The following is a 144179-nucleotide window of genomic DNA, read 5'->3' as shown; positions in this document are numbered from 1 at the left end:
ATTATTCCTAACATACTAGAAGGATGTAACTCCTAACATCACGTGGGGTATATGCCACGTGTGTACACATCCTGTGATATTATTCATAATACCTTAGGGAGATGCTCATAATTTTACAATTATTTACGTAATATTTTAGCGGGATGATACCCCTAAAGTCACAGGAGGTGTAAACACAGCGATGTTATTCAGAATATTCCAGGGGGATGTTACTCCTAATGTCACAGGTGTGTATACCCTGTGATATTATTCACACTATACTAGTGGGATATTACTACTAATGTCACCTTCTGTGTGTACACCTTCTGAATATTATTCGTAATATCCTGGGAGGACGTTACTCCTGACATCAAGGGTGTACACCCTGTGTTATTATTAGTAATATTCCTGGGGGATTTTACTTTTAAAATCACATGAGGTGTCAACCCTGTGATCTCATTCGTAATATCCAAGGAAGATGTTACTCCTAATGTCACATGGGGTCTACACCGTGGGATATTCTTTGGAATACCCTAAAGGGACGTTATCTTAATGTCATAGGGTGTGTACCCCTATTGATACTATTTGTAATATCCTAAGGAGATATTGCTTTAAAAATCACAGTGGGTGTGCCCACATGATGTACACCCTGTGATATTGTTCACAATATCCCAGGGAGGTATAACTTTTAATATCACAGCAGGTGTTCTCTATGTGTGTACACCCTGTGATACTATTCATAATATTTTAGGAAAAATGACTCTTAATATCGCAGTGGGTGTACACACTGTGATATTATTCATCATATCCTACAAGTATATTACTCCTATTGGCACAGGGGTTTAACATCCTGTGACATTATTCGTGGTAATCCAGGGGGATGATTTTCCTAAAGTCGCAGGGTGTGTACACCCTGTGATATTATTTGTAATATTCTTGGGGGATGTTACTCCTAACGTCACAAATGTGTACACCCTGTGATATTATTTGTAATATTCTTGGGGGATGTTACTCCTAACGTCACAAATGTGTACACCCTGTGATATTATTCACAATATACTAGCCGGATATTGTTACTAATGTCACAATGCCTGTAAAGCTTGTGATATTATTTGTAATATCCTAAGGGGATGTTACTCCTATTGTCACAGGGGTTGTGCTTTCTGTGCTGTGATTCCTAGTATCCCAGGGGGATGTTACTCCTACCATACAGATTGTGTGCACTTTGTTATATTTTTCGTCATATCCTAGAGTGATGTTACTCCTCATGTCAAGGGGGTGTACATCCTGTGATGTTATCGTTCACATTCTAGGAAGAGGTTAACTCCTAATATCACAGAGGGTGTACAATCTGTGAAGTTATTCATAATAGTTTCGGGGGATGTTACTCCTAATGTCACACGGGGTGTACAAACAGTGATATTATTTGTAAGGTTTTTTGGGTGTGTCACTCCTAATATCACAGGGGCTGTACACTCTGTCATATTATTTGTAATGTCCTAAAGAAATGTTACCACTAATGTCACAGGCGGTGTATACCGTGTGGTATTATTCCCAATACTGTGGGGTGATGTTACTCCTAATGTCACAGAAGGTGTTCACACTCTGATAATATTCGTAATATCCTAAAAGGATGTTACTACTGATGTCACCATGCGTGTACACAATCTGATATTATTTCTTATATCCTCGGGTGATGTTACTTCTTATGTCACAGGGGGTGTACTCCCTGTGATATTATTCATAATATCCTAGGTGGATGTTACTTCTAATGTCACAGGGGGTGTACCTTTTGCGATATTATTCGTAATATTTTAGAAAGATGATACTCCTAATGTCACAGAGGGTGTACACCCTGTGAAGTTATTCCTAATAGTTTTGGGGGCTGTTACTCCTAATGTCACCCGTGGTGTACACACAGGGATATTATTCATAATATTTTATGGAAATGTTACTCCTAATATCACAGGGGCTGTACATCTTGTAATATTATTCATAATATCCTAAAGAAATGTTACCTCGAAAGTCACAGGGAATGTACACCGTGTGATATTGTTCCCAATACTGTAGGGGGATGTTACTCCTAATATCACAGGGGGTGTTCACAATGTGACAATTTTCATAATATCCTTAATGGATGTTACTGCTAATGTCACAATACGTGTACATCCTCTGTATTTGTTCGTTATATCCTTGGGGGAGGTTACTCCTACTGTCACACGGGGTATACTTCCTGTGATGTTATCCCTAACATCCTAGGTGGATGTTACTCCTAATGCCACAGGCGCTGTACATTTTGTGATATTATTTGCATTATCCAAGAGAGATGTTACTCCTCAGGTCACAGGGGATGTACACCCTGTGATATTATTTGTACTATCCAGGGGACATTACTCCAAATGTCACAGAAGGTGTACACTCTCTGATATTACTCGTAATGTGTCAGGGAAATGTACTCCTAATGTCACAGGGCATGTACGTTATGTGTGCACACCCCCTGTGACGTTATTAGTAATATTTTCGAGGCATGTTAATCTTAATATTACATACGCTGTTATCCATGTGTGAACACCTTTGTGGTATTATTCCTAACATACTAGAAGGATGTAACTTCTGACATCACATGGGGTATAAGCCATGTGTGTACACATTCTGTGATATTATTCATAATATCTTAGGGAGATGCTGCTCCTAATTTTACAAGCTATGTGCGTTATGGGTGTACCTCCCCTCTGATATTATCTGTAATATTCTAGGGGAATGTTGCTGCTAATGTCACAGGGGGAGTACACCATGTGTGTTACATGTATATTACATTTTTACACTACTTTCCAGGAGTCAATCAATTTTGTCAATCAATTCACTATTCTTGTTGCCCAAAAGGGTAGAGATAATCACAGATCACAGATCTGTCTAGCATTAGCTAAGGACGTTTTATTACAGAGACGGATGCCTGTGTGTGCCTGCGCATGTGTGTGTGTGTGTAACTCAATCATAAATCGAAGGTTTAAGCGTTGTGTGGGTGGAAGATAATTCATTCTGACTCCTGGCTTCAGAGTCCCATGTTTATTGGGGGAAAAGAGGGTCACGCTGGGAAGAATAGTAGCCCTGTGCCCTCCAGAACTGCAGCATGCTTGGGAATTGTGAGGCTTCCTGCCTTCCAGGAGATTTTGGAACTAGGAGGATGTCACCAGTGACTAGCACAGTACCACCTTCCTTACATCTGCCTGTCATCCCTCCTCAGGGCATCCAAATGTGGCCCTCTCCTTAACTCCTTCCTCTGCTTCTCTTCTCACAACCCTGGGATCTGAGCACTCTCTTTACCTGTGCACAGTATCGACTTAGGGAAGCCCCAGCACCTGCTGCAGTCAGGGCCGCAGCCCTGAGCTGAGTCTAGTAGAAATTTTGTGAACTAAACATAGAGCAAGAAATGTAAATTAGTGCACCCACTATGGAAAACAGTCTGGAGATCTCTCAAAGAACTGAACACGGAGCTACTTTTGATACAATTATTTCATTACTGAGTATATACTCAAAAGAAAATACATCATTGTACCAAAAAGACACATACCCTCCTATGTTCACGGCTGCAGTATTCAAAATAGCACAGACCTAATCAAGCCAGGAGTCCATCAATGGTAGACTGTATAAATAAAATATGGTACATATACACCATGGAATACTATACAGCCATAAAAAGAATGAAATCACAACCTTTACAACAATGTGGATGGAGCTGGAGGCCTTAATTCTAAGCAAATTCACGCAGGATAGAAAGCCAAATGCTGTATGTTCTCACTTACATGGGGGAGCTAAATATTGAACACACATAGACATCAATATGGGAAAAATAGACTCTGTGGACTACTTGAGGGTGGCGGGAGAAGGACGGGTTAAAAAAGTACCGACTGGGGGCGGTCTCTGCAGCCTGCCTTGCCTGTCTCTCTCTGGGATCGCTCCTCCTCCTGCTCCTCTCCTGCTCCTGTTGGGCCTTGTGACCACCTGGTTACCTGTAGGCAGGCCTCCATTCAGAGTCGCATTGCCACAGGGATGGGTCCTGTCACTCCGCACCCCACCCCCAACCCAGTTACCTTCCCCTGAGCTCTGGTTCCCTGTTGAGGTCACTCAGTGCAAGGAGACCTGGGACGTCGCTGCCCGCTCTCCCCACCAGCGCTTCTTCCCTGGCGTGGGAGGCACCACACCCTCCTCTGCCCCATGCGGGGCCTGAAGGGGCCCCTTCAGATCACAGCCGCCACCACAGCCGCTGCCTCACACCGGAGGGCATGACACAGGGGTGGCTTTCCCAGCTGGCTGCCACACGGGAGCGCTAGATGCTTAGCCCGCCCCGTGGAGCGCTAGATGCTTAGCCCGCCCCGTGGAGAGACCTAAAATCAAGGCATGACTTAACAGCTTATTTTGTAAGAGAAAAGCTCAACCCAAAGGCAGATTGTTAGTTTGGACTTTATTGCAAGCAGAACTGCTATGATGTGCTTTTAGCACTGAAGTGAGTTCCAGGCTAAGAAGAGTAAGTGGCTTCTCTGCTTTCCCTCCCAAGCACAAGTGTATTCACCTTGCAGACTTGAATCACTGAAGATGTAAGCCAGCTGTTACTCTCATTTTGGGAGACACCCTGTGGACAGCATGAAGACTGTCCCTGATGGAAGTCTTTAGTAAGCAGGAAGGAGTCAAGGTTAAAGAATGTGTTTGCTTAGCCTGGACTACAGTATTTTGGAAAATGAACCAAGCCTTGGGTTTTGCTCTGGAAGCCTGTCCTGTCTGCTTCTGTAATCTCGCGCTCTGCATCCAGATCTTGGCCCTTTATGGACACCACCGTCTGTTACTCTTACGATTCTCTGCTCTTTTGGGAGTTCAGACCTGGCACCTTATTTCACTTCTGAGCTACCCTCTGCCATCCAGAAACGTAGTGGACCTGTAGAACTATATTGTTCTGCTAAACCTGTGACCACTCACATCTCAAGGTGGCATAATGGAAAAAATAGAATAGAAACACGGAATATATTAAGATTCATCAGGGTACTTTGACAGTTTTTTTCTCTTAACTCCTTCCTTTCGAGTTACTACCAATGCATTTTCAACAACAGGTCCATGTTGTTGTAAGTGGCCCTGGAGCAGTATCCACAGCAGGTCTTGGTGATTTTGATTCATCCGCAAAGCATTTTATTACAGCAAAATAATAAAGGTGCTGGTTTCATTGGCTGCAGGGTACCAGAGAGTAACCCCAAAGCTGAGGTGTGCGCTAAAATCCAGGGGAAGAGGCTGAAACATTCCACAAAGAATTACTTAAGCCCTCCACAAGAACATCTTTAGATTTTGAATGTATCCTTAGCGGACAAGGGATCATATAAATGTGCAGCTTATAATCCGGCCACACATGAATTAAAAGTTGAACCCATTGGCCAAAAGCTCCTTGTGAGTCACCTTTCTTCAGATGATTTTGGCATTCTTCCCCTGCTCGTTCACAGGTATTAGCTGTTCATTCACATAGCCCTGTGCCTTTGGAGTGTGTGTTTAGTGGCATCCTGGCTCCTCAAGTGTGTTGGCTAAAGAACAGGCAGGATATTGCCCCGGGAAGCAACTGGAGAAGGTTGTGTTCTCATCTTGCCATAGATAGCATTGACCCAGTGGACTCTGGAAACGATTCCTGCATGGTGCGAAACAACTCTGGAGATGTAAAATATGTGGCATCCATGGTTAATGTACTTGAACATGCTCCTGCTCTAAGGGACTACAGGATCAGACAGTGTCTCTATTTTCCACAGAACACTTTATCTCTGATGCTTGTAGGAACCCAGCTGCCAACTATAACTGGTTTCATAATGCGCGGCCTAATCATCCTTCCTCAAGACATTGAACTGCAGGAAATTGATGGAAATTCAGTGGGGTTATTATGCAAGGTACTAGGCTACACCAGTGTTTAGCAGATAATGAGATTGGATTTATGCAGTCTACTGGAAGACTTGAAATAGAAAAAGGCAATGGATTCAAGCAAGTTATAATTTTGACACCAGCAAGCACAAAAGTGGTAGATGGAGACTTTGTTACTCTGTCCTTCAGTGCCACGAGGCTGTTGGGTCCGGTCATTTGTTGGTATGACCGCCATGGATTGATAACCAGCCATCTCTCTTAAGTCCTTAGATCTAAATCCCAAAAGTCAAACTTACCAAGACCTGGAATCTTGGAGCTAGAGCCTGTCTACTTCATCATGTCCCAAGCTGGCTTGAGCCCTCTCCATACTCAGGCTGTGATGCGGGAGCATGTGGAGAAAAACATCTGTGAAGCTACAGATGAACATGGTACCATGCAGGCAGAAGCACCTCTCATGGTTGTTCTTTTTGAAACAAACAAAAGGAGAAATAGTCACACTTTTTGTTGCTACCCAGAATAATGAAAAAAAATAAGAGATTGTTCAGAAACTGGATTATTCAGCTCATTTCCAGAGAAAGTACATCCCAGTGCAGTTTCTAGAAACATCAGAGAAAAATGCTAGTGGTATCTCTGTTCCTGAGGTCCCCACCAAATGGAAACCCTACAGACCCCCATACCAGATACATACAACCTGGTGTGGAGGGCAGGCAAGGAAAGTGGACTGCCCATCAATGCCTATTTTGTGAAGTATCAGAATCTGGACTATGAAGTTAATGTGATGGGAAGTTGGCACAGGGTTTGAATCCCAGGAAGTGAAAGTGAGCTTCACTTAGCTGAAATGGAGCCATCTGGTCTTTATGAACTCTTGATGGTTGCAAGAAGTGATGCAAGTGAAAACCCACCTGCCATGCTTACCTTCTGAACCAGCAAAGAAAAGACAGCATCATCAAAAAACACCCAGACGTCCTCTCAACTCGTAGGCACCCCCAAGTATCCTGTTGTTTCAGAAGCTGCAAACAACAATTTTGGAGCGGTGCTTACAGATTCATCTAGGCACAGTGGCGCTCCAGAGGCACCAGATCACCTGATTATCTCCACTGCATCAGAGACGTTGGTCTATGTCACTTGATTTCCTTGGGCAATTGGGAATTCTTCAATCGCTGCCTTCAAGGTCAAATATAAATGGATGAGGACCAGTGACTGGCTGGTGGCAGCTGAACATATCCTTCCTTCCAAAATTTCTGTGTAAGTTTGTAGTATAGAACCAGGTTCAACATACAAATTTTGGGTCACTGCTATCAACCATTATGAAGAGAGTTTTCAGAGATCAGCGTCTCATCCTTATCCGGTGACTGGGTTCCCCAGACTTTTTTCCAACTGTGCAATAACGGACCTCACATTATATACACAGAGGCTGTCAGCGTTACTCAGATTGTGCTAATGTGGACATGCATTCCACGAAGTAACAACAACACTTCCATTCTTTTGTGTCTATTACTGACCCACAGATAATGACAACACCAATGTTTATAAGAGGGATGTTACAGAAGGTTCAAAGGAGTGGCACATGATTGGCCATCTGCTGTCAGAAACTTCCTATGGCATTAAAATGCAGTGCTTCAGTGAAGAAGAAAGTGAGTTTAGCAATGTGATGATCTGCGAGACTAAAGTGAAATGTGCTCCTGGAGCTTCTGAGTATCCGAAAGGCTTGAGTACCCCTCTGAATTCCTCAGGAAGTGAAGGAAATGCGAGGCCAGCAACCAGCCCTGACAGAAGCAGTGACATGTTATATCTGATCCTTGGCTGTATGCTGGGTGTCTTGGGCCTCATTCTTATGGTTTTCATTGAATCGTGCCTGTGGAAGAATCGCCAGCAGAATATCATACAGAAATATGATGCTCCAGGATACCTCTATCAAGGATGAGATATTAATGGACAGATGATGTAATAATACACCACTCTCTCAGGAGCAAATGAAATAAATGGAAGTGTTCATGGGGGTTTACTGAGCCATGGCGGTCTCAGCAGTGGCTGTTCCCACCTTCACCACAGGGTTCTCAATGGGGTCAGTGTAATTGTGAATGGGAGCTTAAATGGAGGATTTTACTCTGGGCACACCAACTCTCTTACAGCAATGGGAATGGAACTGGAGGTTGTAATCCTAAGCAAATTAATGCGGGATCAGAAAATTAAATGCTGTATGTTCTCACTTATAATTGGCAGCTAAGCATAGAATACAGAGAGACATCAGTATGGGCAAAGTAGACTCTGTGGTCTACTTGTGAGTGGACGGAGAGGGATGGGCTTAAAAAACTACTTATTGGAGGCGGACTCTACAACCGGACTCGCTTGTCTCTCACATGGCATGCTCTGGGCAGCCCTGAACCCGCCGTGTTACATGTCCACTCCCCTCCGCCTGGAGGAGCGCTGCCGCGGGGGCGCGCCCCAGGTCCCCTAAACTGAGCCCTGATGCCGGGCTCCAGTGTCAAGGTGCCAGAAGAACCAGGACCCAGCGCCCGCCTGACCTACCCAGCGCCTGCATCCTGGCCTGCAAGACACCGCGCCCTCCTCTGCCCTGCGTGGTGTGTGGAGGGACCCCTTCGGATCACAGCCGCTGCCGCCATAGCCGCCACCATAGCAGCCGCCATCGTAGTAGCCGCCGCGGGCGTCGGAGGGAAGGATCTGAGGGGGGCTTTCCCAGCCGGTGGCCCCACAGTGACTCTGGATGCTTAGCCCGCCCGGCCGAGAGATCTAAAATCAAGACATGACTTAACAGCTTATCTTGTAGGAGAACAGCTCAACCCAAAGGCAGATTGCTAGTCTGGACTTTATTACAAGCGGGACTGCGGTGATGTTTATAGCACTGAAGTGAACTCCATTGTAAGTACAGAAAGTGGCTTCTCTGCTTTCCCCCCCGAAGCACAATCATATACACCTTGCAGACTTGAAACACTGAAGATGTAAGCCAACTGTTACTCTGACTTTTGGAGACTCCCTGTGGACAGCCTGAAGACTGATCAAAGTCTTTAGTAAACAGAAAGGAGCCAAGGTTAAGGAATGCGTCTGATTACCCTGAATTGTAGTACCTTGGAAAGTGAATCAAGGCCTGGGTTTTGCTCTGGAAGCCTGCCTTGCCTGCTTCTGTAATCTGGCGCTCTGCATGTGAATCTTGGGCCCATATGGACATTGCTGTATGTTACTGTCATGACTCTCTGCTCTTCCATGAGTTCAGACTTGGCACCTTATTTTACTTCTGAGCCACTCTCTACCGTCCAGAAACGTGGTGGACCTGTAGAACTACATTGTTCTGCCAAACCTGTGACCACTCATAGCTCATGGTTGCATAATGGAAAATAGTAGGATAGAAACATGGAACATATAAAGATTCATCAGGGAACTTTGACAATTCTTTCTCTTAACTCCTCTCTTTTGAGTTTCTACCAATCCCTTGCCAAAAATAGCGTTGGTATTATTTTGAGTGGCCCTGTAACAGTGTCCGTGGCAGTTTTTGGTGATTTTGGTTCATCCACAAAGTGTGTTATTACAGAGGAGGAAAAAAGTGCTGTCAGGATAATAGAAACGATGTCAGCTGCGTTCGCACAGAAAATCCAGAAGAGTTCAGCAGAGGAGACAGCTGTGTCTATTCAGAAACGGACAGCAACAATTTACATTGGAATCCTCTTATTTTGCCACCTATCTCAGAGGACGGTGCTGAAAAGACAACATGGCCTCCGCCTGGTATTCCTTTGGACAGCCCCTCAGGGGTCCTCCAGCGGCCCCAGGAAAGTGGAGGATGTGCAAACAACCAGTCATCTTCTGACTTCAAGCCTGTAACCAACTGCACAAAACAGGCCTGGGAGTGAGCTGTGTGAAGGATCTTAATTCAAATCGGAGAAAACCATTCTTTATTTTTTTTTTTTTTGCAGTATAATGTCATGTGAATGTGTCTTAAAATGTGTGCCCTTTTATATTATTTATGCCTTAAAAGTTTTCTTACCCGTTGCTTCCTTGCTCTCAGTAAGAAACAACCTTGTTTTGCATAGCTTTCAATCACCTGGAGGGCAGAGGGATCATTCCAAATTTTCTAACAACTGTAGTGGCAGTAAGAACTCCTCATGCAACTGATTCCATCTCTTGGCTGCTTCAGCGCAGAGGAAATGCAGCGGCCAATTGAAAGTTGCCAGCAGTCAGGTTTTCAGATGGAAAACCGTCTTTCAATAGTGTATTATCAGACTTTCTGAGAACACTTTGAAGTCAACTACGGTTGTTTATAATAGCAGACCTGACTGATGAATTTTAAAAGAGTGCCTTCCACTAAAGTGGTGATGTGACCAGACAACATTCTCTCTATCTGCACGTGGGCACAAGTGATGTTCAGTCTTCTAGTCACTAGTCATAAGCAGTGTCGTGGACATGGTAGAGTGTAAGATGTAGTTGAATGATTGCAGTATGCGGAAAAGGAACCCAGGCCAGAGAGACAAATAATGCTTTAGTATCCCTCTGCTTTAAAATTACATTGATTCATAAAATGGCCGATATGGGGCTATTTTTGACTGTTTCTAAGAGTAGGAACAAAATAAGACTTGAAGTCGTGGCTTGAAAAGAAAGATCCACATTTTCAGAAGAAAAAAGGGGAGGGCTGCCGGGAGCCTCTCTTGGAGGGAGCTCTTCCGTCTGCTCCATTAGCCTAGGAGCATGCTCATGGTGTCACACTGCCAGAAACTAGTCATTCTCTCACTTCCAACAGGGGCAACAGCCTGAAGGTGTGAGTGTCCGAAAATACTTATTTTGGAAGGAAAGGTGTTTGTCGTTGTTGTTGTTTATTTTCTGAAGTTTCCTGAATTTTTTCCAGAATGTCTTCCTTTTAAACAGGCACCTAAAGGCCTGGTCAGCAGAACTCCTGACCACTGCTGCCTCTGTGTGACAAGGACATTGGAGCTGTCTTTGGATTGATCTTCTCCACATTAATAAATGATTATGATATAATATTTAAAAACTGCCTACTTGGTACTATGCTGACTACCGAGGTGACAGGATCCGTATTCCAATGACAAGGTTAATGGAGACATACAATTCTATAGTCATTTATATTTTAATAGCATTATACTCTTTTAACCATCCTCACCTTGTATACAATCTCATTGTATATTAGGATACAGCTATTAGAGCAATAAGGAAGAATGGATAAATACAGTCAGCTTTTTGTTTTTGTTTTCTTTTGTTTTGTTTTCTTTTGTTTTGTTTTTGAGACAGGTTCTCACTCTGTCGTCCAGGTTGGAGTGCAGTGGTAAGATCACGCCTCACTGCAGGGTCGACCTCCCCAGATCAAGCAGTCCTCCGAACTCAGCCTCCCAAATAGCTGGATACAGGCTGAACTGTCATGGCTGAGTAATTTTGTTGTTGCCATTGTTGGAGAGACAGGGTCTCACTTTGTTGCCCAGGCTTCTCTCCAACTCCTGGCTCAAGTGATCCTCCCACCTCAGACTCTAAAAGTGCTGGGACTATATATATATTATATATATATATAATATATATAATATATATATATTATATATATTATATAATATATATATATTATATATATATTATATATATATTATATATATATATAAAATATATATATATTATACATAAATATATACATGTATATAATATATATATAATATATGAAAAATAGTGCTTGGAAAATTAGCTTACTAATTGAAAAATATACATATGAATGACTGCTTTGAAATATATATATATTGTATACATGCACACACATATAAATGTATAAAATATATATATATATATATATATATATATATATACAACCTTCATCTGAGAGTAGGTATGCTTTTGGCTTCTGAGATGAACATATTCACAATGATAAATATTTACTATGAATTCAGCTAAACGTGAAACTCAGCAATATTCGTATCTATTTACCTCTATTTCTACCTAAATCTGTATTTCAAAAGTTGTGGCTAAGCCTTCCTAGTTAGTTAGATTTTTATCCTTTACCATTCAATGTGTGTGTGGTTTGGAGACTGCTTTCACAGATCAGGAAGTTGACAATTATGTCCCACATTCAGCGGACTAACAGCTCAGAGATCCTCTCTCTGGTTACTGCTACGACAGTGCATGGTCAGTCTTCCAGATCACCGGAGACGATTGTGATTTTATTTTTAGGTCTAGCTTCTAGGAATCACTCCCTGGAACAGAAGAATTTATTGTTCACCCAGTGTTCACTCAGAATTTGTGCTTTAGCTCTTCAGCCAGTAGGGCTAAATGCTCTTTATTGATGAATCAGTGATTAGCTTGGGGAGTGCTTACAAATTTGTCCACGTTATACCTTGATTGCTCTTGAGTGGGTGCAGGCTGGCACAGATACACAGCCTTCCAGATCTCCAGAAATTAGTGATCCAAAGACACTTTTTCTTGGCTTTCTCTTTGCCTGGTTTTCTCTGGTGAACTTCTGGCTGGCTGTCAGAAGTTTGTTCGTTGGTACAAAGCAGGCTAAAGATTCCAAGCTCCTCTTTAATGTTCCTAACTGAGGTCTCCATTGTTTTTGACGATGCCCTTGGGAATGTACCTTTTCATGACTGATTCAAAATCAATCATTAATGAGAGGCATTGAGCAAAGCTCTCAGTTTTTACGGCCTGTCAGTCCTCCTACATGAATCTCTGCATCACTGCAAAGGAGTTGACAGTGGCTTCTCTAGCACTCACACACGCTCTACAAGTCTGTGCTGGAGTAGGTAGGGGGATGGTGTTTTGTCTTATCCCTTGAGGGATGGCAGATACAGCCAGTGGGAAACTTGGGCATAGCAACGCTAGACCTGCTGTTCGGGGTGGAGATTCTACCCTATCAGTGGAGGTTGTATGTGCATTATCTCATCCAGTCCTCACAACTACAAGAGAAACATATTTCTCTCATAAACTTATAAGAACAGCCAATTCAACTGAAGTTTAAATTATTGGCCATATTTATGCCAGGCATGGTGGCTCACGCCTATAATTCCCAGTACTTTGAGAGGCTGAGGTGGGAGGATCACTTTCTCTTACAATTGTAGGACAGAATAAGAAAATTCACTTAAAATTTGATTACCCACTGCCTGTATCTAGTATTCCTTCTATTAATTCAAGTCATTGTTTATGAAGGAATTTTCATATTTTTGTGAATTATTCTTAAACATTAAGAACTATTCTTATGAAGGGGCAATCATAAAGTAATTCATGTTCAAGAACACATTTTTTTTTTTTTTTATTATACTTTAGGGTTTTAGGGTACATGTGCACAATGTGCAGGTTTGTTACATATGTATCCATGTGCCATGTTGATTTCCTGCACCCATTAATTCGTCATTTAGCATTAGGTGTATCTCCTAATGCTGTCCCTCCCCCCTCCCCCCACCCCACAACAGTCCCCGGAGCGTGATGTTCCCCTTCCTGTGTCCATGAGTTTTCACTGTTCAATTCCCACCTATGAGTGAGAACATGCGGTGTTTGGTTTTTTGTCCTTGCGATAGTTTACTGAGAATGATGTTTTCCAGTTTCATCCATGTCCCTACAAAGGACACGAACTCATCATTTTTTATGGCTGCATAGTATTCCATGGTGTATATGTGCCACATTTTCTTAATCCAGTCTATCGTTGTTGGACATTTGGGTTGGTTCCAACTCTTTGCTATTGTGAATAGTGCCGCAATAAACATACGTATGCATGTGTCTTTATAGCAGCATGATTTATAGTCCTTTGGGTATATACCCAGTAATGGGATGGCTGGGTCAAATGGTATTTCTAGTTCTAGATCCCTGAGGAATCGCCACACTGACTTCCACAATGGTTGAACTAGTTTACAGTCCCACCAACAGTGTAAAAGTGTTCCTATTTCTCCACATCCTCTCCAGCACCTGTTGTTTCCTGATTTTTTAATGATGGCCATTCTAAGTGGTGTGAGATGGTATCTCACTGTGGTTTTGATTTGCATTTCTCTGATGGCCAGTGATGAGGAGCATTTCTTCATGTGTTTTTTGGCTGCATAAATGTCTTCTTTTGAGAAGTGTCTGTTCATGTCCTCTGCCCACTTTTTGATGGGGTTGTTTGTTTTTTTCTTGTAAATTTGTTTGAGTTCATTGTAGATTCTGGATATTAGCCCTTTGTCAGATGAGTAGGTTGCAAAAATTTTCTCCCATTGTGTAGGTTGCCTGTTCACTCTGATGATAGTTTCTTTTGCTGTGCAGAAGCTCTTTAGTTTAATGAGATCCCATTTGTCGATTTTGGCTTTTGTTGCCATTGCTTTTGGTGTTTTAGACATGAAGTCCTTGCCCACGCCTATGTCCTGAATGGTATTGCCTAGGTTTTCTTGTAGGATTTTAATGGTTTTAGGTCTAACATATAAGTCTTTAATCCATCTTGAATTAATTTTTGTATAAGGTGTAAGGAAGGGATCCAGTTGCAGCTTTCTACATATGGCTAGCCAGTTTTCCCAGCACCATTTATTAAATAGGGAATCCTTTCCCCATTTCTTGTTTTTGTCAGGTTTGTCAAAGATCAGATAGTTGTAGCTATGCGGCATCATTTCTGAGGGCTCTGAAGAACACATTTTAAGACACAGATTATTCTTATAATGAAAGAGAGAGAAACACAAATAATTTAAATTTCAGTTGAATTGGCTGTATTTAGGCCTCGCCTAGTGGCTTATGCCTATAGTCCCAGCACTGTTAGAGGCTGAAGTGGGAGGATGACTTGAGCCAGGAGCTTGAGAGAAGCCTGGGCAACCAGGTGAGACCCTCTCTCTCTAGCAACAGCAAGAACAAAATTACTCAGGCATGACAGTTCAGCCTATAGTCCAGCTATTTGGGAGGCTGAGGTCGGAGGATTGCTTGATCTGGGGAGGTCGAGGCTGCAGCGAGCCGTGATCTCACCAGTACACTCCAACCTGGGCGACAGAGTGAGAGCCTGTGTCAAAAACAAAACAAAACAAAAGCAAAAAGCTGACCGTATTTAATCATTCTTCTTTATTGCTCTAATAGTAATATTCTAATATACAATGAGATTATATACAAGATGAGGATGGTTAAAACAGTATAATGCTATTAAAACATAAATGACTACAGAATTGTATGTTTGCATTACTCCTATCCTTGAAATAACCCATTACGTAACCCATCTGTCATTAAACTTTTGGATCAGAGTTACTCTTTATAAATGGAGTTGGCCTTTTTTAGACTTTGTTCTCAGCAATCCTCATTAAAGTAGGCATTCCTTGATTGCTTTAAATAAATTCAAAAAACACATATCAGAAACTTTTGATATGTTTGTTGTGTGCCATATTGCCAGTAATTAGATTAAATGCTAGAAAATACACCATGAAATATGATATTTGATATACAGTTGGACCTCCCTATGAATGGGTTCGGCACCCGTGGATTCAACTCATCATGGATTAAAAAATTTCAGGAAAAAAATGGAATGATTACCTTTTCACTGAACATGTGCAGACTTTTTTTGCTCGTCATTATTCCCTAAATAATACAGTGTAACAACTACTTACATAGCATTTACATTGCATTAAGTATTTTAAGTAATCTAGAGATAATTAAAGTACATTGGAGGATGTGCTTAGGCTACATGAAAATACTTCCTCATCTTTTGTAAGGACATCTGAGGATTATTAGCATCTAAGGATTTTGGTATCTGTGGGGAGTCCTGGATCCAATTTCCAGTCGATACTTTAGGAAAGTCTTCATACAAAATTAACACAATAAAAATATAGGTATTTCTGATAATAAGGATATTTTACTGTACATGTATTTTAAAAACTTCAAACACCTAAATAAATGTGCAGTTTTCTTAAAATGTAATGAGGCTTCTGAGTATTCTGCATTTTCTGAAGCAAAAAGTGGGTCTTACTTTCTATTCTGGTAATGACATGTTCCCAGGTAACTGTCTGTAGGATGCCATCCATGAAATTACTAAAATCTTACAGGTTTTCAGCCTTTTTATCTGTATCATTGTCACTCTCTTAAGATCTGTGTCCATCAATAGTTTGTTCCTGAGCTAAAGAAAATTGACTGAGCCTATCAATTGGATAAGCAGTCCAATTTATAACTTTATTAAATAATATTTCTCAGTATCCCTGTTGATTTTGGTTACATTCAGTAGCCAAAATCAAAAGGAATACAGGGGTAAATTTGGTAGCCTTTTAAACAGTTGTATCATATGTTTTTATCAATTATTTTGTGCATTTATTCTTTTATTCAAACTGACAATTAATGAATGTTAGTTGTATTTTAAGCATTGTGTACTTTCTTGGAATATACCTGTGTGTAGTACAAACACAATCCTTTTCTTGTAACCTGAGAAGCAGAAAAGATGCCTACTATTACACTGTGAGTTTTACAAAGAAAAGTGTAAGGTTTTCTGAGTCTTTAAAACTAATAGCCTAATCTAGTCCAGGAGCTAAAGAAAGAATTCCCTGAAGAAATGTTGGAACTTACACTTGATGAAATGGGACTTGCAGATGTGGAACAGAGAAAAGAAAATTCCAGTTCAGGGGGAAGAAACCTGTGCTCTTGCATTAACCCATCAGTTTGGATAAACACACTCGGGTATTCATTTACCTGGGCTGGCTTGGAAATCAAGGGAAAGAAAAGATACAGCATAAAAGAAAAGACATGCGCAGTATTCTAAGAGAGAGTAGTTTAATGAAAATCAAAACAAATGTATACCTCCACACTTTTAAAAATGGTACAAAGTTTCATAGAAAAAGATAAAGAATGTCAAGTATTCAGTAGGTTAGCATTCTCAGAAGTTGGTGTTTCTGATACCTTTAGTCATGTTACTGACCTATCTCTGATTCTTTGAGTGCAAATCCAAGAAAGCAAAGCAAAGCAAAGCAAAGCACAGTTGTAAGAGGGTAAGGGAAAGAACCAGAGAGGCTACAGATGAGAAAACTGTTGGCCACATTAACAAAGCTTACTATGCCACATTCATCATCTAGAAACACCCCAATCTGGCCTAGATGTCTTTCTGGATACTGAAATAATGGTGGGGAAGAGGTCTTGAGATGACACCGGTAGCCTTCTTGACACAAAAAAGTAGAAAAATTTTCTTGAAGTTAACCAGCATGTCATTTCTCATTGGGCAAGAATCATTGCAAAATCCAACAGCCCAGTGCCAACACTGCCCAACATGCACCTCTCAGTAATATCTTCCAAGGGTGAATGGCAGGGCTCGCCATCAGGAAAACACTTAGATTTTGTTGTAGTTGGGGCAATGTTGAGATGATCAGAACCAAAGAGTAGCCGTCTCAGAAATTCAAACAACGGGAACGTACCAAGTGGTTATTTTATTATCCCAGGAAATATGCACTGCAGGAATAAGAAAACAGTCACATGAAAACATAGTGTTATAAACTTCTAATGGATGTGAGCTTTACATAGTGTCTACGTATGCCAGGTTATCCCTGGAAATATAGGTCAGGACAGCAGGCACATAAAAGAAGAAATACGTCCTTAGATTTAACCATTGTGCTATTCTTCCTTATCGAGGAGTCCTTACAGACTCCCAGAGCCTAGTCCCAAGAGTTGTCCACATCCAGCTCCCAGTAGTGTTTGCCAGAGGAGAATACCCAGGCTCCCCATGCAGCAAAATAGCCAGATCTGTCAGAATGCAAAGATTCAGGTCTAAACCTCAAACTTCTCACATCCTCAAACAGCCTGATATTGTAATTGGTTACTTCCCAAGTGAAGGAAATTTCCACGGTGGAAAAAAGAGAATGTTCCAGTGAAAAGCAGTTTATAAATTCTTATGTTCAGATAAGAAAGAGATTCTCACTAGAAAACACAGGTCAAGATTAGAAAGAAACTTCTGTCTGGAAAAATGTTGGAATCAAAGAGTGTTAGGATATCTGCACAAGTAAACGCCTAAACTTCAATGATCGCAATTTCTATAAACTCCAAAAGTATAAAGGGGAGGAAGGTCATGTCTATGTCTAGTTAGCGACCATTGATAACAACTGAAAAACTGGAAGCTCTTGCACTGAAGCCAAGTCCATAGCAATAAAATTAACATTCATTGTCTCTTCTCTGTCAGGGCAGAGCAGGAGGCTTGGGACAGGAGATGAGGTGGGAAGCCATCCTTAGACCCAAATAAGAAAGTTATCACTTTGCCGGAAATATTATAATCTGCCACTTAAACTAGTCAATTCATACTTAAAGAGAAAATCTGACTCTGCCTTCTGAAAAGTGCAGCTTCCTTGCAAGAATTATCTGACTTTCATTCCAGATTCAGGCACAGACATCTTTTACCTGCTGGGTTTATCATGATCTATCCTGGAGTTCTATCTAAGGCCTCATCAACCAACAAATCACGTTCCTATCGTTCACAGATTCTCAGTTTTTGCATTGTTATATAAGTTACCCGTGTATGCTTTAGTTGATTAAATTGCACACGATTAAAATTATAAATGCTATGAAACTTCACCTGAAATGTATTTAAAAAAACACTGTCACTCAAATCAGTCATTACCTGCACTGAATTTGAAATTGAAATGTCCTGAATTAATTCAGGTCTGTATACTTCCTGTAATAATTGTATACAGGAAATTGTATCACGGTTGAACCATACATGAATGGTTCTACATCCTAAAGGGCCCTTCTGCATGTTTTACTTTCCTAAGAAATTTGTTATATGGCTGGTTCCACCATCTTTTATTTAGTTTTGTCTGTTTGATGACAATGAAACTATAAATATAAATACCTATTCACAGGCCATTTTCTTCTAGATGAAAGATCATTACACTGAGAAAGCTGCCCATAGAAAACCAGAATTGAAGGCATTGCATGTGGATCCAACCAAGAGGGTGACACTCACCTAGAAAGCGGTTGAACCTATCCGCCAGCCCAGTGATGGGCCCTGTAGTGAGCTCTGGATTCACAGGCTGCGGCATGTGCAGCAGCACGGACTCACTCCTGCAAGGAAGTAGGTTGAGTTGGTTAGGTTTCTGATGTCTGTGTTTAAGAAACAGATTCCAACAGAAAATGCTTCATTCAAACCCACTTCTGATATTGTAATGTACCTCCACAATCCTAGGATGGGTTTCTGGCTCTTAGGGTATCTTTCTAACTCTTCACTCCATTTCTAACCTACTGCCACTGAAAGATAAATGCCTCTCTCCCTATCTGCCACCAAATAGCTGATCTCTAATTATGACTCTGAATCCTAAAAAGAGGCAATCGTATTCTAGCAACTTCTGCATTGAACTCTTCAAAACATAACCCCCTGAGTTACTTGGAAAAGTAAGAAAAGGTTAATGTCTGATAAAAGGCATAGGTAACATTCAACACACAACACAAACACATGAGTACACACACACACCCACACAATCACACTGACACATTGTGGTGTTAGTAAATTATGTTTTCACTTTGTTGGAAACAGCTTGATGTTTTTCATACCATGCCTTGTGCTCCAGCTTGCACTGATGGCCAATAACATACCTTGCCACCATGTCTCCCAAATCCTGTAGAGAGAGACAGAAAAAAAAATGACTTCTTTAGAAAGTTGTTATTCCTGTTGGGTGAGGTGGCTCACACCTGTGATCCTAGCACTTTGGGAGGCCAAGGTGGATGGATCAGCTGAGGTCAGGAGTTCCAGACTAGCTCGGACAACATGGCAAAAACAAATCTCTACTAAAAATACAAAAAAATTAGCTGTGTGCGGTGGTGCGTACCTTTATTCCCAGATACTAGGGAGGCTGAGGTAGGAGAATTGCTTGAACCAGGGAGGCAGAACTTGCAGTGAGCTGAGATTGGGCCACTGGACTTCAGCCTGGATGACAGAAGACTCTGTCTCAAACAAACAAACAAACAAACAAACAAGTTGCTATTCTGAGGATCTGCTCTTGAGGTTTTGAAAACTTTAGAATTACCACATACTATCACTGCAACAGTTTTAAAATGTATTCTCATCTCTAACACTTATTATACCGGTAAGACCTATTGACATAATCTATTTCTGATAGATTCAGGACCCTAAATTAGAGTGAGAGAGAAAGGTGTGAGTAGTGACTGCGCATTGCTGCAGCTGTCTACAATGTGGTCTTTTTCAGGGCTAGTCCCCGAAGGGTAATGTGGCTCAAATCAAGAGCATTTCAAACCTACGACTTCCCAAAAGGAGGAAGAAGGAAATGTTAGTTTTTCCCTAATTTCTTTGTATTATCCTATGGAAACAAAAATAGAATTTTCACATGAATTTTTTTCTTCCAGAGTTTGAATGAAATGTGCTGGAGGAGGAAGCTTGTGGTAGAAAACGTTCTATGGAAATCTAGTTGCACAATTCCATAAGGCTTTCTTTCAGTCCTTACCTGGAGCAGTTCCACATCTGGTTTATGACACATTTCCATTAGTTCCTGATACATTTCTTTCAAGTGTTTACTCTTGATCCATGTTGATCCAGCTTCTCTGCAGTTGCTGAAAAATCTCTTGGTATTCCTCGTTCAGTCTCTCTAAATGTTGCTTTTCTCCTTTATGGAGAACTGGATGCAGCTTCCTATACTTATTCCTGATCATCTGTGCCCAAAAAACCACATCGCTCTGTAGGGACATGGCTTTGTAGGCTAAATGCTTAGGTCTACTTCCACCTCACAGAACACACAAATTCATCCTCCTCATTCCTTCTTTTATTTTCCACCCTTTACAAACAGGATGATGAGTTAAGCAAGACCTTCCTTCAAAATTTATGTAATTCATTAATTCTCGAACACCTGCGAAAAAGCCCTTTAGATTTAAATGTTTAAATATATGTCCTCTTAAATCTGAAATACCATTAGAAAACAACTAAAATTTATGATTGATTGTTAAATTGTCATCAATAATATATATAATCTTTGTTATTCAATTAGTTTGTAGTCTCAAACATTTGTACTTCACAGTGCAAACAATCACTCTAAGTAGAGATGCTGTTAGTGTATTATAATCAGGATCAGAAGCCATCACACGGAAAGGATCTTAGTAAAAAATTTAACCCCCATCTCTCAAACCGACTACTTATTTTCTGTCTCCCATCTTTCTTCCTTCAAAAGCCACAGGCTCTGAATTGCCCTGCCATTCTGAGAACATGAATCTCCATTCCATTGTGTTTCTCCTCTCAATATTGACATATTTATTCTCTCACTCCCCCGGTCATTTGTTGTACCTTCTCCTCAGCTTTTCATCGTGTTACATTTTCTCCTACTTGAGCTGGCATCATCTGGGTCCTTTGATGTCAGATTTCACCAGCACAGGCACATTTCTCAAATTACTGATCCCACCTGCTTTTTTACCCCTGGACAACATCATATTCACCATTAAATGCCTTTATTCCTCAATTATATACTATTTAATCAATATTACATAATTCGTTTATACAGAAATCTCTGCCTGAAATACTTACTAATTTTAAGCATCTACTTGTCCTTCAGAATTTATATCTATTTTTATTTATCTGAAAAGCATTTACAGAAAACCTGCACAATTGTTATATTGAACAGTCTGGTTGTTTTCCAGCCTACGAATAAACACATGACAAAATCTGGTATATGAAAATTTGAACTCAAGTTGCTAATATAAATGCTCTCAGCATGCCTGTCTCAAGCTGGTCGTGAGGACTCCTGGTCTCATACTTACCCTCCAGAGGAAGGCTGTTCTTCTCTCCTCATTTAGATTTCTCTGATTTTCTTGAATCTTTTTCCATAAAATCCTCATTTGCTTTATGAACTTCTCCTGCAAAAGAATTACTAGGTTGAACAACAGAAAATGAAACACCATAAATTCCACACTCTGAGTGGTATACACAAGCAAGGGACATGATACATAAATACATTAGAAAGGGGAAAGAAAAACAAATTTTTCACTGCTCATCCTCAATGGATATTTTTCAGTTTGAGGTTTCGGAAGGCAGAACAGATTAGGGAACTGAAAAGTGAAGATTTCCTGTAACTTGGCATTAGCATCCTGCTTCAGAACCCACTATGCTAGCCCCCAGATTTTGTAGTGTGCTAGTCCCATACTCGTTTGTCCAATAATATTGAATATATTTCCAAAATACGTTTCTTTGCGCTAGTAGTTTTGGTGGCTTTTCAATGCCTTTAGCATTGAACTGTAGAATCAATAATAATGACATTTACTTGTTCACGCTCTGTTTGGGTCCAAGCTCCATGAAGGAAGGTAGAGTTGCATATTTTATTCAAAATTTCATCATTGGTACCTAGAACAGCACCTGGCACTCAGTAAAGAATGGAGTAATCACCATGATGATTCTCATCGTCCTTCTAATCTCTTTAACTCTGCCACCTTCCAGCTTTCAGGTGATCGCAGAACTATCTCTTACCTGGTGTTCCTCAGCTGCCTCTTCAGTGGGATAGTGTTTGTGAGCCCCGTGCTCCTGAGAGGTGGCGCACAGCAAGCAGAGCAGACTCTTGTCCATGTCAGAGAACATCTTCTTTGTTTCCGTGTGGTCCCACATGTTTGTTTCTCCGAGCTCAGGAATTGCCAGAGACTGGCTTTTCTCGCAGTGGTCACTAAGTTCTTCAGAAGAATTTTGGTTTTGAAGTCCTTGTTCAGTGATGGTTCCCTGCATGCAGGGCAGTTGGCAGGACTTCAGGCTTCTTCCCAGGAAAGGCAGAGACAGGGCCTACAGAAGCTGTGCCCACAGCAGACAGTGGCAGGGTCTACCAGGTAGTTCAGGCAGATGACGCAGGTGAGTTCCTTCTGGAAGGCATGTGAGAAGTCTGAGTCCATTTTCCTAAGGAAAGAAAACCACAAGAATTTAATCTTCTACCCTGGAGAGACAAAGGTCCAAGCAAAGTTTGAATCAGGTTGCAATTGAATAATATCCTTTCTTTCTAGAGAAGAATAGGCTTTAATTTGCAACAACAGAGATAGGAAAAATAGAAAACCAAGGCACTAAGAGATATCGACCTCTGTAGGAAAACGTGACTGTTCTCCAATCAACACAGGGCCAGCTTTCCAAACTCTATTTTCTTGCATAGAAGAATGTCGTATTTTTTGAGGGGTTAGTGTCCACAAAATTGCTTGGGCTTCAAAGGTTTCATCAACCTGTAAACTCAAGGGTTGAGTCTTGAATTGTCTGAGAATCAGTAACACTCTTAATTGCCAGTGATTGGTTTAGAGAAGGCAAGCGAACTAAGCTCTTCTACTGTCACTTTTTCATTTAACTGTAACAACCATCCATCGTGACTTTTCCAGAAGGACCCTGCTTGAAAATGTTAGAGCAGAACTCATACTTAGACTCAAATCAGAAAAAGCTAGCCTTTACTCTCCAAGATAAAACAGGCAAATCGAGGTAAAGGCACTTCTCCAAGGCAAAACAAACAATCATTGCTTTTCTAGGCTGCTCTGTTAATTCAGTCAACAGAAACTTTCTGGCGTGTTTACTGTTCCTTTACTGTCTGTTAATTTGGGGATATACTGGTTAATATTATGACATTTTTAAAAGACAGGTAATTAAAATTACAAAAAGATTGATAAACTGTAGGAGAGTACACAAAGGATAGAAATATTTTCTAAGCTCTTTGGAAGCATTATCATTACTCTTTCACGCAGTCAGAAAACGAGTAAGTATTACGCAATAATAATAGGCACTAGACAGTAAGTCAGAATTTTAAATGTATGTTTTGAAAAAAAAAAAAAAAGAGGAAAAATAAACGTAGGCCAGGCAAGGTGGCTCAAGCCTGTAAATCGCAGTATTTTGGGAGGCCAAGTCAGGCAGGGTGTTTTGAGCTCAGGAGTTCTAGACTGGCGACATGGCAAAATGTCTAGGTCGGCCTATCTCTATAAATATATATGTGTGTATAACAGCCGAACATGACGGCCCATACCTGTAGTCCCAGCTACTTTGGGAGATGAGGCTGAAGGATTGCTTGAAGTGAGAAGTAGAGGCAATAGTGAGTCTTATTTCCACCACTGCACTGCAGCCTGGGTGGCCCTGTCTAAAGCAAACAAAGAAACAAAGAAATGAACAACCTAAATCCTGGTTTCTACACTGTATAAATATATGATCCCTCTATTTCTGACATTTCTGCATGATTGCCAGTGAGACTTTTCTGCAGAAATACTCATTTCTTGCTTTCTTTGACAGACTGAAGTTTGTGAAGAGACTTTTACCATTTTTTAGAAAAAAACGTTTGCCCGAATCATCCAATGCACTCTCTACCTATATATAGCCATACATTGTAACACAGGCACATTACCACTAGTACGGTAGAATGTAACACATTTATACACATAAATTACAACACCCATAAGCCATTTATAGAACCCACAGAGATTAAAAAACTACTAGATATTTGGAAACTGTTGCAAAACGCTTACAATCTATACAAATAACTTAGAAATACATTAAGTAAAAAATTAATCATAACCTTAATTTGAGGAACATGTAGCAAGACAGATGACGAAAATGTTAATTTGTAAATAGGTTAAGTAAATGGAGCTTGTAAACCTACAGATTATGTTGAGAATAATTTTAAAAAAGAAATGGAGCCGTTCTTAAAACTCTGAAAATGAGATCATTTCATCTAAAAAAATCTAATTTTGCAGATAAATTAAAGTCCCCAAATTTTGTTTGTTTTGGTTTGTAACCTAATAGTAGCTCCTACACTGGAAATCGTGTGCTTACCTCAGAAAAATATCTATGTTCTCACCAAAGCCTGCTGTCAAATAAGATGAATTCAGTTCAGGGATCAGAGCCTCACCATGCAGTGCTGGTAGCTTTTGGAAGTCTCCAAGGCCAGTTGCAAAGACACTCTGTGGGTTCTGGAGAAGAATGAGCTTGACTCTTGAAGTGTCCTTATATAAATCTCTGAAGACCAACCCCTTTCTTTCAACTGACTGCATTTCAGGGGGCATAGGGGGGTGTTAAGATAGATGATGATTAAGTCTTTTCAAAACAGAAGTTTTTTTGTTTTTTTTTTTTGCATGGAGTCTTGCTCTATTGCCTTGCCTAGGCTGGAGTGCAGTGAAGTGATCTCGGCTCACTGCAAACTCTGCCTCCCAGGTTCAAGCAATTCTCCTGCCTCAGCCTCCCAAGTAGCTGGGATTACAGGTGCCCACTGCCATGGCTGGCTAATTTTTTTTTTTTTTTTGGCATTTTAATAGAGTGGTTAGTAAAGTGCTGGGATTACAGTCATGAGCCACCGTGCCCAGGCGATTCACTTTTATTGTAATGTAAGAATTTAATCTAAGAACACTGTCGGCCTCCACTCCATAAGGGACATTTCTCCTGCTCCTCATGCTCCAGATGAAGGCTTTCAAGGGCCTCTCAACAACCACAGGATGTAAGATTCCCTCCTATAATACCTGCCATTGCTCATCCCAGCTCAATGGGTAAAGGAGGGAAAGTCTACAAAGCTCCATCTCAGGGATCTCCCTGGGCCACGGTAGTGTAGGGCATGTTGCTCTGAGATATATTGAAATGCATTTCTACTTGACAAAGTAATGATGGCAGGGCTTCATCTGAATGCATTTATTCTACCGCTCATGGAGAGGAGTGACATGCCATTTCAGACACATGAGAACACTCTCTGCCTAGTTACCGGTGGCTCCAGATCTTCATGCAGTTATGGAAACCCGTGCTGCAGATTCTGGAGAAGCAGCTCAGACCTCGGGCAGACAAGAGTTCTTCAAGAACCACCTTGGCTATGCAAAGACTATTAGGCTCAGCAACAGTCTGAGCTGGATGAGAGATAGAGCAAAGCTCCCAGGAGCAGCAGAAGATGTAAGGGAGGGAAAAGGGAAGGAAGAAACTCTAGATTTCAGGATATCCCCTTTATCTCTATGAGAATCTCAGCACCCACAAGGCCACCGTTCCTTTTTCTGACTCCTCTTGGATCCAGGAATTTTCCTGGGTTAAGCCATCCAGGGATAGGACAGGAGATGCCATTTGGCTCTAGGAGCAGAGGAGAGAAACTCAGCAGGAAGAGTACCTCTATGGGAGGAAAATTCAGTTGAGCATGTTTGTAGGGTCACAGGGCTGGATATGGGTAGAGTCTAGTGTACATGTTCAGAAGCCACAGTTCCCCCAGATCTTCTGATTCTAACAAGTACACAGAGCCAATCAAATGAAGGAGGGGCGGGTCAAGGGAATTCAGGGACAAGGGGAATGAAGGATATTAGTTGCAGGAGGAGGCTGTTGAGGTCAGTAGGCAGACATTCTCCTTCTCCTCTTATATTGAGAAACAAGTAATGAAGCTTTAACATGTTGCTTGTGCTCTGGGCCAAAGGCAGCAGAGCACTTGTCTCTGGTCTCCATATACACTTGACCTATTTACTTTCAGTATTCCCAGTAAGATTTTGATTCATTTCACACGGAATAACGCTCACCTACCATGCTGAAATTGCCATACGTATTATGAGACTCTACTGATCGTAAGTAAGTTACTCTCAACCTTGAGATCTGGCTTCAGTTTTCTCTATTCTCATTCCTTCTCCTCTATATCAGAAGTTTCATAATAGACAGTGAGGGCAAATATGGTGTGGAGAAATAATCAGTTTACATTTAGATATTTTTAATGTAGTTGTCACTTCCTAAAAAGCTAGGTAAAATCTGAAATACATGAAATAGCCACGCACCTTCATTTCTAGCCTCCTTTAGGTGTCTGCCAAAATATATTCTATACTAGGTCTTTTCTGACCATAATATTATAAATTCAATTTTGGGCGGGGTGCAGTGGCTCATGCCTGTAATCTCAGCACTTTGGGAGGCCGAGGTGGGCGGATCACGAGGTCAGGAGATCGAGACCATCCTGGCTAACACGGTGAAGCCCCGTCTCTACTAATAATAAAAAAAAAAATAGCCTGGCGTGGTGGCGGGCGCCTGTAGCCCCAGCAACTCCAGAGGCTGAGGCAGGAGAATGGCGTGAACCCGGGAGGCCGAGCTTGCAGTGAGCTGAGATCGCGACACTGCACTCCAGCCTGTGTGACAGAGCGAGACTCTGTCTCAAAAACAAAAACAAAACAAAACAAAAATCAATTTTGTCTATGATACTTTATTTATTTTCCTTTCCTGCTGTGTTTTTCTCTAAAGCACTTATCACAATGCGTTTCTCTATCAATTTTTTTTTTTTTTCAAAACCGGGTCTTGCTCTGTCATCCAGGCTTAAGCATGGTGCCATATCAGCTCACTGCAGCCTTGACTTCCCAATTTCAAGCAATCCTCTCATCTAAGCCGGTGTCTGAGAATACAGGAACATGCCACAACCCCAGCTAATTTTGTTTCTCTTTTCTTAGAGATGGGCTCTCTGTTGCTGAGGCTGGTCTTGAACTGCTAAGCACAAGTGATCCTCCTGCTTCAGAATCCTGAAGTGCTGATATTACAGGCCAGAGCCACTGTGCCAGCTTCACTTTTTCAATGTTGTATTTTGACTTGCTGACTTGTGTTTCTCACCCTGCGACCTCATTAGCTCTTTAGGTGCAAGAAAATCTGTCTCATTTGTTCATTTCTGCATTGGCTTAGAATGCTTATTAAGACACAGTAGGCACTTGATATTTTGAAGAAAAAAGTATCGTAAGTTACATCCTTAAGGATATCACTTTTAAAGCATCAAGATGACTTATAATATAAATAATTTAGCTGATGATATCTCTCTCTTTCACACAGAGCCAATTTCTTTCTTAGTACTTGGGAGTGTCTTTAATATTATTTGTTTTTATTTTCCATCAGGAAATCTTTACTTCTTTCAGAATGTATATGTAATTTCATTTAATCTCTTCTCTTCATAGTATTCATTTTATGTTAGAATTAGTAAATGATCCATACAGATTCTTCAGCCATGCATCTAGGCCCCATCTTGAACTACCCTATGCTACCGTTTCTGCTACATCTCTAAGCACTGCCTCTCTCATCATATGTGTGTTAATCACATATGTGAACTAAGTGGAAATCCAATAGTACAATGGTTTATCTAGTATATAGTTTCCAGCACCCCCCGCCCCAATTTACCTGCCTGAAATTCCAAGAAATTTTCTATTAATTTTTTTTATGTAATGTAGTTTAATTTTATTTAGAAAATTAGAGAATATAGTTTTAAAACTTTTGACCTATATATACTGTTGACCCTTGAATAACACTGGTTGGAGCTATGTGAGTCACGTATAATTGGAGTTTCTTCCGCTTCTGCTACCCCTGAGACAGCAAGACCAACCCCTCCTCTTTCTCCTCCTTCTCTGATTACTCAACATGAAGATGATCAGGATGAAAACTCTTATAATGATCCACTTCCACTAATTAGATTTAGTATTCCATTAATGAATATTAAATATATTTTTCTTTTGATTTTCTTAATAACATTTTCTTTCCTTTAGATAACTTTACTGTAAAAATAGAGTATACATATAACATAGAAAATATGCATTAATCAACTGTGAATATTATCATTAAGGCTTCTAGTCGACACTAGGCTATTGAGAGCTAAGTTTTGAGGAAGTCAAACGTTATACACTGATTTCTGACTACATGGGATCTCGGCACCCCAACCACCATGGTGTTCAAAGGTCAACTCTAAGTTTATTAAATATCATTCAAATAATCTGAGAATCTCTTTGTGAACAAAGACTTTATCTTTCTGTGAAACCCTGTTTATCTCACGCAGTAATTATTGCATTTCATAGTGATAGTGTATTTTATCATGCTTACTGATATTTTATATCATTTCCCAGGAAACAAAATTGTTTTAGCTGAATATTTTGATATTAGCAAGAAATCCTAATAAAAAGTTTGCTGCCATGTTGAAATGATTAGATAGAAACCTTTTGCTATTGTTCTGCTGCTCACAGTAGCATAACAATTGACACCTTCGTTGTGCCCATTGCTCTGTCTGGTACACTGAAGCATATGCTCTCCATGGATTTCTGATAATATCGTGCATTATATTAATATTTTTGAAAGTAATAGCTATATATTTCTAAAGTGTCCAAGAACTGTCACAAAGTTCCATATTTTGTCACAGTATTTTCATTTCTTGAATTATTTCTTAAGAAAAAGTATCAAATTTGGAAAAGAAAGACTGCTTTGAAAAAGACTTGAGTTCTAAAATGATAATAGCAAGTATTTCAAAGTAACCTCTTGCCTAAGAGAAGAGAAATTACTAAAGAAGTCGATATTCCCCAATGAGAACATTTTATAATCATTAGAATCAATGATTAGAGTCAGGTGTGGTGACTCACACCTGTAATTCCAGCTATTTGGGTGGGTGAGACAAAAATCCTGAGGTCAGGAGTTCGAAACCAGTCTGGCTAACATGGTGAAATCCCATCTCTACTAAAAAACAAACAAAAAAAACAGAAAAACAAACAAACAAACAAACAAAAAACTAGCCAGGTGTTGTGGCAGGCACCTGTAATCCCAGCTACTCAGGAGACTGAGGCAGGAGAACCGCTTGAGCCCAGGAGGTGGCCAGCCTGGACGACAGAGCAAGATTCCGTCCCATAAAAAAGAAAAAAAATTATTAGAGATATAATATAAGAAGACATTTACAACAAAACATGAAGTAAGCAGAAAGAATTTAAAGTTGTATATATAATTTGATTAATTTTATTCAACAAATATAGGAAAAACTTAAAGGGAGTTAATCAGTTAGTATAAGCACTGCATTATCTTCAGAGGAATATTGGGAGAATTATTTCCTTATTGTTCACAATTCTTTCCAATTTTTTTTATGTGGGTAAAAGGTCAACAATGAGAATGAAAATGTAAGCAGATTCCATGAAGCTGATTTTCTATCTTTAAAAGAAAAATGATGTTTTCTCTCCCTGACAAAATGCCTCATCATTTGAATTATGGTTTGTTAAGGACACACAGCTTTTTCTTCCTTGAGTATTTCTATATTTGTTTCATTTTCTCCAAATGATAGTAAAGATCCAGTCTGCGTCTCTATAAGATGTTTACAGTTCCTAAACACCTGAGCAGTGCATTGCACGTAATAATAGTAATTTCTCACTAAGTAAATTAAGTTGAATGTTGAATTTCTCAACAAAAACTTTGAAATCTAAGGAAGAGACATGTCTTCATCCTGCTTTTCTTGTACGACTTCTTTCCCCTGTATCAAAGGATACAGGGTGTTAACACAGGATACAGAGAAAGAGAAGTGTGTGTGTGTGTGTGTGTGTGTCTTTGTGCATTTACATGTGTGTAGCCACATCAATTTTTGTATTTGTAGCAATGGATTGTGAATTTGATTCAGAAACCCATAGCATTTTATTGAAATTATGTTTTATTTGATTGCCTCATCTGTTTATGAGAGCTGCTAACAGATAGTCTGTGTTTCATTTACTATATACTATTTCAAAATCTGAGTTCGTGATGCTAAATTCATAAATGTTGAATAGAGCTGATATCCAAATTATGGGGGCTGTAGTTATTCCTATTTTTCCTTTGTCAACAGGGTGCAGTTGAAAGAACAATATAGACCTCCCATTTCATTCTAAAACTGTCTAGTGTGAGTTTAGGCAAGTTGTTTAACTACTGATCCTTTATTATCTCATCTATGAAATGGGGCTACTAGCCTGCCCAACTTGCAGAATTGCTCTGAAGATTAAAAATCATGTATTGTATAAACATTCAAAACAGTAATTGGCTCATAGGAGGTGATCAGCCAGTTCTAAATGCCAACTGTTAGTAAAACCACATTATAAAAAGTAAGAGATAAATGAATGAATATAATAATTAATGCTTTCTTAATGTAATGATGGTTTCTCATTAATTAATTACATTGTGACAGAATGGTATATTGAATTCAGTGACTCATTGTTCACCTACTCAGAGCTTGTTGATACACTTTCAATTAGATTGAATCATTCTTATTGCAATAGCAACCCCATCACTCCTTTTGGACTGTAAGTTCTGTGAAAGCAGGGAGCGTTTGATTCATAGCAGGCATCCAGATATTGCAGAAAGACTGAAATAAGCACCATGTTTTATGTTCCTAATAGGTTAACTTTAAAAATTAGAATATTGTTAGTTATCACTTGGTAAATATTTATAATTTTTCAGGCATCTTACTAAACATTACTAGATTATTTTAATTTAATATTAATAGTATTTCTGTGAGCAGATTACTAGGAGACCTAAGGTGAAGAAAGTCTTGCCTATATTTGTATACCTGGGTTTATCAGTTAGTTATTATCGATGTAAATAAAAATCACTATCTTTTTTCCCATTGGCACATGCAGTTGTTTATGTGCTTTCATACGCTTTAGCAGAATAGTATTTTATAAGATTTAAAAATGTGGTAGCTATGTATTTTATTGTTCTTAATTTGCAAATTATAGGAATTTAAAATACACATTTCATACTTGAAGAACACTGATTTGAATTGCACAGGTCTACTTAAGCACAATGTTTTTAAAAAATACGGTCAGCCCTTTCGATATGTAGGTTTCACATCAGCAAGCAAAGATAGATAGAAAATACAGTGTTATTCACTGTAATCCCAAGTACTTAGGAAGCTGAGAAAGGAGAATTGCTTAAGCCCAGGAGTTTGAGGCTGTGGTGAGGTATGATCAAGCCACTGCACTCCACCCTGGCAAAAGAGCGAAATTCCATGTCTTAAGAAAACATAATAAAATACAGTATTGAAGGAAAGAACCCCACATATATAGAGGGCCAACTTTTTATTTTTAAAGATGGTAAACTTTATTTTGCCAAATTATTTTTTTCAAACATATTTTTAAATATTAGTATTGCATACAGAAAATGATTTTGTTAAAAATATCACAAAGTAGGAAGGACATAAATCCAGAAAAAAAGGCTTTTAAGTGAGTCAATTTATTTCTATAGAACAAACCTCAACAATTATTTTTCCTTTAGCTTTGATATGTTAGAACTTTTTTCACAGAATGATACTCATTACATGAGCTTGAATCTGAGAACCTCAGATGAGGCCAATAAAGAACTAATGAAAAATGTGTAAAGTAAGAAAATTATGAATGTTTTTCTAAAAAACAAAACAAAATAAAGCAAAACTGTTATGTTCCATTGGGACTCTTAGCCATGTTTTTCAGAAATGTTTTCTTTTATATTATTGCCTACTTCATTGTCTTAACAATATGAAGACCAGGATGTCAAAGGGCATTAGGCGTGTAGTGAGAGTTATATTATGGCCAGTTAACCCAAGGGAGGTCAGATGTGGCTTCACATTCCACATACGCAGCTACCTTTCCTCACTGAGGCAGAGCAAGGTAATCCAGAAAGTCTTTTCAGACTCTGAGAATGCTGGACTTACATTATTCGGAAAATCACTTGAAAAGATGAAATATTAAATAATTTACACTAAAATCTGTATTATTATTCTGATAGATCAATTTGATTTGTTTAGTGGTTTTTTTCACATTCAGCTTGTTAATTCCACAGAAGAGGGGGGCCTACTTTTCATGTATACGTGTCTTTTCTGCAGGACTTGAGTGTGCACAAATTTCGATCTGTATCAGTGTCCTGGAACCAATCCCCAGAGCTGACTGATTAAGTTCAGTTTTGTTCTGAAATTTTTATTTTGACTATAGAAATAAATTTTCATGAAGTTATAACTATATTCATTTTATTTCTCATTCCAATATTATTGAGAATTAAGAATAATCAACCAATGTTTCTGTAATGAGCATTTATTGATCCTTAGGGTTACCAGATAGACGTTTTTACAGGTAGGAAAAGAAAAAATGATTCCCTGTTATAATATCACTTTTTCATTTTTTTTGTACTGTGGAAAAATATCATAGATGATTTCTTGCAAGCCAATAGAAAATTTCAATATATTTGTAGTGATGATAAATATAATATTCTCTCATACAATGTAATATAATTTTTGCATATCTTTATTTTCAGTATCTTTTTGTTTCTTATATTAAAAAGATGTTTATTTTAGAAACTGTAAAGATCAAGAAAGCCACAGCAGAAAGTAAATATCTGCCTAATTCCATCAGAAAAATATGAAATCATGGTTATATTCTTGTGTGTATAATTCTAGCCCCTTTCCTATTTTAAATATATTTTTGTGTACGTATACGCAAAACCCCGTAAATCTCTCTATATTTAAGGCATATAATCAACACATCTTTATTTGTTCTTTTTCGTATTTTTGATATTTAGAGGTGTTTTTCTTCCTAAATCTTGACTACTGTAATTTTTTTTCAGCCAAAAATTGACTATCACCAGGTTGATCTTATATGTATTGAAAGGGGTTAAGTCATTGGACGGCCAGAAATGGCTCCATCTTTCTGTCCAGGGATTATCAAAGTGTCTGGCTTGGGAGTAAGAGCATGTTTTAAACGATTCGATTGGTCGGCCGATGGCAGCACATTTTTAACTTACCCATCGCCCCAGCTTATTTCGCTGTTGTTCTTAAGAGACAGGTTCTCACACTGTCTCCCAAGCTGGAGTTCAGTGTGCAATCTTAGCTCACTGCAGCCTCAAACTCCTGGGCTTGATCAATCTTTCCACCGCAGCCTCCAAAATCGCTAGGACTACTGTCACGTGCCGCAGTGCCCAGCTAATATTTGTACTTTCATTTGTCGAGACAGGGTGTCCCTGTGTTGCCCAGGATGGTCTCAAACTCCTGGCCTCAAGCAATTCTCCCACTTAAGCCTCCCAAATTTATGGAATTACAGTAATGAGCCACCGCTCCTGGCCTTATTTATCTCTTCAGAGTTTGTCCTTCCTTTCTAGGTCTATGACATGAAATGTCTCTGTCCGTTCCATAAAACATTCATCTGTCGTGGTCATATGAAACATTACAAAATTATTTTTGATATTTCTTCATGTTTTATGTTAAGTATTCTAACATGGTAGTGTGGCTTTTTTAAAAAGGACAAAAAAAACACAATAGATGGTTGACTAATCACAAACAGGACTTTAAGGATCACAGTTGTGCTATCATTTATTATGATATATTAAAAAATCAGCACTTACTTGTAATGTGCCTTGAGACAAACAATTTAGCAACTTGATTTCTCAGACCTCAGTTCCCTCCTCTGGGAAATACTAAAATCAACTGTGTGTAGTTTATCTTGAAGAATTAGAAAAATTGTAAGTAAATACTTTATTACCAATCATGATTTCTGTGCTTACTTTATCATTGTTGCTGTTGTAGCATTGAAGCACTTACCACTTTAGGTTATTTGTTCGAAGTCAAATATTATTAATTAACACATATTTCATAAACTAGTCTTTTCCATTTTAGCTTTGTAGCCCAGCCTGGATTGCAGTGGCGTGGCATGATCTCATCTCACTGTGACCTCTACCTGCCAGGTTCAAGCAATTCTCCTGCCTCAGACTCCTGAGTACCTGGGAAAACAGACACGTGCCACCATGCCTGGCTAATTTTTTGTATTTTTAGTAGAGACGGGGTTTCACCATGCTTTCCAGGCTAGTCTCGAACTCCTAACCTCGTGATCCGCCAACCTTGGCCTCCCAAAATACTTAGGGTTACAGGCTTGAGACACCACACCTGACCATAATAGTCTTTAGAGTTGATTGAATGTGGAAGTTTAGTTGACAAGTGGCTGGTTCAAATTGTTAAATTAGAAATATTCAATGTTAGAATTGTAGAGTGCTCTTGTGTTTCTCTTCCATATCATTTGGGCAACTAGTAAACAGTATACTGTTTTATCAACAGGTATGTCATCTGTGCTCCAAGCAGCCACAGCAAGTATTCAGGGGAGTCATTTCCAGGAATTTCTAATGCTGTGTTTGATATTGAAAGGAAAGTGGACCCATGCAAGGCTAAGGGAGAAGTGAAGAGAAAGCTTTGTTGCAGCCTTCACCGTGCAGGCAGCTTAAGAGGCTTGAAACAAGTAGCCTAAGAGGATTCCTTAGAGAACCCATATTGAATTTGTGTGGTATGTCACACAGAAAGAATCACGATGGGTATAGTGATGTATTTTAAAATTAGTATTTTAGAAATAAAGATGGATAGTATATATAGTTATGTGAGTTTTCATATATTTGTCTGTGTACATATTTTTTCTTTTATTTTCTCGTTGTGGATTAAGAATAAAAATCAAAATTTATAATTATACAAGATTATTCTGAAGTGGGAGAATCAAAGTCAATATTAAATCCAAGGGCAATGGACAAATATCGTAAAACTCTCATCTGGCATTTTCGAGGAATCAAGTCTAATGTGTCCATGTCGCTTCACACATGGGAAAACATCAGTTTGTCACAGAGCACACTGCGGAATATGCGCAACTGCTCCAAGCCAGAGGCCTCATGCCCTGCCTGGCCTCCCAAGGCTGAGAGGATCACTATCTCAGCGCACTAGTTGGGACACTGATTAAATTACAGTTTTAGTATATATAATCACTCTATAGCATAAGAAATCACTATTTTTTATTAAAATATTTTATTTATGTAAAAGACTATAATATAACACACAAGTATAGAGAAAAATAGTAATGAACATTTGTGAACCTCCTAGCCATATTAAGAAAATAACATTTCCAATATCTTTGCGTTCCCTGTGCACTAATGACAGTTGTGCTTTTTCACTTTCTTGAATTTTGTGTTTATCTTTATTTCCTCTGTTATTCTTTATAATTTTATCACACATGGCTATATTATTTACGTGTTTTATGGTTTGGCTTTAGGTAGTTTTGAACTTTTTAAAATAAAATCATACCACGTATAGTTTTGTGGTACTTGATTTTTTTCCACGGGTCTCTAAGTGTTCAGATAGATAGATAAGTAAGTAGATAGATAGATAGATAGATAGATAGATAGATAGATAGATAGCATTTATTCAAATGAAAGGAAGATTCAGGGTCTGTCAAGACAGAGAAAACATATAATAATGTGAATAGGGAAAGTTAATATAAAGAATGATTAATTATAACAGCTTTTGAGCAAGGAAATATTGTGTAGTAGAACGTAAGAAGTCTAAATAATACGTGATGAGCACATATAAGGAATTGCCATTATTTCCAGGGTGAAGTTGGAGTAGCCAATGAAGAGTCCCCTCACCCCTTGGCCTCACTGAATGTTAAGAAGTCTCTGTGCTGTTGCGCTTGAAAAACTTGCTTTAAATCCACACTTCAGAGCTCCCCAGAGACTTGCCTTCTGGGCCACTTGTAAATCTGTTTACAAAGAAATGTCATGCCAGACAGGCTCCACTTCAGATTTGGCAAAGGGCAGTATCAGGAGAAGCTCATGGCTGCTCAGTTCTCCTGGCCACCATGAACTTCAGGAAGTGGCTGCTATAGCAGCTGCCTGAACTACACAATCTGGGCATTGGTGTATCCCTGTATGCCCTCCGGGCCAGACACTGGAGGTGTCATTTCCAAAGCAGATTGGAAGCGCATTTTCAGAATTTCTCTCCAATGTTTTCCACTCACAAAGATTGACATCTTAACACGTGGCAAAGAAAAAAATATTTAAAGGGTCCAGATCTATTTATGTAAACAATCAAGAGTGAGTTTTTAGTGGAAAACCCAAACTTGGATAAATGGTGCATAATAATATATATTTGTTCATTTTCTGCTGTTGTACATTTGGAATGATTTTTGTATTTTGATTTTGTGAACATGTCTCCTAATGTAAATAGCCAATAGATTCTCTTTCCGGACAGTATCTTCCGATAACTGGAATGTCTGGGTTATAAAATTGGTGGATCGTCAATTCTATTGGGCAATGCCACAGCGCTTCAAAGTAATTTTATTTATTTATATTTCCACTGACAAGGTAATCATGTTATACAAAATAATGGAAGTATAGATGATTGTGGCAAGTTAAGGAAATACAAGGAACTCACCCTTACTAGAATCCAAGGCATTTGTGGGAAGAAGAATTCATACACTGAGCACCAAATACATCAAGTATGTTTTGTTTGACATTGAGAGGAGTGTAACTACTTTCTTGAAGTTTATCAAAATCCCATAATAAGGTTAAGCAGGTAGGAATATAGGCACATTTCCATTTCAGAAAGCATTCTGGCCTAGATAGAATAGAAGGATATCAACCCAGGAAGAGAACAGAACTAATATTGTGTATGTGTGTGTGTGTGAGTCAGGGTCTCACTCTGAAACCCAGGCTAGAGTCAGTGGCACAATCCCTGCTCAATGCAACCTCAGCCTCCTGGGCTCAGGCAATCGTCCAGCCTAAGACTTAGCTGACGTTACAGGCATGCACCCTCATGCCTGTCTAGTTTTTGTATTTTTTGTGGAGATGGAGTTTCACCATGTTGCCTAGCCTGGTCTTGAACTTCTCAGCTTGACTGGTCAAGCCACCTCGGCCTCCCAAAGTGCTGAGATTACAGGCATGAGCCACCATGCCAGGCCCCACAATCTTTTCTCATGACAACTGCTGTCACTTAGCCTTTACTATCAGAAAAGATAAGACTATCCTCATCCTTTGGGTTTCAGCTTAGGTGTCATTTCTTTTAGGAAGACTTTTAGGATGACTGTCCCTTCCTTTGTATCAACTACTAGACCATGAGCTCCTTACGGACTTAGTCTTGGTTTTTTTTTACACTTTTTTAAAAAATTTTACTTTAATTTTTGGGATACATGTGCAGAACGTGCATGTTTGTTACAATTTTGGCTCCAATCTCTACCAGTAAGGAGAGTCCATAGCAGACACTTATTTTGTGAGTAATTAGAGTAGCGCACATAAGAGACCCTCTGACACATTCTGTGCTTTGAAAAGAAGAGCTGCACTGCACACTAGGATTTCCACAATGCCTTTTTTATGGGTTTGGCCGAGCATGCCCACAGGCTTTTTGTGATGTCATTGATAGAGTGTTGGACAATATGGTAGATGTAGGACAGTGTGCATATTATTATTCAAAAAAGTGGACCAAAGCCTGCACAATACTTGAAAGCTTTGTCAACTTTCAATCAATTCTGCCAGCATGCATGAAGCGTCCCCTCAAAATATTGTATGAAATTTTGTGGCTTAGGAAGACACTTTGGCAACATATTTAATGTCACTGAAAGGAAAACAGTTTTCAGAGACAGACTGCCTGGTTTCTAACCCTAGTTCTCCTACTTAATTAGGGTATGCCTATGGACAAATTATTAAAGTTTCCTGTTCTTATGTTTCTTAATCTTTAAATGAGTATAAAATATTATTTATCTTATGGGGTTGCTGTAACAATTAAGTAAGTTAGAACATGTGAAGCACTTAGAACAGTTTTTAGCACAGAATTGGTGATCAATAAATGTCTGATATTTTCACTTGAATAACAGAGTATTTTTTAGTTAGGTAAGGAAATACTGCTTTTTCTCTCTTAGTTACCCTGCATGATAACACTTGTAGTAAAATAGATAACTTTTTCAGCTTCTAGCACTAAAATTTGCAACTATTTTTTATTCTTTCATATGCATCTCATAAGTTGCTTATTGTTTATTTCTGTCTAATACAGGGCATTCTACAAAATGTAGAATCAAAGTTTTACTGGGAAATGAGAATATCAGAAAGTCTTTCTTCTCTACACTTAGGTAGATAATATGCAACATTTTAAGAAGTGTTTGAATCTGTTTCCAAAGAACAACATTTGTTGAAAAGTAGGCATATATATATCTATGATTACCTTTTCTTAACTGTATTGGATATATTTTTTGAAGCATAATGCTGATGAAATGACACTTCAGAAAACATACTTATTTGCAATGCCATGGACGGATTAAAAAGACAGCCACTTCATCTTTTTCTAGGATATGCTGACTTTTATGAATTTTATAATTTTGTAAATGTCTCTTAATATGTAAATGGTGACTTTTATATAGGTTTCTACTTTTTCAACTTCTAGCAAGGTTTGTTAACTTTAAGTTTATAGAAATGACCTAAATCCCCAAACATTAGATAATTTATGAATACAACTACGTATAAACATTGGTGATTTATTAAATCATGGTAAAAGACAACAAAATCTGTTAGTATGGCAACCGTGTTACAAATAACTTTCATGCACTATTAAAGATAATTATGGACATAATTATTGTGTAAATAACAGCCAGGTGCCATGGCTCATGCCTGCAATCCCAGCACTTTGGGAGGCCAAGATGGGCGGATCACCTGAGGTCAGGAGTACCAGACCAGCCTGGCCAACTTGGTGAAACCTTATCTCTACTAAAAATACCAAAATGAGCCGATCACGGTGGCAGACACCTGTAATCCCAGCTACTTGGGAGGCTGAGGCAGGAGAATCACTTGAACCTGGGAGGCAGAGGTTGCAGTAAGCCGAGATCATGCCATTGCACTCCAGCCTGGTTGACAGAGGGAGACAGCATGTCAAAAACAAAGTAATAATAATTATTAATATTGTGTAAATTAATTATTATATAATTTAAAAAATATGAATACATAACATTGTTATAGATAGTTATGTACATATATATGTAAAGTTTCAGTTTTAAAATTATTCCAAAAGGTGGATAAATAAAAAAGAGATTTTATTTTATAAATCCATCCTTGGGAAATAGTCATAAAATAGTAAAAATAAGAAAAACAGCTAATTATATCAACCATTATATATACGATTTTGTGAAAAACAATTAAGTTCCTTGTTATACATTTTTAAACAAGAGAGTTACACAGCACAGATGTGTTGGTAATCCCAGTTAATGTTTTATCTTTGAACATATTCAGATAAATAACGGCAAGGCACTTAAGCAATTATAATTTTAAAACAGAGTGAGAAACAAAATTTTAAAGTTAGCATGTGGCCCGGTGCAGTGGCTCACACTTGTAATCCCAGCACTTTGGGAGGCCAAGGTGGGCAGATTATCTGAGATCAGGAGTTTGAGACCAGCATGAGCAACATGGTGAAACTCCGTCTCTACTAAAACTACAAAATTTAGTTGAGCGTAGTGGTGGGTGACTGTAATCCCAGCTACTTGGGAGGCTGAGGCAGGAGAATCACTTGAACTCGAGAGGCAGAGGTTGCAGTAAGCTGAGACCCAGCCATTTCACTCTGGCCTTGGCGACAGAGCGAGATAGTATCTCAAACAAACAAACAAACAAAAACAAAATAAAAGAAAAATTAGCATGTGATAATATTTAGTGAAATAATTGTTATACTTAAAATATTTCTTTGAATACCCTGTGTTAAGTCAACTTTCTTGCATCTCATTCCAAACTTGTCTGTAGAGCTTTGAGCCCCCAAGTGTGGTTTTCAATACTTTATAAACCTAATCAGCCAAAGTTGGTATCAACCTTTTCAGACACTGTAGATGAGACAACATTTCCCTAAGATTGGGTATGAGGAAGGTGAAAGCAATAGAATAGTATATAGAGTATATAGAGTATATAGAGTAAAAATATGGTAGAAGTAAAAAAAAACTGCATAATGCGGTGTATGGCTAAATGTTTTTTAACATGTAGGTGAATCAGACATGGAAAAATCCTAAAAGAGAGATTAATAGAGGAAATAATTGACTCAGTAACAAATGTGAAGAAGCGTCACAGTGACAGAAACCAGGAGTCTTTATAAAGGTTTGATTTAAAAAGGGAGAGAGAATAGGAACATTGAAAAAGATGGACAGAAGAAGATAGCAAATATTCAAGACTCCTTGAAAGAGTGAGGCAGAAAGTTTATAAGTTGCTTGATTACACCCAGCATATAATTATTTGAAGTTTTCTATTGAGAGTGAGAACATGTAATTCTTTTAACCAAACATCTCTGCAGCACTATGTGTCACTAAGGAAGAGGATAATCAGTATTCAATATCAAAAAATGCATATATTTCTCAAAGAAGAGGAGCAACTGCATCTGCAGGCACTGGAAAGACAAGCAAAAGAGCTTTTCCAACAAATACAAGTCAAGTGAGAATGACCCAACATTTAGAAGGGACGAAAGACACATACAGAGAGCTGTGGGAGACATGCCGCATGCCTGACGGGGAGCTGCTCCAGGTGAGGAGGGAGGGTCCATCCTCAGAGGCAGGAAGCCTTTGCTGGACAGTGCTGCCAGGACATGCAAATATCACCTGCATATGTCACTGCTCTAAGCTAAGTGACACATGCTGTCTGACTTCCACCATTTCCTTTCTCCATTCACTTATTACTGCATACTTTGGTAATCTTTGGGAAATTTTTGCCATTTTAGCTGATAACATATAACAAAGTTCTCTTCAATATAATTTGGAGTACTATCCACACAGAGAGATCATCCAAAATCATTAGAACTCTAGGCCAGGGGAAGGTTAGTAATACTCCATTTACATGCCCTAGTTCCTCCTCACTCTGATGTCCCAGACAGCAGTGATTTGCTGAAGACATTGAGGGGTTTCCCCTTGCCTGGGCAAGATTTCTCAAAGCTGCTCATCAATGTCCATGTACTGTTTCTCATATGTTTCCCTGTTTTGTTTTAATAGTTGTCATGTGTGGTCAGAGCTTTCCTTGGAAATAAGATTAGGAAATGAATGACACTGGAAACCTAGATATCCTTGCTTTACTCCACCATCTCTTGCTGAGCTCCTTTCTTCTTAATGCCCACTGATGAAGCTTTCTATTGTTTAGTTGAGGTTCTGTTATTAATGTAGCCTTGAATGATTCCTTAGCAGGAAATAAAAAGATATACATTATTAAAACACTAAAACAGAAAGAAACAAGAGTATGAGAAAAGATGCAGAAGGAAAAATCTCTCATAATTCACATTATCTTTTATTTTTTTGCAGGATGTGGGAAATGTATGTTTCTAAAGGTTCTCTTATCTATGGTTTTCCTCCTTCCTCCTTCTCTTCCCCTCTGAGGCCTTTCTTTTGCTTTGCTTGTACATGAAAAGTTGGTTTCATGATGATTTATTGTGACCTCCCATATATGAGGCAAATAGTGTCCTAAGACCCTACGTGTGAGAGCCTGTGAGCTCATTGTAACTTCATGGAATGTAATTACTTTATGGTTATAAATGGGATAACCACCTTGAATGTGTACATTTGTTAATTAAGTTATTTTATTTAATAAATTATTGTGGAATCTTTACTAGAACATCAAGAATTTTTTTTGTACTAGTTTTGTTGAGATTCATTCACCGACCGTGAAAGTCATGTTCTAATGTATTTAATTCAGAGATTTTTAGTATATCACACTTGTGTAGGCATCAGAGCTCTCTACTGCCTGTGCACTTTTATCACTTCCAGAACAATCCCAATACACAATAACACTTATTCTCCGTTCACCCTCCCCCATTCCTTGACAGCACTTAATCTACTTTTTATGTTTTTGCATTCAGGTAAATAAAATCATACAATGTAAGTTGTTTTTTTAATCTGATTCCTTTTTCAGAGAGTATGTTTTCAGTTTGTACACACTGTAAATCATTTGTCTTAGTGGTATATTTGAACCAGGCTGGGGTAGAATAATGAAGTGTTGGATATCTTACCTTACAAAGAATATAAAGAGTGCTTATTTTCTTTTTAAGTCTGAGCAAGTTAAGTCGACCTCACAGACTTTATTGTTTCTCCATATCCTCGTTATTAAGCACATTTCAGCTCATACAACAGTTTTTCATTGCCGAGTTGCTCTGCTATTACATCTTCTCTGAATATATTATATCAGATTATAATATTCAGAAAACTCTTATATTTATTACTCGCAGATTGAAAATTCCAAAGGGGCAATGGCAGTATTTGTCTTCTTTGCTAATATATTACAATTATTCAATGCAACTTTTAGAATAGATCATACAATAAATAAGATGAGTAAATGGATAAGTAGAGGAGTTAATATGTATAAATATTATTCTAACATTAAGTAAGTTTTCCAAAATATAAGTAACAAAATAGGATAGAACATACTAATGAATATCTATCAAAAGATAAGAAATAAATTGATTTTCAGATTCATATCAAAGATAAAACTATTATATTAGGGTTTAAAATAATTGTAGCATAATTTTTACAGGGTTGATTTCAATTGTCTTAGGTTTTTTAATATAAACAATCAAAAGAGGAAGGTTCCTATATAAGATGATGGCCAACAGGAACAGGACTTAGAATAATGGAGGCTGTCCTTATTTAAACTGACATATAAATTTAATTACTTACTAAGCATAAAGTGGCATAAACCTTCTTATGCAGTAGAAAGAACAAACTTGGTTTACATTTTAAATAAGAATCCAGATGATAGAGAATGGAAAATTCTACAAAAGAATGTAATAGCTACGTCTCCTAGCACACCAGCTTATGTGCTCCTACAAAGGCCACAAATTTGAAATGATTCAGAAGGTGCATTTCTCTCACATGTTTGTACCAATATAGGAGTTGGTCAAGAAGAAGACTGACATCTTCAACAAGTGAATTTTACCTCTTTGGGCAGGAAACTTCCATTTATTGCCATGTCCCATGCAGCAGGAAAGCCAGAAGCAAAGTAGGAGGGACAAGAGTATTTGGCTGTGAGGAAATCACCTGCTGTTTTTCACAACGCTTTTATTCCTGTCCTATAGGTTCAAAATTAGGCAGATGGGACACTAAGTGGTAATGTATCTGGGAATGCTGTTTACAGTCTAAACCATATTTATTCTTATCATTTGATTCAGAAAACAAATTAAATGACTGGCACAACTGAAAATAACCCAAGAGATTTGTTGAATGAAACAAAGTTGAACCTCAACCAAATAGATAAGCTGCTGCCTAAGGTTAGCACCAGTTATTATTCAAGAGTGAGTAAACCCTGCTTTTTACCACTGTCGAGGTGTCCAGTGTCGTCCTTTTTAGAGCCTGGCTAGCTGAGGGTTATGTGGCAAGAAACATCTTATTTATATTTTAGTCCCTTAAATGAATGATTTTGATAGGAATGATTCTCCAAATTTTGAAGATATTTTTCAGAAATATTCTCTTATTCCTTCACTCTATATCACATACAATATAATAAACTGTCTCTCTTCTGCCTCCACATATTTCATGCAGAACATTAGGAGTTAGCAGAGAGAAAGCCTATCACCAGCTTCTTTTGGACTCGCTGCCTTTTTCCAAGTGATCTGAGATGATAAAATTATTCACCTCAGGGCTCCAACCCAGCACTCCTTTTTGATTTTTACCTATGTTTTGTGAGCTTTCCTGTTGATGCTAAAACTCTGTGCAACAATCAAAGCCTCATAATTTAATTACATTATTTGTTGCTAGATTTCAAGGAAAAATTTATTCCTGACATTCTGCTAATTTAGCTCACATTCACTTTGTCAGGAAGACAGAATTAGCTACTTTACGATCACTTAGTATTTGACTCTGATTTTGGAAGATGAAGAAGTTTTTAAGTCTATTTACCATATTTTCTTAGCCATTTAACCAATATAAATTTATTCTGTTGATTCTCCTAGAGATACTTATTTATTCTCTTCACCTGTCAGAATTTATGTTAGAATATCACCAAGACTTACTTACAATTGAAATAAGTCTAAGAGAGACCACTAAGAACATTGTCAATCATTAATACAGAAATCTTGAACTTCCTGAGATTTTTATCCCTGAAAGAAGTTATTTATGAATAGCCTGGTTATAGTTTCTTTTAATACAAGAATTTTCATTCTTCTATAGTACAAAAAGTAAAAACTGATAAAGAGGATAACTTGGAAACAATTAATCTAACAAAACTGAGACACATTCTTGATGCACTTTATTTCTGTACTAAATTTAGGAGACATGTAAATGGCAGGTTTCCTAAGTGAAATAAGACAGACACACAGACAAAAATATTTCATGGTCCCACTCATATTTGAAATCGATTTTTCAAAGTTCAATACATTAAAAACGGTGGTTACATTCGTGGGAAGAAAATAGGTAAATGAAGGGTAAAAGTGGTAAAGGTGCAGTAATGTAGAATAAATGAATCTGATGTACAACCTGTAGGTATATTAGATAATCTTGTATTGTTTTTGGGAAATATTCTGAGAGACTAGATTTTTGGTGTTCTCACATAAAAAAGAAGCACAGCTAAGTGATATGATCGATGTGTTAATTTTCTTCATTATAGTAATCATTTCCTTATGCACATGTATCTCAGAACGACATATTGTGCACCTTGAAAATATAAAATAAAACTAAAACATAAAGATAATTTTGTTCTTGCATCTAAGCTGAAAATAAGTGAAGACTGGGTCAGTAATAACAATGCTTTGCTGAATTAAGAGAATTCTAATAAAATGTTTTTAGTTGGGAAGCTATCTGTATTAAATAAAATTTATCTAAAGCTGGTTACAGGGGCCATACATATAATCCCAGTGCTTTGGGAGGCCAAGGCAGAAAAATGACTGGAGGCCAGGAGTTTGAGATAAGCCAACTCCTGGGCTCAAGTGCTCCACTTGCCTTGGACTCCCAAAGTAGTGGTATTACAATCACGAGCTACTGTGACTGGCCTTTGCTTTATTTCACTCACTGTAACATCCTGTGGAATCATTCATGTTGCAAATGATATGATTTATTTCCTTTTTGAAGCTTCATAGTATTCTATAGGGTATATATAACAGTTTTAGTGTTGTTGTTTTGCTTTGTTTTGAGACAGCGTTTCGCTCTTGTCACCCAGGTTGGGGTGCAGTGACTTGATATCGGCTCACTAGATCCCCTGCCTCCCAGGTTCAAGTGAGTCTCCTGCCTCAGCTGAGATCAGAAAGGCAGAACCTGCCTCCCGGGTTCAAGTGATTCTCCTACCTCAGCTGAGATAAAGAGGCAGAATTAACATGCCCAGCTAACTTTGTGTCTCTAGTACAGATGGGGTTCCACCATGTTGACCAGGCTGGTCTTGAACTCCTGACCTCAAATGATCAGCCATGATTGGCCTCCCAGTGTACTGGCTTTACAGGTGTGAGCCACCGCACGCTGGGCCTCACTGACGTTTTAATTCTCAACATTGGCCTGTAGTGAGAGGCTGGACGAATTAGTTGGGTTGTAGGCATTAATAGGCAATTAGGTAAACATCAGGAAAACAGCAATGTACTCAGAAGAGAATACTTTTACAGCACCCAAGAGAAGTCAAATATCTGTAGTAGGTGTAGAAATGTAATTAAAAGGTAAATGAGGCACTATTTTAATCACTAGTTTTTCAGAAACACTCTACCCTATTCTGACAAAAGTGTGGTATTTTGAGGCAGCATTGAATTGATAAACTACATATTTGAAATAGATATTGATATATGTCAATTGTCACGGAAACCTTCGTGTCCTTGGATTGAGGCATCTCAGGGTTGTATAATGTGTCTAAGTAAACTGCCCAAAAGAACCTGAATCAAATACACAAAAAAGTTATTTCCCCACTAGTATTCTTTATTATACCTTAAGCTGTAGGGTGCATGTGCCCTAAGAGCACGCTTGTTCCGTAGGTATCCATGTGCCATGCTGACCGGCTGCACCCATCATCTCATCATTTACCTTAGGTATTTCTCCCAATGCTATCCCTGACCCCGCCCTCCACCCCGTGACAGGCCCCAGTGTGTGACGTTCCCCAACCTGTGTCCGAGTGTTCTTATTGTTCAATTCCCACCTATGAGTGAGAACACGGGGTGTTTGGTTTTCTGTCCTTGTGACAGTTTGCTCAGAATGATGGTTTCCAGCTCCACCCATGTCCCTGCAAAGGACACGATCTTATCCTTTTGATGGCTGCATAGTAATCCAGGGTGTTTATGTGACACATTTTCTTAATGCAGTCTATCATCGTTGATGGACAATTGGGTTGGGTTCCAAGTCTGCATTCTGAATAGTGCTGCCATAAATATACATGTGCATGTGTCTTTACACTAGCATGATTTATAAACCTTCGGGTGTATACTCGGTAACGTTGTCGCTGGGTCAAATGGTATGTCTAGTTCTAGATCCTTGAGGAATGGCCACACTGTCTTCCACCAGGTTTGAACTAGTAGACTCTCCCAGCAACCTAGGCAAACAGGGTCTGGAATGCACCTCCAGCAAACTCCAACAGATCTGCAGCCGAGGGACCTGACTGTTAGAAGGAAAACTAACAAACAGACAGGAATTGCATCAGCATCAGCTAAAAGGACATACACTCCATAAGCCCATCAGCAGGTCACCAGCATCAAAGAGCAAAGGCAGGGAAAACCGCAAAGACGGGGAGGAGCCAGAGCAGAAAAGCGGAACATTCTCCAAACCAGAGTGCCTCTTCTGCTCCAGAGTATCGCTCTGTCGCCCAGGCTGGAGTGCAGTGGCACGATCTCGGTTCACTGCAACCTCTGACCCCTGGGTTCAATTCCCCTACCTCAGCTTCCCGAGATGCGGGGATTATCGGCACCCGCCATCGTGCCCGGCTGATGTTCGCATTTTTCATTTGCATTTTAGACAGGATCGTGATCCCTGCTGTTTAAAATTCCCACTGAAACTCTACTCGTGAGTACAGCTGCTCTGGGCACAATGCTTTCCACAGCATTTGGTTTTCGTAGACACTGCAGGATTCACCTTCCGTATCTTCTCATCTCCTCTTAAAACAAGCTATACACTGGTAAAGGGCTGATTCCTTTGGGGCGTTGTCCTTATAAGCTTTTCATAAAACATCAGTGACTTCTTCGTTTTTCCGCCCGAGATTCACCATACATTTGATGTTTGTTCGGGCTGCAGTTTTAGCGGAATTCATGATGCTCTGATAGGAGGCCTTTTCAACAGATGTCTCATCCTTCTTAGTGCCTCAGACTAGATCTAGTTCAGAAAGGTTCTAACAAGTTAGTACAAGTTAATTTTAGTGGAAACAAATTGAAATCCATGCAAAGATTTCCAGCATGTACACTTTCTATGAGGTTTTTGAAGACCCCGTGTGTTGAACGCTGTCCACGTCCTGGGAGAGAAGTGGGTGCAGTCCACTTCCTGTCCTCAAACTGCCCACGGTGGAGGAGTGCACAGAGCAGGGAAAGGCAAGCCCAGACAGATCCTGCCCACTAGCAGGCAGCAGAAGTCTGACCCAGTCCCGGCTTCGTGGGGGTGCTGTGTGGGCCCGAGCAAGTTGACCAACCTCCCTGAAACTCAATGTGCGGCTATGTGGCTCAGTTCCACTAGCCATTATGGTACTGCTGAGCAGGGACCGTTAAGACTCTCAGGAAAAGCAAGCTAGCTCCAAGGTTAGCAACCAGTAGTCCGGGTTGCTTCCATTAGCAGACCCTGAGCCCCCCCGCAAGCTGGAGTTTGGTGGAAGATGAGGTTCAGTGTGATTGGATCGATGTAGCAATGTAATCAAGGAGAAGTCCACCCTCTCTCACAGAAGAGCCCTGTGCCTGTATAAAGGCGGTGCGCATCCGCGGCGGCACTACTTGAAGCCACCAGTTGGGAGAGGAGCAGAGCAGGGCAGGTGCTCCCGAAGGCAGCGAGATGTTGCGAACCACAGCTCCCTGCTGGTTCCCACCTGGCTATCCAGAAGCGAAGAAGGCGGCCGAGGAGGCGGCCCTCGAGGCTCCAGAATTCCCACTGCCCTCTCATCAGCCTGCCCAGAGCTTCGGGCTCTGGGTGCCCCAGATGTACAAGCAGGCCTCAGCATCTGTAGGGATCCAGACGGAGCCCGAGAATACGGGTCCGGCTGTGCCCCCTGCGTGGCCCGAGATGGTGACAGAGGCTTGGTGCTTCCCTGCGCAGCGGGGATCGGCCTGCTGCCTGCCAGCCGCCCCAAAGCTGGCAGAGAGACCCTCCGCAGTCCGCATCTCAGCCCCCAGGGAGAGGAAGAGGATCGCACACTTTCACAGCCCTTGCTTGGCCACTGGTGCCAAAGATGCCAAGAGAACCCGGGTGGCCAGCAGAAGCCAACGCTCCAATGGCTCCAAGGTCGGCAGACAGCCACGGAAGACATGCAACAGGTCGGGGATGGCAGACAAGACCTCCACCACCATCAGCTCTAAGCGGATCGTCCGTCGTCCATCCTTACCGCGTTTGAAGAAACCCATTATCCTCCGAAGGTCGGGGTGCCAAGTCCCCGCCGTCATCCGCCGAGGCTATCTCCAACTGTACACCAAAGAGTGTCTCAAGTTCTGCGCCTCCAAGCAGGAGGCCGAGGAGAAGGCGCTGAACGAGGAGAAGGCGGCCTACGACTGCAGCCCCAACAAGAACGTGTACCTGAATGTGGTCCTGAAAACCCTCAAGAGACTGAAGGGCCTGACCTCCAGTTCCATGCCCGGCCTCAGCAGGGCCGCCCTGTACAGCCGCCTCCAGGAGTTCCTGCTCACCCAGGACCAGCTCAAGGAGAACGGCTACCCCTTCCCGCACCCCGAGCAGCCCGGAGGCGCAGTCCTCTTCACTGGCCAGAGGAAGGGGCCGGGCGACTCCTCCTGCAGGGTCTGCTGCCGTTGTGGCACCGAGTACCTGATGTCCTCCTCGGGCCGCTGTGTACGCGACCAGTTGTGTTATTATCACTGGGGGCGGGTCCGCTCGAGCCAAGTGGCTGGAGGCCGGGTTAGCCAGTACACCTGCTGTGCAGCGGCTCCTGGCTCCGTGGGCTGCCAGGTGGCAAAGCAGCACATGCGGGATGGCTGCAAGGACAGCCTGGATGGCTTCGTAAAGACCTTCGAGAAAGAGTGTTCCAGAGACGCTTATCCAGGGATCTACGCCTTGGACTGTGAGATGTGCTACACCACGCACGGCCTGGAGCTGACCCGCGTCACCGTGGTGGACGCCGACATGCGAGTGGTGTACGACACCTTCGTCAAGCCCGACAACGAGATCGTGGACTACAACACCAGGTTTTCCGGAGTGACCGAGGCCGACGTCGCCAACACGAGCATCACGTTGCCCAAAGTCCAAGCCATCCTGCTGAGCTTTTTCAGCGCCCAAACCATCCTCATCGGGCACAGCCTGGAGAGCGATCTGCTGGCCCTGAAGCTCATCCACAGCACCGTGGTGGACACGGCCGTGCTCTTCCCGCACTACCTGGGTTTCCCCTACAAGCGCTCCCTCAGGAATCTCGCGGCCGACTACCTGGGACACATCATCCAGGACAGCCAGGACGGGCACAACTCCAGCGAGGACGCAAACGCCTGCCTGCAGCTGGTGATGTGGAAGGTCCGACAGCGCGCCCAGATCCAGCGATGCCAGCGGTCCGCCTCTCCCGCCGCCCTGGCCTGTCCTTAGCCCCAGGCCGCTTCCAAAACCGCCCTCAATCCCGAGAGCTAACCCTGTCCACCGCGCCGCAAAGCGAAAGAAACGGGAGCAGCCAGCGGCAGGACAGGGCCAAAAGCCGAGACTAACACCGACCCCCGACTCCCAGTCCCCCGGAGTGCCTGCCGCGGGCCGTTGCCCCTGTCCCCATCCCTCTGCCCCTCCCAGACCTCTGTCCTTCCACCAATTGGCTCCCCGAGGCCCGAGCCCACACTCCCAGTCCCCCGAGTCCCTGCCGCTGCCCCTCGCGCCTGTCCCCATCCCTCGGTCCCTCCCAGACCTCTGGCCTTCTACCACTCGCCTCCCCCAGCCCACCTGAACCTCCGCGGCTTCTGAGAACAAGGCGAACCCCCTGACCCAACAGCCTCCTGACAGTCTTCTGTCCTGGGCATCTTCCCCTTCTGTGGGGCTTTCTGAACCTCCCCACCCCCACCCGATTTTTCCCGCATCCCCTGGGCAGGCGCCCAGTCAATCTTGGTATGAATTTAAACATTGAAAAGAAAAATCATTTAAAAGCAACCTGAAAGTCCTCAGCTTCTCAATGCGTGCTTAGCTGTTTTTCGGTAGAGCCACCACAGGGAGGTGGGTGAAGCACTTAGGCTCTAGAATTACACATCTGGGTTCACATTCAAATTCCACCACTTAGTAGCTTTGTAACACTGGACAAATAGCTTCTGCGCGCTTCTGGTGTTTGATCTCCAAAGTGTGATCAGGAGGTCATGGTGAGGAATGAACGAAGCAACACACGGGCAGCCTTAAAACGATGGCACATAGTAGGTGTTCAATTAAGGGTCCAAGTGGATTCTTCCACCCAGACCAACCAATGACAATGTCCCAATCAGTCAGTCAACTTCCAACTGGACTCCAAGAGGCAACGAACCATCATGCCACTCAAAATTCACGTTTCTCTTTTGAATCTGCAGAGAGAGATGACACACTAAGTAGCTAGTTTTAGTGGAGTGCCTGATTTGATAAATGTGCGTCTGGGGGGCGGGGTGGGTGTGTCTGTATACACAACTAAATTAAACTGAGAATCAGAATGCTTTCATTACCATTAATTTACTTTTTGTGTATAAGCCCACACACCCATATATACACACACACTAACTGTTCCAGAACAAGGAGTTAGTGAACAGCAGGATGTCCACTCTGTCAGACACGTTTCGGGAAGCACTGAAATGGGACGTTTCTGATTGATTTTACCACTCCTCGAAGTTTATTTTCCTTTAGGACTTAGACTCCTTCTGTGGAGATTTAACAAATAAAAGTCTTTTTTATTGTATGTTATATCATTTAAGTTGTATAATGTATTTAAGTTTTCATTTTAAATAGACCAGTGAAAATTATATATATTTATGGTGTACAACGTGAGGCTTCATGTATGTATACATTGTGGAATGACCAAATCAAGCTAATTAACACACTCGTTTCCTCGCCTCCTGACATTATTGTGATGAGAATACGTTTAAAATCTACTCCCACAGCTATTTTCAAGTAGGCAATACATAGTTATTCACTGTAGTCGCCGTTCCGCTCAGTAGATCTCTAGAAATATTCCTGTCTGAAATTTGGTATCATTTGACTCACATCTCCCCAAACCCTCCCTGGCACCTGCCTCGGGGAACCAACGTTCTGCTCTCTGCAGCTATGATTTCAACGATGTTACGTTCCTCGTATCAGTCAGGTCCCGCATTACTCGACTTTCTGTGCTCGCTTTTTAAAAATTTACTATGTATTTATTTACTTTTTGAGACAGGGTCTCACTTTGTCAACCAGGCTGGAGTACAGTGACACCAACACGGCTCACCACGGCCTCCACCTCCCGGGTTCAATAGATCCTCCCACTTGAGTCTCCTGAGTAGCTAGGACTACAGGCGTCCAACACCACACCTGTCTAATGTTTGTATTTTTTTTGTAGAGATGGGATTTCACCACGTCGCCCAGTTTGATCTCCAACTCCTGGGCTGAAGTGCTCCACCTGCCTCGGACTCCCAAAGTGGTGGGATTACAGTCACGAGCCACCATGCCTGGCCTTTGCTTTATTTCTCTCACTGTAACCTCCTGTAGACTCATTCATGTTGCAAATGATATGATTTCTTTAATTTTTGAGGCTTCATAGTATTCTATAGGGTATACAAAACAGTTTTAGTGTTGTTGTTTTGCTTTGTTTTGAGACAGCGTTTCGCTCTTGTCGCCCAGGTTGGGGTGTAGTGGCTTGATATCGGCTCACTAGATCCCCTGTCTCCCAGGTTCAAGTGAGTCTCCTGCCTCAGCTGAGATCAGAAAGGAAGAACCTGCCTCCCGGGTTGAAGCGATTCTCCTACCTCAGCTGAGTTAAAGAGGCAGAATTACCATGCCCAGCTAACTTTGTGTCTCTGGTACAGATGGGGTTCCACCATGTTGGCCAGGCTGGTCTTGAACTCCTGACCTCAAATGATCAGCCATGCTTCGCCTCCCAGTGTACTGGATTTACAGGTGTAAGACACTGCGCTCTGGGACTCATTGTGGTTTCCATTTGCCACACTGGTCTGTAATGAGAGACTGGACGAATTATTTGGGTTGCAGGCCTTAACAGGCAATAAGGTAAACATCACGAAAACAGCAATGTACTCAGAAGAGAATAGTTTTACAGCACCCAAGAGAAGTCAAACATCTGTAGTAGTCATAGAAATGTAATGAAAATGTAAGTGAGGCACTAATTTAATCACTAGTTTTTTCAGAAACACTCTACCCAATTCTGAAAAAAGTGTGGTATTTTGAGGCAGCATTGAATTGATAAAATACGTATGTGAAATAGGTATTGATATATGTCAATTGTCACGGAAACCTTCGTGTCCTTGTATTGAGGCATCTCAAGGTTGCATAAAGTGTCTAAGTAAACTACCCAAAAGAACCTGAATCAAATACACAAAAAAGTTATTTCCCCACTAGTATTTTTTATTATACCTTAAGCTGTAGGGTGCGTGTGCCCAAAGAGCACGCTTCTTCCATAGGTATCCATGTGCCATGCTGACCTGCTGCACCCAACATCTCATCATTTACGTTTGGTATTTCTCCCAATGCTATCCCTGACCCCGCCCTCCACCCCGTGACAGGCCCCAGTGTGTAACGTTCCCCACCCTGTGTCCGAGTGTTCTGATTGTTCAATTCCCACCTACGAGTGAGAACACGGGGTGTTTGGTTTTCTGTCCTTGTGACAGTTTGCTCAGAATGATGGTTTCCGGCTCCACCCATGTCCCTGCAAAGGACAGGAACTTATCCTTTTTGGGGGCTGCATAGAAATCCTTGGTGTTTATGTGCCACATTTCCTTAATGCAGCCTCTCATCGTCGATGGACAATTGGGTTGGGTTCCAAGTCATTGCATTCTGAATAGTGCTGCCATAAACATACGTGTGCATGTGTCTTTACACTAGCATGATTTATAAACCTTCGGGTGTATACCTGGTAATGGGGTCGCTGGGTCAAATGATATGTCTAGTTCTAGATCCTTGAGGAATGGCCACACTGTCTTCCACCATGTTTGAACTAGTTTACACTCCCACCAACCTAGGCAAACATGGTGTGGAATGCACCTCCACAAACTCCAACATGTCTGCAGCTGAGGGTCCTGACTCTTAGAAGGAAAACTAATAAACAGAAAGGAATAGCATAAGCATCAACTAAAAGAACATACACTCCATAACGCCATCGGCAGGTCACCAGCATCCATGAGCAAAGGTAGGGAAAACCGCAAAGATGGGGAGGAGCCAGAGCAGAAAAGCGGAACACTCTCCAAACCAGAAGGCCTCTTCTGCTCCAGAGTCTCGCTCTGCCGCCCAGGCTGGAGTGCAGTGGCGCCATCTCGGCTCACTGCAACCTCCGACTCCTGGGTTCAATTCCCCTACCTCAGCATCCCGAGTTGCGGGGATTCTCGGCACCCGCCATCATGCCCGGCTGATGTTCGCATTTTTCGTTTGCATTTTAGACAGGATCGTGATCCCTGCTGTTTAAAATTTCCACTGAATCTCTGCTCGTGAGTACAGCTGATCTGTGCACAATGGTTTCCACAGCATTAGCTTTTCGTAGCCACTGCAGGATTCACCTTCCTTATCTTCTCATCTCCTCTTAAAACAGGCTGTACATTGGTAAACGGCTGATTCCTTTGGGGCCGTGTCCTTATAAGCTTTTCATAAAACCTCAGTTACTTCTTTGTTATTCCGCCCGAGTTCACCATACATTTGATGTTTGTTCTTGCTGCAATTTTAGCGGAATTCATGTTGCTCTGATAGGGGTCCTTTTCAACCGATGTCTCATCCTTCTTAGTGCCTCAGTCTAGATCTAGTTCAGGAAGGTTCTAACAAGTTAGTACAAGTTAATTTTAGTGCAAACAAATTGAAATCCATGCATAGATTTTCAGGATTTCACTCCTAATATCACATGGGCTGTACACTCTGTCATATTATTTGTAATATCCTAAAGAAATGTTACCACTAATGTTACAGGCAGTGTATACCGTGTGGTATTATTCCCAATATTGTGTGGTGATGTTACTCCTAATGTCACAGAACGTGTTCACACTCTGATAATATTCGTAATATCCTAAAAGCATGTTACTACTGATGTCACCATGCGTGTACACAATCTCATATTATTTCTTATATCCTCGGGTGATGTTACTTCTTATGTCACTGGGGGTGTACTCCCTGTGATATTATTCATAATATCCTTGGTGGATGTTACTTCTTCTGTCACAGGGGGTGTACCTTTTGCGATATTATTCGTAATATTTTAGAAAGATGATACTGCTAATATCACAGAGGGTGTACACCCTGTGAAGTTATTCCTAATAATTTTGGGGGCTGTTACTCCTAATGTCACCCGTCGTGTATACACAGTGATATTATTCATAATATTTTATGGAAATGTTACTCCTAATATCACAGGGGCTGTACATCTTGTAATATTATTCATAATATCCTAAAGAAACGTTACCTCTAATGTCACAAGGAATGTACACAGTGTGATATTGTTCCCAACACTGTAGGGGGATGTTACTCCTAATATCACAGGGGGTGTTCACAATGTGATACTTTTCATAATATCCTTAATGGATGTTACTGCTAATGTCACAATACATGTACATCCTCTGTATTTGTTTGTTATATCCTTGGGGGAGGTTACTCCTACTGTCACACGGGGTATACTTCCTCTGATATTATTCCTAATATCCTAGGTGGATGGTACTCCTAATGCCACAGGCGTTGTACATTTTGTGATATTATTTGCATTATCCAAGAAAGATGTTACTCCTCAGGTCACAGGGGATGTACACCCTGTGATATTATTTGTACTATCCAGGGGACATTACTCCAAATGTCACAGAAGGTGTACACTCTCCGATATTACTCGTAATGTGTCAGGGAAATGTACTCCTAATGTCACAGGGCATGTACGTTATGTGTGCACACCCCCTGTGATGTTATTTGTAATATTTTCGAGGCATGTTAATCCTAATGTTACATACGCTGTTATCCATGTGTGAACACCTTTGTGGTATTATTCCTAACATACTAGAAGGATGTAACTCCTGACATCACATGGGGTATAAGCCATGTGTGTACACATTCTGTGATATTATTCATAATATCTTAGGGAGATGCTGCTCCTAATTTTACAAGCTATGTACATTATGGGTGTACACCCCCTCTGATATTATTTGTAATATTATAGGAGAATGTTGCTGCTAATGTCACAGGGGGAGTACACCATGTGTCTTACATGTATATTACATTTTTACACTACTTTCCAGGAGTCAATCAATTTTGTCAATCAATTCACTATTCTTGTTGCCCAAAAGGGTAGAGATAATCACAGATCACAGATCTGTCTAGCATTAGCTAAGGACGTTTTATTACAGAGACGGATGCATGTGTGTGCCTGCGCATATCTGTGTGTGTAATTCAATCACAAATCGAAGGTTTAAGTGTTGTGTGGGTGGAAGATAATTCATTTTGACTTCTGGCTTCAGAGTCCATGTTTATTGCGAGAAAAGAGGGTCACGCTGGGAAGAATAGTAGCCCTGTGCCCTCCAGAACTGCAGCATGCTTGGGAATTGTGAGGCTTCCTGCCTTCCAGGAGATTTTGGAACTAGGAGGATGTCACCAGTGACTAGCACAGTACCACCTTCCTTACATCTGCCTGTCATCCCTCCTCAGGGCATCCAAATGTGGCCCTCTCCTTAACTCCTTCCTCTGCTTCTCTTCTCACAACCCTGGGATCTGAGCACTCTCTTTACCTGTGCACAGTATCGACTTAGGGAAGCCCCAGCACCTGCTGCAGTCAGGGCCGCAACCCTGAGCTGAGTCTAGTAGAAATTTTGTGAACTAAACATAGAGCAAGAAATGTAAATTAGTGCACCCACTATGGAAAACAGTCTGGAGATTTCTCAAAGAACTGAACACGGAGCTACCTTTTGATACAATTATCTCATTACTGAGTATATACTCAAAAGAAAATACGTCATTCTACTGAAAAGACACATACCCTCCTATGTTCATGGCTGCACTATTCAAAATCGCACAGACCTAATCAACCCAAGAGTCCATCAATGGTAGACTGTATAAATAAAATATGCTACATATACACCATGGAATACTATACAGTTGTAAAAAGAATGAAATCACATCCTTTAAAACAATGTGGATGTAGCTGGAGGCCTTAATTCTAAGCAAATTCACGCAGGATAGAAAGCCAAATGCTGTATGTTCTCACTTACTTGGGGGAGCTAAATATTGAACACCCATAGACATCAATATGGGAAAAGTAGACTCTGTGGACTACTTGAGGGTGGCGGGAGAAGGACGGGTTAAAAAAATACCGACTGGGGGCGGTCTCTGCAGCCTGCCTTGCCTGTGTCTCTCTGGGATCGCTCCTCCTCCTGCTCCTCTCCTGCTCCTGTTGGGCCTTATGACCACCTGGTTACCTGTAGGCAGGCCTCCATTCAGAGTCGCATTGCCACAGGGATGGGTCCTGTCACTCCGCACCCCACCCCCAACCCAGTTACCCTCCCCTGAGCCCTGGTTCCCTGTTGAGGTCACTCAGTGCAAGGAGAGCTGGGACCTCGCGGCCCGATCTCCCCACCAGCGCTTCTGCCATTGCGCGGGAATCACCATACCCTCCTCTGCCCCATGCCCGGCCTGAAGGGGCCCCTTCAGATCACAGTCACCACCACAGCGGCTGCCTCACACCGGAGGGCATGACACAGGGGTGGCTTTCCCAGCTGGCTGCCACACGGGAGCGCTAGATGCTTAGCCCGCCCCGTGGAAAGACCTAAAATCAAGGCATGACTTAACAGCTTATTTTGTAAGAGAAAAGCTCAACCCAAAGGCAGATTGTTAGTTTGGACTTTATTGCAAGCAGAACTGCTATGATGTGCTTTTAGCACTGAAGTGAGTTCCAGGCTAAGAAGAGTAAGTGGCTTCTCTGCTTTCCCTCCCAAGCACAAGTGTATTCACCTTGCAGACTTGAATTACTGAAGATGTAAGCCAGTTGTTACTCTGATTTTGGGAGACACCCTGTGGGCAGCATGAAGACTGTCCCTGATGGATGTCTTTAGTAAGCAGGAAGGAGTCAAGGTTAAAGAATGTGTTTGCTTACCCTGGACTACAGTATTTTGGAAAATGAACCAAGGCTTGGGTTTTCCTCTGGAAGCCTGTCCTGCCTGCTTCTGTTATCTGGCGCTCTGCATCCACATCTTGGCCCTTTATGGACACCATCATCTGGAATATTACTCTTACGATTCTCTGCTCTTTTGAGAGTTCAGACATGGGACCTTATATCACTTCTGAGCTACCCTCTGCCATCCAGAAACGTAGTGGACCTGTAGAACTATATTGTTCTGCTAAACCTGTGATCACTCACATCTCAAGGTCGCATAATGATAAAAATAGAATAGAAACATGGAATATATTAAGATTCATCAGGAGACTTTGACAATTTCTTTCTCTTAGCTCCTCCCTTTTGGGTTACTCAAAATGCATTTTCAACAGTATGTCAATGTTGCTGTAAGTGGCCCTAGAGCAGTATCCACAGCAGTTCTTGGTGATTTTGATTCATCCACAAAGCATTTTATCACAGCAAAATAATAAAGGTGCTGGTTTCATTGGCTGCAGGGTACCAGAGAGTAACCCCAAAGCTGAGGTGTGTGCTAAAATCCGGGGGAAGAGGCTGAAGCATTCCACAAAGAATCACTTAAACCTTCCACAAGTACATCTTTAGATTTTGAATGTATCCTTAGAGGACAAGGGATCATACAAATGTGCAGCTTATAATCTGGCCACACATGAATTAAAAGTTGAACCCATTGGCCAAAAGCTCCTTGTGAGTCACCTTTCTTCAGATGATTTTGGCATTCTTCCCCTGCTCGTTCACAGATATTAGCTGTTCATTCACATAGCCCTGTACCTTTGGAGTGTGTGTTTAGTGGCATCCTGGCTCCTCAAGTGTGTTGGCTAAAGAACAGGCAGGATATTGCCCCGGGAAGCAACTGGAGAAGGTTGTGTTCTCATCTCGGCATAGATAGCATTGACCCAGTGGACTCTGGAAACGATTCCTGCATGGCAGGAAACAACTCTGGAGATGTAAAATATGTGGCATCCATGGTTAATGTACTTGAACACGCTCCTACTCTAAGGGACTACAGGATCAGACAGTGTCTCTATTTTCCACAGAACACTTTATCTCTGATGTTTGTAGGAACCCAGCTGCCAACCATAACTGGTTTCATAATGCACAGCCTAATCATCCTTCCTCAAGACACTGAACTGCAGGAAATTGACTGAAATTCATTGGGGTTATTATGCAAGATACTAGGCTACACCAGTGTTTAGCAGACAATGAGATTGGATTTATGCAGTCTATTGGAAGACTTGAAATAGAAAAAGTCAATGGATTCAAGCAAGTTATAATTTTGACACCAGCAAGCACAAGAGTAGTAGATGGAGACGTTGTTACTCTGTCCTTCAATGCAACCAGGATTTTGGGTCCGGTCATTTGTTGGTATGACAGCCATGGATTGATAACCAGCCATCTCTCTTAAGTCCTTAGATCTAAATCCCAAAAGTCAAACTTACCAAGACCTGGAATCTTTGACCTAGAGCCTGTCTATTTCATCATGTCCCAAGCTGTCTTGAGCTCTCTCCATACTCAGGCTGTGATGCAGGATCATGTGGAGAAAAACATCTGTGAAGCTACAGGTGAACATGGTACCACGCAGGCAGAACCACCTCTCATGGTTGTTCTTTTTGAAACAAACAAAAGGAGAAATAGTCGCACTTTTTGTTGCTACTCAGAATAATGAAAAAAAAAAAAAGAGAGATGTTTCAGAAACTGTATTATTCAGCTCATTTCCAGAGAAAGTACATCTCAGTGCAGTTTCTAGAAACATCAGAGAAAAATGCCTGTTGTATCTCTGCTCCTGAGGCCCCCACCAAATGGAAACCCTAGAGATCCCCATACCAGATACATATAACCTGGTGTGGAGGGGAGACAAGGAAAGTGGACTGCCCATCAATGCCTATTTTGTGAAGTATCAAAATCTGGACTATGAAGTTGATGAGACGGGAAGTTGGCACAGGGTTTGAATCCCAGGAAGTGAAAGTGAGCTTCATTTAGCTGAAATGGAGCCATCTGGTCTTTATGAACTCTTGCTGGTAGCAAGAAGTGATGCAAGTGAAAACCCGCCTGCCATGCTTACCTTCTGAACCAGCAAAGAAAAAACAGCATCATCAAAAAACACCTAGACGTCCTTTCATCCCGTAGGCATCCCCAAGTATCCTGTTGTTTCAGAAGCTGCAAACAACAATTTGGGAGTGGTGCTTACAGATTCATCTAGGCACAGTGGCGCTCCAGAGGCACCAGATCACCTGATTATCTCCACTGCATCAGAGACGTTGGTCTATGTCACTTGATTTCTTTGGGCAATTGGGAATTCTTCAATCGCTGCCTTCAAGGTCAAATATAAATGGATGAGGACCAGTGACTGGCTGGTGGCAGCTGAACATATCCTTCCTTCCAAAATGTCTGTGCAAGTTTGTAGTATAGAACCAGGTTCAACATACAAATTTTGGATCATTGCTATCAACCATTATGAAGAGAGTTTTCAGAGATCAGCGTCTCATCCTTATCAGGTGACTGGGTTCCCTAGACTTTTTTCCAACTGTGCAATAACGGACCTCACATTGTATACACGGAGGCTGTCAGCGTTACTCAGGTTGTGCTAATGTGAACATACATTCTATGAAGTAAGAATAACACTTCCATTATTTTGTGTCTATTACTGACCCACAGATAATGACAACGACAATGTTTATAAGAGGGATGTTACAGAAGGTTCAAAGGAGTGGCACATGATTGGCCATCTGCTGTCAGAAACTTCCTATGGCATTAAAAAATGGAGTGCTTCAGTGAAGAAGAAAGTGAGTTTAGCAATGTGATGATCTGCGAGATTAAAGTGAAATGTGCTCCGGGAGCTTTTGAGTATCCGAAAGGCTTGAGTACCCCTCTGAATTCCTCAGGAAGTGAAGGAAATGCGAGGCCAGCAACCAGCCCTGACAGAAGCAGTGACATGATATTTCGGATCCTTGGCTGTATGCTGGATGTCTTGGGCCTCATTCTTATGGTTTTCATTGAAACGTGCCTGTGGAAGAATCGCCAACAGAATATCATACAGAAATATGACGCTCCAGGATACCTCTATCAAGGATCAGATATTAATGGGCAGATGATGTAATAATACACCACTCTCTCAGGAGCAAATGAGATAAATGGAAGTGTTCATCGAGGCTTATGGAGCCATGGCGGTCTCAGCAGTGGCTGTTGCCACCATCACCATAGGGTTCTCAATGGAGTCAGTGTAATCGTGAATGGGAACTTAAATGGAGGATTTTACTCTGGGCACACCAACTCTCTTACAGCAATGGGAATGGAACTGGAAGTTGTAATCCTAAGCAAATTAATGTAGGATCAGAAAATTAAATGCTGTATGTTCTCACTTATAATTGGGAGCTAAGCATAGAATACAAAGAGACATCAGTATGGGCAAAACAGACTCTGTGGTCTACTTGTGAGTGGAGGGAGAGGGATGGGCTTAAAAAACTACTTATTGGAGGCGGACTCTATAACCGGCCACGCTTGTCTCTCACAGGATCCCTCCTCTTGCTCCTGGCATGCTCTGGGCAGCCTTGAACCGGCTGGGTTACATGTCCACTCCCCTCCGCCTGGAGGAGCGCTGCCGCGGGGGCGCGCCCCAGGTGCCCTACCCTGAGCCCTGATGCCGGGCTCCAGAGTCAAGGTGCCAGAAGAACCAGGACCCAGCGCCCGCCTGACCTACCCAGCGCCTGCGACCTGGCCTACAAGACACCGCGGCCTCCTCTGCCCTGCGTGGTGCGTGGAGGGACCCCTTCGGATCACAGCCGCTGCCGCCATAGCCGCCACCATAGCAGCCGCCACCATAGTAGCCGCCGCGGGCGTCCGAGGGAAGGACATGAGGGTGGCTTTCCCAGCCGGCGGCCCCACAGGGACTCTGGATGCTTAGCCCGCCCGGCCGAGAGATCTAAAATCAAGGCATGACTTAACAGCTTATCTTGTAGGAGAACAGCTCAACCCAAAGGCAGATTGCTAGTCTGGACTTTATTACAAGCAGGACTGCGGTGATGTTTACAGCACTGAAGTGAACTCCACTGTAAGTACAGAAACTGGCTTCTCTGCTTTCCCCCCCGAAGCACAATCATATACACCTTGCAGACTTGAATCACTGAAGATGTAAGCCAACTGTTACTCTGACTTTCGGAGACTCCCTGTGGACAGCATGAAGACTGATCAAAGTCTTTAGTAAGCAGAAAGGAGTCAAGGTTAAGGAATGTGTCTGATTACCCTGAACTGTAGTACCTTGGAAAGTGAATCAAGGCCTGGGTTTTGCTCTGGAAGCCTGCCTTGCCTGCTTCTGTAATCTGGCGCTCTGCATGTGAATCTTGGACCCCTATGGACACTGCTGTATGTTACTGTCATGATTCTCTGCTCTTCCATGAGTTCAGAATTGGCACTTTATTTTACATCTGAGCCACTCTCTACCGTCCAGAAACGTGGTGGACCTGTAGAACTACATTGTTCTGACAAATATGTGACCACTCATAGATCATGGTGGAATAATGGAAAACAGTAGGATAGAAACATGGAACATATAAAGATTCATCAGGGGACATTGACAATTCTTTCTGTTAACTCCTCTGTTTTGGGTTTCTACCAATCCCTTGCCAACAATAGCATTGGTATTATTTTGAGTGGCCCTGTAACAGTATCCGTGGCAGTTTTTGGTGATTTTGGTTAACCCACAAAGTGTGTCATTACAGAGGAGGAAAAAAGTGCTGTCAGGATAATAGAAACGATGTCATCTGCGTTCGCACAGAAAATCCAGAAGAGTTCAGCAGAGGAGACAGCTGTGTCTATTCAGAAACGGACAGCAACAATTTACATTGGAATCCTCTTATTTTGCCACCTATCTAAGAGGACGGTGCTGAAAAGACAACATGGCCTCCACCTGGTGTTCCTTTGGACAGCCCCTCAGGGGTCCTCCAGCGGCCCCAGGAAAGTGGAGGATGTGCAAACAACCAGTCATCTTCTGACTTCAACCCTGTAACGAACTGCACAAAACAGGCCTGGGAGTGAACTGTGTGAAGGATCTTAATTCAAATCGGAGAATATCATTCTTTATTTTTTTTTGGCAGTATAATGTCATGTGAATGTGTCTTAAAATGTGTGCCCTTTTATATTATTTATGCCTTAAAAGTTTTCTTACCCGTTGCTTCCTTGCTCTCAGTAAGAAACAACCTTGTTTTGCATAGCTTTCAATCACCTGGAGGGCAGAGAGATCATTCCAAATTTTCTAACAACTGTAGTGGCAGTAAGAACCCTTCATACAAATGATTCCATCTCTTGGCTGCTTCAGCGCAGAGGAAATGCAGGGGCCAATTGAAAGTTGCCACCAGTCAGGTTTTCAGATGGAAAACCGTCTTTCAATAGTGTATTATCAGACTTTCTGAGAACACTTTCAAGTCAACTACGGTTGTTTATAATAGCAGACCTGACTGATGAATTTTAAAAGAGTGCCTTCCACTAAAGTGGTGATGTGACCAGACAACATTCTCTCTATCTGCACGTGGGCACAAGTGATGTTCAGTCTTCTAGTCACTAGTCATAAGCAGTGTCGTGGACATGGTAGAGTGTAAGATGTAGTTGAATGATTGCAGTATGCGGAAAAGGAACCCAAGCCAGACAGACAAATAATGCTTTAGTATCCCTCTGCTTTAAAATTACATTGATTCCTAAAATGGCCGGTATGGGGCTCTTTTTGACTGTTTCTAAGAGTAGGAACAAAGTAAGACTTGAAGTCGTGACTTGAAAAGAAAGATACACATTTTCAGAAGAAAAAAGGGGAGGGCTGCCGGGAGCCTCTCTTGGAGAGATTTCTTCCCTCTGACCCATTAGCCTAGGAGCATGCTCATGGTGTCACACTGCCAGAAACTAGTCATTCTCTCACTTCCAACAGGGGCAACAGCCTGAAGGTGTGAGTGTCAGAAAATACTTATTTTGGAAGAAAAGGTGCTTGTCGTTGTTGTTTTTTATTTTCTGAAGTTTCCTGACTTTTTTTCCAGAATGTCTTCCTTTTAAACAGGCACCTAAAGCACTGGTCAGCAGAACTCCTGACCACTGCTGCCTCTGCGTGACAAGGACATTAGAGCTGTCTTTGGAAGGATCTTCTCCACATTAATAAATGATTATGATATATTTTTTAAAAACTACCTACTTGGTACTATGCTGACTACCGAGGTGACAGGATCCGTATTCCAATAACAAGGTTAATGGAGACATACAATTCTGTAGTCATTTATATTTTAATAGCATTATACTCTTTTAACCATCCTCACCTTGTATACAATCTCATTGTATATTAGGATACAGCTATTAGAGCAATAAGGAAGAATAGATAAATACAGTCAGCTTTTTGTTTTTGTTTGGTTTTGTTTTGTTTTTGAGACAGGTTCTCACTCTGTCGTCCAGGTTGGAGTGCAGTGGTAAGATCACGCCTCACTGCAGGGTCGACCTCCCCAGATCAAGCAGTCCTACGACCTCAGCCTCCCAAATAGCTGGATACAGGCTGAACTGTCATGGCTGAGTAATTTTGTTGTTGCCATTGTTGGAGAGACAGGGTCTCACCCTGTTGCCCAGGCTTCTCTCCAACTCCTGGCTCAAGTGATCCTCCCACCTCAGACTCTAAAAGTGCTGGGAATATATATATATATATATATGAAAAATAGTGCTTGGAAAATTAGCTTACTAATTGAAAAATATACATATGAATTACTGCTTTGAAATATATATATATTATATACATGCACACACATATAAATGAATATATATATATACAACCTTCATCTGAGAGTAGGTATGCTTTTGGCTTCTGAGATGAACATATTCACAATGATAAATATTTACTATGAATTCAGCTAAACATGAAACTCAGCAATATTCGTATCTATTTACCTCTATTTCTACCTAAATCTGTATTTCAAAAGTTGTGGCTAAACCTTCCTAGTTAGTTCGATTTTTATCCTTTACCATTCAACGTGTGTGTGGCTTGGAGACTGTTTTCACAGATCAGGAAGTTGACAATTATGTCCCACATTCAGCGGACTAACAGCTCAGAGATCCTCTCTCTGGTTACTGCTACGACAGTGCATGGTCAGTCTTCCAGATCACCGGAGACGAATGTGATTTTATTTTTAAGTCTAGCTTCTAGGAATCACTCCCTGGAACAGAATAATTTATTGTTCACCCAGTGTTCACTCAGAATTTGTGCTTTAGCTCTTCAGCCAGTAGGGCTAAAAGCTCTTTATTGATGAATCAGTGGTTAGCTTGGGGAGTGCTAATAAATTTGTCCACGTTCCACCTTGATTGCTCTTGAGCGGGTGCAGGCTGGCACAGATACACAGCCTTCCAGATCTCCAGAAATTGGTGATCCAAAGACACTTTTTCTTGGGTTTCTCTTTGCCTGGTTTTCTCTGGTGAACTTCTGGCTGGCTGTCAGAAGTTTATTTGTTGGTACAAAGCAGGCTAAAGATTCCAAGCTCCTCTTTAATGTTCCTAACTGAGGTCTCCATTGTTTTTGACGATGCCCTTGGGAATGTACCTTTTCATGACTGACTCAAAATCAATCATTAATGTGAGGCATTGAGCAAAACTCTCAGTTTTTACGGCCTGTCAGTCCTCCTAGATGAATCTCTGCATCACTGCAAAGGAGTTGACAGTGGCTTCTCTAGCACTCACACACGCTCTACAAGTCTGTGCTGGAGTAGGTAGGGGGATGGTGTCTCCCGGTGTTTTGTCCTATCCCTTGAGGGATGGAAGATACAGCCAGTGGGAAACTTGGGCATAGCAACCCTAGACCTGCTGTTCGGGGTGGAGATTCTACCCTATCATTGGAGGTTGTATGTGCATTATCCCATCCAGTCCTCACAACTATAAGAGAAACATATTTCTCTCATAAACTTATTAGAACAGCCAATTAAACTGAAGTTTAAATTATTGGTCATATTTATGCCAGGCATGGTTGCTCACACCTACAATTCCCAGTACTTTGAGAGGCTGAGGTGGGAGGATCACTTTCTCTTACAATTGTAGGACAGAATAAGATAATTCATTTAAAATTTGATTATCCACTGCCTGTATCTAGTATTCCTTCTATTAATTCAAGTCATTGTTTATGAAGGAATTTTCATATTTTTGTGAATTATTCTTAAACATTAAGAACTTCTTATTCTTATGAAGGGGCAATCATAAAGTAATTCATGTTCAAGAACACATTTTAAGACACAGATTATTCTTATAATGAAAGAGAGTGAAACACAAATAATTTAAACTTCAGTTGAATTGGCTGTATTTAGGCCTGGCATAGTGGCTTATGCTTACAGTCCCAGCACTGTTAGAGGCTGAGGTGGGAGGATGACTTGAGCTAGGAGCTTGAGAGAAGCCTGGGCAACTGGGTGAGACCCTCTCTCTCCAGCAACAGCAAGAACAAAATTACTCAGGCATGGCAGTTCAGCCAATAGTCCAGCTATTTGGGAGGCTGAAGTTGGAGGATTGCTTGATCTGGGGAGGTTGAAGCTGCAGTGAGCCGTTATCTCACCAGTACACTCCAACCTGGGCAACAGAGTGAGAGCCTGTCTCAAAAACAAAACAAAACAAAAGCAAAAAGCTGACCGTATTTATCCATTCTTCTTTATTGCTCTAATAGTAGTATTCTAATATACAATGAGATTATATACAAGATGAGGATGGTTAAAACAGTATAATGCTGTTAAAACATAAACGACTACAGAATTGTATGTTTGCATTACTACTATCATTGAAATAACCCATTACACAACCCATCTGTCATTAAACTTTTGGATCAGAGTTACTCTTTATAAATTGTGTTGGCCTTTTTTAGACTTTGTTCTCAGCAATCCTCATTAAAGGAGGCATTCCTAGATTGCTTTAAATAAATTCAAAAAACACATATCAGAAACTCTTGATATGTTTGTTGTGTGCCATATTGCCAGTAATTAGGTTAAATGCTAGAAAATACACAATTAAATATGATATTTGATATACAGTTGTACCTCCCTATGAATGGGTTCTGCACCCATGGATTCAACTCATCATGGATTAAAAAATTTCAGGAAAAAAATGGAATGATTACCTTTTCATAGAACATGTGCAGACTTTTTTTGCTCATCATTATTCCCTAAATAATACGTGTAACAACTACTAACATAGCATTTACATTGCATTAAGTATTTTAAGTAATCTAGAGATAATTAAAGTACATAGGAGGATGTACTTAGGCTACATGCAAATAGTTCCTCATGTTTTGTAAGGACAACTGAGGATTATTAGCATCTAAGGATTTTGGTATCTGTGGGGAGTCCTGGAACCAACTTCCAGTCGATACTTAAGGAAAGTCTTCATACAAAATTAACACGATCAAAATATAGGTATTTCTGATAATAAGGATATTTTACTGCACATGTATTTTAAAAACTTCAAAGACCTAAATAAATTTGCAGTTTTCTTAAAATGTAATGAGGCTTCTGAGTATTCTGTATTTTCTGAAGCAAAAAGCGAGTCTTACTTTCTATTCTGGTAATGACATGTTCCCAGGTAACTGTCTGTAGGATGCCATCGGTGAAATTACTAAAACCTTACAGGTTTTCAGTCTTTTTATCTGTATCATTGTCACTCTCTTAAGATCTGTGTCCATCGATAGTTTGTTCCTGAGCTAACGAAAATTGACTGAGCCTATCAATTGGATAAGCAGTCCAATTTATAACTTTATTAAATAATATTTCTCAATATCCCTGTTGATTTTGGTTACATTCAGTAGCCAAAATGAAAAGGAATACAGGGGTAAATTTGGTAGCTTTTAAACAGTTGTATCATATGTTTTTATCAATTATTTTGTGCATTTATTCTTTTATTCAAACAGATAATGAATATCAGTTGAATTTTAAGCATTGTGTACTTTCTTGGAATATACCTGTGTGTAGTACAAACACAATCCTCTTCTTGTAATCTGAGAAGCAGAAAAGATGCCTACTATTACACTGTGAGTTTTACAAAGAAGAGTATAAGGTTTTCTGAGTCTTTAAAACAAAGCCTAATCTAGTCCGGGAGCTAAAGAAAGAATTCCCTGAAGAAATGTTGGAACTTACACTTGATGAAATGGGACTTAGCAGATGTGGAACAGAGAAAAAAAAATTCCAGTTCAGGGGGAAGAAACCTGTGCTCTTGCATTAACCCATCAGTTTGGATAAACGCACTCGGGTATTCATTTACCTGGGCTGGCTTGGAAATCAAGGCAAAGAAAAGATACAGCATTAAAGAAAAGACATGGGCAGTATTCTAAGAGAGAGTAGTTTAATGAAAATCAAAACAAATGCATACCTCCACACTTTTAAAAATGGTACAAAGTTTCATGGAAAAAGATAAAGAATGTCAAGTAGTCAGTAGCATTCTCAGAAGTCGGTGTTTCTGATACCTTTAGTCATGTTACTGACCTATCTCTGATTCTTTGAGTGCAAAGCAAAGCAAAGCAAAGCAAAGCAAAGTTGTAAGAGGGTAAGGGAAAGAACCGAGAGGCTACAGATGAGAAAACCGTTGGCCACATTAACAAAGCTTACTATGCCACAGTCGTCATCTAGAAACACCCCCATCTGGCCTAGAGGCCTTTCTGTATACTGAGATAATAGTGGGGAAGAGGTCTTGAGATGACACTGGTAGACTTCTTGACACAGAAAAGTAGAAAAATTTTCTTGGAGTTAACCAGCATGTCATTTCTCATTGTCCAAGAATCACTGCAAAATCTAACAGCCCAGTTCCAACAGTGTCCAACGTCCACCTCTCAGTAATATCTTCCAAGAGTGAATGGCAGGGCTCGCCATCAAGAAAACACTTAGATTTTGTTGGAGTTGGGGCAGTGTTGAGATCATCAGAACCAAAGAGTAGCTGTCTCAGAACTTCAAACAAGGGGAATGTACCAAGTGGTTATTTTATTATCCCAGGAAATATCCACTGCAGGAATAAGAAAACAGTCACATGAAAACATAGTGTTACAAACTTCTAATAGATGTGCACTTTACATAGTGTCTACGTATGCCAGGGTATCCCTGGAAATATGGGTCAGGACAGCAGGCACATAAAAGAAGAAATACGTCCTTAGATTTAACCATTGTGCTATTCTTAGTTATCGAGGAGTCCTTACAGACTCCCAGAGTCCAGTCCCAAGAGTTGCCCTCATCCAGCTCCCAGTAGTGTTTGCCAGAGGAGAAGACCCAGGCTCCCCAAGCAGCAAAATTGTCAGATCTGTCAGAATGCAAAGATTCTGGTCTAAACATCAAACTTCTCACATCCTCAAACAGCCTGATATTGTAATTGGTTACTTCCCATGTGAAGGAAATTTCCACGGTGGAAAAAAGAGAATGTTCCAGTGAAAAGCAGTTTATCAATTCTCATGTTCAGATAAGAAAGAGATTCTCACTAGAAAACACAGGTCAAGATTAGAAAGAAACTTGTGTCTGGAAAAATGTTGGAATCAAAGGGTGTTAGGATATCTGCACGAGAAAACGCCTAAACTTCAATGATCGCAATTTCTATAAACTCTATAAGTATAAATGGGAGGAAGGTCATGTCTATGTCTAGTTAGCGACCTTTCATAACAACTGAAAACCTGGAAGCTATTGCACTGCAGCCAAGTCCATAGCAATAAAATTAACCTTCGTTGTCTCTTCTCTGTCAGGGCAGAGCAGGAGGCTTGGGACAGGAGATGAGGTGAGGAGCCATCCTTAGACCCAAATAAAAAAGTTATCACTTTGCCAGAAATATTATAATCTGCCACTTAAACTAGTCAATTCATACTTAAAGAGAAAATCTGACTCTGCCTTCTAAAAAGGGCAGCTTCCTTGCAAGAATTATCTGACTTTCATGCCAGATTCAGGCACAGACATATTTTACCTGCTGGATTTATGGTGATCTATCCTGGAGTTCTATCTAAGGCCTCATCAACCAACAAATCACGTTCCTATCGTTCACAGATTCTCAGTTTTTGCATTGTTATATAAGTTACTCATGTATGCTTTAGTTGATTAAAATGCACATGATTAAAATTATAAATGCTATGAAACTTCACCTGAAATGTATTTAAAAAAACACTGTCACTCAAATCAGTCATTAACTGCACTGAATTTGAAATTGAAATGTCCTGAATTAATTCAGTTCTGTATACTTCCTGTAATAATTGTATACAGGAAATTGTATCACGGTTGAACCATACATGAATGGTTCTACATCCTAAAGGGCCCTTCTGCAAGTTTTACTTTTCTAAGAAATTTGTTATATGGCTGATTCCACCATCTTTTATTTAGTTTTGTCTGTTTGATGACAATGAAACTATAAATATAAATACTTATTCACAGGCTATTTTCTTCTAGATGAAAAATCATTACACTGGGAAAGCTGCCATGGAAAACCAGAATTGAAGGCATTGCATGTGGATCCCACCAAGAGGGTGACACTCACCTAGAAAGCGGTTGAACCTATCCACCAGCCCAGTGATGGGCCCTGTAGTGAAGCTCTGGATTCACAGGCTGGGGCACGTGCAGCAGCACGGCTCACTCCTGCAAGGAAGTAGGTTGAGTTGGTTAAGTTTCTGATGTCTGTGTTTAAGAAATAGATTCCAACAGAAAATGCTTCATTCAAACCCACTTCTGATATTGTAATGTACCTCCACAATCCTAGGATGGGTTTCTGGCTCTTAGGGAATCTTTCTAACTCTTCACTCCATTTCTAACCTACTGCCACTGAAAGATAAATGCCTCTCTCCCTATCTGCCACCAAATAGATGATCTCTAATTATGATTCTGAATCGTGAAAAGAGGCAATCGTTATTCTAGCAACTTCTGCATTGAACTCTTCAAAACATAACCCCCTGAGTTACTTGGAAAAGTAAGAAAAGGTTAATGTCTGATAAAAGGCATAGGTAACATTCAACATACAACACAAACACATGAGTACACACACACACCCACACAATCACACTGACACATTGTGGTGTTGGTAAATTATGTTTTCACTTTGTTGGAAACAGCTTGATATTTTTCATTGCATGCCTTGTGCTCCAGGTTGCACTGACGGCCAATAACATACCTTGCCACCATGTCTCCCAAATCCTGTAAAGAGAGAGAGAGAGAGAGAAAAAAAATGACTTTTTTAGAAAGTTGTTATTCCTGTTTTGTGAGGTGGCTCACACCTGTAATCCCAGCACTTTGGGAGGCCAAGGTGGATGGATCATCTTAGGTCAGGAGTTCCAGACTAGCCCGGACAACATGGCAAATACCCATCTCTACTAAAAATACAAAAAAATTAGCTGTGTGCGGTGGTGCACACCTTTATTCTCAGATACTAGGGAGGCTGAGGAAGGAGAATTACTTGAATCAGGGAGGCAGAAGTTTCAGTGAGCTGAGATTGGGCCACTGGACTTCAGCTTGGATGACAGAAGACTCCGTCTCAAAACAAACAAACAAACAAGTTGCTATTCTGAGGGTCTGCTCTTTAGGTTTCGAAAACTTTAGAATTACCACATACTATCACTGCAACAGTTTTAAAATGTATTCTCATCTCTAACACTTATTATACTTGTAAGACCTATTGACATAATCTATTTCTGATAAATTCAGGATCCTAAATTTGAGTGAGAGAGAAAGGTGTGAGTAGTGACTGTGCATTGCTGCAGCTGTCTACAATGTGGTCTTTTTCAGGGCTCGTCCCCGAAGGGTAACGTGGCTCAAATCAAGAACATTTCAAACCTAGGACTTCCCAAAAGGAGGAAGAAGGGAATGTTAGTTTTTCCCTAATTTATTTGTATTATCCTATGGAAACAAAAATAGAATTTTCACATGATTTTTTTTCTTCCAGAGTTCGAATGAAATGTGCTGGAGGAGGAAGCTTGTGGTAGAAAACGTTCTATGGAAATCTAGTTGCACAATTCCATAAAGCTTTCTTTCGGTTCTTACTTGGAGCAATTCCACATCTGGTTTATGACACATTTCCATTAGTTCCTGATACATTTCTTTCAAGTGTTTACTCTTGATCCATGTTGATCCAACTTCTCTGGAGTTGCTGAAAATTCTCTTGGTATTCCTCGTTCAGTCTCTCTAAATGTTGTTTTTCTCCTTTATGGAGAACTGGATGCAGCTTCCTATACTAATTCCTGATCATCTGTGCCCATAAAACCACATCACTCTGTAGGGACATGGATTTTGTAGGCTAAATGCTTAGGTCTACTTCCACCTCACAGAACCCACAAATTCATCCTCCTCATTCCTTCTTTTATTTTCCACCGTTTACAAACAGGATGATGAGTTAAGCAAGACCTTCCTTCAAAATTTATGTAATTCATCAATTCTCGAACACCTGCAAAAAAGCCCTTTTGATTTAAATGTTTAAATATATGTCCTTTTAAATCTGAAATACCATTAGAAAACAACTAAAATTTATGATTGATTGTTAAATTGTCATCAATAATATATATAATCTTTGTTATTCACTTAGTTTGTAGTCTCAAACCTTTGTACTTCACAGCCCAAACAATCACTCTAAGTAGAGATGCTGTTAGTGTATTATAATCAGGATCAGAAGCCATCACACGGAAAGGATCTTAGTAAAAACTTTAACCCCCATCTCTCAAACCGACTACTTCTTTTCTGTCTCCCACCTTTCTTCCCTCAAAAGCCACAGGCTCTGAATTGCCCTGCCATTCTGAGAACATGAATCTCCATTCCATTGTGTTTCTCCTCTCAATATTGACATATTTATTCTCACACTCCCCCGGTCATTTGTTGTCCCTTCTCCTCAGCTTTTCATCGTGTTACATTTTCTCCTACTTGACCTGGCATCATCTGGGCCCCTTGCTGTCAGATTTAACCAGCACAGGCACTTTTCTTAAATTACTGATCCCACCTGCTTTTTTGCCCCTGGATAACATCATATTCACCATTAAATGCCTTTATTCCTCAATTATATACTATTTAATCAATATTACATAATTCATTTATACAGAAATCTCTGCCTGAAATACTTACTAATTTTAAGCATCTACTTGTCCTTCAGAATTTATATCTATTTTTATTTATCTGAAAGCTTTTACAGAAAACCTGCACAATTGCTATATTGAACAGTCTGGTTGTTTTCCAGCCTATGAATAAACACATGACAAAATCTGGTATATGAAAATTTGAACTCAAGTTGCTAATATAAATGCTCTCAGCATGCCTGTCTCAAGCTGGTCGTGAGGACACATGGTCTCATACTTACCCTCCAGAGGAAGGCTGTTCTTCTCTCCTCATTTAGATTTCTCTGATTTTCTTGAATCTTTTTCCATAAAATCCTCATTTGCTTTAAGAGCTTCTCCTGCAAAAGAATTACTAGGTTGAACAACAGAAAATGAAACACCATAAATTCCACACTCTGAGTGGTATACGCAAGCAAGGGATATAATACATAAATACATTAGAAAGGGGAAACAAAAACAAATTTTTCACTGCTCATCCTCAATGGATATTTTTCAGTTTGAGGATTCAGAAAGCAGAACAGTTTAGGGAACTGAAATGTGAAGATTTCCTGTAACTTGGCTAATGTTCAGGGAAACATCCTGCTTCAGAACCCACTATGCTAGCCCCCAGATTTTGTAGTGTGCTAGTCCCATACTCGTTTGTCCAATAATATTAAATATATTTCCAAAATACCTTTCTTTGCGCTAGTAGTTTTGGTGGCTTTTCAATGTCTTTAGCATTGAAGTGTAGACTCAATAATAATGACATTTACTTGTTCACGCTCTGTTTGGGTCCAAGCTTCATGAAGGAAGGTAGAGTTGCATATTTTATTCAAAATTTCATCGTTGGTACCTAGAACAGCACCTGGCACTCAGTAAAGAATGGAGTAATCACCATGATGATTCTCATCGTCCTTCTAATCTCTTTAACTCTGCCACCTTCCAGCTTTCAGGTGATCGCAGAACTATCTCTTACCTGGTGTTCCTCAGCTGCCTCTTCAGTGGGATAGTGTTTGTGAGCCCCGTGCTCCTGAGAGGTGGCGCACAGCAAGCAGAGCAGACTCTTGTCCATGTCAGAGAACATCTTCTTTGTTTCCGTGTGGTCCCACATGTTTGTTTCTCCGAGCTCAGGAATTGCCAGAGACTGGCTTTTCTCGCAGTGGTCACTAAGTTCTTCAGAAGAATTTTGGTTTTGAAGTCCTTGTTCAGTGATGGTTCCCTGCATGCAGGGCAGTTGGCAGGACTTCAGGCTTCTTCCCAGGAAAGGCAGAGACAGGGCCTACAGAAGCTGTGCCCACAGCAGACAGTGGCAGGGTCTACCAGGTAGTTCAGGCAGATGACGCAGGTGAGTTCCTTCTGGAAGGCATGTGAGAAGTCTGAGTCCATTTTCCTAAGGAAAGAAAACCACAAGAATTTAATCTTCTACCCTGGAGAGACAAAGGTCCAAGCAAAGTTTGAATCAGGTTGCAATTGAATAATATCCTTTCTTTCTAGAGAAGAATAGGCTTTAATTTGCAACAACAGAGATAGGAAAAATAGAAAACCAAGGCACTAAGAGATATCGACCTCTGTAGGAAAACGTGACTGTTCTCCAATCAACACAGGGCCAGCTTTCCAAACTCTATTTTCTTGCATAGAAGAATGTCGTATTTTTTGAGGGGTTAGTGTCCACAAAATTGCTTGGGCTTCAAAGGTTTCATCAACCTGTAAACTCAAGGGTTGAGTCTTGAATTGTCTGAGAATCAGTAACACTCTTAATTGCCAGTGATTGGTTTAGAGAAGGCAAGCGAACTAAGCTCTTCTACTGTCACTTTTTCATTTAACTGTAACAACCATCCATCGTGACTTTTCCAGAAGGACCCTGCTTGAAAATGTTAGAGCAGAACTCATACTTAGACTCAAATCAGAAAAAGCTAGCCTTTACTCTCCAAGATAAAACAGGCAAATCGAGGTAAAGGCACTTCTCCAAGGCAAAACAAACAATCATTGCTTTTCTAGGCTGCTCTGTTAATTCAGTCAACAGAAACTTTCTGGCGTGTTTACTGTTCCTTTACTGTCTGTTAATTTGGGGATATACTGGTTAATATTATGACATTTTTAAAAGACAGGTAATTAAAATTACAAAAAGATTGATAAACTGTAGGAGAGTACACAAAGGATAGAAATATTTTCTAAGCTCTTTGGAAGCATTATCATTACTCTTTCACGCAGTCAGAAAACGAGTAAGTATTACGCAATAATAATAGGCACTAGACAGTAAGTCAGAATTTTAAATGTATGTTTTGAAAAAAAAAAAAAAAGAGGAAAAATAAACGTAGGCCAGGCAAGGTGGCTCAAGCCTGTAAATCGCAGTATTTTGGGAGGCCAAGTCAGGCAGGGTGTTTTGAGCTCAGGAGTTCTAGACTGGCGACATGGCAAAATGTCTAGGTCGGCCTATCTCTATAAATATATATGTGTGTATAACAGCCGAACATGACGGCCCATACCTGTAGTCCCAGCTACTTTGGGAGATGAGGCTGAAGGATTGCTTGAAGTGAGAAGTAGAGGCAATAGTGAGTCTTATTTCCACCACTGCACTGCAGCCTGGGTGGCCCTGTCTAAAGCAAACAAAGAAACAAAGAAATGAACAATCTAAATCCTGGTTTCTACACTGTATAAATATATGATCCCTCTATTTCTGACATTTCTGCATGATTGCCAGTGAGACTTTTCTGCAGAAATACTCATTTCTTGCTTTCTTTGACAGACTGAAGTTTGTGAAGAGACTTTTACCATTTTTTAGAAAAAAACGTTTGCCCGAATCATCCAATGCACTCTCTACCTATATATAGCCATACATTGTAACACAGGCACATTACCACTAGTACGGTAGAATGTAACACATTTATACACATAAATTACAACACCCATAAGCCATTTATAGAACCCACAGAGATTAAAAAACTACTAGATATTTGGAAACTGTTGCAAAACGCTTACAATCTATACAAATAACTTAGAAATACATTAAGTAAAAAATTAATCATAACCTTAATTTGAGGAACATGTAGCAAGACAGATGACGAAAATGTTAATTTGTAAATAGGTTAAGTAAATGGAGCTTGTAAACCTACAGATTATGTTGAGAATAATTTTAAAAAAGAAATGGAGCCGTTCTTAAAACTCTGAAAATGAGATCATTTCATCTAAAAAAATCTAATTTTGCAGATAAATTAAAGTCCCCAAATTTTGTTTGTTTTGGTTTGTAACCTAATAGTAGCTCCTACACTGGAAATCGTGTGCTTACCTCAGAAAAATATCTATGTTCTCACCAAAGCCTGCTGTCAAATAAGATGAATTCAGTTCAGGGATCAGAGCCTCACCATGCAGTGCTGGTAGCTTTTGGAAGTCTCCAAGGCCAGTTGCAAAGACACTCTGTGGGTTCTGGAGAAGAATGAGCTTGACTCTTGAAGTGTCCTTATATAAATCTCTGAAGACCAACCCCTTTCTTTCAACTGACTGCATTTCAGGGGGCATAGGGGGGTGTTAAGATAGATGATGATTAAGTCTTTTCAAAACAGAAGTTTTTTTGTTTTTTTTTTTTGCATGGAGTCTTGCTCTATTGCCTTGCCTAGGCTGGAGTGCAGTGAAGTGATCTCGGCTCACTGCAAACTCTGCCTCCCAGGTTCAAGCAATTCTCCTGCCTCAGCCTCCCAAGTAGCTGGGATTACAGGTGCCCACTGCCATGGCTGGCTAATTTTTTTTTTTTTTTTGGCATTTTAATAGAGTGGTTAGTAAAGTGCTGGGATTACAGTCATGAGCCACCGTGCCCAGGCGATTCACTTTTATTGTAATGTAAGAATTTAATCTAAGAACACTGTCGGCCTCCACTCCATAAGGGACATTTCTCCTGCTCCTCATGCTCCAGATGAAGGCTTTCAAGGGCCTCTCAACAACCACAGGATGTAAGATTCCCTCCTATAATACCTGCCATTGCTCATCCCAGCTCAATGGGTAAAGGAGGGAAAGTCTACAAAGCTCCATCTCAGGGATCTCCCTGGGCCACGGTAGTGTAGGGCATGTTGCTCTGAGATATATTGAAATGCATTTCTACTTGACAAAGTAATGATGGCAGGGCTTCATCTGAATGCATTTATTCTACCGCTCATGGAGAGGAGTGACATGCCATTTCAGACACATGAGAACACTCTCTGCCTAGTTACCGGTGGCTCCAGATCTTCATGCAGTTATGGAAACCCGTGCTGCAGATTCTGGAGAAGCAGCTCAGACCTCGGGCAGACAAGAGTTCTTCAAGAACCACCTTGGCTATGCAAAGACTATTAGGCTCAGCAACAGTCTGAGCTGGATGAGAGATAGAGCAAAGCTCCCAGGAGCAGCAGAAGATGTAAGGGAGGGAAAAGGGAAGGAAGAAACTCTAGATTTCAGGATATCCCCTTTATCTCTATGAGAATCTCAGCACCCACAAGGCCACCGTTCCTTTTTCTGACTCCTCTTGGATCCAGGAATTTTCCTGGGTTAAGCCATCCAGGGATAGGACAGGAGATGCCATTTGGCTCTAGGAGCAGAGGAGAGAAACTCAGCAGGAAGAGTACCTCTATGGGAGGAAAATTCAGTTGAGCATGTTTGTAGGGTCACAGGGCTGGATATGGGTAGAGTCTAGTGTACATGTTCAGAAGCCACAGTTCCCCCAGATCTTCTGATTCTAACAAGTACACAGAGCCAATCAAATGAAGGAGGGGCGGGTCAAGGGAATTCAGGGACAAGGGGAATGAAGGATATTAGTTGCAGGAGGAGGCTGTTGAGGTCAGTAGGCAGACATTCTCCTTCTCCTCTTATATTGAGAAACAAGTAATGAAGCTTTAACATGTTGCTTGTGCTCTGGGCCAAAGGCAGCAGAGCACTTGTCTCTGGTCTCCATATACACTTGACCTATTTACTTTCAGTATTCCCAGTAAGATTTTGATTCATTTCACACGGAATAACGCTCACCTACCATGCTGAAATTGCCATACGTATTATGAGACTCTACTGATCGTAAGTAAGTTACTCTCAACCTTGAGATCTGGCTTCAGTTTTCTCTATTCTCATTCCTTCTCCTCTATATCAGAAGTTTCATAATAGACAGTGAGGGCAAATATGGTGTGGAGAAATAATCAGTTTACATTTAGATATTTTTAATGTAGTTGTCACTTCCTAAAAAGCTAGGTAAAATCTGAAATACATGAAATAGCCACGCACCTTCATTTCTAGCCTCCTTTAGGTGTCTGCCAAAATATATTCTATACTAGGTCTTTTCTGACCATAATATTATAAATTCAATTTTGGGCGGGGTGCAGTGGCTCATGCCTGTAATCTCAGCACTTTGGGAGGCCGAGGTGGGCGGATCACGAGGTCAGGAGATCGAGACCATCCTGGCTAACACGGTGAAGCCCCGTCTCTACTAATAATAAAAAAAAAAATAGCCTGGCGTGGTGGCGGGCGCCTGTAGCCCCAGCAACTCCAGAGGCTGAGGCAGGAGAATGGCGTGAACCCGGGAGGCCGAGCTTGCAGTGAGCTGAGATCGCGACACTGCACTCCAGCCTGTGTGACAGAGCGAGACTCTGTCTCAAAAACAAAAACAAAACAAAACAAAAATCAATTTTGTCTATGATACTTTATTTATTTTCCTTTCCTGCTGTGTTTTTCTCTAAAGCACTTATCACAATGCGTTTCTCTATCAATTTTTTTTTTTTTTCAAAACCGGGTCTTGCTCTGTCATCCAGGCTTAAGCATGGTGCCATATCAGCTCACTGCAGCCTTGACTTCCCAATTTCAAGCAATCCTCTCATCTAAGCCGGTGTCTGAGAATACAGGAACATGCCACAACCCCAGCTAATTTTGTTTCTCTTTTCTTAGAGATGGGCTCTCTGTTGCTGAGGCTGGTCTTGAACTGCTAAGCACAAGTGATCCTCCTGCTTCAGAATCCTGAAGTGCTGATATTACAGGCCAGAGCCACTGTGCCAGCTTCACTTTTTCAATGTTGTATTTTGACTTGCTGACTTGTGTTTCTCACCCTGCGACCTCATTAGCTCTTTAGGTGCAAGAAAATCTGTCTCATTTGTTCATTTCTGCATTGGCTTAGAATGCTTATTAAGACACAGTAGGCACTTGATATTTTGAAGAAAAAAGTATCGTAAGTTACATCCTTAAGGATATCACTTTTAAAGCATCAAGATGACTTATAATATAAATAATTTAGCTGATGATATCTCTCTCTTTCACACAGAGCCAATTTCTTTCTTAGTACTTGGGAGTGTCTTTAATATTATTTGTTTTTATTTTCCATCAGGAAATCTTTACTTCTTTCAGAATGTATATGTAATTTCATTTAATCTCTTCTCTTCATAGTATTCATTTTATGTTAGAATTAGTAAATGATCCATACAGATTCTTCAGCCATGCATCTAGGCCCCATCTTGAACTACCCTATGCTACCGTTTCTGCTACATCTCTAAGCACTGCCTCTCTCATCATATGTGTGTTAATCACATATGTGAACTAAGTGGAAATCCAATAGTACAATGGTTTATCTAGTATATAGTTTCCAGCACCCCCCGCCCCAATTTACCTGCCTGAAATTCCAAGAAATTTTCTATTAATTTTTTTTATGTAATGTAGTTTAATTTTATTTAGAAAATTAGAGAATATAGTTTTAAAACTTTTGACCTATATATACTGTTGACCCTTGAATAACACTGGTTGGAGCTATGTGAGTCACGTATAATTGGAGTTTCTTCCGCTTCTGCTACCCCTGAGACAGCAAGACCAACCCCTCCTCTTTCTCCTCCTTCTCTGATTACTCAACATGAAGATGATCAGGATGAAAACTCTTATAATGATCCACTTCCACTAATTAGATTTAGTATTCCATTAATGAATATTAAATATATTTTTCTTTTGATTTTCTTAATAACATTTTCTTTCCTTTAGATAACTTTACTGTAAAAATAGAGTATACATATAACATAGAAAATATGCATTAATCAACTGTGAATATTATCATTAAGGCTTCTAGTCGACACTAGGCTATTGAGAGCTAAGTTTTGAGGAAGTCAAACGTTATACACTGATTTCTGACTACATGGGATCTCGGCACCCCAACCACCATGGTGTTCAAAGGTCAACTCTAAGTTTATTAAATATCATTCAAATAATCTGAGAATCTCTTTGTGAACAAAGACTTTATCTTTCTGTGAAACCCTGTTTATCTCACGCAGTAATTATTGCATTTCATAGTGATAGTGTATTTTATCATGCTTACTGATATTTTATATCATTTCCCAGGAAACAAAATTGTTTTAGCTGAATATTTTGATATTAGCAAGAAATCCTAATAAAAAGTTTGCTGCCATGTTGAAATGATTAGATAGAACCCTTTTGCTATTGTTCTGCTGCTCACAGTAGCATAACAATTGACACCTTCGTTGTGCCCATTGCTCTGTCTGGTACACTGAAGCATATGCTCTCCATGGATTTCTGATAATATCGTGCATTATATTAATATTTTTGAAAGTAATAGCTATATATTTCTAAAGTGTCCAAGAACTGTCACAAAGTTCCATATTTTGTCACAGTATTTTCATTTCTTGAATTATTTCTTAAGAAAAAGTATCAAATTTGGAAAAGAAAGACTGCTTTGAAAAAGACTTGAGTTCTAAAATGATAATAGCAAGTATTTCAAAGTAACCTCTTGCCTAAGAGAAGAGAAATTACTAAAGAAGTCGATATTCCCCAATGAGAACATTTTATAATCATTAGAATCAATGATTAGAGTCAGGTGTGGTGACTCACACCTGTAATTCCAGCTATTTGGGTGGGTGAGACAAAAATCCTGAGGTCAGGAGTTCGAAACCAGTCTGGCTAACATGGTGAAATCCCATCTCTACTAAAAAACAAACAAAAAAAACAGAAAAACAAACAAACAAACAAACAAAAAACTAGCCAGGTGTTGTGGCAGGCACCTGTAATCCCAGCTACTCAGGAGACTGAGGCAGGAGAACTGCTTGAGCCCAGGAGGTGGCCAGCCTGGACGACAGAGCAAGATTCCGTCCCATAAAAAAGAAAAAATATTATTAGAGATATAATATAAGAAGACATTTACAACAAAACATGAAGTAAGCAGAAAGAATTTAAAGTTGTATATATAATTTGATTAATTTTATTCAACAAATATAGGAAAAACTTAAAGGGAGTTAATCAGTTAGTATAAGCACTGCATTATCTTCAGAGGAATATTGGGAGAATTATTTCCTTATTGTTCACAATTCTTTCCAATTTTTTTTATGTGGGTAAAAGGTCAACAATGAGAATGAAAATGTAAGCAGATTCCATGAAGCTGATTTTCTATCTTTAAAAGAAAAATGATGTTTTCTCTCCCTGACAAAATGCCTCATCATTTGAATTATGGTTTGTTAAGGACACACAGCTTTTTCTTCCTTGAGTATTTCTATATTTGTTTCATTTTCTCCAAATGATAGTAAAGATCCAGTCTGTGTCTCTATAAGATGTTTACAATTCCTGAAACACCTGAGCAGTGCATTGCACGTAATAATAGTAATTTCTCACTAAGTAAATTAAGTTGAATGTTGAATTTCTCAACCAAACTTCGAAATCTAAGGAAGAGACATGTCTTCATCCTGCTTTTCTTGTATGACTTCTTTCCTCTGTATCAAAGGATACAGGGTGTTAACATAGGATACAGAGAAAGAGAAGTGTGTGTGTGTGTGTGTGTGTGTGTGTCTTTGTGTATTTACATGTGTGTAGCCACATCAATTTTTGTATTTGTAGCAATGGATTGTGAATTTGATTCAGAAACCCATAGCATTTTATTGAAATTATGTTTTATTTGATTGTCTCATCTGTTTATGAGAGCTGCTAACAGATAGCCTGTGTTTCATTTACTATATACTGTTTCAAAATCTGAGTTCATGATGCTAACTTCATAAATGTTGAATAGAGCTGATATCCAAATTATGGGGGCTGTAGTTATTCCTATTTTTCCTTTGTCAACAGGGTGCAGTTGAAAGAACAATATAGACCTCCCATTTCATTCTAAAACTATCTAGTGTGAGTTTAGGTACGTTATTTAACTCCTGATCCTTTAGTATCTCATCTATGAAATGGTGCTACTAGCCTGCCCAACTTGCAGAATTGCTCTGAAGATTAAAAATCATGTATTGTATAAACATTCAAAACAGTAATTGGCTCATAGGAGGTGATCAGCCAGTTCTAAATGCCAACTGTTAGTAAAACTACATTATAAAAAGTAAGAGATAAATGAATGAATAGAATAATTAATGCTTTCTTAATGTAATGATGGTTTCTCATTAGTTAATTACATTGTGAAAGAATGGTATATTGAATTCAGTGACTCATTGTTTAGCTACTCAGAGCTTGTTGATACACTTTCAATTAGATCGAATCATTCTTATTGCAATAGGAACCCCATCACTCCTTTTGGACTGTAAGTTCTGTGAAAGCAGGGAGTGTTTGATTCATAGCAGGCATCCAGATATTGTAGAAAGACTGAAATAAGCACCATGTTTTGTGTTCCTAATAGGTTTAGCTTTAAAAATTAGAATATTTTTAGTTATCACTTGGTAAATATTTATAATTTGTCAGGCATCTTACTAAACATTACCAGATTATTTTAATTTAATATTAATATTATTTCTGTGAGCAGATTACTAGGAGACCTAAGGTGAAGAAAGTCTTGCCTATATTTGTATACCTGGGTTTATCAGTTAGTTATTATCGATGTAAATAAAAATCACTATCTTTTTTCCCATTGGCACATGCATCTGTTTATGTGCTTTCATAAGCTTTAGCAGAATAGTATTTTATAAGATTTAAAAATGTGGTAGCTATGTATTTTTTTGTTCTTCATTTGCATATTATAGGAATTTAAAATACACATTTCATACTTGAAGAACACTGATTTGAATTGCACAGGCCTACTTAGGCACAATGTTTTTAAAAAATATGGTCAGTCCTTTTGATCTGTAGATTTCACATCAGCAAGCAAAGATAGGTAGAAAATCCAGTGTTATTCACTGTAATCCCAAGTACTTAGGAAGCTGAGAAAGGAGAATTGCTTAAGCCCAGGAGTTTGAGGCTGTGGTGAGGTATGATCAAGCCACTGCACTCCACCCTGGCAAAAGAGTGAAATTCCATGTCTTAAGAAAACACAATAAAATACAGTATTGAAGGAAAGAACCCCACGTATGTAGAGGGCCAACTTTTTATTTTTAAAGATGGTAAACTTTATTTTGCAAAATTATTTTTTTCAAACTTATCTTTTTAAATATTAGTATTGCATACAGAAAATGATTTTGTTAAAAATATCACAAAGTAGGAAGGACATAAATCCAGAAAAAGAGGCTTTTAAGTGAGTCAATTTATTTCTATGGAGCAAACCTCAACAATTATTTTTCCTTTAGCTTTGACATGTTAGAACTTTTTTCACAGAATGATACTCATTACATGAGCTTGAATCTGAGAACCTCAGATGTGGCCAATAAAGAACTAATGAAAAATGTGTAAAGTAAGAAAATTATGAATGTTTTTCTAAAAAACAAAACAAAATAAAGCAAAACTATTACGTTCCATTGGGACTCTTAGCCATGTTTTTCAGAAATATTCTCTTTTATATTATTGCCTACTTCATTGTCTTAACAATATGAAGACCAGGATGTCAAAGGGCATTAGGCATGTGGTGAGAGTTAAATTATGGCCAATTAACCCGAGGGAGGTCAGATGTGGCTTCACATTCCACATCCGCAGCTACCTTTCCTCACTGAGGCAGACCAAGGTAATCCAGAAAGTCTTTTCAGACTCTGAGAATGCTGGACTTACATTATTCGGAAAATCACTTGAAAAGATGAAATATTAAATAATTTACACTAAAATCTGGATTATTATTCTGATAGATCAATTTGATTTGTTTAGTGTTTTTTTCACATTCAGCTTGTTAATTCCACAGAAGAGGGGGGCCTACTTTTCATGTATACGTGTCTTTTCTGCTGGACTTGAGTATGCACAAATTTTGATCTCTGTCAGTGTCCTGGAACCAATCCCCAGAGCTGACTGATTAAGTTCGCTTTTGTTCTGAAATTTTTATTTTGTCTATAGAAATGCATTTTCATGAAGTTATAACTATATTCATTTTATTTCTCATTCCAATATTATTGAGAATTATGAATAATCAACCATTGTTTCTGTAATGAGCATTTATTGATCCTTAGGGTTACCAGATAGACGTTTTTATAGGTAGGAAAAGAAAAAATGATTCCCTGTTATAATATCACTTTTTCATTTTTTTTTGTACTGTGGAAAAATATCATAGATGATTTCTTGCAAGCCAATAGAAAATTTCAATATGTATGTAGTAATGATAAATATAATATTCTCTCATACAATGTAATATAATTTTTGCGTATCTTTATTTTCAGTATCCTTTTGTTTCTTATTTTAAAATAATGTTTATTTTAGAAACTGTAAAGATCAAGAAAGCCACAGCAGAAAGTAAATATCTGCCTAATTCCATCAGAAAAATATGAAATCATGGTTATATTCTTGTGTGTATAATTCTAGCCCTTTTCCTATTTTAAATATATTTTTGTGTACGTATACACAAAACCCAGTAAATCTCTCTATATGTAAGGTATATAATCGACACATCTTTATTTGTTCTTTTTCATATTTTTGACATTTAGAGATGTTTTTCTTCCTAAATCTAGACTATTGTAATTTTTTCTGCCAAACATTGACTATCCCCAGGTTGACCTTATATGTATTGATAGGGGTTAGGTCATTGGACAGCCAGAAATGGCTCCATCTTTCTGTCCAGGGATTATCAAAGTGTCTGGCTTGGGAGTAAGAGCATGTTTTCAACAGTTCGATTGGTTGGCCAATGGCAGCATATTTTAAACTTACCCATCGCCCCAGCTTATTTTGTTGTTGTTCTTAAGAGACAGGTTCTCACACTGTCTCCCAAGCTGGAGTTCAGTGTGCAATCTCAGCTCTCTGCAGCCTCAAACCCCTGGGCTTGATCAATCTTTCCACCGCAGCCTTCAAAATCGCTGGGACTACAGTCACGTGCCACAGTGCCCAGCTAATATTTGTACTTTTATTTGTCGAGACAGGGTGTCCCTATGTTGCCCAGGATGGTCTCAAACTCCTGGCCTCAAGCAATTCTCCCACTTAAGCCTCCCAAATTTATGGAATTAGAGTAATGAGCCACCGCTCCTGGCCTTATTTATCTCTTCAGAGTTTGTCCTTCCTTTCTAGGTCTATGACATGAAAATATCTTTGCCCGTTCCATAAAGCATTCATCTGTCGTGGTCACATGAAACATTACAAAATTGTTTTTGATGTTTCTTCATGTTTTATGTGAAGTATGCTAACATGGTAATGTAGCTTTTTTAAAAAGGACAAAAAAACCACAATAGATGGTTGACTAATCACAAACAGGACTTTAAGGATCACAGTTGTGCTATTGTTTATTATGATATATTAAAAAATCAGCACTTACTTGTAATGTGCCTTGAGACGAACCATTTAGCAACTTGATTTCTCAGACCTCAATTTCCTCCTCTGGGAAATACTAATATCAACTGTGTGTAGTTTATGTTGAAGAATTAGAAAAATTGTAAGTAAATACTTTATTACCAAGCACGATTGCTGTGGTTATTTTATCGTTTGTTACTGTTGTAGCATTGAACCACTTACCACTTTAGGTTATTTGTTCGAAGTCAAATATTATTAATTAACACATATTTCATAAACTAGTCTTTTCCATTTTATTTATATATTTATTTTTTAAAGGATGCAGCCTTGCTTTGTAGCCCAGCCTGGATTGCAGTGGCATGGCATGATCTCAGCTCACTGTGACCTCTGCCTGCCGGGTTCAAGCAATTCTCCTGCCTCAGACTCCTGAGTACCTGGGACAACAGACGCGTGCCACCATGCCTGGCTAATTTTTTGTATTTTTAGTAGAGACGGGGTTTCACCATGCTTTCCAGGCTAGTCTCGAACTCCTAACCTCGTGATCAGACAACCTTGGCCTCCCAAAATGCTGGGGTTACAGACTTGAGACACCACGCCTGACCATAATAGTCTTTAGAGTTGATTTAATGTGGAAGTTTAGTTGACAAGTGGCTGTTTCAAATTGTTAAATTAGAAATATTCAATGTTAGAATTGTAGAATGCCCTTGTGTTTCTCTTCCATATCATTTGGGCAACTAGTAAACAGTATACTGTCTTATCAACAGGTATGTCATCTATGCTCCAAGCAGCCACAACAAGTATTCAGGGGAGTCATTTCCAGGAATTTCTAATTCTCTGTCTGATATTGAAAGGAAAGTGGACCCATGCAAGGCTAAGGGAGAAGTGAAGAGACAGCTTTGTTGCAGCCTTCACTGGGCAGGCAGCTTCAGAGGCTTTGAAACAAGTAGCCTAAGAGGATTCCTTAGAGAACCCATATTGAATTTGTGTGGTATGTCACTCAGAAAGAATCATGATGGGTATACTGATGTATTTTAAAATTAGTATTTTAGAAATAAAGATGGATAGTATATATAGTTATGTGAGTGTTCATATATTTGTCTGTGTATATATTTTTTCTTTTATTTTCTTGTGGATTAAAAATAAAAAATCAAAATTTATAATTATACAAGATTATTCTGAAGTAGAAGAATCAAAGTCAGTATTAAATCCAAGGGGAATGGACAAATATCATAAAACTCTCATCTGCATTTTCGGGGAATCAAGTCTAGTGTGTCCATGTCGCTTCATACGTGGGAAAACATCAGTTTGTCATAGAGCACACTGCAGAATATGCACAACTGCTCCAAGCCAGAGGCCTCATGCCCTGCCTGGCCTCCCAAGGCTGAGAGGATCACTATCTCAGCACACTAGTTGGGACACTGATTAAATTACACTTTTAGTATATGTAATCACTCTATAGAATAAGAAATCATTATTTTTTATTAAAATATTTTATTTATGTAAAAGACTATAATATAACACACAAGTATAGAGAAAAATAGTAATGAACATTTGTGAACCTACTAGCCATATTAAGAAAATAACATTTCCAATATCTTTGGGTTCCCCGTGCACTAATGACAGTTGTGCTTTTTCACTGTGTTGAATTTTGTGTTTATCTTTATTTCCTCTGTTATTCTTTATAATTTTATCACACATGGCTATATTATTTACATGTTTTATGGTTTGGCTTTAGGTAGTTTTGAACTTTTTAAAATAAAATCATACCATGTATAGTTTTGTGGTACTTGATTTTTTTCCACTGGTCTTTAGGTGTTCAGATAGATAGATAAGTAAGTAGATAGATAGATATAGATAGATAGATAGATAGATAGATAGATAGATAGATAGATAGATAGACTGATAGCATTTATTCAAATGAAAGGAAGATTCAGGGTCTGTCAAGACAGAGAAAACATATAATAATGTGAATAGGGAAAGTTAATATAAAGAATGATTAATTATAACAGCATTTGAGCAAGGAAATATTGTCCAGTAGAATGTAAGGAGAAGTCTAAATAATACGTGTTGAGCACATATAAGGAATTGCCATTGTTTCCAGGGTGAAGTTGGAGTAGCCAATGAAGACTCCCCTCACCCCTTGGCCTCACTGAATGTTAAGAAGTCGCTGTGCTGTTGCGCTTGAACAACTTGCTTTAAATCCACACTTCAGAGCTCCCCAGAAACTTGCCTTCTGGGCCACTTGTAAAGCTGTTTACAAAGAAATGTCATGCCAGACAGGCTCCACTTCAGATTTGGCAAAGGGCAGTATCAGGAGAAGCTCATGGCTGCTCAGTTCTCCTGGCCACCACGAGCTTCAGGAAGTGGATGCTATAGCTGCTGCCCGAACTACACAATCTGGGCATTGGTGTATCCCTGTATGCCCTCCGGGCCAGACACTGGAGGTGTCATTTCCAAAGCAGATTGGAAACGCTTTTTTGGAATTTCTCTCCAATGCTTTCTACTCACACAGATTGACATCTTAACACGTGGCAAAGAAAAAAATATTTAAAGAGTCCAGATCTATTTATGTAAACAATCAAGAGTGAGTTTGTAGTGGAAAACCCAAAGTTGGATAAATGGTGCATAATGATATATATTTGTTCATTTTCTGCTGTTGTACATTTGGAATAATTTTTGTATTTTGATTTTGTGAACATGTCTCCTAATGTAAATAGCCAATAGATTCTCTTTCCGGACAGTATCTTCCGATAACTGGAATGTCTGGGTTATAAAATTTGTGGATCGTCAATTCTATTGGGCAATGCCACAGCGCTTCAAAGTAATTTTATTTATGTATAATTCCACTGACAAGGTAATCATGTTATATAAAATAATAGAAGCATGGATGATTGTGGCAAGTTAAAGAAATACAAGGAACTCACCCTTAGTAGAATCCAAGGCATTTGTGGGAAGAACAATTCATACACTGAGCACCAAATACATCAAGTACGTTTTGGAAGACATTGAGAGGAGTGTAACTACTTTCCTGTAGTTTATCAAAATCCCATAATAAGGTTAAGCAGGTAGGAATATAGGCACATTTCCATTTCAGAAAGCATTCTGGCCTAGATAGAATAGAAGGATATCAACCCAGGAAGAGAACAGAACTAATATTTTGTGTGTGTGTGTGTGTGACACGGTCTCACTCTGTCACCCAGGCTAGAGTCAGTGGCACAATCCCTGCTCAATGCAACCTCTGCCTCCTGGGCTCGGGCAATCGTCCAGCCTAAGACTTAGCTGAGGTTGTAGGCATGCACCCTCATGCCTGTCTAATTTTTGTATTTTTTGTGGAGATGGAGTTTTACCATGTTGCCTAGCCTGGTCTCGAACTTCTCAGCTTGACCGGTCAAGCCACCTCGGCCTCCAAAACTGCTGGGATTACAGGCATAAGCCACAATGCCAGGCCCCACAATCTTTTCTCATGACAACTGCTGTCACTTAGACTTTACTATCAGAAAAGATAAGACTATCCTCACCCTTTGGGTTTCAGCTTAGCTGTCATTTCTTTTAGGAAGACTTTTAGGATGACTGTCCCTTCCTTTGTATCAACTACTAGACCATGAGCTCCTTAAGGACTTAGTCTTGGTTTTTTTTTACACTTTTTTTTTTTATTTTACTTTAATTTTTGGGATACATGTGCAGAAAGTGCAGGTTTGTTACAATTTTGGCTCCAATCTCTACCAGTAAGGAGAGTCCATAGCAGACACTTATTTTGTGAATAATCAGAGTAGCTCGCATAAGAGACCCTCTGAGACATTCTGTGCTTTGAAAAGCAGAGCTGCACTGCACACTAGGATTTCCACAATGCCTTTGTTATGGGGTTTGGCCGAGCACGCCTACAGGCTTTTTGTGATGTCATTGATAGAGGGTTGGACAGTATGGTAGATGTAGGACAGTGTGCATATTATTATTCAAAAAAGTGGACCAAAGCCTGCACAATACTTGAAAGCTTTGTCAACTTTCAATCAATTCTGCCAGCATGCAAGAAGCGTCCCCCCAAAATATTGTATGTAATTTGGTGGCTTAGGAAGATACTTTGGCAACATATTTAATGTCACTGAAAGGAAAACAGTTTTCAGAGACAGACTGCCTGGTTTCAAACCCTAGTTCTCCTACTTAATTAGAGTATGCCTATGGACAAATTATTAAAGTTTCCTGCTCTCACGTTTCTTAATCTTTAAATGAGTATAAAATATTATTTATCTTATGGGGTTCCTGTAACAATTAAGTAAGCTAGAACATGTGAAGCACTTAGAACAGTTTTTAGCACAGAATTGGTGATCAATAAATGTCTGATATTTTCACTTGAATGACAGGGTATTTTTTATTTAGGTAAGGAAATACTGCCTTTTCTCTCTTACCTACCCTGCACGATAACACACTTGTAGTAAAATAGATAACTTTTTCAGCTTCTAGCACTAAAATTTGCAACTATTTTTTATTCTTTCATATGCATCTCATAAGTTGCTTATTGTTTATTTCTGTCTAATATAGGGCAGTCTACAAAATGTAGAATCAAATTTTTACTGAGAAGTGAGAATACCAGAAAGTCTTTCTTCTCTACACTTAGGTAGATAATATGCAACATTTTAAGAAGTATTTGAATCTGTTTTCAAAGAACAACATTTGTGGAAATGTCTGCATATATATATCTATGATTACTTTTTCTTAACTTTATTGGATATATTTTTTGAAGCATAATACTGATCAAATGACACTTCAGAAAACATACTAATTTGCAGTGCCATGGACTGATTAAAAAGACAGCCACTTCATCTTTTTCTAGGATATGCTGGCTTTTATGAATTTCATAATTTTTTAAATGTCTCTTAATATGTAAATGGCGACTTTTATATAGATTTCTACTTTTTCAACTTCTAGCTAGGTTTGTTAATTTTAAGTTTACAGAAATGACCTAAATCCCCAAACATTAGATAATTTATGAATACAACTATGTATAAACATCGGTGATTTATTAAATCATGGTAAAAGACAACAAAATCTGTTAATATGGCAACTGTGTTACAAATAACTTTCATGCACTATTAAAGATGATTATGGACATAATTATTGTGTAAATAACAGCCAGGTGCCATGGCTCATGCCTGCAATCCCAGCGCTTTGGGAGGCCGAGATGGGCGGATCACCTGAGGTCAGGAGTTCGAGACCAGCCTGGCCAACTTGGTGAAACCTTATCTCTACTAAAAATACCAAAATTAGCCAGTCACGGTGGCAGACACCTGTAATCCCAGCTACTCGGGAGGCTGAGGCAGGAGAATCACTTGAACCTGGGAGGCAGAGTTTGCAGTAAGCCGAAATCGTGCCATTGCACTCCAGCCTGGTTGACAGAGGGAGACAGCATGTCAAAAAAAAAAAAAGTAATAATAATTATTATTGTGTAAATTAATTATTATATAATTTTAAAAATATTAATACATAACATTGTTATAGATAGTTATGTACATATATATGTAAAGTTTCAGTTTTAAAATTATTCAAAAAGGTGGATAAATAAAAAACAGATTTTATTTTCATATAAATCCATCATTAGGAAATAGTCATAAAATAGTAAAAATAAGAAAAACAACTACTTATATCAACCATTATATATACAATTTTGTGAAACACAATTAAGTTCCTTGTTATACTTTTTTAAACAAGAGAGTTACACAGCATAGATGTGTTGGTAATCCCAGTTAATATTTTATCTTTGAACATATTCAGATAAATAACTGCTAGGCACTTAAGCAATTATAATTTTAAAACGGAGTGAGAAACAAAATTTTAAAGTTAGCATGTGGCCCGGTGCAGTGGCTCACGCTTGTAATCCCAGCACTTTGGGAGGCCAAGGTGGGCAGATTACCTGAGATCAGGAGTTTGAGACCAGCCTGAGCAACATGGTGAAACCCCATCTCTACTAAAACTACAAAAATTAGTTGAGCCTACTGGTGGGCGACTGTAATCCCAGCTACTTGGGAAGCTGAGGCAGGAGAATCGCTTGAACTCGAGAGGCAGAGGTTGCAGTGAGCTGAGACCGAGCCATTGCACTCCAGCCTTGGTGACAGAGCGAGATACCGTCTCAAACAAACAAAAACAAAAACAAAAACAAAACAAAATAAAAATTAGCATGTGATAATATTTAGTGAAACAATTGTTATACTTAAAATATTTCTTTGAGTACCCTGTGTTAAGTCAACTTTCTTGCATCTCATTCCAACCTTCTCTGTTGAGCTTTGAGCCCCCAAGTGTGGTTTTCAATACTTTATAAACCTAATCAGCCAATTTACCCGTTTCTATGCAATCTAATCCACCTCAGGAAGTGGGTGTGGTCTTTCGTGGGCCCATACACTTTCAAAGGATGCTTGTCCAGAGATTTCTCCTACTTCAGTGAGGGCCTACTGGATTTGTGGCTGCTGGGCTTTGGAGCACCAGGAGTTACTTCTAATTTGGATGTCTACAGAGCTTCTAGACTGAGACCATTCATAGTAGCCTTGTGAGTATAAAATGTGCAGCAAAACCATCATGCTCACTTTTACTCTTAAAAATACTTTAAATTTACCTGGCAGCATGCTTGGGTCTTTTCTAAGCAAACAAATAACCGTCTTAGTGATTTTATAGAAAATCAATATAAAGTATCTTCAGTTTGTAAGATATGGTCTGTGTTCCTTTGCTATTTGATTCTTTTTATGTGACTGTTTTCTGTATTGTTAGATTTTTCTTAAGTGTGAAAAGATATATTTCCATAGTTTCATGCAATGATAGAACCCATAAAATACCTAAAATGTTCACTAGAATGTGGGCATGTAGTAGTGGTTATAATGTACCCCAAAGTGAATGTTAAAAATGTTGAATTACTTTGAAAATTCTTGTTGCAAAGGTCTTATTTGCTGTCTCTTCAAAATTTGCAGTTTGCAGACTAGATTTGAAAGCTGTTGAAAATAGATTTAATCGGCCGGGCATGATGGCTCATGTTTGCAGCCTAGCACTTTGAGAAGCCAAGGCAGGCACATCGATTGAGGTCTAGAGTTAGACACCAGCCTGGCCAACATGGTGAAACCCGGTCTCTACTAAAATTACAAAAAAATTATCCTGGCATGGTGGCGGGCGCCTGTAATACCAGCTACTCGGGAGGCTGCAGCAGGAGAATTGCTTGAACCTGGGAGGTGGAGGTTGCAATAAACTGAGATCGTGCCACTGCCCTCCAGCCTGGGTGACAGAGTGAGACTGCATCTCAACAACAACAACAACAAAAAAAAAAAAAAAGAAAGAAAGAAAATAGATCAATAGATCTAACCAACTGGCAAGGGCTCCCAAGAAGCTGCAACTTCCAAGTCACTAAGGGGAAAGGTGAACTGGTGGCCACGTTTCCATTAACTGCATTTCTGGATTTTCTAGTGTAGAGTGGAAAACCCAATACGTATCTTCATTTTTTTGTTATTTTAGAAGATAATTAATTGTTGATTAATTCTTGTTAATTATTATAAGTGAAACATTGGCTATTTCAGAATGTGAAAGTGTTCTTTCTAATCATCTGAATTGACAATGGGAAAAAACTTTCCTAATTAAAAATAATAGATATTATTTACATTTAATGTATTGAAAGGAAGAGTTTTGATATTAAAGTTAAAAGGACAAATTTAATGATTGATAATTTTAGGAGCTGACAGTCCACTTTGATTAATCAATCTTAGATAAAAGCTACTTTATTTATAATTGTCTGAGCAAACTTCATAGGTGAGTTTGGAGGCAGGGAGTATAGAATAATACCATAGATACTTAGTGTCTTTCATATATTATCATCATGGAATCATTGAGAGAGATAGAATGACAGAGACAGGATGACATTCAGAATGAGCTTCTTCGTTAATTAGCTTATATAAGTGACTCAGAAATCATCCCAGCTTTTACCCTCCGCCCAGAATTTAAGCTTGTCCAAGTAACTGGGAATGATTGAGAGCACGGCTTGTTTAACAAAAATGCCATGAGGACTGTTGTCTCATTTTCTCATTTGCATCACAGTTGTTCATATCCATAAGTTTCATACCTGTGAATTCAACTAATCTCAGATAAAAAATATTTACAGGGAGAAAAAAGCAGCTGTACTGAACATGTACTTCTTTTTTTTTTTTTTTTTTTGAGACAGAGTCTCACTCTATTACCCATGCTGGAGTGCCGTGGTGCGATCTCAGCTCACTGCAACCTCCGCCTCCTGGGTTCAAGCTATTCTCCTGCCTCAGCCTCCCGAATAGCTGGGACTACAGGCAGGTGCCACCACGCCCTGCTAATTTTTTGTATTTTTAGTAGAAACGGGGTTTCACCGTGTTAGCCAGGATGGTCTCGATCTCCTGACCTCGTGATCCGCCCGCCTTGGCCTCCCAAAGTGCTGGGATTACAGGCATGAGTGACCGCGCCCTGCCAAACATGTACATATTTTTAATCTTCTTGCTGTTACTAAACAGTATGGCATTACAAGTATTTGTGCAGCATTTACATTGTATTAGGCATTCAAAGTAATCTAGACATAAAGTATTCAGGAGGATAGGTTTAGGTTACATACAAATCCCACACCATTTACTAATAAGAGACTTGAACATCTTAGGATCTTGGTATCTCAGGGAGTCCTGGACTGAATGTTCGATGACTATTGAGGGAAAATTTTATAAATCCCATATGTTTGCATTTACTATATCTCAGTTTGTACTGGAGCTAACTTATTAGACATATTGGACAGAGCTCAAGTAGACAAGGAAAATTGTCCACCAGCCTTTTTTTCCTTTTCATCGGGACAAATAAAAATAAGAGAAAGAAATTCTCACTTTTTTTTTTAATTTTCAGAAACATGGATTCAGATGCCCTGCGAGTCTTCCAGAATGAGCTCATTTGCTGCATTTGCCTGAAATACCTCATAGACCCGGTCACCATTGACTGTGGGCACAGCTTTTGCAGGCCCTGCCTCTGCCTCTGCTCAGAAGAAGGCAGAGCATCAATTCACTGCCCTTTGTGCAGACAAATCTCAGAGAAGCCCAACTTCAACACCAGTGTGGCACTCAAAAAGCTGGCTTCCCTAGCCAGACAGACCAGACCTCAGAACATCAACAGCTCACACAATATCGGTGTGCTCCATGAGGAGGCTAAGGAGCTCTTCTGTGAGGCTGACAAGAGATTGCTCTGTGGGCCCTGCTCTGAGTCACCAGAGCACATGGCTCACAGCCACAGCCCAATAGGATGGGCTGCTGAGGAATGCAGGGTACGTGATGCCGCTAAGGCAGTTTGAATTATGTAGATTCCCAAATAAGAATGATGAGGGCCTATGATAATGATGGTGATGAGAATGCAGATGGTGGAGGGGGTGATTATTCCATGTCAATCATAACACATAAATGTGTCCTTTCAATGTTGCTGACTAATTTGGCACTCTAATCATAGCAGCGTTGAGACTTCACTAAAGGAGATTTACTTAGAAACGTTGTTCAAACATATAGAATGGAGCTGTGGAGCAGGTGGCCAGCACCAAGAACACTGTTCAAAGTCAGGTTATATAAAAGCCAGTTTCTCAGAAATTGATGATATTATCTGAAGGGTCCCTTAAAACTCTCTATTATGTTTCTATCACTTTTCACATCTAAATTATTAGAACCAAATGTGTTTAACTTGGAAAAATCTGACCACTCCACTCTAACTTAATTTATGTTGCTTTCAATGACAGCCTTTTTTTTTATTGATAAGGGGATGAAATCTACTATACTGTCTTCATTATTGCTAAGCTTCTTGCTTCTTTTGCAGGAGAAACTTATAAAGGAAAAGGACTATTTATGGAAAATCAATCAACAGACACGAAACAATCTAAATCAGGAAACTAGCAAATTTCATTTGTTAGAGGTAAGAATGAAAATGTTTTCTTCATTTTTATGCAAATAAACACGATGGTAGCTTATAATTTTTAGCTAAATTCAAACTACCAGTTGAAAGATAATGATTTCATCCCAAGAAAATGTAGTGATTTCAATTGATATAATAGGAGTTGCAAACAGAGAAGCCCACACAAGCTAGCCAAATTAATTCTAGTATATTGGATAAACGGCATGATGTGTATTTTAGTTCAAATTTGAAGGTTGGTATCAACCTTTTCAGACACTGCAGATGAGACAACATTTCACTAAGATTGGGTATGAGGAAGGTGAAATAGAATAGTATATAGAGTAAAAATATGGTACAAGTAAAAAAAAAAACTGCATAATACGGTGTATGGCTAAATGTTTTTTAACATGTAGGTGAATCAGACATGGAAAAATCCTAAAAGAGAGATTAACAGAGGAAATAATTGACTCAGTAACAAATGTGTAGAAGCGTCACAGTGACAGAAACCAGGAGTCTTTATAAAGGTTTGATTTAAAAAGGGAGAGAGAATAGGAACATTGAAAGAGATGGACAGAAAAAGATAGCAAATATTCAAGACTCCTTGCAAGAGTGAGGCAGAAAGCTTACAAGTTGCTTGATTACACCCAGCACATAATTATTTGAAGTCTTCTATTGAGAGTGAGAACATGTAATCCTTTTAACCGAACGTCTCTGCAGAACTATGTGTCATTAAGGAAGAGGATAATCAGTATTCAATATCAAAAGATGCATATATTTCTCGAAGAGGAGGAGCAACTGCATCTGCAGGCACTGGAAAGACAAGCAAAAGAGCTTTTCCAACAACTACAAGACAGTCAAGTGAGAATGACCCAACATTTAGAAGGGACGAAAGACAGGTACAGAGAGCTGTGGGAGACATGCCGCATGCCTGACAGGGAGCTGCTCCAGGTGAGGAGGGAGGGTCCATCCTCAGAGACAGGAAGCCTTTGCTGGACAGTGCTGCCAGGACATGCAAATATCACCTGCATATGTCACTGCTCTAAGCTAAGTGACACATGCTGTCTGACTTCCACCATTACATTTCTCCATTCACTTATTACTGCATACTTTGGTAATCTTTGGGAAATTTTTGCCATTTTAGCTGATAACATATAACAAAGTTCTCTTCAATATAATTTGGAGTACTATCCACACAGAGAGATCATCCAAAATCATTAGAACTCTAGGCCAGGGGAAGGTTAGTAATACTCCATTTACATGCCCTAGTTCCTCCTCACTCTGATGTCCCAGACAGCAGTGATTTGCTGAAGACATTGAGGGGTTTCCCCTTGCCTGGGCAAGATTTCTCAAAGCTGCTCATCAATGTCCATGTACTCTCTTTCTCATATGGTTCTCTGTTTTGTTTTAATAGTTGTCATGTGTGGTCAGAGTTTCCTTGGAAATAAGATTAGGAAATTAATGACACTGGAAACCTAGATATCGTTGCTTTACTCCACCATCTCTTGCTGAGCTCCTTTCTTCCTAATGCCCACTGATGAAGCTTTTTATTGTTTAGTTGAGGTTCTGTTATTAATGTAGCCTTGAATGATTCCTTAGCAGGAAAAAAAAAAGATATACATTATTAAAACACTAAAACAGAAAGAAACAAGAGTATGATAAAAGATGCAGAAGGAAAAATCTCTCATAATTAACATTATCTTTTATTTTTTGCAGGATGTGGGAAATGCATCAGCAAGGTGAGTTTACACTAAAAACAATGCTATTTCTGAAAAGTTTGTTCTCTTGTGAATGAAGGGGATGTATACATTTTGAGTACTAACATCGTTGTCAGGGGCTATTTCCAATTTTGTTTCAAAAGAGTGCCTGAGGTCTTCTTCTCTTTGGTCTGGAAAGTTTTCATCTTAAAATTTGTATGAATTAAAATATACATAAAAACAATTTGCCATTCGGAAGTTTGCTCTCCCGATCCATCCATCCTGACCAGCCATACCCCACAGATCTTAATACAAAATTACTCTGAGGAATCATAGAGGAGTCTTCTACTCTAGAGGGGTCGGAGGTTAAAAAAAAAAAAAAAGACAGAGGGAGGAGAGAGATTCCCTAAGGATGGGCTGAGGAGGGATGTTTTGTTCCTAAAAGCATGAATGACCCGGGCCTGCTCCATCACCGTACATCCAGTTCTAGGAAAGACCTCAGGAAAATGGTTGCCTCAGGACCCTCAGGAGCAGGGTTCTCAGACTGGAATTAGACTCCTTTGATTTGCACAAAAGATTAAAGCCTTTTGTCTCAGTGAACATTCTCTGTTAGACACTGACTAGCGTTAGTGACAACTGCAGCCTGAGGTCCCAAAGGTTTTTTTTTTTTTTTTTTTGAGAGGGAGTCTGGCTCTGTTGCCCAGGCTGGAGTGCAGTGGCGCAATCTCGGCTCACTGCAAGCTCCGCCTCCCGGGTTGACGCCATTCTCCTGCCTCAGCCTCTCCGAGTAGCTGGGACTACAGGCGCACGCCACAGCGCCCGGCTAATTTTTTTGTATTTTTAGTAGAGACGGGGTTTCACCGTGGTCTGGATCTCCTGACCTCGTGATCCGCCCACCTCGGCCTCCCAAAGTGCTGGGATTACAAGCCTGAGCCACCGCACCCGGCCCCCAAAGGTTTTTGTCTGAGTTTTCTACTCTCTGAAATATTCCCAAGATTTCTGCCTACCCTCAGGGGGTGTGATGGGCAGATGGAGGCAATGACTTTTAATGACTTTAGAAGTTGTGTAACGTCTGAGAATAACATATCTGGGGAAACTGGGTTTTTATGGAAGTAAAATTTAGAAAAAGTAACATCCTTATGGCCCCTAGAGTGTGGAATAAAATGTACAACCAGTTAACCAAAACTGGCAGAATTCTGAGAAAACATCTCATATGAAAATGTGATATCTTTGTATGACTGTGTGATTAACTCTGGGCCTGGAACTATAGCTGAGGCCTTTTTTTTTGCAGGACTGATTTGGCACAGATGCAAAAGCCCCAGCCAGCGAACCCAGAGCTCACTTCATAGCACATAACTGGAGTCCTAGACATGCTCAACAACTTCAGAGGCAAGAGCCAGCTGCTTGGCAGTCTAGCCTCAAATTATTTCTTTTTTGCGTCCCTTGGTTGAGGCTTTTCCCATTGAAGTTTTATTAGTTTTGACATGTAGGTAATACATACTTTTCCAAAACATGTGCATCTTCTCTACCTGCATAGTAATATTACAATGATCAAAAGTCAATTTCTTGACTTACAGTTTGCTGAACATGTAAAGAAAGATACATACTTTATCTGTAGAATAAGAGGACAAAGAATATTCAGATCATGTAGTTATGAAGACACTGGTTCTCACGGTGGCATCAGTATTTCATGTTTATTCAATTTAATTCAATTTTGAAGGCTTAGATTTGGCATAATGGTTTTTAATTCTTTCTATTCTATGTGCATTTACATGCATTCTACAAGTAACCTTTATTATTTACAAAATCAGAACATTTTGATCAACAAATAAAATGACTGAAATATCCATAATCAGAACAATTCTAATGCCATCAGATACATCTCGTAACAAGTGAAAGGTGAGGGATCTGTGAACATGCCTTAACCATGTTAGGCCCATTCTAGAGAGCAGGTCTAAGTAGCAGAGGGCAGGAACCCAGAGTAGATTGAATCAGGAGCTAAACAGATAATGTAAAGCCAGAGTATTCTTTTCAGAAACATAAATTTTACATGTGTTAATTTCTACCAAATTTTTTATGTTTGAGACTATAACAGGCATTACTTACATTCCAATAAATTCTCACATCAAAGCAAATTGATGTCTACCTGTTGATGATCTTAAACACAAATAATACAAGAAGATTTTTCTATTGAAGAAAAAGAAACATTTTAGATATGTCCTGAAACAAACTATGCAGAGACAGACATTAAATCATTACTTCGCCCAGTGAGATGGTCACATTTTTTCTCTATTATTTAAGGAATAATACATAATTGTATGTGCTGTAGAGGTGTAATAACATTTCATCTTCATGCATGCATGGGGCTAAACTCTCTTGGCTTCCTTTTTTCTGTATTTTCTTGGAAGAAGAGCAAATGAAGTGAATAATTGGGCCACAGAGCCTCTGTCCCTCATAGCACTCACTAATATAATATTTTTTCCTTGTCAGTGGATAATGCTTTGAGCACGGAAATGATTCCTTGCTATATAAGCCTTTCTGAGGATGTGAGATATGTGATATTTGGAGATGACCATCTCAGTGCTCCCGTGGATCCCCAGGGAGTGGAGAGCTTTGCTGTGTGGGGAGCACAAGCATTCACCTCCCGCAGGCATTTCTGGGAGGTGGATGTGACCCTCTCCTCCAACTGGATTCTGGGAGTCTGTAGAGGTTTCAGGACTGCAGATGCCAATATCGTTATTGATTCTGATGAAACATTTTTTAAATTTCCTCAAAAAGCAGCAATCACTGTAGTCTCTCCACCAACTCTCCACCTTTAATTCAGTATGTGCAAAGGCCTCTGGGTCGGGTTGGGGTGTTTCTGGATTATGATAATGGATCTGTGAGTTTTTTTGATGTTTCTAAAGGTTCTCTGATCTATGGTTTTCCTCCTTCCTCCTTCTCTTCCCCTCTGAGGCCTTTCTTTTGCTTTGGTTGTACATGAAAAGTTGGTTTCATGATGATTTATTGTGACCTCCCATATATGAGGCAAATAGTGTCCTAAGACCCTACGTGTGAGAGCCTGTGAGCTCATTGTAACTTCATGGAATGTAATTACTTTATGGTTATAAATGGGATAACCACCTTGAATGTGTACATTTGTTAATTAAGTTATTTTATTTAATAAATTATTGTGGAATCTTTACTAGAACATCAGTAATTTTTTTTGTACTAGTTTTGTTGAGATTCATTCACTTGCCGTGAAAGTCATGTTCTAATGTATTTAATTCAGAGATTGTTAGTATATCACACTTGTGTAGGCATCAGAGCTCTCTACCGCCTGTGCACTTTTATCACTTCTGGAAGAATCCCAATACACATTAACATTTATTCTCCATTCACCCTCCCCCATTCCTTGACAGCACTTAATCTACTTTTTATGTTTTTGCATTCAGGTAAATAAAATCATACGATGTACGTTCTTTTTTTAATCTGATTCCTTTTTCAGAGAGTAGGTTTTCAGTTTGTACACACTGTAAATCATTTGTCTTACTTGTATATTTGAACCAGGCTGGGGTAGAATAATGAAGTGGTGGATATCTTATCTTACAAAGAATAAAAAGAGTGCTTATTTTCTTTTTAAGTCTGAGCAAGTTAAGTTGACCTCACAGACTTTATTGTTTCTCAACATCCTAGTTATTAATCACATTTCATCTCATACAACAGTTTTTCAGTGCCGGGGTTCTCTGCTATTACATCTTCTCTGAATATATTATATCAGATTATAATATTCAGAAAACTCTTATACTTATTACTACCAGATTGAAAATTCCGAGGGGGCAATGGCAGTATTTGTCTTCTTTGCTAATATATTACAATTATTCAATGCAATTTTTAGAATAGATCACACAGTAAATAAGATGAGTAAATGGATAAGTAGAGGAGTTAATATGTATAAATATTATTCTAACATTAAGAAAGTTTTCCAAAATATAAGTAACAAAATAGGATAGAACATACTAATGAATATCTATCAAAAGATAAGAAATAAATTGATCTTCAGATTCATATCAAAGATAACACTATTATGTTAGGGTTTAAAATAATTGTAGCTTAATTTTTACAGGGTTGATTTCAATTGTCTTAGGTTTTTTAATATAAACAATCGAAAGAGGAAGGTTCCTATATAAGATGATGGGGAACAGGAACAGGACTTAGAATAATGGAGGCTGTCCTTATTTAAACTGACATATAAATTTAATTACTTACTAAGCATAAAGTGGCATAAACCTTCCTATGCAGTAGAAAGAACAAACTTTGTTTACATTTTAAATAAGAATCCAGATGATAGAGAATGGAAAATTCTATAAGAGAATGTAATAGCTACGTCTCCTAGCACACCGGCTTATGTGCTCCTACAAAGACCACTAATTTGAAATGATTCAGAAGGTGCATTTCTCTCACATGTTTGTACCAATATAGGAGTTGGTCAAGAAGAAGACTGACATCTTCAACAAGTGAATTTTACCTCTTTGTGCAGGAAACTTCCATTTATTGCCATGTCCCATGCAGCAGGAAAGCCAGGAGCAAAGTAGGAGGGACAAGAGTATTTGGCTGTAAGGAAATCACCTGGTGTTTCTCACAATGCTTTTATTCCTGTCCTATAGGTTCAAAATTAGGCAGATGGGAAGCCAAGTTGTAATGTATCTGGGAATGCTGTTTACACTCTAAACCATATTTATTCTTATCATTTGATTCAGAAAACAAATTAAATGACTGGCACAACTGAAAATAACCCAAGAGATTTGTTCAATGAAACAAAGGTGAACCTCAACCAAATAGATAAGCTGCTGCCTAAGGTTAGCACCAGTTGTTATTCAAGAGTGAGTAAACCCTGCTTTTTACCACTGTCGAGGTGTCCAGTGTCATCCTTTTTAGAGCCTGGCTAGCTGAGGGTTATGTGGCAAGAAACATCTTATTTATATTTTAGTCCCTTAAATGAACGATTTTGATAGGAATGATTCTCCAAATTTTGAAGATACTTATCAGAAAGATTCTCTTATTCCTTCACTCTATATCACGTAGACTATAATAAACTGTCTCTCTTCTGCCTCCACATATTTCATGCAGAATATTAGGAGTTAGCAGAGAGAAAGCCTATCACCAGCTTCTTTTGGACTCGCTGCCTTTTTCCAAGTGATCTGAGCTGATAAAATTATTCACCTCAGGGCTCCAACCCAGCACTCCTTTTTGATTTTCACCTATGTTTTGTGAGCTTTTCTGTTGATGCTAAAACTCTATGCAACAGTCAAAGCCTCATAATTTAATTACATTATTTGTTGCTAGATTTCAAGGAAAAATTTATTCCTGACATTCTGCTAATTTAGCTCACATTCACTTTGGCAGGAAGACAGAATTAGCTACTTTACGATCACTTAGTATTTGACTCTGATTTTGGAAGATGAAAAAGTTTCTGAGTCTATTTACCATATTTTCTTAGCCATTTAACCAAGATAATCTTATTCTGTTGATTCTCCTAGAGATATTTATTCTCTTCACCTGTCAGAATTTATGTTAGAATATCACCAAGACTTACTTACAATTGAAATAAGTCTAAGGGAGACCACTAAGAACATTGTCAATCATTAATACAGAAATCTTGAACTTCCTGAGATTTTTATCCCTGAAAGAAGTTATTCATGAATAGCCTGGTTATAGTTTCTTTTAATACAAGAATTTTCACTCTTCTATAATACTGATAAAGAGGATAACTTGGAAAAAAGTAATCTAACAAAAGTGAGACACATTCTTTACCCACTTTATTTCTGTACTAAATTTAGGAGACACGTAAATGGCAGGTTTCCTAAGTGAAATAAGACAGACACACAGACAAAAATACTTCACGGTCCCACTCATATTTGAAATCGACTTTTCAAAGTTCAATGCATTAAAACCAGTGGTTACATTTGTGGGAAGAAAATAGGTAAATGAAGGGTAAAATGGTAAAGGTGCAGTAATGTAGAATAAATGAATCTGATGTACATCCTGTAGGTATATTAGATAATCTTGTATTGTTTTTGGGAAATATTCTGAGAGACTAGATTTTTGGTGATCTCACATAGAAAAGAAGCGCAGCTAAGTGATATCATCGATTTGTTAATTTTCTTCATTATAGTAATCATTTCCTTATGCACATGTATCTCAAAACGACATATTGTGCACCTTGAAAATACAAAATAAAACAAATTAAAACGGAAAGATAATTTTGTTCTTGCATCTAAGCTGAAAATAAGTGAAGACTGGGTCAGTAATAACAATACTTCGCTGAATTAAGAGAATTCTAATAAAATACTTTTAGTTGGGAAGCTGTCTGTATTAAATAAAATTGATCTAAAGCTGGTTACAGTGGCCATACTTATAATGCCAGTGCTTTGGGAGGCCAAGGCAGAAAAATCACTGGAGGCCAGGAGTTTGAGATCAGCCTGGACAACATAGTAAGACCTTATCTCTACCAAAAAATAAACAGAAAATTAGCCTTGAGTGGTGGTGTGCACCTGTTGTCCCAGCTTCTCAGGAGGCTGAGTTGGGAGGATTGCTTGAGTCCAGGGGTATAAAACTGCTGTGAGTTCTGATTGTGCCCCAGCCTGAGTAACAGAGTGAGAACTTGTCTCAAAAACAGCAACTAATTATTTTTTGTAGCCATTTAACCTGAAAGGTATAATTCTTACTTCTACAATTAAATCTGCATATGTCTAGGCCAGCTGTATCAGGTAGAGCTTGTCCTCTACTGCTTATATCGATAAAACAAGTAAGACAATTATAAGGAGGCTCTAAGCAAAACAACTTTTTCTCATACTGAACTTTTAGGTCTTAATTCTTTAGACTAATTTTCTGTCTCAATAGTGGATATCACCCTGAAACTTAATTTGTCCAAACACCTCACATAACCTGAGATTTTACAAAACATATGGTTCATAGGGTCCACACGTTCTTATGCCTTAAAAGACTCCAGGCATTGAAGGATACTACTATGTGGAAACTCGGGCCTTCTACTGCATTACTGAAAGAGCACATTTGAGACTCACAGCACTGGTTGCAGGAGTCTGTTAACAGGTCTGGACAATGAGTAATGTCAGTCTAGATAATTCTGAGGAAGGCTTTCTGTCTTGTTATAAGGAGGATAATCACTGGAGACTCTAGACAAGTTCCCGGTCATCATTCCAGCATTTAGTTGCTGTTTTTGTAATCACAGAACTTTGGGAGGCTTAGGAAGGTGGATCACTTGAGGTCAAGAGTTCAAGACTGGCCTGTTCAACATGGTAAAACTTTGTCTTTACTTAAAATACAAAATTAGCAGGGGGCGGGGGCGGGGAATATGCATTAGAAGGGAAGGAGAACATACTTAACATGCCATTGGAAGGTGAAATTCCTAATACTTGAGAATATTGTTGAGAACTATGTTTAATTCTCAGTATAGATAGATGTACCCTTTGAATGACATTAAAAATTCACTAGAAGAGTGAAGAATAATAGTTAAAATGTCACATAAGTAACAACAGTCTCAAAACAAAGTGTTCTAAAAGGTTAAAGTATGTATTTGAGATAGAGGAAAGAATAAATAATAGTTAATTAATTAGACTTTATTATGTGAAAAGACTTTTCTAAAATTCTTCCATAATAATTGAAGATATAAATTACAATAATTAAAATATACAAAAAATAAAAAGCATTAAAATAGTGAAACATTTAAAAAAGGGTAAAGTTGAAAATTACTTAATTTTTAATCTCAAAAATCAGAAAGTGATTTTATCAATGTCCTAAAAAGTTAAAATAAAAACCAACAATAGTGTAAAAGAAGTGAGGTTTCTGCCGGGCTGGGGGCGGAGCTAGGGCTTCCCTGGGGACACAGAAGCAAGAAGCAGGGACCTTGGCGCCCACCAGGCTTTCCCAGACAGAGCCTCCGCCCCCCCGCCCCCCCGCCCACGCCTCCCCCCGCCCCCCGCCTCCGGCCACCAGCGTGGTGCTGTATCTTTTTAAAAAGTATTATCCATACAGTCCTATACTGGGGAAAAACATTTATCGTCAAATTATAAAACAACGCAGAGATAAGCATGTATGTATTGCTAGAATTAAACTCATTTTAATCAAAGAGTTTTAGATAAACTGGATACAAAATTTTTAACATATTAGAAATAGATATGAAGAAAACGTGGCGTTTGATAAAATGGGGGAAATGTAATAGATGATTACCAGAAATACAAAATTAAGCCATATATGCTCTTAAGTAAATCGAATCCACACATCCTTAAAATGTAAAAAAAGGATGCAACAAGAGTAAGGAGCCCAGAATGATGCAAATTAAGGGAATGGGGGGAGGTGATGTTTAGAACAAGCAAAGAGAATGCAATGGGAAGCAAACTTATTTTAGGCAAATTCTCCTGGAGTGGACCAGGCAGCCCTCTCTTCCAGACTCAGTTCCAAAGAGTCCCTTATGTGGGTATTTCTTTTATTTTTCCTTTGAGGACCGCACTTGGTGTTTAGTTCAACCTCACGTGGGCCTCATGGAATTTCCAAGACTTGGGGCCTTGGCATTGTGGCACCTTCCTGCCACACGTACATAATTCACAGCATTACCAAGTCACCACGAGCTCCACGCTCACCTCTGTCAGCCCAGGACCCAGCCAGGCAGTGTCGCATGGTCTCCCAGGCATGCCTTTCCAAGCCGGATATCCCTGCTGCGAAAGTTCTCAAGGCACTGGTCCGGGAAGCTGAGCCCTGGGCCTGTCCTAAAGCTCCACAGGTGACTGCACTGCAGCCCACATGGAGAGCTGCAGCTCTAACACGGGCATTTTGAGAGGCCTCAGTCGCCTTTAAGTGGCATTTCCAGGACACCCATCCTGAGCTCTCACAAATGGCTCCACCTTCCCAAGGATGTCCTATTGTCATTGGAACAGCCAGTGTCAGGCAGCTTCTGCTTGGGCTGATGTGGCATCTGACCCTTGGTGGGTGGCCAGACATTCCTTCCCGTTTCCTCCATGGGAAGTTGGCACTGGGAATGGCATGGAGCCCCCACATCTACCCTAAGCCTTAGGTGTCTGCTTCTTTCAGGTCAAAAATGGACATTTCTGGTCCTGATCAGGTGCCACCACACTGTAACCGATGCTCATAGTCTCCAGGGATGTGTAGAACAGCAATGGCAGGACAGCAAACAACTGGCGATTTCTCCAGTTCCCACGCTGTTCCAGAGTGGGCATGTTGGATCCCTGTCCCCAATGTGTTCCAGCCTTACCCAGGTGCACAGGGTACCCTGGGGCCAGCACAGGGCTTGTCAAGTAACGCTCCTGGTGTCCACAAAACAGCTCCAGAGATACCTGCTTTTTGAAAAGCCTGCCAAGCCAGCAAGTATGGGGCAGGACCCAGATTTCTTTGGCAAATCTGAAGGTGAGCTGGCCACTTGCCTGGTGAGTAGAAGCTGCTTTTGCCTGGCCAGTGTATGCAACTTGAGAGAAAATGACAGCTTCATGGGGGACTCTGGTGGGACTGGGAAGCCTGACCTCCCGGGGAGCTTTGGTATGGCCCCAGTGGAAAGACTGGATTTTGAAAACCCACCAGGCCCAACTGAAAGAAGGGTCATCCCTGATTGGATCCCAGACTCTCCCTGATCTCTCTGGACTCGCTCTAGAAGTGGCTTGCCTGTGGGCAGCCCTTCCCTTTGGCCCATGAGGCAGGTCCAGGTATCTTCTGCAGCTGTGTGCCCGGCTACTGGCCCAGCACTTCTCATCTTTGCCATGTGGATGCAGATTTGCTAGTAGAGGAATTTTCGAAGTCAAAGGAAGTGTCGCCAAGCCTCTTTCCTCGACCTATAGCGAGCCCATGCTCTTGGTTTCTTATTCTCTTTGGAGTGGGCAGCAGAGGGGACAAGCCAGCCTCCAGCCAGGCGCAGGGAGTGTGGGGAGGGCAGGGAGAAAAATCTAGATGATGAGGAACTGGAGCCACCTTGAGGGGGGTGTCCTGGGGTCAGTGTCGGGGTGATCAGATGAGCCAGGTCATATTTAAGCAACATTATTATGTTCAATTATTTTGGTTAAGGGATTCCTCAGGGGAGGTGTGGTCATCTGGTCCCAGAGGTGGAGTGAAATGCCCACTCATCATCCTGAGCCATTTGGAAGCCCTTTCCTCTAGCCCTAGGTACTAATGACCCAGGCTCCTCGGTCTCAGATGGTGCACAGGGCTGGGGGGTGCAGGCTTTTTGTCACTTACCCACTCAGCACTATTGGGCATCGGGCATTCAGAGGTCTCACAGTGGTCTCCCTAAAAACCTGGTGTCCTAGGAGAACAATTATTATTTTTGTCTATTTTTGTTTCTTTGAACTGCTGCATTCACTCACTGAGGGCTCGCCCTCCCTGTACCCCTCATGTTGTTCAGGAAGGAGGGGACTGATGAACATGGGCCTCCTTCTCCTCTCCTGTCAGTTGCCACCACACTGTCCCCCCTGGCTTTATCACCACGTTCTCCCACCCCTGTTGCCTCATCTCTTCTTCCTCATTCACACTTCCTTCCTTTGCCTGTTTTCTTCTCCCAGTTGGTTAAGTTCTTTATGATCCCTGGCACCACCTACCCTGAGGTCTACCAAGGACAGAAAAGCAGGGGCCTCTGTGAGGCAATGTGGTGTTATCATGGTGGGACCTCCAGGCCCCCAGAGTGAGGGAAGAGCAGGCCTGCCAGCATCTGTGCTGATGGCTAAGAATTCCTCCACCGCCGTGCCCCTCCCACCTCCTCCTCTTTGCTCAGAAGGGAGACCAGGTTTGCTCTCCTGCAATGACAGCCCAGCCCCTGCTGTGCACAGCGATGGGGCTCGGGGTCCCTCCCTGCACCCTGATGTTAATTAACTGTAGATAGTGAATTTCAAGTTAATAGCTACCTTCTCAGGGATTTCTATAAAAATATAGTTAGAGGAAAATCTAAAGTCTATTTTACTACTTTTTAGTGTTTGTGAAAATTAAGCTTGAAGTGGACAGAATAAATATTTCTCAGACAATGTCAATGCTACTGATTACAAGTGAGATGGCTGGAGCTCGCTCCTTGGTGGAGAATTTTTTGGTGATTGGAAATTGGGGACTCTGGCAACAGAAATGGCTTTACGGTGGGTGTGAAGTCACTTCTGTCCCTCAGAAAGCCTCTTGTGGATTTGAAAGCATGTATCAACACCAGTGAAATCCACCTCCATGTACACTGAGGCGGCTGATGAGAACACAAATGAGCCAGTCCTAGCATTTCCCTCCAGAACTGGTCACTCCCGGTCTGACGTTAGAGCATGTGAATTAAGAGTGACAATTTTTCCTACTAGCTTCTGTGAATAAAGTGTTCTACAGTCAGCCCTCACTAAACTCACTAGAAAGGAGGAGGGAAGAGCGTGGAGCCAATCATCTAGAATTACCTCAGTGTGCAGAGGCTGTCCCTTGGCTGCCCTTGGGAAAAGCAGTGTGAAACATCATGTGCCTCTTTCTTTTCAAGCTCCTCCTGACAGCCACCTGGCAACACGAGAGACCTCAAAACTATGGAGATCAGAATTTCAATAGCTTTGTCGTCTCTGCATTGACCACTCCTGAGACCCGAGCTTTCTCCTGGGAGCAGGAGATGGAGTTCGTGATGTTCATTGGAAAATACGATTTCTGAATGCAGGAGGGCCGTGCTGGGCCCCTCTGCCTGCTTCTCTCCCTGCTGTCAGCAGTGACCAGGTCTCCGGTGTGGAGGCGAGTCTGTTGTGGGTGAAACAGAAGCCCCTGGGGTAAGGCCAGACCCCGGGCCTGAAAAGGATGCAAAGCCTGCTGTTTCATGCAGCCCACCGGCAAGAGGACTACATCCCCTGCAGCCCCGCCATCCACACTACATGAAGTGGGAAGGCTGTCTCTTCACCCTTACCCTGGGGACCCAAGCCTGCCTTGAGGAGTGAGTACAGCCCTGAGGTGTGCCTTGCATTACTCTTTCCCCAAGTGTGCCCGGAGACTCAAGCTTGCTCATTTCTGTCCTGACACATCTCGCTGGTCCTGCGGTGGTCAGAGTCTTCCTGTTCTGTGTCAGCTCCTAGACATCATTAGTCTTTCACGTGATAAAGTATGAGCACTTTTCTCTTTTACAGTATTTGGGGAAATTCTAACACACTCCCCAGGGATTTGCGCAGGTCCCTCTGGCTCCCGTGGTGGGTAATTCTATGGATTCTGCACCTGGCAGTCAGCACTTTCCCTTGGAAGCCCCTGGGGTTCCTGTTTCTGTGGGCCTGGTCCTTGGTTTCTACCCCAGCCCCTTTTGGCTGGGACCTGCCTAGAACTGCCTGGAGGGCCATGGTCTAGGGAAGGACAGGTGGAACCCTGACCACAACAGATCCTTCTAAAACAACAAAGTCACATTGATGTCGACGACTGCAGTGGGGTGAATGTCATCGCAGTGGGCATGCTGGGAGCCGCCAAGGACTTACGGCAAAAGCAGTTCTTCCCAAGGCACCCTTTGCATTTTCTCCTCCTCGCCTCTCAGTGCATTTGGAACTTGCTTATGCGTTGGAATGACTTAAATTAACTGCTCGTTTCTGTGCCCCTGCACTCACAGGTTCCTTCATTAACAGGAAAAAGAAAAACACACACTACCTGAAATGATTTTACTAATTTTTGAGTGACTCAGTGGAAAGTCAGTGTTGCATACACAATTTCCTCATGCTGAGCCAGCTTGAAATAAGACTTGATAAAAGGCACATCCCTCAGTAGCAGGCAGTGCCACTGTGGACAGTGTACACTATGGTGTGAGGGTGTGCACAGGTGAGCGTAAGTGTGTTTACTCATACACACAGATAAACCAAAAGGACATCGGGCTTCCTGATGGCAAAGGTTATGATGCTGCTGTAGCTTGTTATGGGCACCGGGCATTGTCAGATGGGAAATGCTTTGATGGCATGTTGTTCAATGTATATAATGGGGTCTCCTATGGCCCAAGGACCCATTATGAGCACTCCACCCTCTGTGGTGGAGAACACGGCTGGAGTCATCACAGCCCAGGTCTTTATTGAAAGGCAGTGTTGACCCAGAAGGCTCGTGTAGAACCCATTTGGCCAGGTCTGGACCATCTTTCTCCATCTGAACTGCCTTGGCTGCACAGAGGGACCCAGACCCAAAAGGCCCAGAATCAAGAGAAAACTGAATGACATTTACCATTACACCAGCTTTCATTTATTTTTTCCATATGACCATAAGGACTGTATTACTATGTATGCTTATATATGCTATTTACAGTCTGTTCCCTTTTATATGATGAAAGATTAATAAAAAATAAAAAATTGCCTGCAGTAAAACCATGCTTGAGGCCAAGAGTGGTGGCTCATGCCTGTAATCCCAGCACTTTGGGAGGCCAAGACGGGCAGACCACCTGATGTAAGGAGTTCAAGACCAGCCGGGACAACATGGCGAAACCCCAACTCTACAAAATACAAAAAAAAAAAAAAAAATTAGCTGGGCATGATAGTGAGTGCCTGTTATTCCAGCTACTTGGGTGGCTGAGACAGGAGAATCGCTTGAACCTGGGAGGTGGAGGTTGCAGTGAGCCGAGATTGCACCATTGCCCTCCAGCATGGATGAAAGGGAGAGAGAGGGAGGGAGGGAGGGAGAGAGAGGGGGAGGACAGAGAGAGAGAAGAAAGAAAGAAAGAGAGAGAGGAAAGAAAAGAAAGAAGAAAGAAAGAAAGAAAGAAAGAAGAAAGAAAGAGCAAGCCATGCCTGAAGGGCACAGTGTGGTCATCACCTCAGCAGGTTGACACTCACCTGGAGGTCATGAAATCTGTCCATTAGGCCAGTGATGGGTTGAGCACTGAGCTCTGAGGTCACACATTGGGGCATGTGCCACTGCTCTGACTCACTCCTTTAAAGAGGAAAATACAATTGAGCTTTCTAATGCCAAATATTTCATCACAGGATTTAAAAACAAATAATCATTCAAGGGAAATTCGTCTTTAGAACCCTTTCGTGATGTAGCAGTCCCAAATTATAGGCATTACGAACTTGAGCCACTGAGCCTAGACTGACTGATGTATTCTACCAATAAGCTATGTACATAAACTCATGTCTTCCCACTTCTCAGAACCATGAAATCAATCATTCCTCCCTTTCTTTCCTTTATTTTTATTGTTTCTTAACAATACTAGAAGCCAAATTCATTCTTTTCTTAAACCACTTTTATTCATTATATGACTTCCTAAAACACCCAAAGAAAGGTTATTATCCACCATTTCTTCAATATACACCCTTTGATATCAGACAACCTACATGAGAGTCATTGGAATTTATGGTGATTCACAGATAATTTTTTGCAGTATTATGTTTTTAAATTAGTCTTTAGTACCAAACCTCCCTACTCCATAGCCTGACCACTCTCTCTGAGCAGTAATCAATGCTGCATTGTACCCTCAGGATTGGAAGCCATGAGAAAAAATCTTCCTCAAATCCTAACCAAGATGTTTTCCACTCAAGTGGTAAGTGGATACATTTGTAGCATGTCTGTCTGAGGCTGAATCTGAGGGAAAAGGCCCAATACTTACGCAGGAAGAGGAACATCACACACTGGGGCTTGTTGGGGGTGGGGTCCAGGGGAGGGATATCACTGGGATAACTACCTAATGTAGATGATGGGTTGATGGGTGCAGCAAACCACCATGGCACGTGTATACCTATGTAACAAACCTGAACGTTCCGCACATGTACCCCAGAACTTAAAGTATAATAATAAAAAAAGTTTTATGTCTTAATGTTGATGTTAAATTATCATAAATTAAATTATAATATATGCATTTGAAAAATTAGGCAAAACATCAAATTCATTTATTTCAAACTTATTCTATACATTAAAATATTTAATATATATATATATAATACTCTTCTGCATGAAAAATGCTTGTAGTTTCTCTCCTTGATTTCAATGCTTCCTGTATCTTATCCTGGTTAATATTTAAGTTTCCTAACCATTACCTTCCAAAACATTATTCAATATTCTAACTTCTAGTATCAATTAATGGAGTTCACAATTTATCTGAATAAAACACTGTAATATAACATTTGTGTGTTTCAATTCTTTTCTTAAACTTCTCTTTGAGATTCATTCATTTGTTGCATTTTGGTGTTATCTCTGTTTTGTAAAATTCTTTTGTATGATGGGATCACAATTTATTTAGCAGTTCTACTGTTGATGAATATTTATTTTGTCTCCAATTTGGAGCTACTCTAAAAATTGTTGCAATTATCAACATTGTGTTTATCTTGAAATACACATAGGCAGTCTGTGGAATATATTTTAGAATTAGAATATCTAGCCCATAAGGAATGCTCATAGTCAGTTTGCCAAAAAGTAACTGTTTACATACCTCCAGCCATGAATAACTTTCATTGATTCTTTATCTTTCACAACACACAATATTATGTGTCTTTAAATTTTGCAAATTTTTATGGAAGCCTGTAGTTCAACTTATGGATTAATTTTTATTATTCTGAGGACTAATAAAAGTAATCTCTTTTTCATATTTGTCCAGATATTTATGCCTCCAATTTTATGAAGTACCTGTTCAAATATTTTCCCAATTTTACACTGGGTTCATTTTCTTTTATTTATTACATTCATTAATCACATGTATTGTATTTTATTGCATATATCTTGGGATAAATATTTTTCTCCACTCTTGGTTTGTGTTTTAATTCTTGAATGGTATATTTTGAAACACAGACGTCATCATTTTTGATATAAACTAAGTTTTTCTTGTTAATTGTTACTTTTTTGTCCTGGTCAGGAAATCTTTCTGTATGGGAATATTTTATTGTGTTCCCTTCACCTTCAGAACATGAATCCATGTGGAAATGCACTGTATATGGTTTGAGGTAGGGGTCAGTATTCATTTATGTCCATTTGAATGTTTAATTGATTCAGCATTGTCCTGATCCCCTTGTAAATTTCACTGTAGAACAGCACTCTAATAATGCATGAGCATTTGAATATAAGATGAGATTTACAAAGATAAGCACAGCATAGGAGGTCAAATAAGATTACCTCAAAGTATAAGTTCATAAATAAAACACATGGATAAGTAGAATATTGTTAGATGAAGAGAAAGAAAATATTTCCGGGTTACCATTGAGTCTTTTTACTCCAAGGTTTTTCATGAAGCCCAAGATCTCTACTTTCTTCCATTGGTTTTAACTTCATTTAGACAACTCTCTTACCTATTATTTCACTTTGTGACATTCAGAAATAATTAAAAACCAGAGAATATATTCTATGCCATACATCATGGTAATGATTTTCCAAAAATGATTAAAAAAGGAAACAATACACATGTTTTTTGTGTTTTCACCATATTTAATGAAACACTATAAATGAGTTTTGATGACATTAGAATGTAACTAAAGACATTAAATATAACTTATTTGTCCTGTTTGATAAGGTGCAAAAAAGAGAGCTTTCTGGGATAAACAGGGTCCCAGAGCATATAGACACATTTCTGACTTTTGTCTGGTCAGAAGTGACTACAGCAAAAGATGGGCCTGAGAGGAGGTGAGAAGGAACAATTAGGGATGGTGTATATCAGGGAACTTTGATCAACATCAACAAAGCTCATGGTTCTACCTTCACAATCCAGGAATAATCCTACTGTGCTGGTAGGTCTTGGAACATATTGCACCACAAATGGGGAGGTGGTAAAGAGACTGCAGTGAGTGTCCTCCTTAACACATCCAAGAAGAAAGAGTCCCTCCTCTCCATCTATCTTGTCATTCTGTCTCTTCTCTTTCCAATAATTGTTACAGACTCCAAAAGCCCAATTCCAATAGTCCCCCACGTGAACCTCCCAATAATATTTGCCAGATGTGAAAGCCTGAGCCCCCCATACAAGAAAACATTCAGATTTTGCAGTGATATGGGGATCATCTTGAGGGTCACATCCAATATTCACGCTTCTCACATCTCCACACAGGAAGATATGACTATTGGCTCTTTCATGCTGCAGAGTAAAATCAACTGCAAAAATAATTTTAAAAAAGCATAGATACATGTAATTATTAGAAATTAGAATTCTTGAGTGAAAAGTTGTTCTACCAAGAATTTACTTTACCAAGAAATTTGAAGTTACAAGGACAGGAGAATTGTGACTACAACATTTAATAAAGTATAAGGATGATTAATATTCTCTATAGGAAGAACAAAACCCTAAAAACAGACATTGAAAATTTATTGAAAACTTAAAAATTGAGAGTCGAATATAAGACCAGCCTGTTTTAATCCAATCTCCAATGTTAACGTGAACTATTATATGCCCTGAATGCCCTTTAGCTATCAAGGTCATTATTATTAAAATATTTCTTATTCTTAAATACTAGTGATATAATTTTGGCAAGAATGGGAAGATTTTAGCTTACTCAAGCACTGCTCTAGATAACTAGATAAAGTCCATACGTTCAAATTATAAGTGGTAACTTAAGGCAGATTTTTGCAAAATCTTTTACCAGTCACTCTGCGGACATCCCTGCTAGCTCTAGACTGAAACTGAATTTTAGATTTTACTCGTAGCGCTTCATGTTGTAACTAAACTGAAATTATAATTTCTATTTTTACTTCCTATTTACATAATAATTTCTACTTTATTTTTACACGTTAAGTCAAAATTTTACATTATATCAATAATATATATTTATTATAAGAAAATACAAATACTCCATCAAACTGCAGTGAACTCCATTCCTCAACGAAATGTGTTTAACAATTCAAATGAAATACGGTAATGTAAAATTTCTATGTAAGCTTGGATTATTAAGCTTCCTTCTGAGCATTGTTCCATTTATTCAATTTTTTATTTCTTATGTCATTCCATTTACCCAATATATAACTCTATACATGTGAGCCCAGAACATATTTGTTTTTCACTATGTTTTACTCTTCATATTATAAATTGGACTATAAATAGAAACACAGATATAAAAGGGTTGCATAGCCATATGGTTCACTTCCTGCTGAAATGAAATAAAGATTTGGTGAAGGGTAAAGTATTACCCCCATGATTCTAACAAGAAGTAATACACTGTGGGAATTCTGCCAATGGGCTGACACTTACCTCTGAATCCATTGAGCCTGTCCAGCAGTCCAGTGATGGGCCCTGCACTGAGCTCTGGATTCACAGGCTCAGACACTTGCAGCAGCAGAGACTCACACCTGCAACGAGAAAGACACAGTTACCACATCTACAGCCAAAAAAATACATAAAAATAACTACTTTTATTTAAAAGACGTTTCATGAGAATCCCTTTAACCCACACATTTGCTAATTCCAAAATTATCATTTTCTTTTTCGAATTCATTCTTATTCACAGTTCCGGATTTTCAAGCACGATGGAAAAGTCTATCTGAGCGAGAATTCATTCGGATCTTTCTTTGTATTGCTCCAAATTAGTAAGGATCATTAGTCTTAAGACTAGGAGAATATTCAAAAATGAAATTCTGGGTTCCAGACCTCACCAGAAATTCCTGAAATCATTGTCTGGAAAAGTGGGCTTATTTTTAAGACTGCTGCATCTGTTGCTTCCTTCTCAAGGCCAGGGTGTTGAAACTTGCTCCAGGCAGGGAGATCTGCCTTTTATAGTTGAGGTTCTCTGGAGGCCTACACAGTTCAAACATTCCGAATAGCTTGTTCATCTATTTTTCAGAATTATATATTTAAATATAAACTAGAAATCATCAACACTTTTGACTGCTAAAACACTTTCCCCTTTTCTCTCTGGCTTCCCCTGGTTGACTTTGTAGCCATGTAGTAAATGTAATATTTTCTCTTTCAAATATGAAGGCCTTTGAGCAATAAACATGAAATTAGGAATAGAGATGCTCACTTCCTTTATTTTTCTTTCATTTATTTATTTTTTGTTTTCTTTTTTATTTATTTATTTATTTACTTATTTATTTATTTATTTTTGGTTTTGCAGAACTTTCATTGAACTGCTTAACAAAATCACTGTGTATGGCAACAAAACAGATGACTACATGGGATGGGGGATGGAGAAATTACAACCAGCACAAGGCAGTATCACTATCTGAATCAATTATACCTTCAATATCAAAGTTCCTGCTTGATATTTGTGGAAACTGAAAGCATCTGCTAAAATCTAGGTATTCACTCACCTGTGTAATATGTCTCCAGAAGCCTGTAAAAAAAAAAAGAAAGACTTAGTGATTTCCACAAGATGAATCTTCCACTAAGTTCAGTGTGAGATTTGGAGACAGTTTCTGAAGATATAATTTTCCTACAATGTTCCCTCCTGGAAAGCATTTTCTGTTTCTTTTCTCATGAAAATCTCAGTGTATCACATGTCATGAATTAATGTCCTCATAAAGTCTAATTCTTGAAGACATTTTTTTTACAAGTGAAGGGAGAGGAGGCCCACAGAGTCTATGCTCTGCGGTAACCATAAAGAAGCTACTCAGTCATCTTCCCTTAGCCCTGTTACCAAAATGAGTGGACCCCAAAATAATGTTAGTGTGATCCTAGATTCCCCAACTTCTCCATCATGCCATGTCTCCAAATTAGCCTAAATGCCAATGAATCACTTCTCATTTTATCCACTTTCAAAAATCCTAAATACATCACTGACTTTTGATGGGAAATATTTCTTGGGGCTGTCTGTTACCTTGGCCATTCTACAAAGTTTTGTTGCTGGTGGATAAAGCAGGAGGGACCTTGGGTCTGGTAGAATCACTAGGAGAGGCTACACCCTCCCAACCAAGTAGCATTAGTTATCGAATCGTGTTTTTGGAAACAAATCATGGAAGTAAAGGGGGAGACGGATTTCAGGAGAGAGAAAAACACCCATGCATGTGAATGTTCAACATCATGATACCCCATGGTCAGTCCGTACCTGGAGTAGCTCCACATCTGCTTTATGGCACATTTGCTTCAGATCCTCATACATTCCTCTTAAAAGCTCCCTCAAATGTTCCATTCTGGCTTTGCTTTCATGGAGTTGCTGAAAAATGTCCTCGCCCTCCATTCGCAGCCTCTCCAAGTGGTGTTGCTCTTCTTCATGGAGAAATGCAGGCATCTTCTGATATTCAGCTCTGATTGCTTCTATCCTTAAACTCACATAATCCTGCAGTGACAATTAGTCAAAATAGAAATGTTTTATCCATCTTCTCTTGAATTTCACTGATTCCTCTTAGCATTCTGAACACCCAATATTTTAATCCTCAATCTTGTCTATTCTCAGATTCCACAAAATTTTATTCCTTTCCTTTTTTTTCTGTACTAGTATCAACATAGTTGTTTCTGCCCAGTTACATTTACTTGATTAATGATAAAATGTTTTCTAAGATAGGTATATAAAAATGGATTTCTCTCTTCCACACCACATTTAAAGAAACAAAACACAGCTCTTGTATAAGAATTAAACTATCGAGTTATATTGACTAGGTAAGAAACCATTATTTCTATTTTGGAGAATTGGGGCAAGTTATGTAAAACCATTATATGAGAAATGATGACATGACCACAGACTAGCATTGTCAACTCAATGCATTTCACCCAGCATAACATATTCTAATAAGGTTTCATTTATTCTCTTCCAAACTCACCCTAATCAGCAACATGGACTTCTTTGTGGTTCCTCAAACCCCCAAATAAATGCAAATTAAATATTACTGCCCATGTTGTTTTCTATACCTAGAATTATTTTCATATATATATACATATTTCTCATATATGTACTCATATATATATTTCTCAAATATAGGTATATATCAATATATGAGGAATATATATGTGTATCTGTGTGTGTGTATATATATATTCCTCATATATATCCATATATATATATATATATATACACCCAGATACACATATATATTTATGAGGAAGAGGAAGGCAAACAGGAGGATATATATATTTCCTCCTGATCAAGATTTTGTTTCAGAGTGAATTTTTCCATGAGTCTTTTTTTTGACCACCCTATTTAAAACTCAAACCCTCATCCCCAGTCCCTGGGCTCTGTGCTCCTTTTCTACTTTTCTGCTGGATTATTCTCCAAAGACACTACTACACTCTAACGTATCATGTAATTCACATATCTGCATGGTGACCATTTGCTTTTCTCATTTCCATTGCAAGATTTGTGTGTTTTCTTCTTTACTCCTTAATTTTCTGAGTTGATATTTGACATAGACTAAGTACTCATAAAATATCTTTCAATCAATTAATATTAGAATAAATTAATGAATTAATATTAGATATCATACCCTCAATATAAACATCCACAAAGAGAAAATCATTTCTAGAATTCTTCTGAAGTCCTTAGAGTTCTCCTTATATTAAGTACTAGTTCCCATATTTCTCACATATTTATGTCTTCATCAAGACACAAGTCTACATTTCTCACCACTTTTCCCATTATGCGTTATGACTTATTCAATATTAATTAGTTCTGATATTTCATTTCATGCTTTCCCTAAGTTTGCGCTCTTGCTCCTTCCGCCTGAAATTTAGCTCACATTTCAATATACTTGCCCACCAAGATTCAAATTCATACTGACTCAGCCTTAGAAAGGTCACCTGAAATTTCCATGACTGATAAATAACTCTCGTGTCCAGAATTTATCCAGGCAGCCCATTAGGATCAATGTGAAATGGCCCAGTTTCTTGTATTTGTTGGGGTATTGCTATAGGTTTGTATGGAAACAGATGAGCATGCTTGGGTAACATCTGTGGTCTCATTAGAAATCCTACCAAAAAGTCACACTAACTTACATAAAAAATTAGCGTGTTTTTTTCTCAAGTGTTTTATCCTTGTTTATTGACTTCCAGAAACATTATGGGTTGAGATCAAGTTCCTATTTTAAGAGTCACCCATTTGTTCACTATAAGTTCCTGGAGAAGGTAGAGTAATATGGTACTAACCTTCCAGCATCTGGTTCTGGTGGTTTCCATGCTCAGTTTTCTGTGATTTTCACAAGCTTTTTCCCATAAAGACTGCATTTTTTTTAGGAGCTCCTCCTGCAAAAGAGCCATGAATTGAAGCACAAGTGAAGACAATAAAGTATCATTCACACTCTGATATACGAAGGACCCAAATGAGAGACAAATTCGCCCACAGAAAATAGAGTTTGCTTTGTTTCTCCTCATGTTTGTCAAATCTGAGAGGTGTGAAGTCAAGGAAGCTCATAACAGACATGCTTAAGGGGACACAGAGACGGCATCATCCAATCACCAAGGAAATAGACTTACAAGAATTTCATGTGTCCTGTATAGAAATAGATCTTCAGAGGCATCACTTACCCGGTGTTCCTCAGCAGCCTGCTCAACGGGACAGTGTCTGTGATTCCGGTGCTCCTGAGAGTTACTGGAGCACAGCAAACAGAGCAGGCTCTTGTCCACTTCACAGAACATCTTCTTTGTCTCTCTGTGCGTTCCACATATTTGCTCCTCAGAGCTAAGGAATTGCCGGAGACTGGCTTTTCTGGCGATGGAAGCCATCTTCTTCAAACAAATGTCAGTTTTGAGGTTTCTCTGCCGTGTTGTCTTCTTGCATTTAGAACACTGAGCAAGAACTGCGATGTCTTGCCATTGGAGGTAGAAACAGGGCCGGCAAAAGCTGTGCCCACAGTCTATGGTGACCGGGTCTATGAAGTAGTTCATGCAGATGGGGCAGGTGAGTTCCCTCTGGAAGACTTGCAAGATTCCAGAATTCATGTTTCTGAAGAAGAAAGAGCAGCATGTCATTTTGGGGTCGGGTTGGTGAAGATCTGTGAACATGCGGTGATATGTGATAGCTATATTTTCTTCTTGACAGTGCTCATTAAAGCAGAACAAACTATTTCCTCTGTAACAAAAATGAAAAATGCATACACAAAGAGAGTCTTTAGGCTTTATAGCAGACACTACTGACTAGATGACTCACAACCTCTTCTACTCCTAGTTCCTGCCCATAACATAACGCAAATCTGTTCAAAAACCTATTCCCTGGATGTCGATATGGAACTTGGGTTTTAATCTTAAGTGGTCTAGAATAAAACATGGTTGTCCCTATTTCTCTTTCAAATAACTACTGAATGACTATGGGAGAGGAGTAGAAAACCTACATTGGGTAACAAAACATGAGAACATGGTCAGAGAGCTGTATAACATATTTTTAGAGAGAGGGACCCAGAAGCTGGCTCTTTAAAACAAAAACAACTCCACAACAAACCAACCGACCAGATAAACAAAAAGACAGCAATTAAACCAGTCTAGGATCACTAGGAGATAAAATAAATAATGAAAAATATTGGATTTATTTTTCTTATGGCTTAAATTAACTTCTTCTTTGGGCCACTCAAACTATGAACAGACATATAGTCAATTTTTTAAAAACTGAAATATATATAATTATATTACTAGGGTATTATGGTTAATTTTAGGTGTTGACTTGACTGGATTAAATAATACATGGGGAATTGGTATTTTTTCTGGGTGAGTCTGTGAAGCTGTTTCCAGAGAGACATGTAAGCTGGTGAGCTGAGTGGGGAACAGCAGCCCTCAATGTGGGTGGACACTATCCAATCAGCTGGCAGCTCAAACTGAAGATAAAGGGCAGAGAGAAGGCAGTTTCCTCTCTCTCTCCTGAAGCTGATTGTAACTCAGCCAGGATATTGGAACTTCCAGGACACTAGCTTAATGACAGCCTAGGTTCAACTTCTCAGACTCCATAATCAAGGGAACAAATTCCCCTAGTAGACTTACTCTCCTGTACAGTGTCATGTGTAGAGTGAGGACACATATGTGATCTGAGGGACACATTAGACAGTTTTGTTGTTGTTTGATCATAGGGTATAGTTACACAAACCTAGATGATATAGCCTACTACACACCTATGGTATACTGTATAGCATATCCATCCTAGACTGCAAAACTGTATGGTATACGATAGGAAATTGTATCACAATGGTAAGTATTTTTGTGTGTGTGTATATAAATATATTTATATATATATTTATATTTATATATATTTATATATATATTTATATATATTTATATTTATATATATTTATATATTTTTATTTATATATTTATATATATTTATATATTTATATATATTTACATATATTTATATATTTATAAATATTTACATATATTTATATATATTTATATATATTTATATATTTATATTTATATATATTTATATATTTTTATTTATATATTTATATATATTTATATATTTATATATATTTACATATATTTATATATTTATATATATTTACATATATTTATATATATTTATAAATATTTACATATATATATTTATATATACTTATATATATATTTATATATCTTTATATATACTTATATATATATTTAGATATTTATATATACTTATATATATTTATATATATTTATATATTTATATATACTTATATATATTTATATATTTATATATATTTATATATTAATATATACTTGTATATATTTATAAATTTATATATACTTATATATATTTATATATATTTTTATATTTATATATATTTATATATATTTATATATTTATATATTTATATATATTTATATATTTATATGTTTATATATATTTATATATTTATATATTTATATATATTTATATATTTATATATTTATATATATTTATATATATTTATATATTTATATATTTATATATATTTATATATATTTATATATTTATATATATTTATATATATTTATATATTTATATATATTTATATATATTTATATATTTATATATATTTATATATATTTATATATTTATATATATTTATATATATTTATATATTTATATATATTTATTTATATATATTTATATATATTGATATATATTTATATATTTGTATGTATTTATATAGTTATATATTGATATATATTTATATATTTGTATGTATTTATATAGTTATATATTTATATATATTTATATATTTGTATGTATTTATATAGTTATATATTTATATATATTTATATATTTACGTATATTTTTATATTTATATATTTTTATATTTATATATTTATATATCTTTATATATATTTATATATTTATATATTTATATATATTTATACATTTACACATTCATATATATTTATATATTTATATATTTATATATTTATATATTTATATATTTATATATATTTATATATTTATATATATTTATATATATTTATACATATTTATATATTTTTATATATTTATATATATTTATATATATTTATATATATTCATATATTTATATATTTATATATATTTATATACATTTATATATATTTATATATTTATATATATTTATATACATTTATATATATTTATATATTTATATATTTATGTATATTTATATATTTATATATTTATATATAGTTACATATATTTATATATTTATATATTTATATTTTTATATATTTATATGTATTTAGATATTTATATATATTTATATATATATTCATAGATATTCATATATATTTATATATATATTCGTATATATTTATATATTTATATATATTTATATATTTATATATTTTTATTTATATTTATATGTATTTATATATATTTATATATATTTATATGTGTATTTATATATTTATATATTTATATATTTATATATATTTATATGTATATTTATATATTTATATATTAGTGTGTATATTTATATTTATATATTAATATGTATATTTATATATTTTTATATATATTTATATATATTTATATATTTATATATTTTTATATATATTTATATAGATTTTTATATATTTACATATATATTTATATATATTTTATATGTATATTATGTATATTAGTATATATATTTATATATTTTTATATTTTTATATATAAATATTTTTATATATATATATATATATATATATATAGTTATGTACACATCCTATGGTTCTGTCTCTCTGGAGAACCCTGACCAATACAAACTGTAATGTTTGCTTTGGCAGTTTGAAATCCTTTACCTTACTCTCTTTTACTAAACACTGCTGAATTTAAGTGCCAAAAGTGAAAATTTAAGAATTGCAAATATTTTTCAGAGGTCATCTGAGCCATTTCAAGGAATTTTTCATAGTTTCATCTGAGGTAAGCCTCAATTAAAATGACAACTGGTATCAAATCATTCCTTATACAATTATCTGCTAAACAATTGTGTTTTGATTTCCAAGCTAGGGTATTTTCGAGAGCATTCTTGTTTCCTTTAGTATCACCATTTTTAACTCATCATTACCTCAGGAACTTAAAATCGTGTCTAAAAGCTTAAGGTTATGAAAGCACAACATTTACAGTATTCAATAATTATCTCTTTTTTCTTAATTCAACGTACCAATATTAGTACATGCAGCACACATATATATGTTTTAATGTGAATTCCGTGTATCAGTGATGCATACAAATCTGTTGCGGCACACACTAAATATCTAAAATTTTTCAAAAATATATTAAACACTTTTGGAACACACAAAGTGACAACAATTAATAACCTCATGTCATAAAATGAATAGCAATAATATGAGTTGCAAATGAGATCATTAAGTAAGTTTAGACAGTTAGATATTTTTATCACTGTACTTCACTATTTGGTAAAGGGAGAGACAAATAACTTTCTCCATCTAGGTCGCACTCACCCCAAGTTTCTATGAATGTTTCCCGCAGTAATTCTTCCAAAAAAAAAAAAAAATTCTTTTAAGTACTCCCCAAGATCAGGAGCTCATTCCCTGCAGAGTTGACTTTCAGAGATCACCTGAATGCAGTTAACTCTAAGTGCTGTCCTCCTCTGGAGAAATATGAGCTTGTCTCTTCTACATCCTTTTATGTGAATCTTTGAAGACCACACCCACCTCTTTAGTGATATTTAGGGTATTAAAAAAGGTGGAGACAGAGATGATTAGGTTTATGCAATATTCAGTACACGCCTTTTCATCGCTGATTAAATTAGCATCACACTATCACTGTAAAAACCACTGCCTGAATGAGGCATATCTGTCATCAATCTTATCAGGGTAAACATATGCTAGAAATTAACTAAAATTGATTAATACTGTTTCTTGAGTTTCTTCCAAGGCACAAGCATTCCTCCAAGTGCACATTTATCTATTTATGCCAAAGAAAGGTTCACCCTCTGGAGTGCAGTGGCACAATCCTAGCTCACCGCAGCCTTGAATTCCAGGGCTCAAGTAATCCTCCCAGTTCAGCTTTCAAAGTAAAAAGGACTAGAGGTTTATGCCATTGCACCTAGCTAATTTTTCATTTATTTATCAAAAATATTTTTAAAATTCTTGGATGATTACATGTGCTACAGTGACGAGGTGGATTAGAATTAGATTGGCTTTAAAACGATGAAAGAATCTGGGTGAAGGGGCTGAGTGTGGGTTGTTAATTAGCACACGGGTCAAAGGAGATACTGATGTGTTTAGAAGCCACAACATTGACGGAATAAAAGCCAGAACTAACAATCCAATTGTAGATCTCTTTACTGTGGTATTTTCTGCCATTTCTGCTCCATAAGACACACCTTAACCACTTTGTGGTGGTATCTGCAGTATTCTATGTTAGTCTAAATAACATTTTCTCTCAAATGCATTGTTTCTCTCACCTTCATCTTCCCTCCCTTCTTCCTTCCAGCTGTATCTTTTCACTAGAGAACACTAGTAGAATGTTCTCCCAAATTTCAGATTTCAGATATGCATCTGTAAAATAATCTTATGGAGACACATTTTAGTTGCTACTGAATACTTGGTTGTTTGCATAAGTTCACAGCATTACTACTGTCCTCCAAAAAATGGTTTCCCACTTCCACAGCTAATCTCATCATTGACTCTGCAATCCAAGTTTTATTCTATGCCAATCTGGCCAAGAATCTGGAAAAATACTTAAAATACATTTTAAGTATTCATCATGCACATGTATTGTATTTTATTTTATATATGTTCGGGTGAATATCTTTCTCCACTAATGGTTTGCATTTCAATTCTTGTATCATGTTTTTGGAAACACAGAAGTCGTCATTAATATAAACCAACTAAAATTTTTATTTGTTAATTTTTGTCCTGGTTAAGAAATCCTTATGAGAATATTGTATCATGTTCCCCTTACCTTCAGGACTTGAATCTATTTGGAAATGACTGTGTGTATTTTGAGGTAGGAGTCAATATTTAATTACTTTTTTTAAAAAAATTCAATTAATCCAGCGTTGTTCTGACCACCAAGGCTGGGCACGGTGGCTCACGCCCGTAATGGGAGCCCTTTGGGAGGCAGAGGCAGCCAAGGTGGGCAGATCACATGGTCAGGAGATGGAGACCATCCAGGTGAACATGGTGAAACCCCGTATCTACTAAGAAATACAAAAAATACAAAAAATTAGCTGGGCGTGGTGGTGGGCACCTGCAGTCCCAGCTACTTGGGAGGCTGAGGTGAGAGAATTGCCTGAACCCGGGAGGTGGAGCTTGCAGTGAGCCTAGATGGCGCCACTGCACTCCAGCCTGGACAGCAGAGCAAGACTCTGTCTCCAAAAAAAAAAAAACAAAAACTAGGCACTAGACAATAAGCATTATGAATGTATGTTTTGCTAAAATAGAAATAAAAATATAAACCTAGGCCAGGCAAGGTGACTTAAGCCTGTAATCCCAGCATTTTGGGAGGCCAAGTCAGGCAGGTTTTTTGAGCTCAGGAGCTCTAGACTGGAGACATGGCAAAATGTCTCGATAATCCCGTCTCTAAAAATACATATATAAATTTAAAAAAATAGGCCCGGCGCGGTGGCTCACGCCTGTAATCCCAACACTTTCAGAGGCCAAGGCAGACGGACCACAAGATCAAGAGATGGAGACAATCCTGGCGAACATAACGAAACCCCGTCTCTACTAAAAAAAATAGAAAAATTAGCTGGGTGTGGTGGCGGGTGCCTATATTTCCAGCTACTCTGGAGGCTGAGGCTGAAGAGTCATTTGAATCTGGAAGACGGAGGTTGCAGTGAGCCAAGAGAGCCGCTGCACTCCAGCCTGGCAATAGAGCATGATTCCATCTCAAAATAAATAAACAAATAAATAAATAAATAAATAGCTGGACATGGTGGCCCATGTTTAATCCATAAACTTATGGATTATGTTTAAATTAATTTTAAAAAAGATATGGAGCCGTTTTTAAAACTCAGAAAATGAGATCATTTCATCTAAAAATAATCAAGTTTGCAGATAAATTAAAGTCCCCAAATTTTGTTTTGGTTTGTAACCTAACAGTAGCTCCTACCCTGAAAACTGTATACTTACCTCAGAAATATATCTATGTTCTCACCAAAGCTTGCTGTCGAATAGGATGAATTCAGCTCAGGAATGAGAGTCTCACAGTGCAGTGCTGGTAGCTTTTGGAAGTCTCCAAGGCCAGTTGCAAAGCTACTCTGTGGGCTCTGGAGAATAATGAGTTTGGCTCCTGAAGTGTCCGTTTATAAATCTCTGAAGACCACACCCCTTTCTTCCAACTGATTGCATTTCACAGGGCGTAAGTGGGTGTTAACATAGATGATTAAGTTTCTTCAAAACAGAAGTTTTATGTTTATTTATTTATTTATTTATTTTGAAAGGAGTCTGGCTTTGTCGCTGGCTTCTTTTTTTTTTTTTTTTTTTTCATTTTTAGTGGAGAGGGGCTTTCACCATGTTGGCCAGATTTGTCTGGAATGCCAGACCTCAAGTGATCCGCCCACCTCGGCCTAGGAAGGTGCTGGGATTACAGGCGTGAGCCACCACACCCAGCCGATTAATTCGTATTATAATGTAAGAATTTAATCTAAGAACACCATTGGTATTACAAGCTAGAGTCACTGGGCAAGCTTTACTTTTTGAATGTCATATTTTGACTTGTTGACTTGTGTTTCTCACCCTACAACTTCATTAGCTCTTTAGGTGCAAGAAAATCTGTCTCTTTTGTTCAATTCTGCATTGGCTTAGAATACTTATTAAGACACAGTAGGCAGTTGATACTTTGAAGAAAAAGGTATTGTAAGTAATATCCTTAAAGATATCACCTTTAAAGGAACAGGATGACTTATAATATGAATAATTAAGCTGATGATATCTCTCTCTGTCTTTCACACAGAACCTTTTGATTTCTTTCTTAGTGCTGTTTTTGGCCGGGCGCGGTGCCTCACGCCTGTAAACCCAGCACTTTGGGAGGCCCAGGTGGGTGGATCACGAGGTCAGGAGATGGAGACCAGCCTCCTGGCTAACATGGTGAAAACCTGCCTCTACTAAAAAAAACATAAAAAATTAGCCTGGCGTGGTGGCAGGCGCCTGTAGTCCCAGCTACTTGGGAGGCTGAGACAGGAAAATGGCGTGAACCTGGGAGGCGAAGCTCACAGTTAGCTGAGATCACGCCACTGCACTCCAGCCTGGGCGACAGAGCGAGACTCCATCTCAAAGAAAAAAATATTGCTTGTTTTTACTTTTCCATCAGGAAATCTGTACTCCTTTCAGAATATATATGTACTTTCATTTCATCTCTTCTCTTAGCAGTATTCATTTTATGTCCAAATCAATAAATAATCAATACAGATTCTTCAGCTATGCATTTAGGCCCCATCTTGAACTACTCTATGCTACCTTTTCTGCTACATCTCTGAGCACTGCCTCTCTCATGATATATGTGTAAATTACGTATGTGAACTATATGGAATTCCAGTAGTATGATGGTTTATCTTGTATGTAGTTTCTAACCCCACTGCCCCGATTTACCTGCCTGAAATTCTCAGGAATTTCCCATTAATTTTTTTTGTAATGTTACTTTAATTTTATTTAGAAAATGAAAGAGAATATAGTTTTAAAACTTTTGACTTACACATGCTGTTGATCCTTGAATAACACTGGAACTATGTGAGTCATTTATAATTGGAGTTTCTTCTGCTTCTGCCACCCTTGAGTCAGCAAGACCAATCCCTTCTCTTTCTCCTCCTTCTCAGCTTAATCAACATGAAGATGATGAGGATGAAAACCCTTATAATGATCCACTTCCACTAATTATATTTACTATTCCATTAGTGATAGCAAATATGTTTTTCTTTTGATTTTCTTGATAACATTTTCTTTCCTTTAGCTATCTTTATTGTAAAAATACAGTATACATATAACATATAAAATATGCATTAATCAACTGTTAACATTATCAGTAAGGCTTCTAGTCAACAGTAGGCTATTGATAGCTAAGTTTTGAGGAAGTCAAACGTTACATGCTGATTTCTGACTTCATGCGATCTTGGCACCCCAACCACCACGTTGTTCAAGGGTCAACTCTAAGTTTATTAAATTTTTTTATCATTCAAATAATCTGAGAATCTCTTTGTGAACATTCAAAGACTTTATCTTTCTGTGAAACCCTGTGTTTATCTCTTGTAATAATTATTGCATTCCATAGTGATAGTGTATTTTCTCATACCTATTAATATTTTATATCATTCCCCAGGAAATGAAAAATATTTTAGCTGAATATGTTGATATTAGCAAGAAATCCTAATAAAAAGTTTGCTTCCATGTTGAAATGATTAGATGGAACCCTTTTGCTATTGCTCTGCTGCTCACAGTAGCATAACAACTTATAGCTTGGTAGCGCCCATTGCTCTAGTTGGTACACTGAAGCATATGCTTTTCTGATAACATTGTGAATTATATTAACCTTTTTGAAAGTGACAGTTATATATTGCTTAAGTGTCCAAGAGCTGTCACAAAGTTCTATACTTTATTGTAGTATTTTCATTTATTGAATTATTTCTTAAGAAAAAGTCTCAATTTTGGAAAAGAAAGACTGCTTTGAAAAAGACTTCAGTTCTAAAATGATAATAGCAAGTATTTCAAAATAACCTGTTCCTAAGAGAAGAGAAATTGCTAGGTAAGTTGATATTCACCAATTTGAACATTTTGTAATAAGTAGAATTGATCATTAGAGGCCTGGCGCGGTGACTCATGACAGTTATCCCAGTACTTTGGGAGGGAGAGGCAGGCAGATCACCTGAGGTCAGGAGTTTGAAACCGGCCTGGCAAACATAGTGAAATCCTGTCTCTATTAAAAATACAATAAATAAATAAATAAATAAATAAATAAACAAACAAACAAAAATAAAAGACTAGCCAGGCGCTGTGGCAGGCACCTGTAATCCCAGCTACTCGGGAGGCTGAGGTAGGAGAATGGCTTGAGCCCTGGAGGCAGAGATTGAGGGGAGCTAAGCCCCACCACTGCACTCGAGCCTGAGCAACATAGTGAGATTCCATCCCAAAAAAAAAAAAAAATCGATTATTAGAAATACAATATAAGATATTTATAACAAAATATGAAGTAAGCAGAAAGGATGTAAAACTGTAAATGTAATTTCATTAATTTTATTTAACAAATACAGGAAAAACTTAAAGGGAGTTAATCAATTAGTATAATAATTATGTTATCTTCAGGGAAATATAGGGAGAATTGTTTCCTTATTGTTTACAATTCTTTCTAATTTTTTATGTGGGTAAAAAATCAACAATGAGCATGAAAATTTAAGCAGATTTCAAACATGGCATATTCCATGAAGCTGATTTTCTATCTTTAAAAGAAAAATGATGTTTTCGCTCCCTGACAAAATGCCTCATCATTTGAATTATGGCTTGTTTAGGACACACCTTTTCTTCCTTGAGTATTTCTATATTTGTTTCATTTTCTCCAAATGATAGTAAAGATTCAGTCTGTGTCTCTATATGATGTTTACAATTCCTGAAACACCTGAGCAGTGAGTTGCACATAATAATAGTAACCTCTCACTAAGTAAATTAAGCTGAATGTTGAATTTCTCAACCAAAACTTTGAAATCTAAGAAAGAGACATATCTTCATCCTGCTTTCCTTGTATGACTTCTTTCCCCTGTATCAAAGGATACAGGGTGTTAACACATGATACAGAGAAAGAGAACTGTGTGTGCCTGTGTGTGTATTTACATATGTGTAGCCACATCAATTTTTGTATTTGTAGGAATGCCTTCTTGTGAATTTGATTCAGAAACCCATAGCATTCTATTGAAATTATATTTCATTTGATTGTCTCATCTGTTTATGGGAGCTGTTAACAGGTATTCTGTGTTTCATTTACCATACACTATTACAAAATCTGAGTTCACGATGCTAAATTCATAAACGTTGAATACTGCTGAAATCCAAATTATAGGGGTTTTCTTATCATAGGTTATTCCTATTTTTCTTTTGTCAACAGGGTGCAGTTGAAAGAACAATATGGAGCTCCCATTTCATCCTAAAACTATCTAGTGTGAATTTAGGCAAGTTATTTAACAACAGGTCCTTTGTAATCTCATCTATGAAATAGGGCTGCTACCCTGCCCAACTTGTAGAATTGCTCTGAAGATTAAAAATCATGTATTGTATAAACATTCAAAACAGTAATTGGCACATAGGAAGTGATCAGCCAGTTCTAAATGCTAACTGCTAGTAAAACTAAATTATAAAAAAGTAAGACATAAAGTAGTGAATACAATAATTAACACTTTCTTAATGTAATAATTGTTTCTCATTAATTACACTGTGACAGAATTGGTATTTGAATTCAGTGACTCATTGTTTAGCTACTCAGAGCTTGTTGATACACTTTCAATTAGATTGAATCATTCATATTGCAATAGCAATCCCATCACGACTTTTGGAATGTAAGTTCTGTGAAAGCAGGGAGTGTTTGATTCATAGCAGGCATCCAGATATTGTAGAAAGACAAATAAACACCATGTTTTGTTTTCCTAATAGGTTTAGCTTTAAAAATAAGAATATTGTTATTTATCACTTGGCAAATATTTATAATTTACCAAGCATCTTACTAAACATTAGTAGATTATCTTATTTTAATGTTGATATTACTTCTGTGAGTACATTACTAGGATATCTAAGGTGAAGAAATTCTGGCCTATATTTGTATATCTGGGTTTATCAGTTAATTATTATTCCAATGTAAATACAAATCACTACCATTTTTCCCATTGGCACGTGCAGCTGTTTCTGTGCTTTCATAAGCCTCAGCAGAATAGCGTTTTATAAGATTTAAAAATATGGTAGCTATGTATGTTACTGTTTTTAATTTGCATATTATAGAAATTTAAAATATGCCTTTCATGCTTGAAGAACACTGATTTGAGTTGCACAGGTCTATTAAGAACAATTTTTGTTTGTTTGTTTGTTTTTTGAGATGGAGTTTCACTCTTGTTGCCCAGGCTAGACTGCAATGGAGCAATCTCGGCTCACCACAACCTCTGCCTCTGGGGTTCAAGTGATTCTCCTGCCTCAGCCTCCGGAGTAGCTGGGATTACAGGCATGTGCCACCACGCCCCGGTAGTTTTTTATATTTTTAGTAGAGACCGGGTTTCTGCATTTTGTTCAGGCTGGTCTCAAACTCTGGACCTCAGGTGATCCGCCTGCCTCGGCCTCCCAAAATGCTGGGATTACAGGGATGAGCCACCACGCCAGGGCCACAATTTTTTAAAAAATACATATAGTCAGCCCTTTCTGTCTGTAGATTTCACATCAGCAAGCAAAGGTGGATAGAAAATACAGTATTATTCACTGTAATCCCAGGTACCTAGGAAACTGGGAAAGGAGGATTGCTTGAGCCCAGGAGTTTGAGGCTTTAGTGAGGTATGATCAAGCCACTGCACTCCAGCCTGGTGAAAGAGGAAGACTCCATCTCTAAAGAAAATAAAATGAAATACAGTATTGAAGGAAAGAAACCCACACATATAGGGGGCCAACTTTTTATTTTTAAAGATAAGCTTTATATTGCCAAATGTTTTTTGTTTTCAAACTTATATTTTCAAATATTACTATTACATACAGAAAATGATTTTGTTAAAAATATCGCAAAGTAGGAAGGACATAAATCCAGAAAAAAAGGCTTTTAAGTGAGTAAATTTATTTCTATGGAATAAATCTCAACAATTATTTTTCCTTTAGCTTGATATGTTAGAACTTTTATCAAAGAATGATACTCATTACATGAGCTCAAATCTGAGAACCTCACATGTAGCTAACAAAGAACTAATGAATAATGTAAAGTAAGATAATTATGAATGTTTTTCTAAAAAACAAAAAATAAAACAAAACAGTTGCATTCCATGTGGACTCTTAGCTATGTTTTTCAGACATATTTTCTGTTTTATATTATTGCCTACTTCACTGTCTTAACAATATGAAGACCGGGATGTCAAAGGGCATTAAGCATGTGGTGAGTGATATTACGGCCAGTTAACCCAAGGGAGGTCAGATGTGGCTTCAGATTCCACATACACAGCTACTTTTCCTCACTGAGGCAGAGCAAGGTAATCCAGAAAGTCTTTTCACACTCTGAGATTGCTGTACTTACATTATTCTGAAAATCACTTGAAAACATGAAATATTAAATAATTTATACTAAAATCTGTATTATTATTCTGATAGATCAATTTGATTTGTTTAGTGGTTTGTTCACATTCAGCTTGTTAATTCCACAGAAGGGGGGGGCCTACTTTTCATGTATACGTGTCTTTTCTGCAGGACTTGAGTATGCACAAATTTTGATATCTATCAGGGTCCTGGAACCAATTTCCAGAGATGACTGATTAAATTCAGTCTTGTTCTGAAGTTTTTATTTTGTGTGTAGAAGTACATTTTCATAAAGTTATAACAGTATTCATTTCTCATTACAATACTATTAAGAATCATGAATGATCAACCAATGTTTCTGTAACAAACATTTATTGATCCTTAGGGTTACCAGATAGACTTTTTATAGGTAGGAAAATAAAAAATGACTCCCTCTTATAATGTCACTTTTCCTCTTTTTTTGGTACTGTGGAAAAATATCATGGTTGATTTCTTGCAAGCCAAGGGAAAATTTTAAAATATATGTAGCAAATGATAAATACAATATTTTCTCATACAAAGTAATTCAATTTTTTCATATGTTTATTTTCAGTATCTTTTTGTTTCTTATTTTGAAAGAATATACATTTATTTTAGAAAATGTAAAGATCAAGAAAGCCACAACAGAAAATAAATATCTCCCTAATTTCATCAGAAAAATATAAAATCATGGTTATAGTTTTGTGTGTATAATTCTATTCCCTTTCCTATTTTAAATATATTTTTGTCTATGTATACACAAAACCAAGTAAATCTCTCTCTGGATAATGTATATAATAAACATATTTATTTATTCATTTTCCCATTTTTATATTTAGAGGTTTTTCACCCTCCTAAATCTTGACTATTGCAACTTTTTTCTGCCAAACATTGACTATCGCCAGGTTGATCTTATATGTATTGCAGAAGGGATTAGGTCATTGGACAACCAGAAATAGCTCTATCTTTCTGTCCAGGGATTATCAAAGGGTCTGGTATGGGAGTAATAGCATGTTTTAAACAATTTGGCTGGTTGGCCAGTGGCAGCATATTTTTAACTTACCCATCGCCCCCGCTTATGTTGTTGTTGTTCTTAAGAGACAGGTTCTCACACTTTCTCCCAAGCTGGAGTTCAGTGGTGCAATCTTAGCTCACTGCAGCCTCAAAATCCTGGACTCATTCAATCTTCCCACCTCAGCCACCAAAATCGCTAGGATTACAGTCACGTGCCACAATGCCCAGCTAATATTTGTACTTTAATTTGTTGAGACAGGATGTCCCTATGTTGTCCAGGGCGGTCTACAACTCCAAGCCTCAAGCAATCCTCCCACCTCAGCCTCCCAAATTTATGGGATTACAGGCATGAGCCACCGCTCCTGGCTTTATCTCTTTACTTCTATGTTTGTCCTTCTCTTCTAGGTCTATCGCATGAACTGTCTTAGCCCGTTCTATAAAACATTCTTCTGCCGTGGTCATGTGAAACATTACAAAATTGTTTTTGATGATTCTTCATGTTTTATGTTATGTATTCTAACATGGCAGTGTGACTTTTTTAAAAAGGACAAAAAAGCACAATAGAAGGTTGGCTAATCACAAACAAGACTTTGATGATCACAGTTGCCCTATAATTTATTGTAATGTATGAAAAAATCAGCAGTTACTTGTAATGTGCCTTGAGACAAATCATTTAGTCAGTTGATTTCTCAGACCTCAGTTTCCTCCTCTGTGAAATACTAATATCAACTGTGTGTAATTTATTTTAGTATTCCATGGTGTATATGTGCCACATTTTCTTAATCCAGTCTATCATTGTTTGACATTTGGGTAGGTTCCAAGTCTTTGCTATTGTGAATAGTGCTGCAATAAACATATGTGTGGAATACTATGCAGCCATAAAAAATAATGAGTTCATATCCTTTGTAGGGACATGGATGAAGCTGGAAACCATCATTCTCAGCAAACTATCACAAGGACAAAAAACCAAACACTGCATGTTCTCACTCATAGGTGGGAATTGAACAATGAGAACACATGGACACAGGAAGGGGAACATCACACACTGGGGACTGTTGTGGGGTGGGGGGAGCGGGGAGGGATAGCATTAGGAGATATACCTAATGCTAAATGACCAGTTAATGGGTGCAGCACACCAACATGGCACATGTATACATATGTAACAAACCTGCACGTTGTGCACATGTACCCTAAAACTTAAAGTATAATAATTAAAAAAAAGAATTAAAAAATTTGTAAAATACTTTAATACCGAGCATGATTGCTGTGGTTACTATATCATTGTTACTGTTGTACCACTGAACCACTTACCACTTAAGTTAGTTTGTTTGTTTGTTTGTTTGTTGAGACAGAGTCTCGCTCTAGAGCCCAGGCTGGAGTGCAGTGGCACAATCTCGGCTCACTGCAACCTCTGCCTGCCAGGTTCAAGCAATTCTCCTGCCTCAGCCTCCTGAGTAGCTGGGACTACAGGTGTGTGCCACCGTGTCTGGCTAACTTTTTGTGTTTTTGGTAGAGACAGGGTTACACCATGATGTCCAGGCTAGTCCTGAACTCTTGACCTCATGATCTACTTGCCTTGGCCTGCCAAATTGCTGGGATTACAGGATTGAGCCACCGTGGCCGGTCAGACGAGTCTTTAGAGATGATTGAATGTGCAAGTTCAGTTGACAAGTGGCTGGTTCAAAGTGTTAAATTAGAAATATTCAATGTTAGAATTGTAGAGTGCTCTTGTGTTTCTCTTCTATATCATTTGGGCAACTAGTAAACAGCATACTGTTTTATCGACAGGCATGTTATCTATGCTCCAAGCAGCCACAGCAAGTATTCAGAGGAGTCATTTCCAGGAATTTCTAATGCTCTGTTTGAAATTGAAAACAAAGTGGACCCTTGCAAGGCTAGGGGAGAAGTGAAGAGAAAGATTTCTGTTGCAGCCCTAACAGTGCAGGCAGCTTCAGAGGCTTTTAAACAAGTAGCCTAAGAGGATTCTTTAGAGAACCCATATTGAATTTGTATGATGTGTCACTCAGAAAGAATCATGATGGGTATATTGATGAATTTTAAAATTAGTATATTAGAAATGAAGCTAGATATTATATACAGTTATGTGAGCGTTCATATACTTGTTTGTGTATATGTTTTCTTTTTTCTTGTCATGAATTAAAAATAAAAAATAAAAAATTATAATTACACGAGGTTATTCTGAAGTGGAAGAATCAAACTCAGTATTAAATCCAAGGAGAATAGACAAATATCGTAAAACTCTCCTCTGGCATGATCGGGGAATCAAGTCTAATCTGTTCATGTCACTTCACACATAAGAAAATATCGGTTTGTCATAGAGCACACTGGGGAATATGCACAACTGCTTCAAGCCAGAGGTCTCACGCCCTGCCTGGCCTCCCAAGGCTGAGACGATCATTATCTCAGCACAGTCTTTGGTACACTGATTAAATTACACTTTTATAAATTAATCCCTCTATAGCATAAGAAATATTTTTAATCAAAAATATTTTATTTATATAAAAGACTATAAAGTAACACACAAGTATTGAGAAAAATGCCAATGACACGAATATCTGTGAACCTACTAACCATATGAAGAAAATAACGTTTCCAATATCTTTGGGTTCTCCATGCACTAATGACAGTTGTGCTTGTTCACTTTCTTAAATTTTATGTTTATCTTTATTTCCTCTGTTATTCTTTATAATTTTATCACACATGACTATACTATTTGCATGTTTTATATTTTGGCTTTTTGTAATTTTGAACTTTTTATAAGTAAAATCATACCATGTATATTTTTATGGTACTTGATTTTTTTCACTGGTCTTTAAGGGTTTAGATAGATAGATCGATAAGTAGACAGATAGATAGATATAGTGCATTTATTCAAATGAAAGTAAGATTCAGGGTCCATCAAGAAAGAGAAAACATATAAACATATAACATATGGTTATAAATGGGATAACCAAGGGGCAGTTCCAAGATCGCCTAATAGGAATAGCCCCAGCCTGCAGCTCCTAGCATGAGCGGCCCAGAAGATGGGTGATTTCTGCATTTCCAATTGAGGTACCAGGTTCATCTCACTGGGGCTTGTCATACAGTGGGTGCAGTGCACTGAGCATGAGCCAAAGCAGGGCGAGGCATTGCCTCCCCCAGGAAGGGCAAAGGGTTAGGGAATTCCCTTACCTAGCCAAGGGAAGCTGTGACAGATGGCACCTGGAAAATCAGGTCACTCTCACCCTAATACTGTGCTTTTCCAATGGTCTTAGCAAACAGCACACCAGGAGATTATATCCCGAGCCTGGCTAGGAGGGTCCCACCCCCAAGGAGATTCGGTCATTGCACTCTAACATTCTCAGTCCCATGGGGAGACCACGAGGTCACATTCCTTTGATCCAGTTTTACCCAATTTCTGGCAATTCCTCCAATGCACTTCATGTTCTATCCTCTCTCATCAATTGCACCTGTGAGTCTCTGCCTGAAAAGCTCTCCCCGTCTGGGGTCAATAGAGTGTCTTTTAAGTATAACCCATGGACTGTCTGCCCTGGGACCCGTGATTGACCTAGCAGCACTTCCTCTGGGCTTCCCTAGTCACTGTGTATCAACAATTTATTTTCTTGGCTAGTTATAGAAAAGTTTACTTGAACCATTCCTATGATACTTGAATTGGACCGTCATTGTAGTTTACGAGTGGCAAAGAAGGGTCTGAGTATTCCAGCAAAGAAGTATGTAAGGAACAAATTATGAGAAAACATTTAGGAATAGGGAAAAAGGGCCAGGTGCGCTGGCTCATGCTTGTAATCCCAACACTTTGGGAGGTCCAGGGGTTGGGTCATCTGAGGTCAGGAGTTCGAGACTAGCCTGGCCAACATGGTGAAACCCCTCTCTACTAAAAATACAAAAATTAGCCGGGCATGGTGGCAGGCACCTGTAACTCCAGCTAACTCAGGAGGCTGAGGCAGGAGAAGTGCTTGAACCCGGGAGGCAGAGGTTGCAGTGAGCCGAGATTGCAACATTCCACTCCAGCCTGGGTGACAGAGCAAGATTCCATCTCAAAAAATAAAGAAAGAAATAATAAAAAAGGAATATGGAAAAGAGGCAGATGAAGATTTATAAACCAGGAGCATACTGAAACCGTTCTGATGTATTTGCATATGCTGGAATGATGATCGTGAGCTTGTCTAGAGACTTCTATGATTACCCTCCTTATAACAAAGCAGAAGGCCTTCCTTAGAATTATCTGGGCTGACATCATTCTTTGTCCAGACCTGTTAACAGACGTCTGCAACCCAGTGCTGTGAGTCCCACTCCCAACAATGCAGAAGGCCTGAGATCCCACAGAAATTATCCTTGAATTTCTGAAGACTTTTAAGGCACAGTAATTTATGGATCCTATGAATTTTCTGTTTTTTAAAATATCAGATTATGTGAGGTTTTTGAAAAAATTAAGTTCCAGGATGATATCCGCCACCGAGACAGGATATCAGTCTAAAGAATTAAAATCTCAAAGTCCAGAATGATGAAAAAAAATGTTTTTCTTAGAGCTTCCTTGTAAGTGTCTTTCATTTTTCTTGAGATATAAGTAGTAGAGAACAATCTCTGCCTGATACATCTGCCCTAGTCATATGTAAATTTATTAATTGTAGAAGAAAGAATTATACTTTTAAAATAAAATAGCTACTTAAAGCTTTTCGTTGTTTTTGAGGCAAAGTCTCACTCCATCACCCAAGCTGAAGAGCAGCATTGCAATTACAGCCCACTGCAGTCTCAAACTCCTAGAATAAAGTGATTCTTCCACTTTAGCCTCCAAAGTAGCTAGGACAACGGGGTACATCACCAGGCATGGCTAATTTTCTTTTTATTTTTTGTAGAGATGGTGTTTTACTATGTCTCCCAGGCTGATCTTGAACTCCTGGCATAAAGGCATTCTTTACACCTGTTGTTTATGTTAGCATACAATGTGAACTGCAATTCTAAATTTACTTTTATAGCAGGTACTAACATAGCTTACACAATACTATAGTTGAATAATCTTTCCCCATCAATTTTTGCTGTATTCTTTATTACTAATACTTGCTTATATATCACTGAACCTATTTCTGGGTCATCTACTCTTATCTTTCTATGTATCCTTACATCAGCTCCCAGGATTTGATATTTATATCATGACACTCTATTTAATACACAGATGTTTACCCTCAAAATTCTACTTTAAAGAAATTACCTTGGTATTCTCACCAAGTATTTTTCCTTCCATCTTAAAATGTTGTTCAAATTGTGTTCTACTTTTTTGATTTTACATAGAATTAATCATAAATTAATCATAAATGTTTAACATTTTCAAACAATGGCCTCATAATATTGTTATTCTGGATAAATAGAATTTTGCCAGATGAAAGTGGAAATAAGGAACTCTGTGTAAAGGTAACGGCCAAAAAAAAGGTAGAAAGAAATCAGGCTTTGAAAATTCAATTGTTTGGCTGAATATGATACACTGATACTAAAAACAACATGAAATAAAACTAGAAAAAGCCAGGGTCACAGAGTGGAGGGCTTTCAGTGTTAAGCAGAGTATGCTGTAATTAATCAATTGATAGTAGGGATGCACTGGCATTTCTGAGCAGCACAAATCCCACTTATTATGTCAAAAATAGGTCTTTTGAGATAGGGCAGCCCTGCATAGGACGCACTGGAATGGAGAGGCAGATGCCAGAGTTCAGAGACTGATCACAGCAAGAACTTCCCAAGTCTCTTTCAGCAACACTGATGTGAGTTAGCATTTCCTTTTAATTATATCTATTATAGGTATATGAAGAAAACATTTTTTCAGATAATTTGGACCTAAATTTTCTCCTTAATAATATAAATTATTTGTGCTGTTTAAATAAATAATCCCAGATTACTGAGATATTTATTCTCTCTTCCTTGCTTGTGAGGATACAACCAATGCTGAAAAGATGCTTTTTTAATTAGAGTACCAAAAATATTTGTTAACTATATGATATTCTGAAAAAGCATAAAGAGAAGATAATGAGGGCACATAATTATCAGCATTACTTTTCACCATTCTCTGTGAGCATTCCTCATCCAAAAATCCAAAACGTGTATTAAAACATCTCATGCACCCCACAAATATATACACCTACTATGTGCCCACAAAAATAAAAAATTAAGAATTTTTTTAAAAAAGGGTCAAAATCCAAAAGTTTTTGAGCAGCAACATGACCTTGAAAGAAAATGTTAATTGGAGCATTAATTTTAGCAAATAATTCTACCATATCCTAAAATATGGGATATTTTAGGATATGTATTAGGATATGTATTGGGGATGTTAAACCAATAAGTATATTGCAAATAGTCCAAAATTTGAAAAAATCAAAAATCCAAAACTTTTCCAGTCTTAAGCATTTTACATAAGTGAGAATCAACCTTATAATCTGTTGAATTGCATCATATGTATAGATTACATATTCTAAAGAGAAATCATGTTTTGATGTCTTGCAGATTTAATTTTGAGACACACAGTAATATTTTATTTATGAACCCAAGGAATGCTTTTCCTTTATCAGCTTTTAGAGCACTTTGAAAGTTAATCTTTAACATAATGGTTGAAAGACAATACTCTTTTATTTTCAAAACAACCCCACATTGAATTCAGTGGGGAATTGTATTTCATTCTTTACCTAGACATGCCAGTGAACTCCGGGGAAGGACTTTTTTTAGTTAAGTTTCATGAGGAGATTTACCTTCAAAGCTTTCATCAGGGCTTTGCAGCTACACAATTTAAAAGAAAAAAGAGAATACATAGAAATCAGATATATTAAATGCCCGTTAAACAGAAGTAAATAACTAAACCATAATTCGGCAAAAACAAGGGATGATATGTGCACATTAGCAACTATTAAGAATTATAATAGTGAGTTTCTGACAATATGGAAAAATACTGATGTTATTATGTGTAGGTGCAACTAAATTACTAAAATAAATGCATAAACCACATAGAATAAGAAGTCTGCAACTAAATAGCACCAAGACATTGTCTTTAGATGAATGGTTATATCATATTATTTTTTGGTCCATTTTGCTGAATTGAAAGCGATAGCTCTCAAAAATATTTACCTTTCTCTTACAAAAAAAGAAAATAAAAAGTAGCAAACTTGTTAAGGTAAAGAAGAAGAGAGAAGAAAGAGAAGGAGCCTGAGCTTCCAGGATGCCTTGCTTTGTACATAGGTAATCTGGATGATTCCACCAAAAGGTATCTATTTGTTGGCTGGACTTCATTGAAATCTGGGAGTTTTCCAGAATTAATCCATTCAGAGATAAGACAGGTTTAATTCTGGGGCCAGAAGGCAGAGACTAAAGACAAACAATCTCTGTAATATCCAAGTGATCATATACCTGGATGCATAAGCATAGTGGAGGGAGAGGGATAAATAATCTTTTGGAATCCTCAAGTTGCAGAAATCTCTTAATTCTCCAACACCAGTAGATAGAGCCATCCAAAAGCGGGAGAAGAAGCCAAGTAAAATCTGGAAGAAGGAATGTTAGAGAGTAGGAGTTGCAAGGACAAGCTTTTACTGCTCACTGGACAGAGCACACTCTCAGCTTCAGAAAGAAGGAGTGAAGGTAGAAAGAGTGGCCCTTGCTCTGGGACCAACACAGTAGAGCACTTCCTAATGGCCTTTCCAAAATTGCCCAATATAACCCTGCTGGAGGAGAAGGCTGTGAAGTTTTCTGGCTCCTAGAGTGCCTCTTGGAATTCCAAATCCCAAATTCCCTGTCTGAACAAGGAGTTTCTTACCTTTTTCTTCCTATTTTTCCCAGAGCAGATGAGCCAATATTGCTCCATGCTGAGGTTTTGGAACCATCCTTTTAAATGCCATAAAATTAATTAGGGAAGAAGAGACTGGGAGAAATAAAAATAAACCAAACTTGCAACATTTTCAGAATAAATTATTAGGTGAGCTAGATCTCTGAACTGCTTTTTCATAGTCATTTATTTCCTATTTCCTAGAATCAGGTAGACCCTAGTTTATAGTTCTCCGCAACTGTTCTATCTGCATCCCAATTAAACTACAGACTGTGGTGTTGACAGTCCCCAGAAGCAACTGACTCACCAAATAACGCAGTGTCCACATCCTGATAATTTCAAACCCCCTTGCAGGGAACAATCAAGCAGAATTTTCCAGCCCCTCACCTTCCACAATCCCCTTAAAAATTCCAGCCCAGAACTCCTGGGAAAGGTGGATTTGAGGGTCTCCTCCAATGTTCTCACTCAGAACACTGTGTTCGTTAAACTTATTATCTGCTGCAAATCTCCTGTCTGAGTGTGGTTGGCATGTTACTGCACAGTAGGCTGTTACTGTACAACCTGTTGGTCCTATAACAATCTGGCAATTCTAAACTCAGCACAGCCTTCTATGTTATGAGGAAGTTATATACTATTTTTTAAAGAAAAAGGATTCAAAATCTTTATTGACAAATTGTTAGCTAGAGTTATACATTTTAAACATTTGGATATTTGTGTGTGGGCCTCTATTTATTTCCTTGTAGTGGTTTACAAGTATGGGAAGATGTCTGCCAAAAAGTTATTACCAAAAGTTTAACAGTCAAAAGGATGAGCCCTGTGGAGAGAATACTGGTAATTAAGTGAAACCACGTTTTGACATGCACATTTTTCCAGGCCGTTGACATCTACTTTGATTATTACTTATTTCCTCGTTTTAATATTTAGTTTACAAAATTTTATAAATAGCATTCAAACAAAAAAGGCAAAATGGTGGGAAGATAATAAAGAATAATTTTAAATGAATAACTCACTTCTCAACTCTACCAAAACTGAATAATGAAATCTGGATGCCTTCCTATTCTGAAGTGTTTCTTACCTAGATACAGCTCTAGCCGTGAAGAGTTTTGGGAAGAAATGCATCTCTAAGCTTTCCACAATATGAGTGTATATATTCCAGGTAGAACCTATTAAGGTGCTGTTAATTTTTGTAATATGGGACTGAGGGATCTGGAGACCGCAAGACTGAAAGACCATAGATGTGCTGGACTCACCGCAGGTGTCAGGCTTCAAGAGAAGCACAAGGCGCATGCATAGTCTCCAGAGGTTTTGATGTTTTCTGCCTGGCTTTCTTCTGAGCCTCCTACCTCCTATGCTGCTGCAACCCTTCAATTTGGCTATAGCTTTTACCACCACCTCTGGCTTTTGTTCTCTCTTTTTTTCTAAAATTACTTTGAAGCAAGAAGTTTTAAAAGATGGTTTTCACAGACTTTTTAAGAAAAGGGAAATTCGTTGAAAGCATTGAAGATTTACCTACCTACAGACCCTTAACAACATGTAGGAGTACACTATTTCTAGAGCCATATGAGTTAGCTTCCCAATAAGAGAGAAATATCCCAGAGGCAACGATGGTTTCAGACAATTTAAACATAGCGTCTCTACTTATTTGCTTACGGAATCTGAAGTTTTCATTAACTCCAGATCTGACTCACAAGCTCTTTATCCTTTGCAAAGAATGGCCCATAATCAGGATGGACCAAATTTATCATGAATGACAATGCACAATTACTGATCGTTTATCACCAAGACTCCCAATTTGAAGTTAACATTGAGGAAAACATAAACGGTAATAAAATGACTTCGACAAACCAGTAGTTTTTCTGAATCCAGCATTTATGAGAATATTGAAGATAAGAATCAGCTGCGTTTGGTGGCTCACATTTGTCATGCCAGCACTTTGGGAGGCCAAAGCGGGCATATCACTTGAGGTCAGGAGTTTGAGACCAGCCTGGCCAACATGGTGAAATCCTGTCGTCTCGATTAAAAATACAAAAATTAGCCAGGTGTGGTGACACGGGCCTGTAATCCCAGCAACTCAGGAGGCTGAGAATCGCTTCAATCCAAGAGGTGGAGGTTGCAGTGAGCCCATGACAGGCATCTGTATTTCCAGCCTGGGAGATAGAGGGAGTCACAGCCTCAAAAAAATAAAATAAATAATCTATGCTAGAAGCAAAAAAAAAAAAAAAAGAAGAATTTGTTCAGCTAAAAATTATTTGCATCAAAACAAACTTCTTCAAAGCTTTTCCAGTCTAAGTTTACATTTTATGATGCTACTTTGGAATGCATGCAAGGGCCACTGAAACCAAGAACTATAATTGAGTGTATATGTCAGTAAGACAATTCAGTTCACTCTTTTTTTTTTGAGACGGAATCTGGCTCTGTCACCCAGGCTGGAGTGCGGTGGCGCGATCTCAGCTCACTGCAAGCTCCGCCTCCCGGGTTCACGCCATTCTCCTGCCTCAGCCTCTCCGAGTAGCTGGGACTACAGGCGCCCGCCACCACGCCCGGCTAATTTTTTTGTATTTTTAGTAGAGACGGGGTTTCACCATGGTCTCAATCTCCTGACATCGTGATCCGCCCGCCTCGGCCTCCCAAAGTGCTGGGATTACAAGCGTGAGCCACCGCGCCCAGCCTCAGTTCACTCTTATAACTAATATATTTTACACATTTACAAAAATCAGCAATTTTTAGTAACTGATGATCCAGACCATATTTTGTATTATTTGCTTTGCATAAAATGTCTACAATACAAAAATCCACAAAGATCTAAAGTATAAAAGGGATTGTGAGTCGAGTGGATGGGGAAGACGCAATGAATAGACAGTAATGATAAAGAGTTTTGGGTTTCATTTTGGGTTATATAAAATGTCCAGGAATCAGACAGTTATGGTTTTTCACAACTCTTTATTAAAAAACTTAGGAAACAAAAGTATAATTTCAATGTGGTTATCCCATTTCATACTCAGATAATAATTTTGTTTCCTCAAGTTACAGTGAGCTCAAAGATGCTCACACATTGTCCTACTGTCTCACATGAGAAGGTCTTGAGATTGGAAGTTTTTTCAGGCAAGAGAGCTCACTAAGAAATCATAATGAAACCTGACTTTCATGGGGAACCAATACAAACGAAAGGTGTCAAAAGGGAAGACAAAGAGGAAGGGAAAAAGCTGTATATGAGG

General features: G+C 38.9%; 2 protein-coding genes and 5 pseudogenes across 2 annotated transcripts; 4 read left to right on the top strand and 3 right to left on the bottom strand.

Annotated features, from left to right (window-relative positions):
* The first annotated feature begins 4779 nt into the window (after positions 1–4779).
* LOC129485306 (cell adhesion molecule-related/down-regulated by oncogenes-like) lies at positions 4780–9728 on the top strand (annotated as a pseudogene).
* A 5744-nt stretch (positions 9729–15472) lies between these two features.
* On the bottom strand, positions 15473–22632 carry LOC129485305 (tripartite motif-containing protein 43-like; annotated as a pseudogene).
* Positions 22633–48927: 26295 nt separating this feature from the next.
* On the top strand, positions 48928–49884 carry LOC129485141 (exonuclease GOR-like). The gene has a single exon (XM_055284350.1). The coding sequence runs from the start codon at positions 48928–48930 to the stop codon at positions 49882–49884; it is 957 nt and encodes a 318-aa protein (XP_055140325.1).
* Positions 49885–57533: 7649 nt separating this feature from the next.
* Positions 57534–62614, top strand: LOC129485304 (cell adhesion molecule-related/down-regulated by oncogenes-like; annotated as a pseudogene).
* A 2257-nt stretch (positions 62615–64871) lies between these two features.
* On the bottom strand, positions 64872–126051 carry LOC129485303 (tripartite motif-containing protein 43-like; annotated as a pseudogene).
* LOC129484723 (putative tripartite motif-containing protein 64B) lies at positions 94018–99870 on the top strand (annotated as a pseudogene).
* LOC129484721 (tripartite motif-containing protein 51) lies at positions 113073–123527 on the bottom strand. The gene is made up of 7 exons (XM_055283212.1): positions 123375–123527; positions 119040–119457; positions 118662–118757; positions 116632–116862; positions 115898–115920; positions 114840–114937; positions 113073–113749 (listed from the first exon to the last, which is right to left on the bottom strand). The coding sequence occupies exons 2-7, from the start codon at positions 119451–119453 to the stop codon at positions 113250–113252; spliced, it is 1362 nt and encodes a 453-aa protein (XP_055139187.1). The 5' UTR covers positions 119454–119457; positions 123375–123527; the 3' UTR covers positions 113073–113249.
* Positions 126052–144179: the final 18128 nt, after the last annotated feature.

This window comes from Symphalangus syndactylus, chromosome 6 (genome assembly GCF_028878055.3).
Source record: "Symphalangus syndactylus isolate Jambi chromosome 6, NHGRI_mSymSyn1-v2.1_pri, whole genome shotgun sequence".
In the NCBI taxonomy this organism is placed as follows: Eukaryota; Metazoa; Chordata; class Mammalia; order Primates; family Hylobatidae; genus Symphalangus; species Symphalangus syndactylus.
The sequence above is the reverse complement of the archived record's forward strand: the minus strand, read 5'-3'. Positions and strand labels throughout refer to the sequence as shown.

Bases quoted from the DNA above. Each gene is read 5' to 3' on its own strand.
- LOC129485141 (XM_055284350.1), top strand. From the start codon at position 48,928: ATGCCCGGCCTCAGCAGGGCCGCCCTGTACAGCCGCCTCCAGGAGTTC.
- LOC129484721 (XM_055283212.1), bottom strand. From the start codon at position 119,453: ATGAATTCTGGAATCTTGCAAGTCTTCCAGAGGGAACTCACCTGCCCC. The intron at 115,921-116,631 runs GTACGGACTGAC...TTTTTTTTACAG, and splicing joins CAGATGTGGAGCTACTCCAG to GCTTCTGGAGACATATTACA. The intron at 114,938-115,897 runs GTGAGTGAATAC...TTCTCGTTGCAG, and splicing joins TCTGGAGACATATTACACAG to GTGTGAGTCTCTGCTGCTGC.